Here is a 144,179-nt window from a genome sequence, read left to right on the forward strand (position 1 = left end):
ACCTGAGAATTAAATTACAACCAGAAACCACCCAATTCCTCCCACGATAACCCACCTTGCCAAAAATATTTGAGTTTTATTTTGTTTTTAAAATTAAAGAACACTTTAATTGGGATAAAATTACTTGTGTGCCCTCACATAGTCACATGCTTAGCTCATGTTAATAGTTAATTAAATTATTTTGACGAAGTTACTAAAAATGACTAAAACTAAGACAAAAGTTCATATACTGATTTGGGGAGTTATATTTTGGTCCATTTTTCAGACACCATAACTCCCTAATAGCAAACCCTAACGGGTTGGTTCTACTTCTGAAACTTAGTATTATGAGTTTAATAGATAACCCAATTGGTCTTACACAATTTGGTTTAATGAGTTGATAGACCATTAAATTAGTTTTTGTTGCGCAGTCTGCTGAATTGTTGGTACCTATCTGTAATGGTTGTGTGGTTTGAAAGACATATTTATTTTGAAGTCTAAAGCATTATAAATATAAACAAAATTTGTTGAATTTTACCAATATTGACAAACAAGTACTGTTTGGGATTGAGTTTGACAAATGCTTATGACTTTACAAAAAACCATTTTAAAAAGTCAGGATTTGAGGCTTTTAGAAAACTGCTATTTAACCCTTCAAAAAGTTAAAATAAAATATTTTTTATGATTGCCAAACACAAAACAATAAGAAGTTTTCAAACTCAATCCCAAACATACCCTAGATATTACTGAAAGTCATTTTGATAAATTACCTATTCCACAATACCGGATACTATAAGTGTAAATTAGATTTTTTTTTTTTTAAAAAAAAAATTTGTATAATTAACACATTATAGTGGGCCCTTGACGATTATTAAATGGATCCCATGGAGCCAAATGAGGGGTTAAATATGATTATTAATGAAACAATAAGGGTGATTCGTAAAACTATCACCAACCGAACACAATAAAAGGCCATTTCGTTCACAACTCCCACACCATACGAACTCCCAAAACTCTCTGTTTCTAGGGTAATCAATTCACTCATTCCAATCCACAAACCTGCTGCTCAATCCATGGCTCACGGCCGAGACGAGTACGACGACGACGTGGAGGACGAAGATATACAAGACGACGCGGTTGATGAGGACGACGACAATGACGAGGATTACGGCAGCAGCCGAGGTGGAAGAGGCGATCGTAAGCGAAGGAGATCCGAGTATATCGATGATGCTGCGGAGGAAGATGAGGATGAGGATGAAGAGGAGGATGATTATGATGAAGATGATGAGAATGATGAGGATTATCGCGGTGGTGGTGGACGTGGACGTGGTGTGAGGAATCGGCGAGGGGGTAAAGCGGCGAGGAAGGCGTCTGGTGCACAGTTTCTGGAGCTTGAAGCTGATGTTGATTCGGATGGTGAAGAAGAGGATGAAGACGAAGGCGATGACGGTTAGTTTTTTTTTTGTTTTGTTTTGTTTTGTTTTTACGCCGCTTATTGTGTTTATTTGGTATTGTTATATGAGTTAGGGTTTGTGATTTGCCTACATTCAGCTTGCTGCTTGTTTAATTGAAAATATATGATAATTGATGCTTATCAATTTATCATGTGTTGAGATGGTTCTTTTCAATTAGGGTTTGCATATATGATATGAATTTGTCTTAATGTATGAGGCTTTGAAGTTGCTAGGATTGATTTTCTGATTCATTGTGTTATTTGATTAGAGAAATCCAGATTGCTTGAAACTTAAAGTTTTGTGCGCTAAGCGTAAACGTTTAGCTTCATTATAATTGCAGTATCATTACTAAAAGTTCCTTCATTATAATTGCAGTATCATTACTAATCTGCTGTATGCAATAGATGGTGGAGTTGAGAATTCCATCCTTTATCAATGATCCAAAACATGTTATACTTCTCATTGTCATCAAAATCCAATGCAATTGCTTCTTTTGTCATAGAACCCATTGCGTGTTTTTTATTCTCATTGTCAATAAGAAGTAGTACTCAAACTATAGGACTTGTATTTAGGAGTCCAGTGCTTGTGGTGAACCCTAGCTTGCAGATATTGTTTAATATCAAGAAAAAATGTTAGGAAAAATATCGCATATAGTTGAGAAATTGAAGAGATGAAACTTTTTTAGGCCCTTATGTATATTAACTGGTTGTCTAAACTAGAAATAAACTCCATTGTTGATCCTCCATGCATAAAATAGATTTCTTTTTCTTGACAGTGACATGTAGTTTTGAATCTTTAGCAATGTTTAGTATTCAACACTTACAGATCCATTTAATGTCTCATGGGTTTGCTCTCATATGGTGGTAACCTCCCAAAGGACTATGAATACCTTTATATGCTTGCTACATGTCTACAAATCATATGTACTAATTCATTTCTGTTCATGTTTCTGTTGGATGCGGCTTTTGGCATACAGACTTTATAGTGAATGAAAGATTAAATCCACTTGAGGAAGAGGATGTAAGAAGGATGCATCGTCATCCTTTGCTTCCACATGTAGACCAGGAAGAAGATGTTGAAGACCTTGAGAGACTAGTTCAGGAGCGGTTTTCAAGAAATCGTGCAGAATATGATGAGGATGATGATGCCAGTGAGGTGGATCAACAAGCTCTTTTGCCATCTGTTCGTGATCCAAAGTTGTGGATGGTCAAATGTGCGGTATGCCGTATATATTTTTCTTTTATAATGGTCTCTTTTAAACAGTCCCAGTTTTGGTCTATTTACTTGTGGATGAGTAGTGTAGGATAAACTTTCATTTCAGATGGGTCAAATCAGTTTTGACCCATGTACTATGCGGGTCAAAATAGCTCTTTGATTCTCTTCTTTTCACTATATGCTAGATTGGCCATGAGAGAGAGGTGGCTGTTTGCTTAATGCAGAAGTGCATTGATAGAAGCAGTGGGTTGCAGATTAGATCGGCCATTGCTCTTGATCATTTGAAGAACTATATCTACATTGAAGCAGATAAAGAAGCTCATGTGAAAGAGGTATGTTTTTTAGGTCTGTTCAACGAATCGAAATATTCGATTTAGTCTAATCGAATTATTCAAATTTAGAAAATTTGAAGCTGCTCAAATTTGATTGAATTTGAATTAAGCCAAAAAACAATTTATTGTAGTTTTAATTTCGAAACTACCACAAACTCAAAAACTTTTTTGACACAAAAAATATTAGTTTATTAAACCAACAAACCATCAAAAACATCCTAAATATTCAAAACATCCGACATATCCAAAACAATTTACTGATTTAAGACATTAGGTTCAGATATTTAGTTTTGGTTATAGGATAATTGGATGATTATTGGGCTGGATATTGAATTAGTAGGCCCGGATGTGATTAATATCCTTAGAAGTTCTTTAGTATGTATATACGTATATAATTATGTGTATAAAAATACAAAATAAAAATAAAGTGCAAAATCTGAATTCGAAATTATAAACCATACATTCATACTTGATTCGATATTTGATTGTTGAAATTGTATTTGAATTTGCAAAAACCTTGAATATCGAATTCGATTTGAATCTAACTTAAAGCTTTTCGAGTCAGATTAGAATACTAAAGATCTCTAGCTGAAAGTTGAAAGAAATTTCCGTTTTTTCGTTTGGTTACCGGTTCAGGATTGCCACACAGGGTTGCTAATCTACAAAATGAGAATCTTGAAAATACAAACTTGTAGTGAACCGTGTTAGCTAAATTTTTTTTATCATTCATTAGTTCCAGAAAAGCCAGTTTACTGTTATTTTCTGTCGTATGTTCATCAAGATATGAGAACCCTAATATGATTTGTTTTGTATTTTTGAGAGTTATTAGGCATGCAAAGGTTTGCGTAATATATATACTGGCAGCAAGATTTTGCTGGTTCCAATAAAGGAAATGACTGATGTTCTATCAGTTGAGAGCAAAGCAATTGAAGTTTCCCGGGAGATGTGGGTCAGAATGAAAATTGGAACATATAAAGGAGATCTTGCAAAGGTATAACAAACCCTTTTATTCACAATACTAAAAGTCACCATGTTATTCAAGCTTTTCTATCTTGTAGGTTGTCGATGTGGATAATGTGAAGCAGAGGGTTACAGTTAAGTTGATTCCAAGAATAGACCTACAAGCATTGGCAAACAAATTGGTATGTTTTCAATAAGTACTTGCATGCAGCTGTGTTACTATATTTATCACATGAAGATTATATTATTTAAACTCTACCATGTTACTTTACAAATCCTTTTTTAGGATCAGTTCTTATCATTAAATTTTATTTTTATATCACATAAGTTCCTTCGCATGGACCTGATTCACCTGAAGCATTATATGTTTATAAACTACGTAAGTGTGTTAATTGTGATATTGCGTCTTATTTCAGGAAGGTAGAGAGGTCCAGAAGAAGAAGGCCTTCACTCCTCCACAACGGTTTATGATTGTTGACGAGGCTAGGTATGTTTATGGTTATTTTATGTGCTTTCTCAATATCTTTTCTGTTTTATTAATCTTGTTTTTTTCTTAATTTATGACAGAGAAATGCATATCCGGGTTGAGCGGAGATGGGATGCAATGATGAATGAATACTTTGATACCATAAATGGCATGAAGTTTAAGGATGGTTTTTTGTATAAACCCGTGTCGATGAAGTCAATACGTACTCAGAACATACAGCCGAGCTTTGATGAACTTGAAAAGTTTCGCCAACCTGATAAGAATGGGGATGTTGATATTGCTAGTTTATCAGCACTTTTTGCTAACCGAAAGAAAGGACATTTCATGAAGGGTGATAGAGTTATTGTTATTAAGGGAGACCTTAAAAATCTAAAGGGATGGGTTGAGAAAGTTGAAGAAGGGACCGTTCATATAAAACCGAATGCAGCAGGACTTCTAGTAAGCGAATTCTTTTCAAGATGTTATAACTTATATTATGCATTATTATCTAGAGGTGGCAAAATGGTTGGGTTTAGGCTTGTAAACAAACCGAACTGAACATGACAAATACGAATGGAGCATTTTCGTCTTTAACCCAACAAACGATCAAACACGAACAATTCTTTAAGTAAATGAACATGATAGCGTTTGTTTATGTTAGTTCATTAGTAGTATAAATAAATGGTTCTCGAACGTAAACGAACAAACATATATAAACATAGATGAACGAACATAACTGAGCTACAACTAGTTAAAAATACTTTTAAGAAAAATGCGTTCAACCTAAGAAGTTATTAAACTATATAGATGAATGAACATAACTGAGCTACAACTGGTTAAAAATAGTTTTACCAAAATGCGTTCAACCTAAGAAGTTATTAAACTATACTAAAGTTGTAATGGGCCAAAAAAATCAAGTGAATATATTACGATCATAGCGAAACAAACGTACATAAATGAACGTAAATGAACGAATACAAGCAAATTAAAATGAATAAACGTAATCGAACGTTCACGGCCATAGATGAACAAATAGGACATGTGTTCTTGTTTGTTAAGTAAACGAACATAAACAAATTTAACTGAATGAATGTTTACGATCATAAATGTACAAACAAGACGTGTGATCTTGTTTGTTTGTGGTTCGTTCGTTTGTTAAGTAAACAAACATAAACAAATTTAACTGAATGAATGTTCACGATCATAAACGTACAAACAAGACATGCGATCTTGTTTGTTTAACTAAATGAACAAAATGTTATGTTCAGGTTCGTTTGGTTTGTTTACAGGCCTACGCTTTGTCCACTTTTGAAATAATGAATGTTTTCGATTTAGTATTATTAAAACAAAAGCTATTATTTTCTTAAATAAGACTATTTAGTCATTCGGCAACCCTATAGGTGCCTGTTGCCTTATTATTAAAATATTTATAACTAGTTAGTTTATTTTCACCGTTTTATTGCTACTTCATTGCTACAATTTATTCATAGGTTCTTGTGATTTGCAGACAACTCTTGCAGTAAGTGAAAAGGAGTTGTGCAAATATTTTGAGCCTGGAAATCATGTGAAAGTTGTTACGGGTGCACAAGAAGGCGTGACTGGAATGGTTGTAACGGTTGCTGGGCATCTAGTTAATATGGTGTCAGATACCACCAAAGACGTTGTAAGTGTTGGTGTGTTATCAGGATATCATTCTTAGGTCTGATCTATCTTATATTGATTACTCTTTAATGTTCATTTATATCCAGATACGTGTTTTCTCTGACAATGTTGTTGAGAGTTCTGAAGTGACATCTGGCATTACTAAAATTGGAGATTTTGAGCTCCATGATCTTGTTCAACTTGAGTATGCAACAATGACATTAACTATATGCATATTTTCTTTGCTTTTAACAGATTTTTTAGTATCTTATGTCTTCATTTTTTGACAGTCATTCCAACTTTGGTGTAATCATACGTTTAGACAGTGAAGCTTTTCAGGTTGGTTTTGTTAGCCTAACAACTAGCCGTCATATATTTGAAAAGTTAGATTTTTTGATGCATAGAAATTTCTAAATCATGTTATCTGGAAAATAAGATTTTTATTGAAACAATAAAGATTATTAGTTTTTTATTATGCTTGTCACTAACTAGCCGTAAAAAATGAAACTTTTAAATTAATAAGCATTTTTGGGTAGGCCGACAAATCGTACAGATAACTACTAGTTTGATCAGACCCCATTTGACCCACTACACAAGCTATAATAAAACTGTGTGATTATTTGATGTTGTATTTTTCTATAGGTTTTGAAAGGTGCTGCAGATAAAGCAGATGTTCAACTTGTTAGGTTAAGAGACATTAAATACAAAATTGATAGGAAAGTCTCTGCTCAGGATCGTCATAAGAACACGATTTCAGTCAAAGATGTTGTTAAAGTTCTCGAGGGTCCATGCAAGGCAAGCCTATCTCTTGATTTCTTTCTCTTTGTAAATAAAGTGTTTTGTCTTCTCTAATTATGATATTCTGTTTATTATCATATAGGGTCGACAAGGTCCAGTTGAACATATTAATAGAGGAATTTTGTTCATATATGATCGTCACCATATGGAGCATGCGGGGTTTATCTGTGCTAAATCTCAGTCATGTGTGTTGGTTGGTGGGTCCCGTGCAAATGGTGATAGAAATGTATGTATCATCACTTGTTTACTCGGATATTAGTTTGTGTTAGTCAATTTATTGCATTGTTAGTATTTCTTTATCTTCATGAACTTGTGTAGGGCAATTCATTTGCATCAAGAGCTCAAATTAGACCTCCCACTCGTGTTCCTCATTCTCCGGGTAGAGGGTTCCCACCACTACGTATGTTTTAGACTTTTATATTCATATTTCATTTTATTTTCTTAAAAATTTCACTTAAAACCCCAATTAACCATTTTTTTTAATGTAGCTGGTGGGAGATATAGAGGTGGAAGAGGAGGGAAAAATTCTTTAGTTGGAACCGTTATAAAAGTCCGGGTAGGTCCCTTTAAAGGATACAGGGGGCGGGTTGTTGATGTAAATGGTACATCGGTTCGGGTTGAATTGGAGTCACAAATGAAGGTTGTTACAGTTGACCGCTCACACATCTTTGATAGCGTGAATGTCACAACCCCAAATCGGTAAGATTAAAGTTTAAACAAATCTTTTCTATTTTCATGGTAATTCATTTTAAAACGGAATAAATAGTTTAAACTTTTTATTATGTTGTTTACCAGTGACACACATAGGTACGGGTCTGGAAGTGAGACACCTATGCATCCTTCACGGACCCCACTCCATCCTTACCAGACGCCTATGAGAGATGTTGGAGGTTTGTTATGTCAAGGCTTACTTCTTAATGATCACACACACACACACACACACATACATACATACATACATACGCACAATGTACGACCGTACGCACATACATACGTAAGTATAAATGGATCAAGATCATTTTAGAACTTCCAAATAATTTAAAAACTTTGGAACTCATAACAACCAATCATTTTATTTATTTATTTATTTATTTTATATATTTAATATTAGTTGAGGGTAGTTTTGTTATATTTATATGTAAGTTTATGATTACATATATGTAAATTGGTTATTACACATATGCAAACTTGTGATTATGTATATGTAATTATAAATTACATATGAAAATGACAAAGCTACCCTCAAATAATATTAGATAATAGAGAATAAAATAAAATGATTGGTTGTTTGGAGTTGTTGAAGTCCTTAAAGGTGTTCTGAATAGATCCAACCCCTATATATATGTGTGTGTATGTGTTTGATTATTGTGTATAATGTATGCAAATTTGTTCTCAGCAACACCTATTCATGATGGCATGAGGACACCTATGCGTGACCGAGCATGGAATCCATATGCACCAATGAGTCCTCCGAGGTAAGATTTTATTATAACTAAACAATTTGGTTAGTAATAATAATAAATGGTATTAATTTTTAGGGATTCTTGGGAAGATGGAAACCCTGGTTCTTGGGGATCAAGTTCTCAGTATCAGGTAACAGTTGCTACATGCTGGCTAAATCGAGATCTTTACACTATTAATAAATGTTATATAATTAATATGTTGCGTTATGCAGCCGGGAAGCCCTCGTTCTAAAGCATATGAAGCACCGACTCCCGGTTCAGGATGGGCCAACACTCCTGGTTGCAGTTACAGTGATGCTGACACATCACGCGATACTACTACTTATGGTAGCCAATAATATCTATACATACACACACATAAATATATTATAATTATATATGACTGCTTATGTTAATAGTTAATACAGGTAATGCTCCAAGTCCTTACTTGCCATCAACACCTGGTGGACCGCCACCCATGACACCAAGTTCAGCTTATTTACCAGGTACACCTGGTGGTCAACCAATGACTCCTGGAAGTGGCGGTCTGGATATGATGTCACCTGCAGTTGGTGGTGACAATGACGGACCATGGTTCTTGCCCGATATACTGGTAAACGTACGCCGGGCAGGTGAAGATGCTTATCTCGGTGTCATCCGAGAAGTGCTTCTGGTATTTACTTTAGTTTTACACTTATTGTTTTATTATTTTTCTTTCTGTTTTTTTTTTTGTTTTCAATAATGTGTTGGCTTTTAGGATGGTGGCTGTCGGGTGGCTCTTGGTACGAACGGGAATGGTGAGGTCATCACTGCCAGCCCTAGTGAGATAGAGGTGGTGGTGCCGAGGAAGTCGGATAAAATTAAGATATTGGGTGGGGCCCAACGTGGGGTGACGGGGAAGCTGATTGGTGTGGATGGTACAGACGGGATTGTGAAGGTGGATGATAATCTTGATGTGAAGATATTAGATATGGTTATTCTTGCTAAGTTAGCCCATTTTTCTTGATTTTCTAGCGACAAGTATTTACATTGGTAAGGATTTGGTGAATTGGAAAGTTGGTAGCTTTGTAGGTATAAGACAGATACAGTATTTCTGGTGCGGTGTATTTAGAAACATTAACAAGACGTGTTTTTGTCCAATTCTATAACTTAAGTGTTTATCGACTTTTACTTTGACGAAAGCTTTGAATCAAACCGCTAAAGGTGTTTTTTTAAAGAAAATAACCAAACCAGCGGGGTTGATGGTTTGAACTGATTACTTTAATTTTTAAAATGATAAAGATAAGTAATTTTAACCAAAGTATAACTAGAGGTGTAGATAGCGGTTGACTGGTTGTAGTGAAGGTATAGGCGTTGGCAACATGATAGCGGTGGCTTGGTGGCCGAGGGAGCAACAGTTGCGGTGCAACTAACATGAGATGTACAATCCTATTTCTTTCTATTGGGTCTGTCAGTATTTTCTTGAGCCCATAAACATATTGTTTAGTATCAATTATTAAATATGTTTTTTAGCTTGAGTAAAAAATTTGACTGAAAGTATTATACGAGCATATGTCTGAAATAAAATATGTCTCCTAAATCTAAAATATACTTAGCAAGATATGTTGTATCAAAATCGGGTCAAAAGTTTTTTCTGAGATTGATTAAAAGTAGGGCGATATGGTGTTGGTGACCGTCAAGGGTGAGAGTGTCAAGGGTGAGAGTGGTGATGGCCGTGGTGGCTTGGGAAGGAAGAAAAAGAAAGTCTAAAGCTCTATTCCCGGGTCTTATTTAACGAAAGAAATGAAAAAAAGACTTTGAAGAATGCTACAAAAAAATCATGTTCCACAATTCTTTTTTAACTAAAGAAATTATTTTTAATGAAAGAAACGAGGAGAAAAGAAAGAAAAATGCATTCTTTTTTTCTTTCTTATTTTTAATGCAAAATGTTTATTTTTCTGTACATTTATTTTAAACTTGAAAACACGATAATTATTTTCTCTCATTTCCCTTGGTTTAGTAAACTCGGGAATATGACGCAATAACCTACGAATTTAGTACAAACAACTTGGTATCCTAGCTGAGCCCAAGCTTGACTAGGCTCGAGCTTGGTTCGTTTTAACTTACGAGGAGCCAAAGCTCGACTCGAGCTTGGCTGTGAAGTCTTAACTTAATACATAGAAGTCTAAATGAGGTAAAAATAAAAAATACCCAAGGCTCAGACTCAATTATTAAATGAGTTTTATTTGAGTCTCGAGCTCGAAAAAGCTCGGCTCATTCCAAACTTTTTATCAATTTGAGCTTGATTAGCTCACGAATAGCTTGCCCTTACACGAGTTCATTTTAATTTAGAATTTGGTTGTGGTAATTTTAAGTTGAAAAGAAATAAAAAAAAATAGTCAAGTGTAATAATAATTTTGGTGAAGTGTTGAATTATAATAAGAAGATTAGTTTTTGTCGGAAGGATAAGAAATTATCTTGGCCATTCATTTTAAACTTGAATGGTTGAGATTAGATTACTGAAAAAATCAAGTGTAAAACAAGGGTAAGAGCATAATAGGGAAAACACATTTGTTGACTTTCTCTCTCCACATGCAAGGCACATGTCAAATTCCCCCATCATTTTAAAACGCCCATAACTTTTTTATACGACATTTTTTGTTTAAAACAATTTCACCTTAATAACGAGTGTTTTGCTATTTTTTATATGAGTACCATATTGCTATATAAATATAAAAAAAATTCGTGGGTTTTTTACAAATTATGTTTTACCAAAATTGTGTTTTAAAAAATTGTGTTATACAATTGTGTTTTATTTTTTCATAGTGATTTTTGCATTTTGTTTTTCACATTATGTTATTTAATTGTGTTTTTGTCATTGTGTTTTTTCATAGTGTTTTACCGGTGACTTTCCGGCGAAATTTTCAAAGACTTTTCCGGCAAGGTGGTGGCGGTGGGCGATGGTGGTTGTAGGTGATGAGTGAAAATTTAAGTAGGTTTTTAAGATTAATTCAATGGGTTTGAAATTAAATTAAGTGGGTTTTCATATTAAGGTAGTAACTAAAATACTCACCTTCCCCTGGCCTTCTTATTATAACCAACCAATTATTATCCTGTTATGCTTGTAGTTGTATCCATGTAGACTGCTGACTAGTTTTGGTCTGGGTACGTGTTGGCAATGGTATCTGTGTCGGATGAGTTGAGAGAAGAAGCGAATGTGGATTCGGCAATAAACTCGGTGTTGTTCGTGGGGATATCATTGGTGGTTGGAGTTGCTTCCAGGCATATACTCAAAGGAACCAGAGTACCTTACACTGCCGCACTGCTCGTTATTGGCATCGCAATGGGATCACTAGGTTCACTTGCTACTTGCTTCCTCCTCTAATTACTATACAAATAATATAACACCTAATTGGATGTATATATGCTAGTTATTATTGTTGGGTCGGTTTACTTAGTACGTTTCAACATTGGTTATGTTACCTACTTTATTAGAGAATTCACGTGCCCCGACCGAGCCACAAAAAATATGCCCCTGAGGCCCTAAAAATGTAAACTAATTTTTTAAACGACAATTACAGTGTTAGCAATAAACATAACAATTAGCAAAGTCATGGTGTTATAATGAGTTTGTGGGCTTATAAGTGATCGGGTATTCTAAATAATATAAATATAACATCAAGAGTTTTTTGAAAATTTTGTGCCCAAAAAAAAGTGCTGCCATCTCTGAATTGACTATCAAGTATCAAAGCCGGTATTACCTTCGGACCCATCTGCATGTCACAAGGTGTTTTTTCCTTTTCCTCTGCAGAATATGGAAGTGGCCATGGATTAGGAAAAGTTGGCGATGGAATTCGGACGTGTAAGTTAAATCAACTTGGTTTATTGCATGTGATAAGTTTTACATTATGTTAATTGCCTACATGTGCAGGGGCAAATATTAATCCTGATCTTCTATTAGCTGTTTTTCTTCCCGCTCTTCTTTTCGAAAGTGCATTTACAATGGATGTGCATCAAATCAAGGTTGTTTTTTTTATTTTTATTTTAATTTTTAACTTTTATGTAATATGTAATATGTATTCCCTAGTCCAACAATGTTGCGTTCGCAGAAATGCATGGCACAAATGCTTCTTCTTGTTGGGCCTGGTGTTCTCGTTTCCACGTTCCTTCTTGGCTCGGCTTTCAAGGTTTGCTGCATACACGTTTACTTTGTTAGAATATCACTTTCCGTTATATTAAGTGTTTCCAAAATGCAGCTAATGTTTCCATATAACTGGAGCTGGAAGACCTCATTGCTGCTTGGAGGACTTCTAGGCGCGACTGATCCTGTTGCGGTGGTCGCTTTTTTAAAAGAGCTCGGTGCAACCAAAAAACTAACTACTATTATTGAAGGAGAATCATTGATGAATGATGGGTATATTTTATTAACTTTTTGCTGCCATTTAATTAAACTTTTTAATAATCACATGTATAACAATTTAGGCTTGCAATTGTGATCTACACGCTTTTTTTCCGAATGGTAACGGGATCAAACTTTAACTGGGGGACAGTAGTCAAGTTCTTTGCAACCATGTCTCTCGGAGCGTAAGTGTTTACCTTCATTTTTATAATATGGAGGTTGAATTTAGGGGTGGCAAATGTGACTCATTGGGTTGAATGGGTTGTAATAAATTGTATATAATGGGTCAAACTAATCAAACTAAAAATGAATATAATTGAAACGGGTCAAAACTGGTTGACATTTCTTGAAGGATTTTTTTTATGGAACGAGAAAAACGGAAAAAAACTTTTTAGTATTTTTACTTTTTTAGTTTTTGATTTATATTCCAAGTTATAATTTTAAATTTTTTTTTTAATTTTTTAATGAGGGGTTTTTGAAATGGGTTGAGATTTCAAAAACCCCTCATTAAAATATTCAAAAAAAATAACTAAAAAATTATAACTTGAAATATAAATCAAAAACTAAAAACATTAAAAAAAAATTCCGTTTTTCTCGTTCCTTAAACAAACAAAAAAAATTAATTAAAAAAAAAACTCTGAGAAATGTCAACCCGTTTCAGTCATTTTCTTTTTTTATTAGTTTGACCCATTTTGACCCATTATATACATTTTAATACAACCCATGGGTCACACTTGCCACCCCTAGTTGAATTGATAATACTTTTTTCTTGGTCCAGTGTAGGAATAGGGATGGCGTTTGGTGTGGCATCTTACTTGTGGCTTGGATTTGTTTTTGACGATACAGTGGTAGAAATTACATTAACTCTTGCTGTCAGCTACCTTGCTTACTTTATCGTATGTAACTAACTTCTTAAACTCATAAGTGACCGACTATTAATAATAGTATGCACTTTATGAAGTGGTGCTTAATTAATATGTGATAGGCTCAAGAAGGTGCTGATGTTTCAGGAGTGTTAACAGTAGTGGCGTTGGGAATGTAAGTTGAATTGTTTCAACAGTCTGTTATACTTTTAGAATTTAAACTTTATATAACCGAATACAAACTATACTGCAACAGGTTCTATGCTTCGGTTGCTAGAATAGCTTTCAAAGGTGAACGGAAACAATCATTTCTGGTATTTTCATACCTTTTTCGCGTTTTTACTTTTTACCAAGTTGCTACATATAGGTTTAGTTCTGTATTCTTGAAAGCCTTAACGATACGTATACTTTATAATTTAATTATGTCTTTTTCATGTTGTACTGCAGGGAAATGGTGGCGTATATTGCTAATACACTTATCTTCATCTTGAGGTGTGCTTGTAATATTTCAATCTAGTTTTTGTTTTAACCGAGCTTAGCTTCATACTCACGCAGTCACGCATTGCCTAAATGTGACCTCAATCACACATGCATCTGAAACGTGACCTAGTAAGATAAAAAGATTATTCATAAAGATAAACTACAAGGACATAACATTTTTTTTGTAGTGGAGTAATTATAGCTGAAGGCATCCTTGCGAATAACAACATCCTTACGCACCAAGGTTCGTTCTTTGTGAATCTAGTTTTATATATTTGCATTTGGATGATGATATTTTTTTTAGTTTTTTGACACAGAAAATGCATGGAGGTACCTCATCCTCCTCTATGTTTTGGTACAACTGTCACGGGCTGTAGTAGTTGGATTGCTGTATCCGTTTCTGCGTTATTTTGGTTACGGGTTAGAATGGAAAGAAGCTATCGTTCTCGTGTGGTCTGGTTTACGAGGTGCCGTGTCATTATCTTCTCTCTCAGTCAAGGCAAGTCATTTATTATAGATGTTTAAAACATAATTCTTGAAAACACCTTAATTGATGTTTTCTTGTATGTTTTTCAGCAATCGAGTGACACCTCAGCATACATCAATCGACAAACAGGAACTTTGGTACTCTTTTCTACATTCTATCTTTACGCTGTAAATGATGACTTATGGTTATCTGATTGTTTCCCAATGCCTGCAGTTTTTGTTCTTCACAGGCGGAATCGTGTTTCTAACGCTTATTGTAAACGGATCAACTACTCAGTTTGTTTTTCAGATGATAGGAATGAACAAGCTGTCAACAGATAAGGTACACTTGTAATTATGCATGTGTCAGTGTACTTGTAATTTGTTTCTTTATTTTAAGCTGCTTTAATCTTTGTTGCAGAGGCGTATACTACATTACACCAAGTGTAAAATGATGACAAAAGCACAAAAAGTATTTGGTGATCTCGGAGATGATGAGGAATTGAGACCTGCTGCGGATTGGCCGACTATCAGGAAATACTTGACATGCTTGAACGATGCAGATGAAGAACATATTACTGCATCGGATAGTGATTACTTTGTGGATCACATGCAGTTATCTGATCTGCGTATTCGCCTTTTAAATGGCAAGTACTTTTTGAACATGAAAATCTTAAGTTTAAGGAATAGTTTTATTTAAGCATCTAATAAGTTTAGACTTTTAAGTAATTCGTTTTATCGTAACTCATATAATGTTATGGTAAAGTGTGTCACATGTTTTAGGCGTGCAAGCTGCTTATCGGGAAATGCTTATTGAAGGAAGGATTAGCCAATCTGCAGCATACATTTTAACGCAATCAGTTGATGAAGAACTTGACATGGTTTCGTTTGGACCACTGAGTGATTGGAACGGGTTGAAAGCTAATATTCGTTTCCCTAACTATTATAAGTTTCTACAAACAAGTTGGTTCCCTCGGAAACTTGCAAACTACTTCATAGTTGAAAGGTTGGAATTTGGATGTCACATATCTGCCGCCTTTCTCCGTGGCCATAGGATTGCGCGCCAACAACTACATCATTTCATCGGTAACAATATTATAAATTTATAATCATCACTTTATTTTTCTTACTTTCACATAAAACCTATATGTTCCTTGTGCAACATATATAATAACTGCGGTTCTCGTTGTAGGTGATACGGAAATTGCGTTGGCAATCATCGACGAGAGCGTGGATGAAGGAGAAGAAGCCAAAAAGTTCCTGGAAGACGTCCGTCTTACTTTGCCAGAGGTTAGTTGAATGTACACTCTTAGTGTGTGTATATATATAGGATAGGATCGTGTAAGAACTATTTTGAAATTGAGAACTTTGAGAACTATTTTAGACCACAAAAAACCCAAAAATTTATAAAAATCATAAAACAAATAAAAACACAAAAATAAAAAAAGTAAAAAAACCAAACTTCTTATTTATCATCCCGGTTTCATAAAAAAAACGTCTTGGTTTAGCTAAATTATACACATGTATAATATGTACATATATGTACATACATGTTTTTTTTCATACACATATGTACAATTTAAGGTAAATAATAATGTACATATGTGTGCATTGCGTAACAAGAGATTAAATGAAATTATACTCATGTGTATAATACGATTTTATTTTTATTTTATTTTTTTATGAAATCGGAATGAAATATAAGAATTTTGGTTTTTTTTAGTTTTTTTAAAATTTTGTTTTATAATTTATTTAATATTTTTTAGAGGTTTTTTTGTGGCTCAAAATGGTTCTCAAAGTTTTCAATTCCAATGGTTCTTTTAGGATCCTTATCCTATTATCCTATATATATATATATATTGGTTACAAAATACATGCCAGATTGATGTGAAGAACCACTATATTCGAAAAGTAATCAAATGGTTTTCTAGGTTTTGCATGTTGTGAAAACAAAGCAAGTGGGGTGTTCGGTGCTTAACGATCTGTATAAATATGTTGAAGATCTTGAGAAGGTTGGATTATTGGGGCAGACGGAACTTGTTCATTTTCAAGATGCTGTCCAGGTTTTACTCATACCTTAGAGTAAACCGTCACCTTCGTCAACTTAGGGATGAAAATGACAGTTTCTAATTTATTATCGATGTGTGTTCCGTAATAAAAATATGTACTGAATTCTGATGTTTTAACTCAGAATGACATTAAGAAACTTGTGCGAAATCTTCCTTCAGTTAAACTCCCAAAAGCACACGATTTAATTCGTTCGAATCCTTTGTTGGGAGCCCTTCCATCAGCTGTGCGGGAGCAAATCACGGGGTCCGTCAACGAGGCAATGAAGCTACAAGGTGTGGCTCTTTATAAGGAGGGAGCCAAACCAAATGGCGTTTGGCTCATTTCTAATGGCGTGGTCAAGGTAATTATTGTTAGGTTTTGCGCTATAAAGTTGAAAAGCGTTTTAACAAAATATTTATTCTTTCAATAGTGTGGTATCAAGAGAAATCTTTCTTTTAATCCAACATGTGAACATGGAACTACGTTTGGCTTATACGAGGTGCTGACAAGAAAGCCTTACATATGTGACATTATTACTGATTCTGTGGTACTATGTTTCTTCATCGAAGCCGAAAAGATACTATCGCTGCTTGGAACCGATCATGCAGTTGCAGATATTTTGTGGCGGGTAAGTTAAAAAATGAAAATTTGAGTGTATTTATCGGTCCTTCAGTTTATGAAAGAATGTTTTTATCACAGGAAAGCTCAATCATAGTTTCAAAAATGTTGATTCCGCAAATATTTGAGAAAATGAGCATGCAAGAAGCAAGGGCTTTTGTGGTCGAGAGATCAACGATGAGCAGATATATAACAGGAGAAACATTTGAGCTAGCTGAAAATATTATTGGTTTATTATTAGAAGGTTTTCTCAAAACCATGGGTTCGTTAGAACCTGTTACCGCGCCAGCTGCATTATTCTCTTCATATGGTAACGGCAAAATCCAAATAATTCGTTATCCTTTAGATAGCATTTACATATACATTTGAAACATTAATATGAGTTATATTTCTTTGCTAATCATAGTTTTCTGTTGCCTGTTTTTTTATTAGGCGAGCCGCTGTCCTACGTTGTTGAGACAAGTGCAAGGGTGATGATGTTCAATATTTGAAGCCAATAGAGCAACAGTCGATGGGAGGATGTTAGTGTAATCTTGCGTAAGTGCGAGGACCTAGTTGTCGCACTTACAAACCTAGGGGGTTTTTGAGTAGTTTTTCTCCTATTCTTGTCTAACAAGTAATTGTATGGTTATAAATAGGGGTTATTTGTAATCAAGTAATAACAACTTATTAATCTATACAATAAAGGTTTAGACTTGATTCTTATTGTCTTCAATTGGTATCAAGAGCTTACGGTTAAGTTCTAAGATTGTCGGCGAGGATTACCGATCAAGAAGATCCGGCAAGTAAGGACGGTGTTTCACCGCGAGATCTTGTGACGAGGTGATCGGAGATCAAGAGTCGACGGCAAAGAACGAGTCCAGCAAGAAAAAGGCAGGCTGTCCACGTTTGCAAGGTTTCTTTGCGACAGGGTTTTATAGCAGCGGCGATCAATTGGTAGACTTGTGAGTTTACGTTACGGCGTGTTCTTGATACGTGTGTTTCTTCTGTTTGTGCATGTGCTAAAGAGAAAAGAGAGTAAGGTTTTAAAAGTCAAAAAATTTATATATGTATTTGGTGTCTTGTACACAGAGGCTCCGAAAAAGAAAATAATATTTATTGTGGAAATTAAACTTTATTTGTTTTTTGAGGGCACATAATAAGAGTTTTTGGCAGAAGGAAAGATCAAGAAGATTAAGAAATTGATCCCAGATTTCTATTTAAATTAACAACGAACAAGAAGGGAGATGAGTGATCAACCAAATAATCAAGTTGAAGGGTCAAGTAATCAAGTCGGTTTTCCCAAAGAACCGAGTTCCCTCTCGATTCAGTTTCCGATTCTTACGTCCACCAATTATACGATTTGGACGGTAAAAATCAAGGCCATATTCAAGGTTCAAGGGTTGTTGGAGGCTATCGAACCTAGAACGGGAACGATGGTTGACTCAAAGATAGATGGGTTGGCGATTGTGTATCTTTATCAAGGCATGCCGGAGGCTTTGGTGATGCAAGTGGCTCACCTTTCCACCGCTAAAGAGATATGGGATGCACTTAAGACTCGTTTTGTTGGGGTTGATAGGGTTCGAGAAGCACATATTGAGTCTCTTCAACATGAGTTCGATGTACTCAAGATGAAAGAAACTGACACGATTGATGACTTCTCGACCAAGATAAGCCAAATAGCTTCCAAAGCAAGCAATCTTGGAGAACTGTTTGAAGAAAAGACCCTTGTGAGAAAGCTTTTAAAGTCCGTTTCGAGAAAGAGGTATATAGCGATTGTTGCTACTATTGAACAGTTTGCCGATATAAAGACCATGACGTTCCATGAAGCCGTTGGACGCCTAAAAGCGTTCGAGGAACGATCTGGAGATGAAGACAAACCCGTGTCCGGTAAGCAAGAACAACTCCTATATACATATGAAGAATGGAAAGCTAAAAGCAATCAAGAAAGGCGTCATGGGAAAGGCAAGATGGGAACTGAATCAAGTCAAAAGAACAAGGGAAAGGGTAAGGTTGTGGATCGGGAAAAGAAAGAACCCCGAGTTAAGAATGATCGGTCAAAGATTAAATGTTATCGGTGTGATGAACTATGACACTTTGCCACGTCGTGTCCTAACCGAAACATGGAGAAGAACGATCAAAGTAACCTCGCTAAAGATGGCGGACCGGTTTTAAACATGATGACGGTAGCTCGGAGTAAGGAAGATGTCGTTTTTCTAAAAGAATATCGGGTTGATCCAAAGCAATATGCTTCAACCCCATGTGATAAAAACACGTGGATTCTTGATAACGGGACGAGTAACCACATGACGGGAAATCCCGAATGGTTTTCCAACATCGATCGTAACAAGACTGGTAAAGTAAGTTTCGGTGATTGTTCGTGTGTTGAAATCGAAGGTCGGGGCACGATAGTAGTAGAAGGTCAAAGGGGAGAACAACGAGCCTTGAGTGACATTTATTTTAGTCCATCTCTCAAAAATAATATTATAAGTCTCGAGCAATTAGACGAAGGAGGATGCAAGATTGGGATCCAAGACGGTATCTTATGGATATTCGAACAAGATGGAAGACTTCTAATCAAGGTACCGCGCTCCTTCAATCGGGTTTATAAAATTAATTTAAAGGTTGTTTCTCCGGTTTGCTTACAAGTCAGTTTGCATAATGTTGCATGGATATGGCATGCTCGATTGGGGCATTTGAATTTCGATGCCCTTCGGGGTCTCTCAAAACTCGCGGATGGAGTGCCAAGAATCGAACACCCGATGCAAATTTGTGATGCATGTATGCTAGGCAAACAAACAAGATCGGTTATCCCGAAAGAATCTAATTATCGTGCAAAGGTACCGCTCGAGCTCGTTGTAACACCCCGACCAAAGGCGGATTATACATCGGGGCGCCACATATTGTTTCATTACTCGTGACACTATTGGGTGTCAATATTTAATAAATATATTCATTCGCGCACGCGCAACGTAAACACAAGGTAACATAAATCAACATAAATCAATATATTATAAGACAAAATATTCGAAACAACAATAACTTGTCTTGATACATTTTAATCTAGGTCCAAAAGTAAAAACGTCCTACGTGTCCACAAGCTCCAAATGTAGCTACAGCAAACCTGAACATGTGTTAAAATAAAACGTCAAACACTTGCGTGTTGGTGAGAAATCAAGTTTAATACAATACATAGATAACAATAAATCTGCGCGCAACATGTGTATGTCTGGTTTTCAACAAGGGTGTAATCTGATCGGGACCAACTCTAAGATTCATAGACTGCCAGTGCTCACAATTGAGCTCACAAACAAGAAAGACTGTGCAAGTGTAAACAAAAGAGAAAATCATAAACGATTGTTCTCCCGTGTTCATCTAATGGTACCATGAGAACTGCGGAATAGACCGACAAGACGGTTAATGATCCACACATACAAATAAACAGCCAAGTCTACGTCCTCAACACATGGGATACTGCGCGACTAAAGTTCATAAACAAGTTTAAGACTCTAGATTTGTATGAACACATGAACATCCCAAAACATTAAAAATAAAAAGGGATTAGGTACGAGATTACTCACTTGATAAACGATGCGGTGTAAGATAAAGCAAGAACCAACTTTAACAAGCACAAGTTAACCTATGAATAAGATTATTGTTTTAATGATTTGATTTAAGTCTTGATTATAAGTTAGCATAATTAATAAGTAAATTAAACAAATTATTATATATAATATATTACCGGAAAACAGGCAGAACAGGAGGGAAGACGAAGGCAAAGAGAGAGGAGACGGCAGAGGAAGAACAACGGCAGAGAGCAAAGGAAGAGAAAGATAATAAGTGTTTGTGTGTGTAGTGTTAAGAAAATAGCATTATTATTTATAGAGAAACCCTAGGGAACACAATCCCTAGAAAAGGGGAAAAGATCTCAAAAAGCAAAAGATTCCAAAAGCAAAAGATATCAAAAGATATGGCAGCTGCAGGGGGCAAAGGAAAAGCTGACAGGTAACAGAAAACAGGCATGGGAGGGTCAGATAAAGGTACTGGACAAGCATGGAAAAAGCAGATCTCAAAAGATAATGTCAGTCACTTTTTCTGTCAACCAATGGGGTTGGTGCGCATGCTGCGCCGAAAGTAACTTTTCAGACATAAGATAGGTCAGGTCAACAGCACAGAAGATAAGACAACACAAAAGCAAACGGCTGGATTAAACAGAAGAAAAGACTCAAGACATAGCGCGAGAAGGCTCGAGCGGACGCGCGAGGGCGAAGGCAGACAGAGAGCAGTCCACAGCGCGCCGCGGGAAGAACTAAAATCCTTAGCGCGTCGCGGGAAGAATTACCGTTCTTAGCGCGCTGCGAGAAGAACTACAATTCTTAGCGCGTCGCGGGAAGAACTACTGTTCTTAGCGCGCTGCGAGAAGAACTACAATTCTTAGCGCGTCGCGGGAAGAACTACCGTTTTTAGCGCGCTGCGAGAAGAACTACAATTCTTAGCGCGCTGCGAGAACAGTTCGCCTCGCGTATCGCAGGAACAACCGGTCTTTACGCAGGCTTCCTTGTAAGGAGTCTGGCACGTGGAGCTGCGCAGACAACCTTAGGCGGGAAGAAACAAAGGACACAAAAACTAAGAGAAGGGGTTCAAGGCTTAAGGGCGGGACGGCGACAAGAGAGAAAAGAAGGCGGGGAGAAGAAGATGGACGGGACGGCGGGAAGGAAAAGAGAGGAAGAGGCGGGAAGGAAAGTATATTATTATTATTAAAAATAAAGTATAAGTATAAATAAATATTAAATCATAAAAGAAAGAGATCGGATCGGAGAAACGGGTACCTGGGTCGGGTCGGATCGGGTCAGAAGTCACACTCGTTTATGCCGATGTTTGTGGCGCGATTACTCCCGAGATACACGATGGAAACCGATACTTTTTGCTTGTTGTTGATTACTACACCCGCTATATGTGGGTTTTCACGATAAAGACAAAAGACCAAGTTGCGGGCTTACTCATAGATTTCGTGAAAAGGGTGGAAAACGAAACGGGCAAGAAACTCAAAACCATACGAACCGACAACGGGGGTGAGTTTACATCCCATGTGTTGGAAGATTACTTATCAAGTATAGGTGTGGCACATCAGTTTACGGCCCCGTACACCCCACATCAAAACGGAGTGGTTGAAAGAAGAAACCGAACCATACTTAGTACGACTCGAAGTTTGTTAAAGGCGATGTCACTACCACAAGATCCATAGGGAGAAGCGGTTCATCACTCGGTTTATTTACTAAACCGGTCACCAACAAAATCTTTGAAGGATTCAACTCCGTACGACCGTTTTAAAGGAAGAAAACCGAACCTTTCACACGTTAAAGTTTTCGGATGCACGGGGTATGTAAAAGTCCTTGGTACCGGTCACAAGAAGTTGGACGACCGAAACATTGTGATGATTCACTTAGGTACTCAACCTGGAACAAAAGCCTACCGTAAGTTTGATCCGATCAAAAGGCGAGTACACGTTACGCGGGATGTCAAGTTTGACGAGTGTAAAAGGTACGCGTGGGCCGATCTTGACAAACAAGAGGGCGAAAAGGGTCCTGAATGGACCGAGTTTATTGTTAGGTGCGATATTGAACCCGAATCGGAGCAGGTGACATCCGGGTTCGACACCGGGTCTGTAGACCGACATGATACCGGTGAGTTGGTTCGTATCAGAAACGGAAGTGAGTCGTCAAGTTCAGAAGGTGGCAGCCCACCTGTAAGCCCGACTAGGCCGAACACTGGCCTAAATGAAGAACCCTTACAAGTTATCCAACCGCGTCGAACTACTCGAAAGACGGTTTTACCCAGGAAATTTAGCGACTTTCTGGTTGAAGGTATACCGACACCCGCCGAGCAAGACCCGACAATCGACGAGGTAAATCTCCTATTATTATTCGATGATGAACCGGTAAATTTTCGAGAAGCGAATAATGAAAAACATTGGAGAAAAGCAATGGAAGCGGAGATCGAGTCGATTGAAAGAAACAAGACATGGCGGTTAGTCGAAGCACCACCCAAAGTAAAACCGATAGGTTTAAAGTGGGTCTATAAAATCAAAAGAAATGAAGCCGGGAAAATAACTAAGTACAAGGCCCGACTCGTAGCTAAGGGGTATGTTCAGAAATATGGGATCGATTTCGAAGAGGTGTTCGCGCCAGTGGCGAGAATCGAAACCGTTCGACTCTTACTCGCGTTAGCAGCAAACCGAGGTTGGGAAGTGCATCACTTGGATGTAAAATCCGCGTTTCTTCATGGTGATTTGAAAGAAGAGGTGTACGTATTTCAACCGGATGGGTTCGTTAAGAAAGGTGAAGAAAGAAAAGTGTACAAGTTGGCTAAAGCGTTATACGATCTACGCCAAGCTCCAAGGGCGTGGAATACTAAACTAGACGGGTCATTAAAGTAACTCGGTTTCACTCGATGTAAACAAGAACAAGCGGTTTACAAAAGGTGTTCCGGTCAAAGGCTATTACTCGTTGGAGTTTACGATGATGATTTGATAGTCATGGGTACAAGTGTGCAAGAACTTGCAAATTTCAAAAGACAAATGGAGTCAAGGTTAGAGATGAGTGACCTCGGGTTGTTGCATACTATCTCGGGATCGAAGTGAAGCAAAGCGATTGTGGGATAACGTTAAAGCAAAGTGGTTATGCAACGAAGATCCTAAAAGAAGCAAGTCTTTGGGAGTGCAACTCGACTCAATTTCCTATGGAACCGGACTTAAAGTTGTCTAAAGAAGATGAGAATCCGAAGGTAGACCCGACCGGTTATAGAAAGATAATCGGAAGCTTACGGTATTTAACTCACACGAGACCCGATTTAAGCTACCTTGTTGGTTATGCAAGTCGGTTCATGCAATCACCAACTCAAGCTCATGCTCAAGCGGTTAAATATATTCTCCGATATCTAAGAGGTTCACTAGACTTTGGTATTACTTACTCGAGAGGCGGAAACAGTATGTTGCACGGGTATAGTGATAGTAGTCATGCGGTGGATATGGATGATGGTCGGAGCACATCAGGTTTAATTTTCTACTTTTCTACTATGGTACATCACCGATATCATGGGTTTCTCATAAACAAGGAACGGTGGCCTTATCATCATGTGAGGCTGAATTTATAGCAGCTACATCGGCTGCATGTCAAGCTTTATGGCTTCGGGATTTGTTGTCAGAGATGACTGGAGAAAAGTAGAAGATCGTGACGTTGAAGGTGGATAATTCATCGGCTATTGCCTTGATGAAGAACACGGTTTTTCACGGGAGAAGCAAGCACATCAACACACGGTACCATTTTATTCGGGAGTGCATCGAGTGAGAACAAATCAAAGTGGAGCATGTCAGTGGAGATTTACAAAGAGCAGACATCCTTACAAAAGCGTTGCCACGGTTGAAGTTTAACGAGATGCGAAGCTTCATCGGTGTCACAAGATTAGGGGGTGATTGTTAGTGTAATCTTGCGTAAGTGCGGAGACCTAGTTGTCGCACTTACAAACCTAGGGGTTTTTGAGTAGTTTTTCTCCTATTCTTGTCTAACAAGTAATTGTATGGTTATAAATAGGGGTTATTTGTAATCAAGTAATAACAACTTATTAATCAATACAATAAAGATTTAGACTTGAATCTTATTGTCTTCGTTTTTATTATTATTTAAATGTGAGATGGTCATATAGTATTGTGAAAATACTTGTGTTTTATTTTTACAAATTAGTTATTGAAAGTGAATGGTAGAGATACATCTTACACATATCAAAACTGACCAAGGTAGTAATGGCCCCAAGAAACGACACAAGCTCCCACTTGTCTTGAGAAGGTTGGATTAGTAGTGCACAAATCGGTTAACAAGTTTGGTTCAAAACGGTTATTAACCGGACCGGTTATTGGTTACCATGGTCAAAACCGGTTTGACCAATAACTGATTCGGTTAGTAATTAGTTTCCAGCCTTTAGAAACCTATAACCAATAAAAAAAAAGTTTAAAAAAACACCGATTATAAAAAATTAAATAAATACCAAAAAAAAGTAATAACTTAAAATACTTGTTTTCAACAATATTATGATTATTAGAGGTGTACAAAACCGGTTTTAGACCCAAACCGAACCGGTTTGGTCAATGGCTCGTCAAAACCGGTTTGAGTTTATAAACCGGTTTAAAAGCAAGATAGGCCGGCCTGGTCACGTCGGTTCGGTCCGGTTTATAAACCGGTTTTAAATCGGTGTTCCTCAAACCGGTTTGGTGGATCTGAAGGGGAAACAGTCTTGAAACTGACGGTTTAGGAGAAACCGGTTTTTTTACACCTCTAATGATAATTGCTTCAAAAATAAACAAAGATAACTTACATTAGGCCTTAATGGGGCCATGGGCCAGTTCTTTTCACATTCGGTACTTACAATTAGAGGTGCACAAATCAGGTTTTTCAAATACCCGGTACCGGGTATGAAACCGGGTTCGGGTATGACCGGGTACTGAAAAATCGGGTATTGGTAATACCCGGTTTGGGTCCGGGTCCGGGTGTTGTTTCTAAAAACCATACCCTATGCTTCGGGTTCGGGTCGGATATAGAACCGGGTATTCTAAAATATTAACAAGACATGTTTTTGTCCAATTATATAACTTGGTTGCTTATCGTCCTTACTTTGACGAAAACTTTGAATCAAACCGCTAATGTGGTTTTTTTACAAGGAAGAAACCAAACCATCGGGGTTGATGGTTTGAACTGATTTTTTTTTTAAATTTTTAGAATGATAAAGATAGAGCGATTTTAACTAGAATAAAGTATAACTAGAGTGTAGATAGGGATTGACTGGTTAGTGAAGGTATAGGTGTTGACAACATGATAATGGCGGCCTGGCGGCCGAGGGGGCAACAGTTGCGGTGCAACTAACATCAAATGTTGTTTCGATATCATATATTATCAATGTAAATTAATCTTGGTTTCAAATACTGATCCAGATATCAATGAATGTAAATAATATTTGCTTAAACATGTTTCACAATCCTTTTTCTTTCTTTGAAGACGTGTCGTATATTCTTTGTTATTTTCTTGAGCCTGTAGACATATTGTTTAGTATCAATTTATTAAATTAAACATGAAATATTTTGACTAAAAGTATTATACAAGCATATGTGTGTTAATATGTCTCCTAAATCTAAAATATACTTAGCAAGATATGTTGTATCAAAATTGGGTCAAAAGTGTTTTATGAAATTGATTAAAAGTAGGGCGATATGATGTTGATGGTCGTCAAGGGCAAGGGTGGTGATGGTCGTGGTGGCTTGGGAAGGAAGAAACAGAAAGTCTAATGCTCTGTTTTCGGGTCTCATTAAACGAAGGAAATGAAAAGACTTTGGAGAAAAAAATCATGTTCTACAATTCTTTTTAACGAAATAATTATTTTTAACGAAATAAATGGATAGAAATGAAAGAAAAATCCATTCTTTTTTTCTTTCTTATTTTTAACACAAATTGTTTATTTTTCTGTGCATTTATTTTGAACTCGAAAATACGATACATTGGTTTATTAAACTTGGGTATATGGCGTAATAACCTATGAAATTAGGACAAATAACTTGGTATCATAGCCGAGCCCGAGCTTGACTAGGCTCAAGCTTTGTTTTAACTTACGAGGGCTTGAGCTCATTTAGTACCTTAAATGAGCCTAAGCTCGACTCGAGCTTGGCTGTGAAGTCTTAACTTAATACATAGAAGTCTAAATGAGGTAAAAATTAAAAATACATGACGCTCGGACTCGATTATTAAACGAGCTTTATTTGAGGCTCGAGCTCGAAAAAGCTCGGCTCATTTCAAGCTTTTCAATCTAAACTCGATTAGCTCACGAATAACTTGGCTCATTTGCGCCCTTATGGCCTCACACGAGTCCATTTTAAATTAGAATTTCGTTGTGGTGATTTAAGTAAAAAAAAGAAAAAAAGTAGTTAGTGTAATAATAATTTTGGTGAATTCAAATAATTCAAAAAAAATAAGAATTCAAAAAAGTAGTTAGAGATATCTTATGGAATGTGCTTAGGCGTGTCGAGATCTTAGCCAAGAAGGAGGCACCTATTAACTTTCTAACTAACCCGCGAGAGGCAAAATCTATCATGCGTCTTGCGGACGTTCTTGTGTTTGGCTGGGCAGGGGGTAAGCATGCGTGTGTCGACCTCACTAGGGTGTCCCCATTGGTGAGGCTGAGAGACAACGGCTTCGTTCCAAGACATGCGGTTTTGAGGGCGGAATCTGGGAATGTTGCTAAGCATGAGGCAGCGTTTTTGGAACATCAACACATGTTCAATCCATTTCCCTGCTACACATTTGGATCCCTGGCTCCCGAGGCAGTTCGCTTTTTGGAGCGGGTGTAGAAGGTGGTCCACAATGACTAGCAGAGCACGAGGAACCAAGGATTTCCTTGATATTTAGTAGAATAGGCTTTGCGATTCAAAAGGGAATACCGGCGCAGCTTGTTGCTCGCTTACCCATTATCCAGATGTAGTTTGGTTTGTATTAGTATTATTAAAACTTGTACATCTTATCTTATTAATGTATATATATATTAAGTAAATAGCAAATGTTAGTTTACTCGATGAACCTATTAGGTTCATACACATATGTAAGGCACCACATTTATTATTTAGCCTTGTACATCTTATCTTATTATTAGAGGGGAATGTGTACTCATGGGTATTACACATTCTTTGGTCAATAATGCACTGTCACCTCATTTCTACCCTTGATTACCCACAAGGCAACACCTACCCACAAATACTATAGAAATTTATTAATTCATTTTAATTCTTCAAATCAACAATGAATCAATTTTGTGTGGCAAACCTTTGCCATGGAATGAAGCCATGCACTTTACCCACATGGGATGGGATGGAGTTGCCATGTGGTTTGGAAGGCATACACCCTACCCGTATGAGTGCCCCCCATCCTCTTATATATATATATATATAGGGGATGGATCTTGCGAGAAGTCAAGTTACAGCGATACGTGCGAGAAATCAATCTGGACAATTGATTATGTTTAATCAATGGATTAGAAAAGTTATGGCAAACTTGTAATTATGAAGATCTTAATATACTAATATTTTAATTAAAAAGGGTATTTTAGTATTTGTTTTTTTGACTTTTTAAAGTGAAACTTAAGTCATTAATAACATTAATTTGTTATTATTAGTTTATTACTATCTAATTGAAAGTTACTTTTAAATTTTTTTAATTGTTAATTTTTAATTGATGTTATTAATCAAAGTAATGTTAAAAAAATATAATTTTAATAAAATACTATAATATCTTCAATCGTATTTATTCAAATGTGTTAAATATTATATATTGCCTACACAAATTTATGTATTATAAACACATGCATATTGTGAAGATGGAATCATAAATGCGTATGTGAAAATTTTACAATTGTAGGCTATTAACATGATTTGCTATTTATTATATGTAGTATAATATGAAAAATAAAAAAAAATAATTTATTTTGTAGGTTCATATATGTATTGTGTATCTAGAATTTGAATTGTGTATGTGTATTTTTTTATCATGTGTAGGTTCATATATTACTGTATATGTGGTATTTTCAATGGTGTATGTATAAATTTTATCATGTGTATGTTCATTTATGAACTGTGTAGGTTCATATATTATTGTGTATGTGGTATTTTCAATTGTGTATGTATAAATTTTATCGTGTGTAAGTTTATTTATGAACTGTGTAGGTTCATATATTACTGTGCAGGTGGTATTCCAATGGTGTGTGTATAATTTTTACTGTGTATAGATTCATTTATGTACGTATAGGCTCGTATATGTAGTATGTAGGTGATATTTCGAATTGTGTATGTGTAATTTAATTCATGTGAATGTTCATTTATGTACAGTGTAATTTATATTTATCAACGCTATTGAATTTAAGAACTGTTATCTGGATAAATGTATGAAATTCAAATTACGAGGGAAAAAAATAATATTGATAAATCAACAAAATTGAATTTGATAAAATAACAAAAAAAAGAACTTAATATAAGTTGATTTGGTTATATTTAAAAAATAAAAAGAAAAATTAATTGTAACTTCTTCATACATTATGACATACCAAATATGAAAAGATGCACATTTTACTATAGCACCCTTGTTATTAAATAAATGACAAAATAAAAGAAAAAATCTGATTTGTCAGATTCATTTCTCGCACTTCTCGCAATAAGAAACACTTCTGAAATGAACCTCATCATATATATATATATATATATGTTAATTATTTTTTTTTTTGAAAAGCCGACTTTATAAAAATAAAAAATGGACGACTTGCAAGAAGGGAGAAGCCCAAACGTACAAACAAAAGAAAATAAAGAAGAAAAAAAGGAGAACAAGACCAATTACAAAGGGAAATTCATGAAGTTAAACTTGCACAACTTCTCCCACTCTATGCTCGAACGCTTGCATCGATGTTTAAACCATAAGTAAGATGTGGATTTGATGTCAATCACCAACTTGGGCATTCTAAAAGGCACATTATTAAAGATGAGATCGTTCCTAGCTTTCCAAAGCAACCAACAAGAAATCGTCAAGACACCTTGAATCGCATGACGTGCCTCCAAGTTATTGACATAAATGTTAGGGTAGGCCAGGAGCTCTTCCATTGAACTGAAATTAACTTTAAGAGGCAAATTGACCCAATCTTGCACAAAAGTCCACACTCCTTTGGATACACTATAGTGTACAAATAAATGTTGTGAAGTTTCAACATGATTTCTACATAGCACACGTTGTAAGTCTCCATAACAATTCCTCTAACTTTAAACGCCCATTTTGTCGCAATCCGGTCGAGTAGCAATCTCCAAATAACAATTCCTCTTCACCTTTATGGGTACCCCTTCCAACCAAATTCTAAAATCAGTAACGGGGTGATTAAAGTTATCAATTTCCCACCTTAGGTATTTTGGAAAAAAAAAAGCAGCCTCATCATCCGTACCCATCCACAACCAAGTATCAGAATTAATGTTAAACTTGACGTTTGAGATCACAGAGTTCAGCAAGTTGTCGGGGTGATGATGGAGGCATGCGCCATCTCCAGTTCCATAGCAGCCCCTCATTGTGTCGTTCATAACAATATACTAGATGGGTGCCCGAGCGATGCAGCGGGTGTTTTAATATAGATCATGTTAATCACGTAACCAATATGAGTGTTTATGGTTTGGTTAAAACCTTGAAATCGTTTAAACCGGTCATTGGTTTTACTTCTTTTTTTATGTAAGGCCCCGTTACCGGTGCCCTACATTGGACGTTTGATGTGTTGTAAAACACACTTATTTTCCGCACAATTTATCATGGTTTTAGTCGCTTTTATATATAATATTTAATGTCTCTTAACTTGTTTTAGTATTGTCTTACATAATTATATATTTTGTAGGTTGCGTTTTTAAAGAAGAAAATAACCGAGTTTTTACAAGACTTAACGGGCCATTGTGATCAATGTTTGAAGAACCAAGTTAAAGTCCGGCCCAAAAGCTCATTTATATGAAGCCTTGCATGAGTCTCCTATATAGTAACATCAAAATAAAAAAAACAAAAAAAAAACCTAACCCTTTTGAATTTGATTCGATCCGTGCGGCGTTGGGGTGCAAGAAAATAATAATAAGCCTAAGTTCTACTAGGGGTCCAGTATATTATTATTGTGGAGTTGGTGGCTGGTTATTAAAGTTGGTGGAGCTTTGGAATAAATATAAACACAGATTGGAGGGGCCACGAGGAGGTTAAAAGAAGAAGAATATACATAAAATAACTCTTGGTGGAGAGAGATAAAGTACACAGTAGCACATACATCAAGTCCCTTTTGTTCAAACAGTGACTCACAACAAATAATTTGGTATTTTAATCCTTTGTTTCACTTTTTGTTTGGACCATGTTGGCTGTTATATTTGATTTGGTTTTCAAGATTTTTATTAACATGAGTAGCTAAAGTTTTAGAACTACCTAGGTTTGGTTAATTAACGATTGTTTTGGGTTGAATAACGAACATATAATTGATTTTCTAGTGTCAAATTCAAATTATTATTGTTTTATTCTATGATTGCTGGTGAGTTTGTTTAATATTATATTAATTAAACCCCGTGTGATTTTATCTTTACATGAATTAGTTTCGTGTTTGGTTTAGGATTGCATGTTAGACTAATTACTTGGTGTTTTTGGTTATTTGTGATAGACGTCACCATAGGGTTTGATTGTTTAAAGTTGTTTATCTCAATATTTCATCTCCTTTTAGTTGGACCAAGACATTAGGAGTTGGTTTATTTTTTTTGATCTAGTTGATTTAGTTAGCCGCTGCGATACCACTTGCGGTTTTCTAGCCGTTTATTAGGTTAATTTGTAAGCCGAATTATTTAATCTTTAATATTGAATTACCCCTTATTCCTGAGGTTTGTTAGGATTACGGGTCTTAGAGGAATTTGTGATTTTGATACGGACAAAGTAATAAATCAATTGGGTACTTAGAAATCAACCGTGCTTTATTATTTTTGCTAGACGTTTTTAGGGGGTCTTTAGTAAAACTGACTGTTGGGACCTATTTTTCCTTATAATTGTCTAGTTAGATAACCTTTAGAACCCGGTTTTATGTGTTCGTTGTCACCCAAGCGTTGTTGACAGTCGTTAAGATACCTTACCTAGGTGGTTCACCTTCGTAATATTTGAGAGCTCCTTTAGTGCCGATAAGCTCCGTTAAGTTTTCTTGTTAGTTTCGTTAAGTTAAGTAAGTTAGTTAAATTAATTAAAAAAAGATAAAAAAATAATAATAAATTCAATTAAATATTTTAAGGTAGGACTTGGATTAGGGTTTATTATCTGAGCCGTTCTCACGTGTCTTCGAGTTCGATATCCGGACTTTCCTTTTCTTTGCTATATGCGATCGGTACACTTGCCGTTTGTGTGAACTAGGATAGGTCGTTTGGTTTTTTTAAGCTTAGTTGCGATTCGTGTTTTATTTATATATATATTTTTTCGCACATCAACGTTGGATTTACTCATAAACACAGTTCTAAATATCAGAGTTAATTAAAACTTTCGCGGAATATAAAACTTCAACCATAATATATTACATAACTTTCAAATCTTGTATTAACAAACATCCATCGTTATTTAAATTTAAAATATAGTCTTTTAAAAACAATCATAACATTTCATTGAGATGTCAGTGTCTTCAATTTCATGCCATGTGTCCTCATCAAGCGAGTTGCCTCATTCTACTCACATGCGTGCATACTAAAAGTCAGCTACGCTGAGTGAGTTATAGTTAATCAGGTAACATACAATACATCCATACACATTCATATATACGCACCCGAAGGCACATATACATACATAGTTCTTTACCTTCCTTCGTACGTTCATACTATCATACCTTCCTTCTTTCCTTTTATACACACACATATATATACCTCGTCCTAAAACATTCGCAGATATTGTTAGGATCTGTTCCCTGCATTCGCGGATATTATTAGGGTCAGTTCCCTACGTTCGCAGATATTATTAGGGTCTGTCCCCTATGTTCGCGGATATTATTAGGGTCTGTCCCCTACATTCGCGGATATTATTAAGGTCCGTTCCCTTCATTCGCGGATATTATTAGGGTCCGTTCCCTTCATTCGCGGATATTGTTAGGGTCTGTTCCCTTTCTAACTATACCTTCCATACCTTTCTATACATTCATAATTATAACTTTCATACGCACATACATCATTTATTTTTCATATATTTATCAATCATATCTTTAAACTATCAATTGACGGTACATGCAATATCCGAATATCGTTCATGCATCATCAAGCATTCATTCACACATAAATCATACATGACATACACTTACCATTTAAGGTAAGTGTATTGACTATCACATCGAGTATGCACACAGCCCCGAAAACATAACAAGGAAGTGGGGCTAGAAACTCACCTGAATCCTGTTTCGTTCACCGTTAATGGTTATCCCATTCTTGAGATGTGCACGACTAACTGTATAACAATTACACGTATCAAGTAACTATTACTACCCCGATTGTCTTTCTAGTTTAATTATTACCCACAAAAAAGGGGGTCCGGGGCAGCGGGGTTCTAGGGGCGGCAGCCCCTAGCGGGGTCCAAGGGGCAGAGCCCCTGGCTGGGGTTAATGAAAATTTTATTTTCATTGACTATCTTAGCACATTTTCCATTAGGATTTTAATTTATTATTTAATTCTCTAACTTATTTGCTATAACGAATTAAGCCTAATTCGTTATCAGATCATAGTCTAATTCGTTATCTGCTTCGCTATCCTGATTCATTAGCTCAATTCGTTATTCTGGTTCGTCATCTGGTTCGTCATTTCAATTCGTTAACTGAACAAGCCCTGTTTCGTTACCTTATCCTTAACGAATTGGCGAGTAACGAATCACTTGATTCGTTATCTAGTTCGCTAGCTGATTCGTGATTTGGTTCGCTATCTAGTTCGTTATTTGGGCATAACGACTGGGTGAACTGATTCGTTATCTTGCCTTAACGAATTGGTTAGTTGATTCGTTACCTTGCACCAATCTTATCCAGACTTTGACTCAGAGGTCAAGGTCAAAATCGTCAAGAACACAGATTAGTCAACATATGTTAGATCTGCAATTAAACTTTCGTTTCTTAACTAAATAACACGATTTAAGTATCACTGGCTTCGGAATTTCAGCGCCTGCAAACCCTAACCCTTTGTTCGTCCAAATATTCATGTTTAAGGGGTGCGATTTAGACATATATGTTACGGGTTCTTTAGGTTAGCAATTAACCTATCAATCATTAATGGCTTTCAACAAGAATCATCATGTTTAGTTTGTTTTTACCATATGCACACAAACCTAAGGTCCATCCCATCTTTTATTCTATCCTCTATAGTCCAAGCCCATAATTTTATAGTTTATTTATCTAAACCGATAACGACACACTATAAAATAAACGAAATTTATTTATTATTGTAACCAAAAGTAGGATGTTACATTTTACTTTCGGTCAATTGGTCAGTTTAAAATTTTCAAAACGTAATGAACGGTTGGTTCGCGGTATATACTGGAAACCGGCCATATGAAACCAGCCAGTTGTAAATGTTGAATGCATTTTAATCTTTTTTATTATTAATTATTAGATACGTTTTGTTATATATATTAGATATAGTTAAAATGTAATTGAACATAATCTTTTTAATACAAATAACTTGACTATTACAACTTTAAATTAACCTAATTGCAGTATGATTCTTTTTGTAATTTTTGTTATTATTTCGCGTCCTAGGTCTTCCATTAATGTTTACCATTTACGTGGTTAAAATTATCATTCTTTATCTATAATCATTTCAAATATCATATTATGTTGGTGTTTAGTTAAAATTGATGGTACAATTAAATTAATTATTATTTTAAACTAAATGTATTATTAAAGTTTAAACTGTGAAACTAAACTGGAACAAGACCGTTGGTAAGGATTCAGTTTCAACTTTCAATGGTTTAGTTTGGTTTTGTACAACAAAAAATCAGTATTAACGGTTGGGCTCACAAGTTTAACTTAAAAACCGACATTGAACACCCCTACATAACATATGCAAATTAAAGAGGATAAAATGCTCGTTTTTATGGTGTAATATTTTTATAAAACATTAACGTATGAAAATGTTATAGTCGTTTAAAAATCATGGGTGGGAAGTTAGTTTAAATTTAAATTAAAAACATAATATGGTTAAAGATGAGGGGCCAAACTTGTAAGTTGAATGGATTGTGTTTAAAAGACAAGTTTACCCTTACTAACACATGTAGTTTATGCATTAGCATTTATAAAACTCTTAAAATCAAGTGTCTTAATTTACCATTGTCTTATGTATTATATATATATATATATATATATATTATATATATATACTAGTTTTTACCCCCCCCCCCCCGTATTACGGGGGTTGTTTTATCTTATTTGTTTACAATATTTATTTATTTTTTGAATTTTTATTTTGTTAATTGTATGAAAGTTAATAATATACTTATGGTTTGATGATAAATTGTTTCATAAATAATTGAGATGTTATTATCCGGTTTAAAAGTTATATGGGTTTCAAGAGACCCAATACCCGTTTATTTATTTTTTACTAGGTTTTTTAATTATAAATAATATATAATTTTTTTTTTAAATAAATCAGATTTTAATTTTGGGTATATCTCTACTTTATAGGACTTTTAAATCAAATATTTGGTGAGACTAGTAGTTAATTTAATGAGATGTTATAACCCGTTTAAGAAATATTTAGGTTTGATAAGACCCATACCCATGAATTTGGATCAAATACACTTACACTGTATTCTTGAGTTTTTTTTCCATGGGATAAGAAAAGAAAGGAAATGATAAGATTTTAGTTTGAATATTCATTCTTGAGTTTTTTTTTATAAAGGACATGATAGGAAATGATAGGAAAACTTTGGTGTTTTAAGTCCCAAAGTTTTCTTGCTAATTTGGCATGATTTGGAAAGAAAGGAAAGGATAAATATTTAACATGACCATTTAACCTTTCAATCTACATCTAATAATTGTTTTAAAAAGGTTATATTTGTAAAACTACACATTTTTTTCTTTCCCTTTCATTTCATTTAAACTAAAGAATGTAATTAACCATTTTTTTTCTTTCCATTTTGGTTTATATATATTATAGATAGATAGTTATATAGATTAATTAAATAGCAAATGTTAGGTTATTCCCAATACATCACTATGCATTAGCTTCTTACATACGTGTAAGGCACAACGTATATTTGAAAGTGGTAGTTACAATTATTATTATTATTATTATTATCTCTGCTGCTTTACTCTTTGCTGCTGCTTCTTCTTCTTCAGAAACCTAGGGCGACGTAGACTCACGTCGTTACTGTCCAGCAGTGTGGTGGCTAAGCTTTTTTGCAGGCTAAGTGGACAAGGCAGATGTGTTCTGATAGTCACCCGTCGTGTCGTCATATCGAAGTCATCTTGGCAAATATCTAAATAGTAAGTGCTCTCAGATCTTCTATTTCCCGTATTAAGCCCTAAATAATTTTTATGTAAATCAGTAGAAGCTACTCTGTGGATTTATCATCATCATCATCTATCTTCTTCACATAATTTTCATTTTTGTAATGCTGTGACAATACTTTGATAATTTAATTTCGGTAAATAAACGCAAACAAGGCCATGTTCGTGTTCGTTTGTTTAACTTTAACCAAACACGAACCAGAAACGAAGTTGAATTTTCCCACTTAATGTAGATATATCATATTTGCACCGATCAATAAAGGATTGATTTTCTATTAATATATGAAATCAGAAACAAATAGCATCAAAATATAAACCTGAAAATTAATTAAATTCAATGTTTTTAAACCGCCAACTAAATGTGATAACTTGAATACAATATAGCAATAACAATAACAAAATGCAGAAGAAAGGTGGTGAAATGTACAACAAATCTTTGCATTTGAAGTAACAAGTTTGACCTTGAAACTCAAAATTTATATATTTAGTTGTCAACTTTAATGTATGCAGGTGCTAAGGGAAACAATATTGGCTCAAGCTTATCAAAAAGAAAAGTTCTACGAAGAATTATAAATTCCATTTTTACATGTGAATTAATTGGCCGGTTTCGGCATTTTCTGTGGTGTAAACATGGTAAAATACAGCTTTGTTGCGAAATTCTAGTTTATTATTAAGACAAAAGGCTTAACACACAAAAAAAAAAGAATTTTATAACCAACCAACCAATTATTTATTCTGTATCCATGTAGTTGGCTGGTTTTGGTTTGGGTGTTGGCAATGGTAACTGTGTCGGATTCAGATATGGCAATAAATTCGGTGTTATTCGTGGGGATTTCTTTGGTATTGGGAGTTGCTTCCAGGCATTTGCTCAAAGGAACCAGAGTACCTTATACAGCCGCACTGCTCGTTATTGGCATCGCCATGGGATCACTAGGTTCACTTGCTTCCTCTAATTACTATATATATATATATTCAAGAATAAAACAAATTGAACACCATGACGTACAACACAACAGTAAATATTTGTATATAGTCAATATTATGGATATGTTATTTTTTAGAACAAAGTTTTTGTTTGGTTTGTATAATGCAACTTCAGGACAAAATTTTCTTGCATTTTAAAAGATAATGCAGTTGAATATATATATATATATAGTCAACTGAGTTTGCTATAATGCACAAGGTGTTGTCATTGATCTTCAAAAGTGCATTGTGCAGTTGATGTCACAAGTGAGATTATATTCTTCAAAGTTAAAAGGTGTTTTTTTTTTCTTTCTCTCTGCAGAATATGCAAGTGGCAAAAGATTAGGAAAAGTTGGCGATGGAATTCGGACGTGTAAGTTAAATCAACTTGGTTTACTGCATGTGATAAGTTTTACATTATGTTAATTGCCTACATGTGCAGGGGCAAATATTAATCCTGATCTTCTATTAGCTGTTTTTCTTCCCGCTCTTCTTTTCGAAAGTGCATTTACAATGGATGTGCATCAAATCAAGGTTGTTTTTTTTATTTTCATTTTAATTTTTAATTTTTATGTAATATGTATTCCCCATTCCTACAATGTTGTTTTTCTTCATGCTCATCTTTCTATATGCGTACGCAGAAATGCATGGCACAAATGCTTCTTCTTGCCGGGCCTGGTGTTCTCGTTTCCACTTTCTTTCTTGGCTCGGCTTTCAAGGTTTGCTGCATACACGTTTTCTTTGTTAGAATATCATTTTACATTATTTTAAGTTTTCTAAAATGCAGCTAATGTTTCCATATAACTGGAGCTGGAAGACCTCATTGCTGCTTGGAGGACTTCTAGGCGCGACTGATCCTGTTGCGGTGGTCGCCTTTTTAAAAGAGCTCGGTGCAACCAAAAAACTAACTACTATTATTGAAGGAGAATCATTGATGAATGATGGGTATATTTTATTAACTTTTTGCTGCCATTTAATTAAACTTTTTAATATTCACATGTATGTAGCAAATTTTGTTTAACAATATAGGGTTGCAATTGTGGTCTACACGCTTTTTTTCCGAATGGTAACGGGATCAAGCTTTAACGGGGGGACAGTAGTCAAGTTCTTTGCAACCATGTCTCTCGGAGCGTAAGTGTTTTACCTTCAATTTTGTAATATGGAGGTTGAATTGATAATACTTTTTTCTTGGTCCAGTGTAGGAGTAGGGATGGCATTTGGTGTGGCATCTTACTTGTGGCTTGGATTTGTTTTTGATGATACAGTGGTAGAAATTACATTAACTCTTGCTGTCAGCTACCTTGCTTACTTTATCGTATGTAACTAACTTCTTAAACTCATAAGTGACCGACTATTAATAATAGTATACACTTTATGAAATGGTGCTTAATTAATATGTGATCGGCTCTAGAAGGTGCTGATGTTTCAGGAGTGTTAACAGTAATGACGCTGGGAATGTATGTTGAATTGTTTCAACAGTCTGTTATACTTTTGGAATTTAAACTTTATATAACCGAATAGAAACTATACTGCAACAGGTTCTATGCTTCAGTTGCTAGAATTGCTTTCAAAGGTGAACGGCAACAAAACTTGTATCATTTCTGGTATTTTCATACCTATTTTGTGTTTTTACCATGTTGCTACATATAGATTTAGATCTGTATTCTTGAAATCCTTAACAATGCATATATTTTATAATCTAATAAGGTCTTCCTCATCATGTTGTACGCAGGGAGATGGTGGCGTTTATTGCCAATACACTTATTTTCATCTTGAGGTGTGCTTGTAATATGTTAATCTAGTTTCTGTTTTAAACAAGCCTAGCTTCTAGGCTAGCAAGAGAACCACTAGGAACGGTTTCATACTCATGATTGCCTGAATGTGACCTCGTTCACACATGCATCTGAAATGTGACCTAATAAGATAAAATATTATTCATAAAGATAAACTACAAGGACAAAGGATGAGGACTCTTTTTTAACATTTTTTTGTAGTGGAGTAATTATAGCTGAAGGCATCCTTGCGAATAACAACATCCTTACGCACCAAGGTTCGTTCTTTGTGAATCTAGTTTTATATATTTGCATTTGGATGATGATATTTTTTTAGTTTTTTGACACAGAAAATGCATGGAGGTACCTCATCCTCCTCTATGTTTTGGTACAACTGTCACGGGCTGTAGTAGTTGGATTGCTGTATCCGTTTCTGCGTTATTTTGGTTACGGGTTAGATTGGAAAGAAGCTATCGTTCTCGTGTGGTCTGGTTACGAGGTGCCGTGTCATTATCTCTTTCTCTCTCAGTCAAGGCAAGTCATTTATTATAGATGTTTAAAACATAATTCTTGAAAACACCTTAATTGATGTTTTCTTGTATGTTTTTCAGCAATCGAGTGACACCTCAGCATACATCAATCGTGAAACAGGAACTTTGGTACTCTTTTCTACATTCTATCTTTACGCTGTAAATGATGACTTATGGTTATCTGATTGTTTCCCAATGCCTGCAGTTTTTGTTCTTCACAGGCGGAATCGTGTTTCTAACGTTTATTGTAAACGGATCAACTACTCAGTTTGTTTTGCAGATGCTAGGAATGAATAAGCTGTCAACAGATAAGGTACACTTGTAATTATGCATGTGTCTGTGTACTTGTAATTTGTTTCTTTATTTTAAGCTGCTTTAATCTTTGTTGCAGAGGCGTATACTACATTTCACCAAGTGTCAGATGATGACAAAAGCACAAAATGTTTTTGGTGATCTTGGAGATGAGGAAATGGGACCTGCTGTTGATTGGCCAACTATCGGGAAATACTTGACATGCTTGAACGATGCAGATGAAGAACATATTACTGCATCGGAGATTGATAACTTTGTGGATCACATGCAGTTATCTGATCTGCGTATTCGACTTTTAAATGGCAAGTACTTTTTGAACATGAAAATCCTAAGTTCAAGGAATAGTTTTATTTAAGCATCTAATTAGTTTAAACTATTAAGTTATTCGTCTTATCATAACTCGTATGTATTAGGAATATAGGTGGCAATCATGACCCATTGTCCAAAAATGTGGGTTAATTTGGCAAAACTAAGTTGTAGACCTAAACCTCTCCGAGGACATGGTTGAGGATAGGAATTCTTGGAGACATAGAATTAAAGTTAAGGATTTTTAGAGAGAAATGATTACCTTAGGGGCTTCTATTTACCTATTTTGGTCACACACCATTATGGTATTTTCTTTTCATATATATATATATATATATATATATATATATATTGCGTGCTATTATTGTTGTATTTTGATTTCCTCTTATATTTCCTCATACATATGGTTTTAGAGCTGAGGGTCTTTTTGGAAGCCACCTCTCTATCCCTTGGGAAAGAGGTGCAGTGTGCCTACATCTCACCCTCCCCAGACCCTACTTATAGCTGTCTAGTGGTGGGACTTCACTGGGTATGATTGAAGTTGTATATCGGTTCATTTGGGTCAACTTAAATTAGTCAACGGATGGGTCACCTTAAATTAGTCACCGGGTCAAAACGGGTAACTACTAACTATTATAAAACTACTAAACTGAAAAAGCAGTTAAGCTTCTTTTTTTCTCTTTTTTTTGTTAATTTCTATAACGACTCATTTTAAGTCGGGTGGGCAATTTTTCCTAGAACGACTCATTTTAACACAAATCAATTTTGGCTAAACCCGTTTTGATCCCAACCAAATTGATACTTTTTTTCAACCATATTGACCCTGATTTATTTTGCTGGTCATATGCATAAATTAATTATTGATTGTGATGTCATTTGAGAGTTGGCTTGTCTCTTACTAATGGTAAAGTGTGTTACATGTGTTAGGCGTGCAAGCTGCTTATCGGGGAATGCTTGTTGAAGGAAGGATTAGCCAATCTGCAGCATACATTTTAATGCAATCAGTTGATGAAGAACTTGACATGGTTTCGTTTGGATCACTGAGTGATTGGAATGGGTTGAAAGCTAATATTCGTTTCCCTAACTATTATAAGTTTCTACAAACAAGTTGGTTCCCTCGGAAACTTGCAAACTACTTCATAGTTGAAAGGTTGGAATTTGGATGTCACATATCTGCTGCCTTTCTCCGTGCCCATAGGATTGCACGCCAACAACTACATCATTTCATCGGTAACAATATTATAATCATCACTTTGTATTTCTTTCACAAAATACTTATATGTTCCTTGTGCAACATATATAATAACGGCACTTCTCATTGTAGGTGATACTGAAATTGCTACGGCAATCATCAACGAGAGCGTGAATGAAGGAGAAGGAGCCAAAAAGTTCTTGGAAGACGTCCATCTTATTTTTCCAGAGGTTAGTTGAATGTACACTCTTAGTATATGTCGGTTACAAAATACATGCCAGATTGATGTGAAGAACCAATTTTATTAATGAAATTAACCAAATGGTTTTCTAGGTTTTGCATGTTGTGAAAACAAGGCAAGTGGGGTGTTCGGTGCTTCACGATCTGGATAAACATGTTGAAGATCTTGAGAAGGTTGGAGTATTGGGGCAGACGGAACTTGTTTATTTTCAAGATGCCGTCCAGGTATTACTCATACTTTAGAGTAAACCGTCATCTTAGTTCCACAGGGACGAAAATGGCAGTTTACTATATAATTTATTATTGATATGTGTTTCGATAATAAAATATGTACTGAATTCTGGTGTTTTAACGCAGAATGACTTTAAGAAACTTGTGCGAAATCTGCCTTCAGTTAAACTCCCAAAAGCAGATGAGTTGATTAGTTCCAATCCTTTGTTGGGAGCCTTTCCATCAGCTGTGCCCGAGCAAATCACGGGGTCCGCCAACGAGGCAATGAAGCTACAAGGTGTGGCTCTTTACAGGGAGGGAGCCAAAACAGATGGCGTTTGGCTCATTTCTAATGGCGTAGTCAAGGTAATTATTGTTAGGGTTTGCGCTATAAAGTTAAAAAGCGTTTTAACAAAATATTTATTCTTTCAACAGTATGGTAGCAACAGAAATCTTTCTTTTAATCCAACATGTGAGCATGGAAGTACTTTTGGCTTATATGAGGTGCTGACCGGAAAGTCTTACATATGTGACATTATTACTGATTCTGTGGTACTATGTTTCTTCATCGAAGCCGAAAAGATACTATCGCTGCTTGGAACCGATCATGCAGTTGCAGATATTTTGTGGCGGGTAAGTTGAAAAATGAAAATTTGAGTGTGTTAATTGGTCCTTTAGTTTATGAAAGAATGTTTTTATCACAGGAAAGCTCAATCATAGTCTCGAAAGTGTTGATTCCTCAAATATTTGAGAAAATGAGCATGCAAGAAGCAAGGGCTTTTGTGGTCGAGAGATCAAAGATGAGCACATATATAACAGGAGAAACATTTGAACTAGTGGAGAATATTATTGGTTTATTATTAGAAGGATTTCTCCAAACCGTGGGTTCGTTAGAACCTGTTACCGCGCCAGCTGCATTATTCTCTTCTTATGGTGACAGCAAAATCCAAAAAATTCGTTATCCTTTAGTTATACATTTGAAACATTAATATGAATTATATTTCTTTGCTAATCATAGTTTTATGTTGCTTGTTTTTTATTAGGCCAGCCTAGGGGTGCAAACGAGCCGAGCCGAGCCCGAGCTCGACCAGGCTCGAGCTCAGCTCGTTTAACTTACACAGAGCTCGAGCTCGAGCTCGGCTCGTTTCGAGCTCTATTTCCAAAGCTCGAGCTCGGCCCGTGAGTAGATTTTCAAGATCGAGCTCGGCTCGGGCTTAGCTCGTTTACCATTTATTAGTTATTTTTTAAATAATATAATTATTTTTATATATTATTTTCTGTTATAACTTTCTGTATAAATAATATATATATATACATATATATTAGTTATTTTTATTTATTTTTTATAACACTATATATAAATATATTAATTAGTAATTATTAAATATATATTTTAAAAAAATATATAAATGGCAGGCTCGTTTAGGCTCGCGAGCCGGCTCGAGCTCGATAGGTGAAGCTCGGGCTCGGGCTCGTTTATTAAACAAGCTTACTTTTAGGCTTGTGCTCGGGCTCGGGCTCGATTAAGCTCGGCTCGTTCGAGCTTTTTAACGAGCCGATCCCGTGTAGCTCGCGAGCAGCTCAGCTCGTTTGCACCCCTAGGCCAGCCGTTGACCTATGTTGCTGAGACAAGTGCAAGGGTGATGATGTTCAATATTTGAAGCCAGTAGAACAACAGCGGATGGGAGGACGTGTTCTTTATCTTTATCGATGCGACCGGTCGTAACAAGAATGTGTATACTACCTTTTTTTTTTCTTTTTTTAATAATGTGAGATAGTCATATAATATTGTGAAAATACTTGTGTTTTATTTTTACAAATTAGTTAATCGAAATTGAATGGTGAAGATACATCTTGCACATATAAAATATGGATTGAATCAAAACTGACTAAGGTAGTAATGTCCCCAAGAAACAACACAAGCTCCCACTTGTCTTGAGAAGGTTGGATTAGTAGTGCACAAATCGGTTAACAAGTTTGGTTGAAAACGGTTATTAACCGGACCGGTTATTGGTTACCATGGTCAAAAACCGGTTTGGCCAATAGCTTGTTCGGTTAGTAACAAGTTTCCAACCTTTAAAAACCCATAACCAATAAAAACGGTTTGAAAAAACACCGGTTATAAAAAATTAAATAAATACCAAAAAAAAAAATAATAACTAAAAATACTTGTTTTCAACAATTTTATGATAATTGCTTAAAAAAAACAAAGATAACTCACATTAGGCCTTAATGGGCAATTTCTTTTCAGATTCGGTACTTACAATAAGTCCTTGATGTGTTGACTTAACATTAGTACATTACATATACATACAAATGTTAAAAATATAATAAAAAAATTCTTTTATAAAATGCTTGCATACATTACCATACCAAACCAAATTTTAATTCTGAGACCGTCAATTCTAGCATAACAGTGATCACCAAATTAACAAAGATATGTGAAAATTATGGAGAATTGGGAGGCAAAGAAAATCAAAAGTAGATATAGTGTCGAATAAAAAAATTGATCCATTTACAGTTTTTTTGTTACCAACTTACCATTTATATTTAAGAAAGAATTTGATGATCGGTTATCATTTATAGTAAGTTTCTTATTAGATACAGCGACAAACGACTATAACATGTGGGATTTGCTTATGATGTTACAGCTAATGACACAGTATGTTGTTTGAACTTTGAAGAATAATCGAATTGTATAGCCAATTTCGTTGTCAATTAGCAAAGAAAGTGAAGACAAACTTATATGCATGAATCAAGAATAAAACAAATTGAACACCATGACGTACAACACAAAAGTAAATATTTGTTACATTTATTTCACCAATTTATTCTCAAGTTGAATCTTTTAGCCATGCAAATAGTGATGACTGGAACTGGACGACGGTTTTACGGTCTCAGCCGGACCAACAATATTGTAGGTTTCCCCATGATTCAAATGCAACCCTTGCCGAAAATTTTCGAGCTCGCTCTTCCTGATATCTTCTTCAATGTGAATATCATCCTCTACCAAAAGAACCACAGATTCTGTCCCATTTGGCCCTTGTACTATTCTTTCTGATACCTTTCGGTGTTCATCAAAGTGCACGTTTTCGGCTTTTGTAACCATCTTCTTCCTTTTCTTGAGGAAGCACCACAATGCCGCCATAACGAATGCTAGGAAGAAAACTCCACCGCATGAGACGAATACTGCTACAATTACTGTGGAATGGTTCCCTGGAGGTGGTGGTGGGAGGATATGTGGTGGTGGTGGTGGTGGTGGTGGCATGTGGTGGTGGAGGGACGATATGTGGAGGGGGTGGTGGTGGGACCCTGTGTGGGGGTGGGGGGCTAAAATGCGGAGGAGGTGGTGGTTGGACCTTATGGGGTGGAGGGGGACTGACATGCGGAGGTGGGACCGTATGTGGTGGAGGGGGACTGACATGTGGAGGTGATGGTGGTGGGATCGTATGTGGTGGAGGGGGACTGACATGTGGAGGTGATGGTGGGATGACATGTGGTGGCGGGGGGACAAAATGAGAAGGCGCTGGTGGTGGGATGAAATGTGGAGGTGGTTGTGACGGTGTAGCGGGAGCGGGTGGTGGTGTAGGGGTGGGAAATGGTGGTGGAAAATGAGGGAACAAGGATTGAGTAGGAAGCGAAGCCATTGTATTGTGTTGTAATATTGTATGTAAGAAAGGGTTGAGTTGTACGTATTTGTAGTACATGAGAGTGTGGAAATTATGCCTTGCAAGTATCAATAGACTTGGTGCACATTTTAAGCTATGGCAGTTTCTTAACATTGATTGTATTGCAAAACACTTCTCTAAAATCTAGTATTTTATAAACACCAGACCAACTCGTTAAAACTTAAATAGACTCAATCACTCGAGCTTGGCCTCAAACTGTAGTACAGTAGCGAGATTGATTCTGTTATTATATCAATATATCGTTCAATCATGCTATCACCTTGATCTTTGTAGATATATATGCATTTTAGTCGGCTTATACAATAAATAGTGTAGTAGCTAGTTAAAGTTATTATAACAGTTTTTAACGTATTATTGGTTTTAAATTAGCTGCTTCTTTAAACTTAGTGTAATGAATAGCTAATGATGAATGGGATGAATACGCGTAGTCAAAAGGACTAATTTTAAGAATTTCGAGTTCGTTTGAATACTAACCAGCAAATACTCGTAATTAAAGAAACACTAATTTTAAAATGAGAAATAAGAATAAGAAAGATATTTAAACGAATAAAAATACTTTGATTTTCACAAAATGCATACTTATCACTAGTCTATGTTTGAATATTATATATAATTATGTTATTTGTTATGGGACTTTAACAGGGATGATAAAAGTGATGTGGTATGGCAACGGGGCTTGAACATTGTGTCGGGGCGTTAAGGCCCTTGTAGTAAACAAGGAAATGGTAACGTGACAACGGGACATTAATAAGGAAATGGTGGGTCTCAAATGTTTTAACAAGGAAATTGTGGGACTTTAACATGGTAACCGGGACTTAAAACTACAACACAGTGTTTAAGAGGTGTGTTATAAGTTAAAGTTTCACCGCCCACATAGCAGTGACATGATGTTTAAAGCCACACCTCAACAAGAAGTCTTAGTATCAGAATTCATTGTCTATGTTGCAAGATTCTGATTTGTGTCGGTTCACCTATGCAACGTATGGGTTTTGAATTTTTGTTTGTTTGTAATAATACAACGCAACGTGTGAGCGTTGTTTTTCCTTTTTTGTTACCATTGATACCAACCAAATTCGCATGGGTTCGCCACCACAACGCGCGGAATTTGTTTTAGAATATGCTAATTTTTGTATGTGTGTGTTTGACGATTTTTTTTTTTTACTTTCGATATCGTAACCCGATACCAACCATTACGTAAAGTATAAGGATGTAGTTGTATTGTTTGAGGTAACAATCTTGTAACGATTCTATTTTTGTATAAATTGTTGCATTTGTAAGTGTTTAATAGTAAAAGTTAGTTCAAATACACCGATTTTGTTTGAAATGACAAAGTACAAACCGTCACGAAGCAAAGGGAAACCCCTAATTTTGATAACTTAAACGTAAAATTTACAATAAATGTATCCAGCAGTCTCACCACTACAATGTGATCGCCTTACCCCCATCATCAGCGTTCAATTTATTAAACGAGCTTCAACTTAATATAAAGCTCAACATTATTCAATCTTTTGACTACTCTTAAAGACTTTACAAAATCCAAAACATGGAAGTAGAAGTGTTTTGCAATACAACATGCTTAAGTTGAGGTCCTAGTTTATTTGATACTTGCAAGTAACATATAATCTTTATTTCCTCATTCTCATGCACTACAAATAATGACACTTCTACCCTTTCTTTCATGCATACAATACAATACAATGGCTTCTCTTCCTATTCAATACGACTTCCCTCATTTCCCACCATCATTTCCCACCACTACACCACCACCCGCTCCCGCTACGCCTCCACATACGGTCCCACCACCGCCGTCTCCACATTTCTTCCCTCCACCGCCACATACGATCCCACCACCACCTCCACATATTGTCCCCCACCACCACCTCCAGGGAACCATTCCACAATAATTGTGGTGGTGTTCGTCTCATGCGGTGGTGTTTTCTTCTTGGCATTCGTTATTGCGGCATTGTGGTGCTTCCTCAAGAAAAGGAAGAAGATGGTTACAAAAGCCGAAAACGTGCACTTTGATGAACACCGAAAGGTGACAGAAAGAATAGTAAAAGGGCCAAATGGGACAGAATCTGTGGTTCTTTCGGTAGAAGATGATATTCACATTGAAGAAGATATCAAGAAGAGTGAGCTTGAAAATGTCCGGCAAGGGTTGCATTTGAATCATGGGGACACCTGGCTTCTAAGTTAATTGGTTAAATAAATGTCAAATGTGTTATTGTTTGGTGTGCTATTTCATTATTCTTAATTGATGGATGTTTATGAATTTGTGTTGACCTTCTTTGCTAATTGACAACCAAATTGGCCGGCTTGTTCAGTCTTGGGTTGATTAGGGGACTGTTTGGTAGAGGCTGGTTTATATATAATATTTTAATGGTTAAGATGTAGCCTTAAGTCTAAATGTTTAAGAGGTGACCATTAAGAGATAGCCTCTTAACCATTCAGACTTAAAATTATCTCTTAAACACTAAGAGGTTATGAGCCGTTAAGAGATAGCCTCTTAATGACTATATATTAAGATGCTACCATTCAGTTCCTTACAGATCGACTTGATATTGAATTGATGAATACGAACATAACTTATACTATATACATTTAAAGACATTAACCTTGACATGATTGCACTTGAAATAATCGTGTAAATGAACATGTTGATGTAACCCATTTATGTGAATGTGTTGAACAGGTTCATGAGGCGTGATCAAGTTGGTCAAGTTAAAATACTTTTTTAACCTTTTTAATTAATATTAATTTATTTTCTAAATGAGTTGGCAAGTAACAATAAACCTCGTACTTGGGTTGTGCCTTCCTTATGAGATTCCCTTGTTGGTCTAGGTCATTTTGGGGCAAGTTTTGGACCGAAATAATCCAATGACACAAATAATTCATGGGCCTGGGACTTGGGGGAGTTCTATGAGCAAGGAGCGAAGCCTTTTGGTAGCTGTTCAAAAGAATCAATCAATTTAGTCAGCTTCAGAGCTAGGAGTTCTATGTCTAACCGGGTGAAACGTGGTGGTTCTATGATCTTATTAAAAGAAATGTTTAAGGTTGCATTAAGGATTGATTTCCACCCATTTTTGCACTTGAATCTTTCAAAGATTGATTGATTATCGACGTGTTGAAAAATAATGTGAGTAATGTAATCTAATTGGCAATGAAAAGGGTTGCCAAATGAGTATATCATAGTTAAATGAGCTTAGTCGATGTCATTCACTCTTGAGTCTTGAATCAAGTTGCTCTGGCTTGTATCAATGACAAATTGGTATGGAGGGGTGATATGCCAGGTGATATTATGTTAATTAACTCTTTTTCGAAATAAATAGAAAAAAATGTATGTTCAATCAAGATAGTTACATCTTTCATTTGGTTGAATTCGGTATGTTTATAGAAAAAAAATTTGTTGAAGGATGGTACTAAGAGGACATCCATAGAGGATGCTTTGGCAAGGAGAGGAATCCAAGTTGAATTCTCTGATGCTCGATTTGTGGAGACACGCACGAATTGGTGGAACGTACATATTCTAGGATTATGCTCTTTAGCATCGTTGATTTGATCGCAAATTGCTCGTGGGGTGAGGGTTTATATTAACATTGAAAGCTTTGAAAATATTTTGAACACTTCAAAATCATTCCAAAACAAAAAACTTTAATGTTATTTGTATGTGAAAATCTTAATCACGCCCCTTACAATTAATGTTAAGTTCTGATTGCGTCCCTAAAAAAATAGTTTATAAATCCGTCACCGGTTAAGACTACAAAGGTTTTTCCTTTTGAGTGGAGTGAGTGGTGTAAATGTAACTATGTTAAGTTACCCAATATTCCTGAAGACCATATAAGTTTGACCGGTCTTTGTTTTATTTTAAAACAAAGTTATTTTGTTTGCCTTTCAACAAAAATAATAATATATAAATAAATAAATTCTTTTTTTTTATATATATTATTTACAACCATGTAAAGAATCCATCGGGAAATGGTGTGGTGGTCTTGACTCTAGCTATCTTTTGATTCACAAAAAAACAAGAAAAGAGGTCACACGTTACGTCAAAGTTGTGGTTTTCCCACACGCCACCTTCTTAATCAATTGAGCTACAAAACTCTCTTTCATTATAATATTTTTTTAAAAACCTTTTTAGTTATATCTTTTACAATATAAAATAGATTAAGTTTCTCTTCCTCTGTATATAATTAACATGTGGATTATTTTTAATAATTAAAATATGCAAAACATCCTATTTTACAAAAATGCTTAGGTACTTACGTTTTTTGAATAAAAAAGTTTTAATAAGTTACTTGTAAATACTTTTTTTAATGGAGAGTAATACACACAAGTACGCGCAATCCTGAAAGAGATAATCGTAATGTGTCTAACAGGGGAACTAGAACATATACAAACATCAACTCAAACACAAAACCACACTAGTTGTGGCATTCAACACCGAGACAGATATTCATGAACTCATCCATTCGCAAGCCAACCTATTAATCTTCCCCCTTTAGCCCAAGCGACCACGCTCGCCTTGGGTCGCGACGCCTGCTCGCGAAGAGTGGTGAAGCGAGGGTGTCGTGGCCAACGTGACTCGTGCCATAGTATAAGATACTACATGGGCTGGAACCAATCTATGATTTCCCCCCTCCTAAAATATAATTTTACCATCCGTAACCTTTTACTGAATACTGACACACCCCACCCCACCCCACCCCACCCCACCCCCTGCATCAGTCATATTATTAAATTGTCTTGTATCGATACACGAATCCATTGAAACCTTCTCACTACACTACAATGCCTCCTTCAGACTCCTCATTTCTCCGGCAACTCAGCCAGAAAGATGGCTGGAAACTATCCTCCAAGCGATGGAACAACACCACCACCACACACGGAATCTACGCCACCAGTTCTCTCATGCCGGAGAACAGAAAACGAGTCATGGTGGTTGTCGATCAGTCGTTGCATTCCAAGCACGCAATGCTGTGGGCCCTCACACACGTGGCAAATCAAGGAGACATGCTCACTCTCATTGAGATTCAACCTTCACCTAATTTCAATGCTTCTGCTAATTCTTCGTCTGCTCCGGCGAATCAGTTGGTGACGTCACTTGGTAGTCTCTGTAAAGCTTGTAAACCTGAGGTATTATTATTATTTGGATCTTATTGAAATGTTGAAACCTAATTTAATTGTTAATTAGTTAGATCCCTAATTTATATTATTGTTGTTATGATTATTATTATTTTGACTTAAAAAGTAGTGTTTATGTCGAAACAGAAGGTAAATGGGCAACAAGCAGTTCGTAAGTAGCTTTTTTTTATAAATAGCAAAATAAAGTTTTTTAAAACATACATTGGACTCGACTAAGTAGCTCTTCAGCTCTAGATACACGTGTGCACGGTTTGGTTAGGTTAATAGCCTCAAATAAATTAATTAATCGGTTTTTGGTTATTCGGTTAACTTTTTGGCTAATTTTGGTTAGTATTCATAAAATCAAATTTATGCTAAACTTATACTTCAGAAATACATGAAATAGAGATATAAAAGCTAGAAATATATGAAATGGTTCGGTTCGGTTAATTTTGGTTAACGAAGTGTATAAAAAATAAAGGATAACCGCTTTTCAGTTAATTCAGTTATTTGTTAATTTCGTTTCGGTTATTGCTCACCCATGCTCGGACGCAATAAAACTAAAAGTATTAAATGTAAATGGTATTTAACATTAAACTCTTGGGTTGTCAAGACACGTTTTCTTGTATTTGGTCGCGCTTTGCATAAAGCGGTTGATTGATTATTGCTGTTAACTGTGATTGATTGTGATAGTTAGGGGTTTGATGGTGAAATTGTGTGCAGGTTGAAGTGGAAGCGTTGGTGATTCAAGGAGGACCGAAATTAGCGACAGTGGTGAGTCAAGTGAAGAAGCTGGAGGTTTCGGTCCTGGTTTTAGGTCAGAAGAACACGTCTCCGATTCTTCGATGGTTCGTCTCTTTCGGTTATTACTTAAACCATTATTATAGGGTATAGAGTTGTGTTTATTTGGTAGATCTTTAAGGTTCAGTTTCATCCCATTTATGAAATGATAAGTTAGTTATAAAACAATTAACTGTAAATGAAGTTATTCAAAATAATAAACATTATGAAATATAAAAGAAGTTAGAAAAGTATACACAATATTACTTAATGTGACCATTGTGCTATTGATGTTACAAACATGTTTTTTATAATCATTTTTAACAATTATAATGACAAATATTTTTTGTTAATACGGGTTCAAACTGTCTAAACCGAACCGTTTTAACATGTTTGGTCTGTTAGTGACCGAACAAACAGGGCCGGTTTGCTTTGTTGTTATTCATAATGGTAGTTGGATAGTGCCACTTGTTAGGTGTTATCATTGTTTGATAGGCCAAAAAACATTATGGGAATAAATTCTTGTGAAATAGTTTTGTTGGTTTTGATAAGTTAAGTTGGTTGAAACAAATGAAAAGGCTGACAAAGTCTTGTCTTTCACAGTAATGCTTACAAATCACTTGGCAAATTTTATTTTCAAAATCTTGATGAAAATGATGGAAAAGATTTTAACTTTTTAGCTTCACATTTTTATAACCACAGAAGATGGTTTTGTACCTTTTTAAAGATTGCTTGTGAAAGTTAAGTTAAAGTTGACTATTTGATCCGTATCCGCTTATGTTGACAATTCGACCCGTACCTGTTTATGTTGACAATTCGACCTGTACCCATTATGTTGACCATTTGACTCAGACCCCCTGTACCCATTATGTTGACCATTTGACTCAGACCCGTAAATGTTGAGCTTTGGACTGGACTTGTTATGATTGACCGTTTAACCAGACCTGTTTATGTTGACCCTTTGACCCAGATCCGTTTCTGTGGTAATTTGACCCATACTCGTTTCTGTTGACCATTTGACTCGTACCCAATATGATGTATCGAATGATGAAACCAAGGGTGTTTGATAATTTTGTAGCTTGGGAGGGATGAGCAGCACGGAGAAATTTGTCGAGCAGTGTATCAACACAGTGGAATGCTTAACGATTGGGGTGCGAAAGCAGAGCAAAGGGATTGGCGGGTACCTGATTAGCACAGGATGGCACAAGGACTTCTGGCTCTTAGCCTAAAGGTTATGGTTAAGGTTAAGGTTAAGGTTAAGGTTAATAATCTAAGTCAATGTTCATGAGTTTCTTAATAAAACTACTAACTATTCTAATGTACAATTACTCTATAATGTAAACTCTCTCTTTAGATTCCTTCTTTATTTGATGTACTTATGTATTAGCTTGGATAATAATATAAATTATGTTAGATAGCTAAATAAACGCCCAAGTTAATAAAGTTAATTGATTTACCGAATCTTATTAAACGAGATTAGTTCTAGGGTCTAGCTTAAACGACTTGATTCGTGTTATTGAAGAGCCGGATGGTTCGTTGAGACTTATAGATCTTTTTATACATTTACTTGGTAACTTGAAAATATTAAAAGTTATTGTTAAAAATTTATGATTTGTAAGAGTAATGAATATTGAGTCAATAAGTCAAGTTGCAATAATTAAAAAAAGTAATAAATAAACAGTACTATGACAACAGTTGGGCTCGTGAATGAAAGAAATAAAGATGTATTGTACAGCCAGGCAATTAAATCCAAATCAGATGTTGCACAGTCCGGGTGAGTCACTGGTGGCAGAAGCATCATTATTGATTCCAAAACTAGCTTCCCGGTGACTAGTGAACTCACCATCACGAGTACATCAGTAATCATGCCACCCACTCGTATTGAGTTCTCAATGCCAAAAAGGAAAATACGAGACTAGTCCTTTTATATATATTATATAAATAAATATCTAGAAAAATAAAATCTATCAAAATGGCATACTTCAACAAAATAGTCTTCCAAACTTTTAAATTTTTTTAAATTAACCCATGTTTGAAAGTGTCATTTGACGCAACAGATTTCAATAACAGCGCAACATATTTCAGTAATGACGTAGTAGATTTCTTATTTCTATATGGCGTGCAATGTGAGAGCTTTTGATAGACCGAAACAATTTCTTAACTAAAACTTTTCAATGATATCTTTATAAAAGAAAAAATGTTTTTAACCATTTTGGAAAAGTGTTTAGTCAAAATAGTTATTTTAGTGATTTTCTTCAATAGAAATATCAATCAATCATACCCAGTGAACACCAGAAGCAAAGCTATAAGTAGGGTCTGGGGAGGGTAGGATGTAGACACACCGTACCTCTATCCAAAAGGATAAAGAGGTGGCTTCCGGAGAGACCTCAGCTCTAATATGTATGGGTAATATAAGGAAATCAAAGTTCAACAGTAAATAATAATAGTAATGATAATAATAATAATAATAATAATAATAATAATACTACTACTACTATATATATGGGGAGAAAATACCATTAATGTATGTGACCAGAAAGCTAAATAAACGCCCTAAAGTGTTCAATTCTCCCTAAAAATCGTTAACTTTAATTCTACTTCTCTAAGACTTCCTATCCTCAACCATGTTCTCTGAGAGGTTTAGGTCTATCAGATCATGTCTAATCTTCTCATCCCAGGTCAATTTAGGCCGTCCTCTACCACTCATCCCCTCTATAGTAATGTTTTCTATGGATCTAACAGGATTCGTCGTCTGTCTTCTCTTCACATGTCCAAAACATCTCAATCTCCACTCTCTTATCTTTTCTGATATGTTCGCTACCCCTAATCTCTCCCGAAACACAATGCTTCTTATTTTGTCTAACCTTGTGTGCCCACACATCCAGTGTAGCATTCTCATTTCTTTATGGCCCAGCAATCCGTTCCATATAGCATTGCAGGTCTAACTGCGACCCTATAAAATTTTCCTTTTAGTTTAGTTGGGAAACTCTTATCGCACAATATACATGTGGCTGCTTTCCATCTACACCATCCTACTTGAACTTAGAGCGACTAATTGTTAAACCTTTTGTCTCTAAGGTTGTTCGCCACTACTCTAGCCTCATGTTTAGATCTTGTTTTCCCTCAGCAATTAAGACAATATCATCTGCGAACATCATGCACCACGGAAGCGCCCCCTGAACAACTCATCCAAGACTACTGCAAAAAGAAATGGACTCAACGCTGACCCCTGATGAAGACCTACCTCTACGGGGAAGAAATTAGTATCTCCCACGAGCGCACGGACACTTGTTGCACTCTTTGTATACATATCCATAATAATCTCTATATATTTCCTCGGTATTCCTCTACCCTCCAAGCACTCCCAAAGCAAATGTCGTGGCACACTGTCGTATGCTTTTTCTAGGTCAATAAAAACCATATGCAGGTCACGCTTTTTCTCCCTATACTTTTCCATTAATCTTCTTATAAGGTGTATTGCCTCTGTGGTTGAACGCCCCGGCATGAAGCCAAATTGGTTCACCGTAACCTGTGTTTCCCGTCTAAGTCTAACCTCAATCACTCTTTCCCATAGCTTCATAGTATGACTTAGTAGTTTGATTCCTCGATAGTTACCACAACTTTGGGCGTCTCCTTTGTTCTTATAGATAGGAACTACAACGCTGCTCCTCCACTGGTCTGGCATCTTACCAGATTTGAGGATAATATTGAACATAGTAGTTAACCACCAGACTCCTTCCTCTCCCAGACACTTCCACACCTCTAGAAATAAATTTTGTAATTTATTATAAGTTTTTTTTAACTCTTTAAAACTATTTATTATTGAGTTGGTTTTACCTTGCAGACAAATCACTATTTTCGCGCTCAAAATATTATAAGTTATAAGAAATAAATTTATTATAAGTTTTTTTTAATTTATTATTGACATAAACCTTTCTAAATTATAATTTATTATAATATATAAGAAATTAATTTATTATAAGTTTTTTATAAGTTATACCTTTCTAAATTATAATTTATTATCAAGTCTTCTCTTCAATAGAAATAAATTTTGTAATTTATTATAAGTTTTTTTAGCTCGGTAAAACTATTTATTATTGAGTTGGTTTTACCTTGCAGACAAATCACTATTTTCACGCTCAAAATATGGATTTGAGCGGAATGATATTTTAATTATAAATTTTTTAGCACGGCAAAACTAATACTTTTCTATACTCATAAATTATAATTTCTGTAGATTATTAAAAATAATTTAAAGCTCAACAAAATCGAATACATCTTGAAGTGTGTTGTACGAAATGAGTTTATGTCAATAAATAAGTTCAGAAATAGACCCAAAATACATATTAATTTCTTGATTTAGCCTTGTAGACAAACTACTTTGTACAACAGGAAAGTGAAAAAACCACTCTTAAAGAAACAATGTATATTTTATTACTACTTCTTTCACGAAATAAGCGGAGGAGGTTCTGAGAGAGACACGTAAGAGGGTGGGGCTGTGTTTTGATATTTCAGTTGAGCATAATACAGCAATAACGATTTCACTATTGTAGTAAAAAAGATACCAACCAATACTTATCCCCACCCGTCCAAAATGATTTGTGTAACTAGACAAATGTATTATATATAATATCATAAAGTTTAAAACAGCTACCTATACCATTAAAACAAAATTATTCTCATTCAACTATAGTAACTAACTAATACTATTTTCATTTATATAATTACTAGCAAAGTTACAAATGTAACTTTAAATGTTGTATTAAAAGAGGTTTTAGATATTAATGAATTATAAAATTTTATTTATCATTATTTATTCTTATGAATCCATAAGATATGTTATTACATATATTATTAAATTTGACTTTTTGTTGTATTTTTTTAACATCTCGTGTATTACACGGGATATATCATAGTAAAATATTAAATCTTGGATTAATTGTAAATATTAGATACCATAACTACATCAATTACCCTAAATAATAATGCATATGTATAATGTATCAATGTATATATCAACCCATACTCAGAACTACTTCACTGTGCAAGGCACAACCAAGTAACCTCTAAAGTCATTTTGTAAAGCATCCTTAGTAACATTCTCAGAATTAATTGTTCATTGGTTACACATCTTGCATTCGGTTGCGAAGTCATCTAAACTGCTACATAGTCGGGTCAAAAGACTGAACTTAAGAAAGAACAAAAAAAATACTCCATGGAATCAGCATCTAAGCAGGGTCATTTCAAGTCATAAATTTCACAAGGTTGTGGTGACAAGTATTATGGGATGTGAAGAGAATCATGGTCAAGACAAGTCTAGATAGACGAATAGGCATGAAACGTCAAGTTGAGTTCAAAGACATGTTGGTCAACTTAGACAAACGAGTAATGGGCATGGAGTTAATTGTAACCGAGTTCAAAGCACAAGTCGAGGACTCCCCCAAACTAGATGAGTCGGTATCCTATATTGTGGATTATGAACAGCCGCCGGAGTGCTATCAACATGGAAAGTGGCAACTTAAATCTCAAGCTCAATGACTTGATGAAAGTAACGCAAAGTTACGCAATAAAGGGGAAAAAATGAGGTGTTCACTTGCTGCAAACGCTTCGAATACCTAGAAGCTAACTACCTAATCACCTAACATATTATTGAATACTGAAATAAGAGGGTAGCCTAACTAACCTATTGACTTATCAATATATGGTTGCAAGTCTTGTAATATTAGTAAAAGGAAATATATTCTAAAACTAACTATTGATATCTACTATGTTATATATAAAAAACATTAACCGTAAATATATAAAAAGTAATTATAAATGTATATAAATAAAAATTAATAATAAATAATAGACGAGCCATCAAGCTACACCTTGAACAGCTATTCATAAGCCGAGGTCAAGCTCTAAATATAAAGCATGAAACCAGCTGAGCACAACTTTAGAGAAGCTCAAACTCGACTCAACTCTTTACGCCTAGCGATATGAGTGGACACAAAAGACATTCACACAAGGTTGAAGACTCGAAGGTCGATATGAGTGCAACCATTCAAAGCCTTGAATGAGTGGGTTGGGCCTCTGGGCAGCGAGCTTACAGTGACTAGCGTGGGTTGCTAACAAAATTAAACGAACCGAATCAAATTGGGACCTAAAAAATTGACCATATTCAAAATTTACATGAATGAGGGTGTGTATATATAATGCAACACTTAAATACAGAATAATTAAAAAAACGACACGAACTAAAGGCGTACACATGCACTAACCAAAACATGAAACTATCGAAAATAAATCGCAACGGATGCATGTACGTACGAATGGAAAACCACCGAGCTACAAATAGGGCCCGGATGAAGGTATCAGTATTACACACCAAGCGGTTACAGAGACGATGAAGGTTGTAAAGCTCGGATTCTAACATCATATTTTCTGTAAGACGTGATGTCACCTTCCGAGACCAAATCTGCGACAACCGGGTATGCATTTCCAATGTAATTATTACATTTGCGACAAAGAAGTTTGGTTTTGTTGCGCCATAAGTGTTTTGAGATGAAAGATGGCAATGGAATACACTGAAACTGTTCTTCTTGAGTGAACCTGGTCTCGTCTATGAAAAAAAATGATATTATTCCTGTTTTTATGGATTTTCCGTACTTGGAACCGATGGATGACGTATTGCGTGCTGAAGAACTCAGGTTCAAGTCATATCCGCAACATCCACATCTGCAAATGTCAATTTTAATCATGTGATATCGTGTCAGTTTGACTTATGTTTCATCTTTAACAGGACAAATGGTTTTTATCAATTTAGGTTATGATTCAATACAATGACTAATTATATAAATAAGCATACAACATTTATTTGCACTATTATGAAAACATGAGCTTGTTTTTTCAAACACATAGTTTATGCTTTACTTTAAAATTGTATAAAAAATGTAATTTATTTTCTTCATTGCCTATAAAAATAGAGAAAGTAGAACAAGGAACTTCAAAATACCATTTTCATTAGAACAGTGATGATACCTTTCTAAATACATGTAATAGGAACTATTCTAATTGCGGTTATTGTTATCTTTAAATAGATAAAACTATGATAATAACAAAAAGTATAGGAAATCAAGTTGGCTGCATACTGGCAATGCAAATATCCACCGAATATCCCAGCTAAACAACGCGTGTATTGAAATCAAGATATGTACTAAAGGTTTTAGTTTACCATTTTTAAGAAGCAATCGAAAAGATAAGGTGATGCATTTATAAAATTAAGTTAAATAAGAACTTTTCTAACAGTTTAAAATTTTTTAACTGATACACAATGCTAGTAGGCCCGGATTTTCTTTTTGAATTTTTTTTTAAAATATATATATTTTTTATGCAAAAAAATGTATTTTTAATGTTTAAACTTAATTAATCAACTCATTTAAGCCTATTTTCATAAAGAAAAAAATTTTGCACATCCCAAATCATAACCAAGTAAAAAAAAAAAAACCTTTTACTTAAGGCCCGAAATTCTTTTCGCCTTTGGCTCAAAATTTTTTAACAATTATCAAGGAGACCCTGCTAAGTGCTAACACATAAATTAAAATAGTATAAGTAACAATAGTAATCTTATTGATAATTTTATAAAGGCACACATCACCTTATCTTTTGGATTGTTTCTTAAAAAGGTGTAAACTCAAAAGCTATACTAGATATCTTACTTTCAATGCATGTGTTAATGGGTTTATATATTTAGTAGAAATCTGGAATGATCATATGCAGCCAACTTCATTTCCTATTCTCTTAGCTATTATCATAACTTCTTCTATTTAAAAATACAATAACTTTTTATTATTATTCTTGTTACCTGTATCTGGAAAGGTATTCTTATGAAAATGGTACTTTTGAAGTTCCTTGTTCTACTAGTTCTCTAATTTTATAGGCAATGAGAGAATTATAATAATAATAATAATAATATATAAAGATGTTTTTATATAAAATTTAAACTAAAGCATAAAGCTATGAGTTTAAAAAAACAAACTCCTCAGTTATTATAAAACTGTAAATAAGCGAAAAATAATGTAATATGTTTATTTATATAGAAAGTTATTTGTATTGAGTCATCACCTAAATTTTCAAAGTCAAATTGCCAAAAGGTTAGGCAATACTTATCAATCAGTTCATAAGCAAGTGGGAGAAAATGTAAACTCTAATCTTAAGCCTTAAGGATTGATTATTTGATTGTAATAAACAAAAGGATCAGACCAACAAACTTATATTTAACTATTAATATACATATAAGTACACCTAAGTATACCTGTACATCTATGTATACACAAGTTAGGAGACTCATTTTGTAAGTCAAAGTATTAGAGTAGACGTACGTATTACACGGTTATAAGTACAATACTTGACGAACAAAGTTTTACAACTTAGTTTCCACCCTGCTAAAAAGGAATTATATTTGGCAACAAGTTTTATTTTTTAAACAGCTAAAACGCCTTATTCTTTCGCTGACAAAAAACAACCTTTTTGAGCAAAGTGAGTTAGCAACTTAGCATTACACAATGTTAATAACTCTACTTATAACTGATAATGGTATAAAGAATTTATAATCATAAAATCTATATTAAATTTGTTAACAAAGTAATCAGAGACTATTTAGTTATCAATCTTAATTGCTCCACACAACACACTTAACATGAATATTAACCAAACATAATTTCCTCTGACCACGAAAGCATAATTCAACAACTCATGATTTAGCATAATATTGCCAGCTTCTAACAGAGTGGATTGAATATGTTTATGCTTTAGTAGATAACTAAAATAAGTAGTCAATCAGTTTTAGATACATTTGTTATAGCCTGTATGAGAAAATGAAACACTCGAGCATAAGGGATGTCTTTTAGAGCACTACAGCAAATTGGAAACTATGAGACTATATAGTTATCAAAAACTTTACTTAGTGGCTTCCTAGGCCAAAAGAAAATGATTTTATGATTACTTGACATTCAATAATCATAGTCATATATCCAGTTATAAGAAAATGCACTGTTCAAATTCTACCTATTTAACTAACTTATAAAAGTATAAAACAATTTATTCACACTAACGATCTTCCCACTGATATAACTGCCGACTGTTATACTTATAACCGCCAAACAGTTATATTCTTTCACGAAAAGTTGCAATGTTTCATTGTGTTTGTTTTCCACCTGCTTTCACAGAAAAGGACATCTAGTTCTGTCTCATCCGATTATTGATTTCCAGTGGTATCCGACTATAAGTTCATTAATCAGCGTTCTGTCTTATCCGATTATTGATTTCTTACTACTAAGTACTAACTGAAACCGATAGCACGATTCAGAAAGCTATCCAATACTTATGACCAATTAGACTACAGAAAACCCTATTATTTGATCTTAAATAATAAAATACTTAATTACAATTAACCAGTAAACCCTAATTATGAGCTGTTAAAATCAGAATTAGCAAAATAATCCACATCATCTAAACCTAATTCAACAAATCATCAACACTTACAACTGTCACACTCAAACTAACTAACTAACTGAATCAATCAAATTCGATACGATCAAAGCTGACGACGGCAAATTACAGTAATCAATCTAAAGCAGAAGGTGAATAATTAATTAATGAATTACCTGTAAGTGACGTCACGCTGAGAAGTAGCAGCAAAAGATGCGGATTTGTTGATGTAGCCCTTAGAGGTGGAATCCATATAACTAATTAAATAATTAATTAATAGGAATAATCGTGGTTATGAATTAAATTATGGCCGGAGGATCGGTAATACAACGGTGGCTGATTGATTATATTGTCTATGTATGTATGTGACCGTTTTGGAGAGAGAGAGAGAGAGAGAGCGTATGTTATGTGGGGTCGTCTGACCTGACCAGGGTGCTCACCAATTTTTATATTTAGCTCGTTTAGTGTTTATGAATAACTCAAGCCTCATCTAATGTTTTGAGCAAAACTCATAATTCGAAGGCCTACTATGTCGGGCTGTAAAGGAGCTGAGCCGAGTTGAGCCAGAGTGTGCTCGAACTCGAGCTCAAACTTAATCGAGCTGGCTCATTTTATTTTATATTTTACAAATTTTGATATATAAAAGACAAAAATTATAATTTTAACATACATATTATATAAAATTTATAAACTAGAGAATTTATAACTTTATATGTTTTATTTTAGTTATTATTTTATAAGGTTTAGATATCGAGTGACATGATATATGTATAATTTTTATTTATTTATTTATAGGTATGCTAGTATCTTATATTATATATAAATATTAAAATTTTTAACGTTTAGTTTAAACGAGCTAACGAGCCGAGTCAAGACCGAGCCCCAAGTCGAGCCGAGCTCATTTAGAATCGAGTTTTTTCGAGCCGAGCTTTTCTCTAACTAGCCGCGATCCACGGGCTTTTTGAACAGCCCTACTATCGTGGTAAGTTTCAGCTAAGTGATTTGCGTTTTTTCCAATATTTAATTAATTTTTACTTATATTTTGTTTTCATTTTATCTTTATTAGACACGTTCATTTTAAGCATAGAGTATTTATACTCTTCACTCCTAGTAAATTTGCTCAGTGCATGTTAGTTTGCAGTTATTTCTTTTCTAAATCACATGTACACTCATGTTTTTTTAAAATAAAAAAACCTTTCTACAAAATACAAATTAACAAACACCCCCACGTAGTTTGTTTTCTTGGTGTCCCCCAACCACCAAAGGCTGTAAGTCCAATGTCATGGTAACCCATCCCTGTTAATGGAGTGCCATGGTGGGCACCACCGGGTCATCCTGGGGGCCATCAGAACAAATCTCAGTAACGTAACGCTTCGACGCTTCGTGGTGGATGCATGCATGCCAATCATGTTCCAAGGTTATGCTTTCTCTTGGAGCCTCTTGTAGTGGTCCTTCGAACCCGAAAATTGGAGAATGAACCCCATAAAAATTGTAACATGGATATGTAAAAATAAGTTTTGCATTGGAACAGATTGTGTGGAAATGCTCGGATTGTCGTGGGTTTCACATTTGATGGACCAAGAGTGCACATGCCACTCTTGAAAATCATGTTTGAAGCTAGGTCCCTAATTAAGAGATGGGATTGGTGATGGTGTCGACTTAGGATAAGGTAGCTTTACCGACTTTAAGTTGTACCGTTTTTTCTGTCAATAGTGTTAGTTTGGTGGTCGGTGCGGTTTTGATGGCGGCTGGTTGTAAAATCCCAAAACTTTCGGGTTAAAACTGTCAACTTCAAAAGATAAAAGACCAAAAATAAAAAATTTGAGTTTTCAGACTCATTGCTCTACGAGATGAGCCATAAAGAGACCCATCGCGATACGCAATGGTTACTCACAAAAACCAATAATGGGCGGCCACACTTTTTTGAGTCATCACGATACGCGACGACCAGTTTAACTAATCGGATACACGTCTCGAACCACATGCCAACACATGGAATAACGTAACAGACCAAGTTTCGCCACGTAGCGGCTCCCGGAAGAGCCGAGTCATCGCACTACGCGATGACTCATAAACAACCCATCACGATACATCATGGAACCCAAAAATTTGCCTATAAAAAGGGAGATCGAGCTATGCATAGTAACACCTTATAAACAAACACATAACATTGGAATTTGGAAGTAGTGCCACGAGTTGGATATCGAAGTCGAAGTTCAGACGATTTAAGCCCTAGTACGCGAAACAAAGTAGAGGTGTTGCCCGATCAACCTTAATTGTAAACTCCGAGTACACGTGTAAGGTAAATGTTCCACTTAAGTATTTATTATATTGGCTTAGACCCTAATCTAGGGTATAGCCCAAATCTTGATCAAATTAAGTGTAAACATAGCTTTTCATATGTAAAGGATATAGCCAAAATAATGTTTCTTTATAATTAAGAAACTTAAAGTTTTATATACAAATGATATAATTAAATTGACATTTCTTCTTTTAGAAAAATCTAACATCGACGTTTCTTTATGAAGTAGAAATGTGACATATATTTGGTAAATAAACACAAAGATTAAAGGTCTCAATGTTTTATACAAGCAGATGATTTGACAAAGTTGAATCTACGCAAAACAGACTAAAGGTCTGACACTAGATCATTGATCTAGTTATTTACAAAAGTTATTCTCGTACTATAGGTCCAAGAAAGCGCTCAAGCATAAATCAGTGAACTGCACTGATCATAAAAAGGGTGAATACGCCTAAATTCTTTACGAATAAACGAGTCATTATACAAAATTTTGCATGGGATTACAGATCTCTAAAACTTTAGTATTTGTTGTAAATCAGGCTAGTTATACGTGTGTCTGGATCTTTACATATGTGGGCAGAGGGTAGGTATACCCCCATCGCACCTAGTACCATGTACTCGTCTCATTGAGCCTGTCTATAGGGTTGTGAGGGTTGGACTATGTGATATAATAGGTACGCCGGTCTAAGGGCGCTAATAAGGTTTATACAAAATTATAATAAGCGTCAGCGTGTTCGCCAGCATGTGTTGTTGACGTAGTTTATAAACTGTTTTACAGGTTATGAGGATAGAGAATAGAAGATGGTGGTTTAGCTATTAGACAATCTAATGGCTTAGATGTATTTAATGTAAAAGATGTAAATTATGGTTTTTCAACTTAAACTCTTTTGTACCAGTTATTGGGTATTTGCTTCCGCTTTGCAACCAATACTTTGAAATATTTATAAAACATGTATTAATTTTGGTCACATGCCTAGGCCCTTGGAGCCGGCTGTGATAGTGGTGTTGCAATTTTTAGGGCATAAACTGATGGTGGCGGTGTAGGGGTGTAGCAAGCTTCGAACGTGGGTCGGAGCTTGATGAAGACAGATTCAAATTGGGACTCGAGTCTCACGTAGTAAGCTTTTTGTATCTTTCGAAAGAAGTCGGTTTCAGATAAAGTTTGAGGCTTTGAGCAGCCAAGGGTCCGGGGGATCAAGACGGCTCTGATACCACTAATCTGGTTCCAACCGGTAATCGATTAGCTGAAAGAAAACTAGAAGAACCCAGATAGCAATTAGAGAGAAACTTAGATCAATCTAACATTTCTCTTTCATTATTTTGTAATGAAATCCTGAAGGTTATTTATAACCAAACATGAACAATGGATACGAAAGAACTAACTCATACCACTAAGCCACTAACAATTAACCGACTGAAAACATGGAAGAATATTCAAAGTTTATAAACCAAGTCAACTCAGCTTGCTTTGTCTCGGGTTCAAGTTCTAATAAAACTTGTTTACCCTTTTTTACTTCGAGTTCGAGTATTCCTTGAGTGAGATGCCCAAATTCTACATTTATAAACAGGAGCTTTCTCATTTGGGCAAGACTTTTGGATGGACAATTTACAAGCCGAGAAGTGAGCATAAAAATGCGGAGTTGCCAAGTCTTGCATGTGGCATGAACGAAATAGTGACGAATTAGACCCCGTTTCGTGAAAGGAGGGCGGAGACCCCTCGGTTTCCTATAAAGCCTCGCCCATGGACAGAATCTTACAACTCTTATGTTAACACTTTAATTATGTTCAAATTCGAAAAATAATATTTAAATAGTATTTTTTTAAAAAATAATAAAACTAGGAAAACATAAGATTGGACCCCAAAACTTTTGGGCACTATTTGGGCTCCCACAGTCCCACCCCGCACACTCTGATGGGCCTGATAAAATGGAAATATCGAATTCTCAATGAATATCGGGTAAGGTTTCTCTTCAATTATTTTTTTCTCATTTTGTGTAAAACAATTTCAGATTCCTTCTCAATCTAACTATCTATATAATTGTCTACCATAAAATCCTAGGTGTCGTTCTCAGGTTATTCCCCACGTTCTCTAGAGCCACCAGATTGCTTAATTTATAAATAGAAGTTTCTCATTCATTTGACCCGAATTCACGGGTATAGGTCTTACCAAACCCGGATGGTCTTTAAATGAGTTATAATATCTCAGTTAGTTGTAAAATATTTCATAAACAAACAATACTACTCACGGGTCATGGGTCTCACCAAACCCGGATAACCCTTAAACGGGTTATAACATCTCATTTATTTGTAAAATAACCCCTTAATTATCTAAGAATAATTTTCACGGGTTATGTGTCTTACCAAACTCTAATAGCCCTCAAATGGGTTATAAGATCTCATTTATTGATAAACACTTTCATTATCAAACTGTAATTTAATTTTTTTGCTTTACATGTTCTTCGTTGCTGGTCTATCATTTTCATCATCGGTTAACTTCCAATACTACCCACCATCGTCAACTAAATCAACGCCTCTTTTTTCATTAGACAAATATTTGTGTTCATGTTTGTACATGTAAAAAAATCAACATGCCCGTGTTCGTTTATGTTTGTTCGTTAAAAATCTAAAAAACTTAAACATCTCGACTGATAAAACCCAAACGTTAAAAAATATAATAACAAGCTAATATATATGTATTAAATTAAAAGAAAACTACGTTAAAAAATAAAATAATCATCATAAAATAGCAAAACGATTAAAAACAAAACTTTAAATAAACTCCCGTAACACGGGAGGATCAAACTAGTAATATTATAATTCTAGCTTGAAATAATATTTTTATGCTATGATATGTTATTTTAGCCGAGTCATTCTAATTTCTTCCATTTTGGCCATCTCATATAAAAAATCATGGATCAATTACTAGCGGTAACCCGAAGAGGTACATTACAATGATGAATACTAGGATTTTGTTAGGGTGGAATTTGGGTTAGAATAAAGTGAGGCGAGTCAATAAAACAAAAGAAATAACTATTCTATATAACTTCAGGGCCAGCTTAGACCCTATCCTGGGCTCGGCGACCGTTTAGGGTACGGTTTCGATGAAGGGCACAAAACTTTTAATGTTTTTTTAATATATATGTATAGATTTCTGTTTTTTTAAGCATTAACATGTGGAATTAGGATAAAAGAAAATGTAAAAAGGAGAAACAATGAGAAAAAAATGTTGTCGAGATGGTTTTTTTAACGGATATCAAGTTGCAGTGACCAAAAGGAAATAAATTTGAAAAACACAAGAAATATAATATTATATAGGATGCACTTTTTACTTTCTGCACACACTCTCTTTTCATATTTTGACTTTTATTTTTTCTTTTTCTTTTATTTATTTATAAATAAATCAAATTAAAATAGGGCTTGATAATTTAAATTGGGCTTATGTCTAAAGTCATTTTAAACCAACCCAATTATAATCGTTTTCCATATATAATAATGTACACTATGATCACATATTAATATCATTATGGTGTCTCGATTCATTTAACTTTTTTTTTCTTTCTCACTTAGCTTTATTTATGTTTGTGTATGTTATTGCTATAATAACTTTGTTTTATTTATTGTTTTTACAATTATTGATCTTTCAAAGAAAAATAATTATTTAAGGTCCATCTTTTATACTCGTCTTGGGTACTCAAAATCTCGAAGACGGCCCTGTATAACTTAATATGATTTCCAATTTATATTACTTGGAGCGGTCACAGTGGAGGCTGCGTCCCTTCATCGTACCCAAATTATAAAGAAATTATAAGATTTTGTTAATTTCCACTCGTACATTGAAGTCCCCGACTCTATACATCACACACCAAATTATATGGATAAGTAAAGTAAACCAAATATTTGGGGGTTCATTACTCGTTCACGATCTTAAATTTTAATGTGGTTTTGAGTGGAAAATGGTATTATTTAATTGCGTATGAATATATATAAAGAATCAAATGTTTTAAATTTTTAAAACTGAACCAGTTTTATGAATAAATGTGTATTTTAGTTAAATTATATGAATGAAGATAGATATTTCAATGTAACGCTATTAGAGCACTCATAATGAAGTCCACTCGTTCCCTATACTGAAATTATATGGAAAATGTAAGATGTTGTTTATCTAAGAAAAACTAAAGTACACGTCAATTATTTGGGGGTTTACTATAATACATCTTGTATTTAAGAGTGGAAAAGTGTACTATTTAACTTATTATGATATATGAGAAATAAGATGTTATGTGTTTTAAAAAGATAATTTTTTGAATAAATGCATATTTTAGTATAACGACGACGAAGACAATCACGATCAGATGGTTTTTTCTTTGTGCTCTAGTTTTCTAACTGATTATATTATAGTAAGGGGTGGTTCTTAGCTTGGGCCAGGACGGGCGACGGCCCCCAGTTTTTTCATTCATTAGTGCATTTTTTTTGAAAAAAAAATAAAAAGTTATATGCATTGAGTCTAGTCCATCTAAATTATTTGTTTAAGATCCTCCCTCATACCCAGATTATTTGTTCAAAGAACCGTCATTGATAATAGTTATCATTTCTATTTTAAGTTCTTAAACCATTGATATATCATGATCAAGGGTTTATGTTACTTCAAACTCTTCGCATAAAATATATCCATTTCGTATTTGATTCACTATCTATATATATATATATATATATATATATATATATATATATATATATATATATATATATATATATTAAATTGATTTTGCTTATAAGAACCAACTTTCCAAAAAGCGGTCCCCAAAGGAAGCAACACACTGCAATGGGGGGTTCTATTATGAAAATGACCATCTCGTGGGTTAGTGTTCGATCTAACATGCTTTTTTTAGGGTAAATGACAAATGGTTGTGGAAAGTTATAACCATTTAGTCGGTTGGAATATGATATCCACTAACGTCTGTTTAAATCTTTTCTTTCTTTTAACGTCATTTCTTATCTTTATTTATTTGTTATGACAAGTTATATTATTTAAAGTATAACTAAACATGCAAAAGATTATACCATTTTATCATCAAAATTATTGTTTTTGAAGTTACTTTTTTTAACGGATTTAGTGCAACGATCCCTTTGGTTGCGAATACTTGCTTTTCACATATAGTCACTGATGATATTTGTGGGTTACTTTGATGATAATATGTGTCGGATGATTTGTCGAAAGATTTAGCTTAAATGATTTGCAATGTGTTAAGAGCTTTTGATCATACATTTCTAATAATCGAATAATGACTTGGATATATTCTTTGGTTCGTGTACGTTCTTTAGCCAGTCACAACACAACTTCCTCATCGATTAAGAGCCTTCTTTAGTGGTTGGCTCTCTTTTTTTGTAAGTTGCTCATTAAGGATAACTTATTCTTTAATCTTCATCTGCACCAAGGTCCAAGTTACTACTATGTGCCATGCAACATTATTTTTTTGTTATTTTTACCATTTTAATTTAATAATCCAATCTAGCATGTGGTCAAAATAATGGGGATGCCCATGATCAATCATAGGTTTAGGAGTTAAGCGGTAGCGGGTTAGTAATTATTTTTGTATTCTTGTACGAACTCCTTAAAAGGAGATCTTGTACGTTTTTTTAATGAGGAATGGGATTAAAAATCGATCTAAACTCTCTATAGTTCTAGTCTGACTTCTCTCTAGATTTCTTGGCCAACGATTAAGCACCAGAACCACATCAGTTACCATCGATATTAAATAGTGCATCAGTCATATAAGCAAGTTGCCATACTTAGCAACTAGAATTGACAACTAGTTGATCTTTGACCTCACTAGCAGTAACTTAACTTTCCATCAATAACAAGTTATTCATAATGATCAACAATGACTTACTGTAAATAAAAAGTTAGGCTTTCAACATTTAATGACCTCTAATAGAAAGCTAAAGGATTTGATAAACAATTTCCACAAAGATAATAATTTACATTCACCAATAATAATGTTTACAAGGAGAGAAATTATGAAACAAAAATATAGTATGCGACGAATAAACCAATCCCATCTAAATCTTGTTTATAACATAAACACCATGTTGATTCACAAAGTGTCCATTCAAATATTTTCACAATAGCTACCATGGCAAATAAACACCAGAACGATAAAATCATTAAGCAAATAACCGAAACACAAATATGTCAATGATGATTTGACAAAATACATATTTATAACATGCATTTAAGATAAGATGCATCTTTAATCGTTGGTCGTCTTTCTTCTTGCGAGGTTTCGTATCCATCTACTACCTTTAACCATCTTTCCACTTCCTATGTGTCTGTTTGATTTTTTTGATGTAATGAGTTGAAAAACGTGATCAATCCGCTTTCGCCACCTCATGGAGGACCATTGTGGTTTGGCATGTTCGACTATACTCTTGGAATCTTTGCCTTTCTCCCAAGCACCTAGAGTGTTGTCATCATCAAACCTTATCGAAATGAACGAATCTGCGAATAAACCACAAGGTTTAGATAATCCTCAAGCAATATTTTAACTTAATTGTTAACGATAAATGTTTGGCACAAAATAAATCATAGTTATTAAAAACCCTCGTTTTTTGCGCCTATGCACATTTTTCAGACGAGGCTCAATAAATGCGCTTCTAGTTCCTAGGCGAGCGCTTCAGCATTGTTCATGCCAAAAACATGAGAAGTAAAAACTGAGCAAAAGAAGCACAAGGAATGCTAATGTGTTATTGAAACTTAGATCTAGGAGAGGTCAAAGACATTATATTGAGACATTATGTTATTCAAGTTCTGGAATTACATTTGAATCTTGATTATTTTAGAAGTTTTGGTACTAATTAGATGATATTAAATATTATATAATGGCTTTTGTTTATTTTATTTGAAGAATAGTATTATTTTTCATACACATAATATATTAAATTTTTATTTAAGCGAGCATTTTTTTTATCAGACCCTCGCTTTTTATGCATCTTGCTCCTAGGCCTTAAGCGAAGCCTATGTGCCTTAAGTGCGCCTAACGCAAATAAATATGACACACAAAGGTCATAAGTTTAACCCACTTACAACATAAGAAAATGAATAAGCTTATTGTTTGAGAAAATCTCATATATAGTTAAAAGAAAATGTATAAATCTAGATATTGAAGAAAAAAACCATGAAAGTAGTTTTTTTTTTCTTGTTCTACACTTTATAGTCATGTCACTACAAATTTATATCTTTAATGAAATGTCTGGTGGGCGTGGGTTAGGACGATTTTTGGGCGTGAAGGGGCGCGAACACCCCCCCCCCCTCCCGGGGCGATTTTTGGGCGAAAACGAGCGGGGCGGGGTTCTTTTATCGCCTGGAAGAAGAATAAATAATATTATATTAAATAGATCAAAAGTTAAAAAAAAATTAATTAATTAAAACAATATATATATATAAACATACACTCTTCTTCTCCATTTTATATACATTTTATAAACAATTCATACCTAAATTCTTAAAAGAAATTAGCAAAATGAATCCTAGAAATAACCCGAAGCAACCGAACCACCCATTCCCTGCTTTTGGTCAACTCCATGGTAACCAATCGAACGTGAACTTGCAATGGACCCGATGAACCCGATAAACCAACCCAAATTCTTTTTTTTAGTTATGTTTTTTTTTAATTTTTAGTTATGTATTTTTTTTAATTTTTAGTTATGTATTTTTTTTGTATTTCTTTTTAATTTTAATGCATTTTTATTTAATTATTTAAATAAATTGGTTTTTATTTGTTTAGTTTAATTATAAAAACAAAATAATAAAAGAGATACTGTGGGCCTAGTTTGTAGCCCCTACACCATTACACCCCAAAAACAAATTTTCACTCATTGCTGACTGGGCGCCACGTGTCACAATTCGCCCCCATTTGTAGCCTCTCCACTACGAATAGCCTAATGATACATGAATTCGTAGTCACATGCATGTATTCGCCTTGTTTTTTATACAACTAAAACTACAAGAACTATGAGTCATGTGAGGGAAAAAGAAAAGAAAAAAACTCGAATATGATTGTTGTAGATGTAAATGAAATTTAGAGGATATAAACGTATAAAGTAGCCATATACTCGATGTCAAATATGATGAGCTTTGAGCAAGGGTAAACGAAAAATTTCGAAGGTAAATCAGAATAAAGAATAAATATTCAAATCTTATCCAGATATCATTTATGTTTTACTTGTTTTTAAATACTAGTTTTAGAGGAAAACTCTATTACGCGAGTTAATGTAACTACTAGTGTGTCTCATGACCATATATGTGAATTTGTTTTAACAATAAGCTATATGCTACAAAAATACAAAGAAAATAAATAAATAATAACCACTTACATCATTTTATTTTCTTATTGATATCTACCAAAGATAACTAACCTTTTCTATTTTGTATTAGGCTAGTTGATAATAAAATATAATTGAAATCGATCTTATAATTTGAAATATACATGTTTACATGTACATTTATGTATTTATCTTCTAGTACAAACTCTCCATCCAAAACAAGAACCGATCAACTTATGAAATGTATAAAAAACGTGTATAATAAATGTGATTTGCTTAATAAAATGCAGAGTATAATAACTAATAAGACATGAAACCCCATACCCATACCACCTTGAAGACAAAAGCTCAAAACATTGATCTCTAAGTCTAGATGTAGCCCCACCCTGCTTCCACCACCAACACCTACCGGACAACCAGTCCCCACCTCGGTCCACTTTCGCCCCACAACCCATACTGCATGTGGATCCTTTTCACTTGATCGAAACAACATTATCTTTCTCATATGGCAATGTTTGGTAACTTTGTAACTTCGTTGATTGAGATGTAATAAAGTCCATCTCTTGTTAAGATACTCAAGATTGGTATGCTAAACTAACTTAGTTTGGACTCTACTCATAAATGAGCTCAAGCACAAGCTAAATAGGCACGTTAGTCTAAACGAGCATCCTCAGTATTGTAAACAAAACTAAACAAAATAATAAATATATTTCGCGAAAGTATATATATGTAGGTATTTAGCTTGTGAAATGAACAAGTAATTGAGTTTAGAAATAAAAATAAAAAATAGAAATTAAGATGATGGTTGATGAGTTGTATAGATATCAAAAGTTTGAAAATTGGAAGTGGTTGTTTGAATTATAGAAAAAAGAAAACAGAACAACCATGTGATGTCAAATTAAATAATAGTAACCCCACATCACCCACCTTCTTGTATGGTTACCTTTTAACTTCTTTTCCATTTCAGCAAAAGAAATTATAAAACAACAAAAAAGATGGTAGGAATTATTATTTTTCTAAAGCACCTAGAAGTTTAAAATATTTAGTAGTTTATTTTGAAACCATATAAGTTTTTCTATCATTGTATATATATGCATCTACATGCATAAATGTTTTTATGATCCAAAACCATATAAATTGAATTTTATTAATTTTGTATTTCAAATTGCATCAACAAGAATTATATATGCCCCATAAGTGTATATAACTTGATAGAGTGAGCCTACTAATCAGCTACCATCGACGTTATTTAGGTATATATATGATCGAAGAATGAAGGCATTGGCCGTATAGCTAGGTTCCTCGAAAAGCCATCAATATGCGAGTAACAAAATAATTACTTAACTCATGCATACGTCAAATATTCTTGTAGGATCATGTTATATACACATTCTCAACATGTACTTGATAATATATTTTATTTTCTGTATATATCAAAAAGATTTATGAATACAAAGCTTTATTATTCTTATGTGATTATTTTAATAGCATTAGCTCTATTATAATTTCTTAGGATGGGGTAAAATATATAATAAGTATACAGTTTTGAAAAGAACAATTTTATGATTAAAAAACAGTTTAATATCAAAAATCAATTTTTGTAACAATAAATAGGTAAGGGCATGGAGATATTCCTAGATGAGCATCTTTCAAGTCCATGACTTTAATTGTTGGTCGAAAACAGTTAATGTTTGAAAATAACTATCTTCGCTACGCGTCCCCACATGAAGGAATGTGTATATCAAATGAAAGATGTGTTTGTTTAATAAGTTTAGTAACGATAAAATCATTTACGAATGGCTATAATACTGAAGACGTAGGGTTCAAATCCTACAAGTACATGTATAGATGATTTATATAAGAGTTGAGGAGTAGATTAGTTTGTCACTCAAAGAAAAACTACATATATCTTCAAACCCTTAAAGTTTGGGATGGCTGAGACGCTGAGTCAGGACATATAAAAGACTATAGTCGTAATTTTCGGCTATCTGCAACTGTATATGTATGAATGTTAAGAAAGTTTGTATTATCATTGTGATTAACGGGACCTCCTTGGTCCCCTCTCTACCTCTCTATTCTTTTTATTATAAAATGAAAATATCAAATAAAACACAATTCATAATTTTAAATACTTGTTTTTTTAAATAAGATCATAAAATTTTAATGATTTAAAACGTAGTAATATATTATTATGAAATTCCAAATTAGTCATGATCGAGGCAATCATTTCCTTTGTATGAAATTGATAAATTTTGTCTCGTAATCATCGAATGGGACTACGAGATTTACAAGATAGGAAACTTGGATCTTACTATAAATCCGTCATAATCCCTTCCCAATACAAAAAAGTAGAATAAAATAAGAATAATTTATTTATTTTTTATTTTAAAAATAAGTTATTAATTCATATTTGTGATGTGTTGTTTGACGTGTGTCGATTCACTAAATAATACTCCATAGAGATACAGATTTATATGTGCAATATTAGTTATGAAAAACGTTTTACTAGGAATCGAATCCAAAACCTTTGGATGTTTAAAACACTTTGTCTCAACTACTAGGTAAATAATATTAAAATACACAAACATCACTTGAATACATGATAATTAAACTTAGTATGGGTAAGCTTTAAGTTGTAAACGATTTATGTAATTGTCATGTCAACAACTAATATTCACAAACATAATATTTATTGGTTGTGAATATTAGTTGTTGCATGACAATTACAAAAATCGTTACATCACTAAATTATCATTGCATCATACATTTAAACTATTTTTAGTAGTTAACTATTATTTTAAATAATTTATTAACTTATCGTCAATATAAAACGAATAGTACGTCTCATCGCCGTGAATCACCACCACCACCAACCACCCATTGCCAATCCACCTATCTCTCTATCAAACACCAACTAGATAGCCTCATCTCCAAACACATCATCCACAGGTAGACATCATCTTTTCAATAAATACTATACGGTCACACAAAAACAACTACCAATCCATCAACGAAGCAAACACCCGCAACTTCAAAATCATATCGAAGAAATTCCCAACGTTATTCTTGTAGCTAATCCTAACTCATATAAACCTAAACAAAATGGCAAATCCTAAATCTATGAACATACCAAAATGTCAAACCCTAACCTCTATATGTCTAAAAAAAACTTAACTTGTGTGTGTTTAGATCATCAAGAGAAGGTTGGTGGTGATTGACCTTTCCTTATGTCAATTTAAAATAAAAACATAGAATGAAAAGTTCTAAATTTAATGTTATCTTTCATTAAACTATTTATAAAAGTAATCAATGATTAGTTTTGTATTTTAATAGAATGCAAATAATAGTGTAACACACATACCGTCTTGACTAGCTGATGTATCATCATCATCATCTTTAGGTTTAAGTTTATGTTTCTTGGTCTTGCGATGAATCAAATAATCGATGGCGAACATCTTCGGTACCACCATGCACGGTTTTGAGGATTTGCAAGTGCTACTCGTGTAGAGACGAAGACCTCCACGACATCGTTTTGCCGCAACTACAACAAGCCTCTCATATAAACATAAGGGACACACCCCTACAAAGATTTCATCTGGATGGAAGTAGCAGTAACTCCGTTGATCATCTTTCTCCATGTTCCTTATAATATTTCAATAACAACGTACACACACTCACAGCATACACACTAGCTAATTTATGTATAGGTTTGTGATCAATCTCCTAAATAATCTATCTTTATATAAAAAGAAAAGTGGCTGGAAAGGTGTAATCAATATGGGGAAAAGCGACATATGCTTAGTCCCAAATTTTGTAAAGATATCATGTGTTACTTTTTAACTTACAAGCCAAGTTTAAATAATGTACATCATACTTTGTTATTTTATTTTTTTTACTCCTGGTCATAAATGTAGAAACTATGCTTGCTATGAAATTGCTTTTTGTTTTTTTTTTCTAAATATTTTATGTCATTTAGAAAGTAAGAAAATTATCATAATTAGGCTACTTGTTGTGGCGGAGTTTTAAACGCCAGGTTAAAGCCCATTATCATGTTAAAGCCACACAATTTTCTTGTTAAAGTATTTGGCCCCTACAATTTCCTTGTTAAAACCACATTACCATTTCCTTGTTTATCGTTGGGCCTTAACGCTCTTTGCGCCCGCCCCCCTTGTTGAAACCCCGCAACTAGTAGTCTTACGCCCCTTATGATCGATCAAGAGATCTCAAGAGTTAGAAACTAGTAATTATTGAAAAACAAGATTCTTGAGAGCTAGTTATAAGTTATAATCACCCTTCTGTTAATCAATTTGAAAGATAGAACTTAGAAGTTAGAAGGCTATACAAAGAGAGGATTTTTAATTTCATGAGGAGATTAAGGATAAATAGATGCTTGCTATAATCAAGAAGAGAGACCAAGTTTTGTTCACGTGAGACATGATTAATAAGTAATAACTATAACACAATTTAAAATCCCAATTAAACATAGAGTCTAAAGAAACTGACTTTCATTATTATAAAAAACATATATATAACTTAAAAAAGCACAGATATAATAGCTATCATATCAAACCTTACATTCGATTGTGGTATATATATTGTCAACCCGATTTTGTCTAATGACAAGTTACTACTTACCCCATAGTGAGCCAACCGCCACAGTCCTTAGGCTACACGAGTTGAGCCCCTTCCCAGGCGCATTTGTAAATTACGACCGGTCCTTCATTCACCTCCTTATTTATGAGTAGGATTTCGGATGGTCTTAATGCCGATCAAGCACCTCATCTCCTTAAACTTGATTCGTGTCAATGGTTTAGTTAAGATGTCGGCTATTTGTTCCTCATCTTAAGCATCTTCCACCTCAACTTGGTCTCATTTAATACACTCCAGAATAAGTGGTATCAGGTATGAATATGTTTGCTCCTACCATGAAACACGAGATTCTTTGTGGGATCAATTGTGGATTGGTTATCTATTCGAATGGTTACCCTTTTACGATTCCAACCCGTTATTTGGCTTTAAGTGCTAACCCAATTTTGCTAACATGTTACTAAACAACCCTAATTACCCCATAACGTGTTGTCCGCCCCATTTCTTAGATAACCTGAGTCGGGACCCTTCCCGGGCTCACTTGGAAAATACGATCGGCCCTCACGAATATTGCGTAAAACATAACTAATAACTAATTGGAAAACGATTACAATGTAAAAAACCGAACAATCGTGTTTGACTTCTCTATTTTAGTTTAGGGGCGACAATTCTTAACACAACCCAAAACATGACTCAAATAAAAAAAGTTTTAGATCGACTAACATAACCCATTAAAAAGTTGGTTTACCTGTTAACCTGTTTAAGAGTTTTTTAAACAGGTTAATATTTTGATTTTAGATATGAAAAAGTGTTAAAATTTATGTATATTATTTTGAATTTTTCATATAACAATTAACTGTTAAATATGAAATAGATATTCCCCTTTGAACCTTTTTATTTACTCTTCATTTCTTACAGAATTTTGTTTTATTTCTAAATTCATCCTCCAATTATTCCATTCACGTATCTAATCTCGAGCTAAATATACAAAATCCAAGTTACTTAGGAGTGTCGTGAGTCGGTATAAAGTAAAACTATTGTGGTTTTAATATTGATCTTATGGGAACTTGAACAAAGTTTTTTTTAGTGTCACACTAACCCTTCAGGTCAACCAAATGGAACTCATATGCATATTACGTTGACAACCAATATTTAGTCAATCCAAACTAATATTTTTAATTAGATCATAGTAATCTCTATCTAGTGGGATTGACATTATTAATAATAGGGTATAGACCCGCGTGTTCATGTCACTAAACATAATCAACTTAAAATCAATTTAAACAAACATAATACTTCTTCAACTATTAAAACTTGATAGATTTACAGTGTCACTAAACACATCATCATACCAACCAAAAAGTAATAGATTTACATTGTCTTAAATATTAAAACTTCCAAATTACAAGAAGTTAATTTGAACATAACAACCAAAACACATTAGTCTCTTCATCTCTTCATTAGTCTTTGACTTAAACTTAGTGGCCGTCATGCTAGCTTCATCGTCAACTTCAAAAACCTTCACCAGTTTTCTCTTAAGTTTATCGTCAGAAGACGTTGACGTTCATTTTGTATCATTTGCCACATCCTGAGCATCAACATTTGAGCTTGGAGTTTGATTATCTCCAATATCATAAATCTGTTATTAAAAAAGTAACCGACAACACAAAATCATGTTAGACATCTTTCTGTTACCTATATTTATAAGTTTGAATTATTATATTAAAAAAATATATATACCTTAACGGAAACCGAACCGGATGACTGGAATTTTGAAATAGATGCTCCCAGGTAACAAAATTAGAATCTGATTGCTGAAAATACAAATTGGAACATAAACATCTATTAATTGAAATAATTATAAAATAATATTAGCTATAAGATAATGTTAATATTAGATATTTACCAAACGACCATTCTGTAATACAGTGAGAATATTAGTGTCATCCGTAAGCTTGTTTATACCATAGTCTTCGACATTGTTTCTGAAGTTGAAGTCTGCCACATCGACCTTAAAAACGAATTTCTTTTCTAAAAGACAATCAAACTCAGCAGGAATCCACCTTTTTCAACCACATTCTGTAATAAAATAAGATGAAAAACAAATATAATATTAATCATTGTTAAACTAACAATATAATGACAATGATGTATAAATAAACTATAGTAATTGAAAACAAACATCATTTTGAGAATCTATCAATTCAGTTGTTTTGTTATTCAGCATTTTAGCATCTCTATCAAAGAGAGTCAACGACACAACTCCAGTGGAATCTTGCACCCTTATCTTGATCTTGAACCTAAATAAATTTTAAAAAAAGGTAAATAGCTAGAAAAACATATATTTATACAATAAGCAAAGTACACCTTTGAATTAGTTTTCAATAAATACCTAGGTGTAGGGAGAACACCTAACACATTGCATCTTTCTGTTTTGCATTCATATTCTTTTTCCCCCTTCACCATTATTTTCCATGAGTTTACGGCTACAAGTATTACACCCAATGTAATACCACTCTGTATAAAATAACAGAGTGGTATAATAATTCAAACTGGGAGCATCTAATTCAAAATTCCAGTCATCTGGTTCGATTTCCGTTAAGGTATATATATTTGTTTAATATAATAATTCAAACTTATAAATATATGTAACAGAAAGATGTCTAACATGATTTTGTGTTGTCGGTTACTTTTTTAATAACATATTTATGATATTGGAGATAATCAAACTCCAAGTTCAAATGTTGATGCTCAGGATGTGGCAAATGATACAAAAGGAACGTCAACGTCTTCTGACGATAAACTTAAGAGAAAACTGGTGAAAGTTTTTGAAGTTGACGATGAAGCTAGCATGTCGGCCACTAAGTTTAAGTCAAAGACTAATGAAGAGATGGCGACCACCAGTGAATCATGAGATGGCGCAACACTTTTAGCTCTTAAAGTGGAGAAGGATTCTAAGTGAACAATTATTAGATAGAATTGATCATTAACTACCTTGGAAAAATAAAACCGTCACTTCATTAATCTATTTTTTAATTTTCAATTTAAATCTTCTTCTTCTTCTTTTGCAATCCAAAGTTTGTGAAAATAACAAAATTCCGATAATGTCTGCCATTGTTAATTGGAGGTTTTGTAACCTGTTACATAAGTATTAATTCGTGTTTAGCGATTTAGTCACGATACAAAAAGATAAAATTGAATCCGTCATGATGTTCAATAACCTCTATAAACATCAAATTCATGAGATTGGTCTTAGGAAAAATTCTCCATGCCAACAAGAAATAAATCTCATAAATGTTTTACATGATTTCCTTGATGATCTTCAGCAAGAGGTTTTACCTTATAAACATGTAAGGGAGTGGTTTTTTTACCCTTATCAAAACAACGTTGTTATTAGGTTTGGGAATGGACAGTATAAGAATTTTAAGCCTAAACAACTATTGTCATGTGATGATTGATCCTGTTGAGAGAGCTTGACATGTTGAAGTTATCTAATGCAAGAAAAGAAGTTGCACATCTTGAGTTGGAAGCGGAAGTGAGTTTGAAGGTCAAATGGTTAGAAGAATGTTGTAACTATGAAAGTGATTGTGAAGATTTTCCAAACAATTTGGAGTCTGATGATGAACTTTAAGGTAAAATAAAAATTCTTTAGATATTGTTGTTAGATTTAATACAAGTAGTATATGGTCAACACCTCTTTACACTTGCTAATAACTATAATTTGGAAGTTAAGATTTATTGGTTCCATGTAACAACTTTAGTAATGTTTATATGTTAGTAATTATTATACATGTTTTGTTTGGTTTATATTTTATATAATCTGCTATTGTGTTATAACAATTTTCAGGTGTGTTAGGAAAAGGGATTTTCTTTTGGTTTAAGTTTTCAAGATGTTGATGATCGTTTAATAGCAAAGAACATTATTAGTTATTTTGTTAATGTGTTTCGGTTGTTTTGTTCAAATTTAAATTCTTGTAATTTGGAAGTTTTAATATTAAGACAATGTAAATCTATTAATTTTTGGTTGGTATGGTGATGTGTTTAGTGACGGTGTAAATCTATCAAGTTTTAATAGTTGAAGAAGTATTATGTTTGTTTAAACTGATGTTTAAGTTGATTATGCTTAGTGACATGTCATTCCACCTGCGGGTTACGCCGCTCTATACCCTAGTATACGATTATAACATTAACAATGTTGTTATCTAACATTACCTGATAATATATCAGTAACTTATGATGAGAGAACATGAGTGCACGCGCAGTGGACCGATTCTAACTTCCAGCAGTAACTCAAGATGAGAGAACGCTTATCTGGGCACGTATGTAGTTCAGGAAACGAATCACAGACTGCTTGAACCGCAGGTGCCGTTAGAGCCAGTATCCAATCGATGTTGAGGTTCGTAAGACCTTCTTCAAGTTTGCTTCTTACTCGGCTGTCGGCCAACGCATACATTGCCCGATCGGTGATCTTTCGACAGCCATATAGACTAAGTGACCGAAGACGTAAGCAATTGTTAGCCAAAGCTATCACACTCTTACTGCACGATTAAAAGTATATATAAGCTTAATCGCAACTACGTTTTGAAATCATGTATAATGTCCATTGTATATTATTTATTAATGCATTAAAAACCTTTTATAGAGACACAATAACTCAAGTCAATGGCACGGAGATTAGGGCACCCGTAAGCTAAGCTCATGACACCAGCATTACCGACTTCCTTACACCAACCGAGATTTATCGACTCGAGTTGTTGACAGTTGGATCCAATAGCCTGTAACCAACACCACAACCGAAAAAGGGTCAAATAATAATAATATTCCAAATGCACCTTTGTAATATTGTTATTACACTACCTTGAGGGACTTACTGGTTGCGGCCGTAAAGGACCAACGAAGGTTCAAGATCTTCAAGTTTCGACAGTAAGTAGCAAGAAACTCGAGAGCAGAGTCAGTAAAAGCTCGGCAATGACTGATGTTGAGGTTAGTAAGTTTTGGACATCCCCGAGCTAAAGCGTAAAGGGAGCGGTCGGTAAGTTGAACGTTTTTGGTGAGGTCAAGATGTTGTAAATCATGACAGTAGTTAGCAATGGCCTCGACTGCATTGTCATCGATGAGCGGTGGACTCGGATAGTTATTTAGGCAAAGGGTTAAATGCGTTAGTTTAGTGAATTTGGGAGCAAGATAAAACACCAGGTTGTTGATGTTGTTTGTGCACCTATTTATGTTTATTATTATTCGAATTGAAAATCATAATAATAATAATATAAGAATAAAAGTTAATTATATATCAATCAATTAAAGAAAGAAAGAAAGAAACCAAGAGAGTGAAATATGAGTAAGTTCTTGGCAAATGGTATCTCTCCATCCTGTACAAACAGCAGAGGCAACGATGACCGTCCGATCATCCAACAAACACACGATTTTCATCAAAATCCCCATTGGAATGTCGTTCCACTCCGTAATAACACTACTACTACTACTTCCGCACACCATCATTGACATTTTTTTTTATAAAAGAAACCGCAATTGAACAACTAACTGGGTTTTCTAATTGCTAACGAAATAGAAATCAACAGCTCTTTTGGGCATCAGAAAGACGGGGGCTAGGGTTTTGACTCTGCAATCAGGTTTATTAACCTTGTGGGTTTTGACAAACATTGTTGTTTTCGTTTGTGTGGATTGTCTAATTCTACGGTTTTATTCCAATAGTTTCAAGTTTGTAACTGCGTGCCCCTCACGTGACAACCAGTTTTGTCGTTTTTCTCCCCAAATAAACCTCAGTCATAATTCGCAAGTCCACGTGATGGGCTGGGGTGTATTTGGGAAAAAGAAACAAAAATGTCCCTTGCGTGAAGGGCACACTGATAGGTTTAACGACCAGACTTAACGAGATTAGTGAATTCTGGTTTAATTGCAAGTGAAATGAAACCATAGGGAAGAAAATTGCAAATTTGAAACTATTATACTAAAATCGAAGATTTGAACAAACCACATGGACGAAATCGTAGTTCATTAAAAATTTAAAATAAGTGTTATAATAATGAAAGAGTGGAAAGACACGTCTATCCTTGGCTTAACGATTAAATTTAACGGAGTTAGTGATTTGAATTTAACTGGCAAGAATGTGAGGATCCATACGCAAACAATAATCTTTTTGAACTAAATTCGCATTATTTGCCAAACCATAAGGACGAAGATAGCACTTTACTCATATATATTTAGTAAGCCGGAACAACATCCAGAATGGAACCCATAAGTTAAGTTACAACTTTACGGTGCTTGAGAGTAAACCGTTGAACCTTAGCAATTTAATTGGTGAAATAAAGGCGTTGAGCTTCTTATGGTACATAACATATTCAAGTGGTTGAGCTTATTGTGGGAAATGCAGTGTGAGTTAACTTCAACACATTATCAAAAACACATCCAATTACCAAACCGATTAAGAGACTTTGGGTTCGGGGTTATACAGGTCTACTAGTTTATCGAGGTTGGGTTCGTAATCGGGTATAGGTTAAAAAGGATGGCTCTAGCCACCATTATTTTCATTCTTAAAAGTAATATACAAGTTGAACATTGGATCATGGCTACTTCAACTTCTCCAACATGCTTCATTTCTCATTTTTTTTGCATTGGATCATTTTTTTTTTGCATTCTCATTGGTTCGCGAATGTTTGTTTCTGTAAACATAAAATATACTTGATAAATCAGGGTTAAACTTGGCCTTTAAACTTTGAGCTAGAAATGGGTCATCATGTAAATCTGAATTGTAAGTTATTTTTTCAAGTAAAGTTTCAATCTCTAATACATTTAGGAAGAAATGACATAACTCGACGGTCCCAACTCAATGGAAGAAATCATATAACCGAACGGTCCAAAGCATGAAACGCAAGAATATTATGATACGCCATTAAACTATCTTTTTCTATAGCTTTTTCAACCATATAGCATGTTTAAATTACACCTTATGTGTACGTCTCAATTCGGACCTAAGCAAATGGAATTCGCGTCTCAACGAAGTCTATAATATCTACTTTTATCCAAGCTAAAAATGTCATGCATTTGTTTGAAGCCCCCTTTGTTAGTTCAATCATTATTAAACCATCTTGAACGATCAAGTTGATGATATTTGCAATAACGACTAGTTCGTTCCCAACAGCTAGAATCGGTTTAATAACCGTTTTAAAATCGGGTAGCAAACCGATTCAGGTCATAAGCCTGTTTGACAAGCGATAAGGTGTACCGGTATCAGGGGCGGACCCACATAGTGTGAATCGGGGTCCCGGGACACCAATGTTTTTTAAAAATTTATTAGAAGCGGTATATTAAATTTTTTGAGGACCCCATAAGATTTAATACTTGGAACCCATACTATTAATGTTGATGTGGTCTGGTGAAAAGTCCCTTGTTTTATCTTTGAAAGGTCATGGGTTCAAGTCTTACAAGGCTCAGTTTTTGGTTTTTTGTGTTAATTTTTAGTGTTAATCAATCATTTGATTGCTAATGTTGCAATGATAACTTTGGAAACATTCAAACACCTCTAAAATACATATCATTGTTTTCAACTTTATGCATGGTTTTCTTTAGAAACATTCAAACACTTTAAAATATCAGTTTTATTTTTCACTAGTTTAAGTTAATGGTTTTCAACACATGCTTATGAAAGGGTGGATCTAGGTTCTATCTCAAAAATGTTTAAGAAAGGGAAAACAAAGTGTTTATGTGTCAACCCGACCCATTTTGACCCGTTCAGGTAGTGATGATTGAAAAGAAAGTTTTATTATGATATTGTTTTTTATTATGTTCTTCGCCTCGACCCGACCTGAACAACGACCGACCCGAAAAATTTGAACACCGAAAATATGGGACCCCATTGGCAAAAAATCCTGGGTCCGCTACTGACCGGTATACAAACTCATGGTTTAGGCCAGGTTAAAACCGGTTTGGCTCAAATGGATTTAAAGGTAGCATCGAGTCAGGTTAGAAACCGGTTTTGAATGAAGGGGCAAAAGTTATATTATTCATAAAACTGTGTATAAAAGTTTGTCACATTTAAAAGTCCCAACATCCACAATTCTTCCAAGTAAACCAACTATATACACAAATGATTGACCCCCACCACTTAACCATCCATCAGACCTGCGTGAGGGCTCGATGCGACTGGAAAGCGCACGCGCAGCGGACCGAGGTCAAGTTCAAGCAGCCACTTATAATCAGAGAATGCCTACCGGGGCACGTATGAAGTGCAGGAAACGAGTCACAGAGAGCTTGAACCGCAGGTGGTGTTAGAGCCGTGCATTGGCTGATGTTAAGGTTCATGAGGCCTTCTTCCTCGTACCTGGTTTTAACCGACTCCCATAATACTTCATGTTTGTTGTTCACTCGGCTGTGAGCCAACGCATACATTGCCCGATCTGTGATGTTTTGACAGTAGTATAGACCGAGTGATCGAAGATGTAAGCAATTGTTCGCCAAAGCTATCACACTCTCATCTGCATGATTCAAAGTACAACTTTAATCACTTCTCAAAAACCAAGATTAAAATCGACTTTTATAACATCATCGTGCATGGATTGGTATTGGGTTCAATTTACAAAAACCAAAGTTACAGTTTTTGAGTTTTGAAACTGTTACAGTTTCGGTTTGGGTTCAAACCGAATTTCTGATATTTGAGTTTTTGAAAATCGGTTACATTTTTTCCGGTTTGGATTCAGTTTTACTATTTGGGCTTAATATTTTTTAGACCGAAAAGAAAAATTGGGCCAAAAAAATAAGTAATATTATATATTAAAATTTTATTATAAATTACTTAACATTCAAAATTAAAAATAAAAATCCATAAACTCGGTTTGGTTCGCTTAGAACTACATGTGAACCCAAAACCAAACCGAAACATCAGTTTTTTCATAACATAAAACCAAACCGTTAGTTTTTGTCAAGGTTTGGTCACTTTGGTTCAGTTAATTCAGTTTTTCGTAAATATAGTTTCCAAAGCCAATATTTGACTTTTTTTGTTAGATTGCAAATCACAGAAAGCACAAAAGACAAAAAAAAATGGTTTTAGAGATGTAGAACAAATGAACAATGCATCATATGAAATTTGAATAAAAAAAAAAGTCAACTCTTGAATTTCAAAAGTCAACTATATGACACAAAAGTTACCTGTTATAAAGACACATCCACACAAGTCAATAGCATGAAGATTAGGACACCCATAAGCTAAACTCATGACTCCAACATCACCAACTCCTTCACACCAACCGAGATTTATCGACTCAAGTTGTCGGCAGTTGTATCCAATAGCCTGCAACCACAACCAAACACGGGTTACAAGCCCGACCCAATATGTCACATTTTATTTGTAATATAATATTATTATACCATACCTTGAGGGCCTTATCGGTGGCGGCTTTTACACATCCACACAGGTTCAAAACCTTAAAGTTTCTACAGTAACTACTAAGAAACTCGAGAGCGTCGTCGGTAAAAGCCGAGCAGCCACTGATGTTGAGTTTGGAAAGATTTGGGCAGCCCCAGGCCAAAGCACGAAGGGACCGGTCACTAAGTTTAAAGCTTTTGCTGAGGTCAAGATCTTCTAAATCATGACAGTTGTTAGCAATGGTTTCGACTGCATTGTCATCGAGCAGCGGTTTCTCTTTTTGCCGAAGGTTTATAACCCTTAGTTTTGTGAATTTGGGAGCGAGAGAGAGTACGAGGTTGTTCATGTTGTTTGTGCACCTATGGATATAAAATAAACGTTACTTGTACTATTAAGACTAAAAATTGCTTGTTCGGACCCGGACCCGTTTGACTTGTTACCTGACCCGTTTATTAATTCGTTTTAAAAAAAAAAAGACAGATCATTGGATATATGGGGTACCTAGCACAGAGCGACACGCCCCATTTTGTACTATCAGGTCCAAGAATTACTTGTTTTGACCCGAACCCATTTCGACTTATCATCTTACCCGTCTAAGTTAACCCGTTTCATAAGAGAATTATAAATGAATATAAAAGGTCCTGGCACAGACCAACCCATATTGGACCGAACCCACTTTGACTTGTTTATCTGGCCTAACCCATTTCAAAAAAAAAAAGATAAAGCAATGTATATACAGGGTTCTAGGCCTTCTAGCACAGCCCAACCCATATTGATCAAACCCATTTTGACTTTATTATCTGACCTATTTCAAAAAAGATAAATTAAAGGATATACAGGGTCCTAGTTCAGCCCAAGTTGTTATATATACATTAATTTAATTTATCCTTTTCTGAAACCCTAAGCGTAACCGGTGCTGAAAACCAGAGGCAAAGCATAAATGTACATTTTTATTTAAAAAAAACAATATTTAAACCAACCCGTTTGGACCCGACCCGTCCCAATCCAAACCAAATTAACCCTTTTATCGACACGTTCCGATCCTAACCCGTTTTGACCTGTGACCCAAACTTGAACCTGAAAGTGTGCAACCGGTGCTGAAAACCATGAGCGAAGTTGAAATGCACAATAATGAATAATTTAAAAAATAAAAAACATTTTTTTTAAAACCAACCCGTTTTGACCCTAACCCCTCTGAGCCGACCCATTTCGATCCGAACCTGTCCCAACCCGAACCAAAATAACCCTTTTTGAATCGAACGCGAACCCTTTTTGCCCTGTGACCCAAAATCACCCGACCCGTTTGTCAATCCTAAGCCCAACCAATGAAAATCATAGACTAGATTATGCATCATAAAGGCATACCCAAGAACAATCAAGCGATCATTACAATATCGGATCGATATTCAAGAAAATCTAAAATAAAGTTAACATCATATTCAAAAGTAATCAAAGAAACAAACTTTATACCATATGCATATATATATATATATATATATAAATAAAAATAATAAAAAGATAAAAGAGCAGAAGAATACCAAGAGAGTGAAAGATTAGTAAGTCCGTGGCCAATAGCATCTCTCCATCCACTGCAAACACCAGAAGCAACGATGACCGTCCGATCATCCAGCAAGCAGACGATCCTCATCAAAAGCTCCATGGGAATGTCTTTCCAGTCCGTAATAACCCTACTCCCACCTCCACACACCATCAGTTTCTTGAAACAAACGTTCAGTTCATCCCCTGGCATCCTTCCTATAATAATAATAAAAAAACAAAACCCAAGTATTATTATTATTATATAACAGGTGAAAGTCAGAGTTTGATGGTACATAAAGTTGAGTACGAATTGAGTAACCTGGTAACACAGAACGTGACGATACTTGTAATTACACGAAATTAACAGATGGGGTTTTCTAATTCTTGACGGAATTGAAGTCTTAGCTAAAAAGGGTTGTTTTTTACAGGTATTTTGAGCATCGGATGATCAAGAAAGTATTATTATTATTATTGAATTGATAATAGAATAGAATAGAAAATAGAAGAAAGTGTTTGAAGATCGATCACATGATGTTTATCGAGCAGAGGGGATGCGTGACGGAATGAAAGAAACGGGCGACACGTACGAGGCCACGTGTAACGGATGTATGGCAGTGTGCTTCCACTCGATGCTAACGATGATTTTTGTTTTCATCATAAAACATTAAAACCCGTTTATCACGTTAGGATAAAAATTCGATTGCTATAGGATAAGTTTAAGTTTGTGATGTTCTAAATTTAATTAACTATTTGTTATTGTTATTCATGAATGCTATATTAATATTTTTAAACTAGTTGAGTAATGTTGTTTTGTCGTTTCAATTTTATAGTTATTTTTTTTATGTTTTATGTTCTTTTACCGTTACGACTTATTTATTCTATTTTGTGTTTTATGTTTCGATCTAATTTTAACTCTTTTTGTGTTTTATGTTTCGATCTAATTTTCGCAAGCTAACGAGCATGATTCTACCTTTCACGTCCATTTTTTGTATAGTTGTCTAGTTGTAACGAATTCAAACCTTATATAAAAATAACGAAAAAAAATACAAAACAAGTTAGTGTGAAAAAACGAAACAATAGAAATGTCGCTAAAAAAGTTAAACCGACGTTGAGAAAGCGTATTGAAAAACACATGGCGTACAAATTAGCGTCTGAAAACATTACATAATTAATATATCACGATTTTTATAACACACGCGGATTGTGCTGGGTTTGTGACACTATTAAAATAAACCCATGAACATCTTAAAGTCTTTACGCAATTCAAAACACAAATGAAAAGAAACGGCCATGTTCGCTTAAGCAGTTATCGTAGAAAAACATAACAAAAGTTGAATTACTAGACAAACGTTATTAAGGCCGATTGGAATTAATAATAATAATAATAATAATAATAATAATAATAATGGAATTTTAGCCCCGTACATTGCAGTCGGGTCATCAAATTTGGTAGACATCGAGTCTAATTCTCCATGTCTATCGCGTTTTCATATTCAATTCGATTTAACCAATGTTGGAATTGTAAGTATGAATAACATTATGTTTCGTTTATTTTTTTGTGTTCGATTGATTTTAGGGATGTATTTATAAATCGATTATCTTCGTACATATTGCTTCTATTATGTATATCCATTATCTAATGATAGAATATGTTAATCGATTGTAATTCAATTTTAGGGATATATCTTAAGTCCATGCCCGTTAAGTATTAGATGAAATGTTTTTTACCTGTAAGGTCATAATGTCCTTACTGCATATATTCAATGGTTTATGTTTCGTTCAAATTAAGATTTTAACTTGAATTTCCATTTATATTTGTTTTCTCCTATTTTTTTCACATCATCATAACATTGTTTGGTCTCTTGATATGCATCATTTATTTTGATTATAAAATTAAAATGTTTGAATTATACCAACTTCATATAAATGATTATATGTTATGAATTTTGTGTACGTCATGCTATGCTATATGTCATATTAATATGTCTTATGATTTGATAATTTATATATTTTTTTTACATTACATAATTTATTAATGTTTTTGTGTATGAACGATTCAACTTGATATGTTTATTAATTTTTATAGTTACAATCGTTTAGAAAACATTTTATATAATCTCAATTTACATTTGTTAATATTATTTTTCAGTGACTCCGAAGCAATGGTCGATACCCAAGATAATGTTAGTTTCACAAAATCGGTTGGTTCAAGCCTATCGATGGTACGAGATTGTTTTGAAAAAAAATCCACAAATGGATTAAAAGTTGCTCATTATTGGAACAAAGCAACATGATGCTATGACATACAACAAATTAACGTTGTCTAGAATTTCGAAAGCTTATGATGAAAAGATTAATAGTATGTAAATATAATGTTTTCACATTAAATCATATGCAATTTCATATGAAGTGTGTTTTAAAAATTTTCATATTGCAGAATCAATGGATGTTCAAACTTTATATATTAAAGGTAAGTTATCCTTTTTATAACTATTTAGTTTAAATGTTACAACTAATTTTCACATACTATTTTGCTAATTTATTAGCTTTAGAATTTATCATCTTATATAGGTGTTTTTATTTCAGTGTTTGTAAAGAAAGCAAGACTCTTTGGACATCGCATAGTTTTTAGGTCATATAGCGTATGACTTCATTACCTAAAGATTACATAATATATAATGAAGGTTTTTATTAGTATGTTTTTTTTTAGTGGTTTAAATACTAAAGATGTTCGAAGGTGTAACTTTAATTAATTTTTCTTTATATGTTGTTTTGTTTAAATAAAAACAACTATGTTAAAGATGTAATTTTATTCAAACCATGCAACTAGCCATTCATTAATATTCATTATGTAATACCTTATAATTTATAAAATTATAATGTTCATTATGAAATTCATATATGTATATATGATGTTTTCTATATTTTTCACTCGTGTGTTACAGAAGACACTAACCTAGTGTTATATATAAAAGGGTTTTAAATGTCAACAATTCAACTTTAAGTTCGTATCATATTCATGGCTACAATTTTGTTTGCTTGTTTCCATGCAGCATAGTTGCCACGGCAAGAGCTCATCATCATCATCACCTTATGTAAACCCCAAAGGTGTAGCACAATCATCAAAGCATTCCATCAAACACCTATTGTGCGTTGTACCTAAGGTCATAGATGTTCACAATAGAGGCTTAGAAAATCATCACAGTCTTTCTAAAGCCCAAATGGACAAAGACGTATTTCATGGAACACCTCATGTGCATGGAATCTAAGGTTACAATAAAGGCAAGGCACTGCATGTTGTAGGTCTGTCATCTCCATAGGTGCGAGCCTCCATCAACGGCTAGGCAACACCCCGCTTTCCTCTAAAACGAAAGAAATACATGCAAATAACCCAAGTGTATAACCATTACAGTTCGAAAACAATAGCAAACGTATTCACCCAAAATCAAAACAGATGAAGGTCCAAGGTTGCATCCAACACCCTAATAGGCGACATGGTCAAGATCAAAACGCTAAGTCGCCAAAGGGGTATTATTAACAACCAGCCATCGCATAGCCACCAGATTGTGTGTTGTCGGTGATGGAAATTGGTGTCGGCGGTGAGTCAAAGATAGCCACTAAAGGCCGACATCAACAAGAAACACAAGGAGAAGCCAGATCGGTGGACCGAGGAAGAGGGAGAGAGATAGAGAGTTTGTAATATCCGAATTTTTCAGATAATAATTATAATAGCTAAATTTTATGATAATAAAATAAGATGATTATTTAAATGATTATGGTTTAACGGAAATTGTATTGAATTTAGAATTTCGTTGGGAACTCAAATTTGATATGTAATCAAATGGTATTAGAGGTAAGATAATATATATACGTGGGTTAACTTGTTAACGATATATATATATATATACATATATATTATCACTTATGATTTGAGTAAAGATACCATTAAGTAGAATTTGAATATTATTATTGTAGTATATCGTTGCAAACTCATATAAATAAACAATTTAAATAAATAGATAGATAATAAGCACACTTAATCCTAAAATTTCAAGATATAATTTTTGAACTAGTCTTATCACCTCCAAGTACATCATTAATTAAAAGTGTTAGTATCTCTTAAATGGGTAGAACGTTAATGAAATATAAGCTAAACTTTTTAACATAAATACTATTTTAACATACACATGAGTAATAATAACCAAAAGTAAAAGGTTACTTAAAACAAACACTAAAGTAAAATGTTTGCTAAGTAAATGTGGAAATAAATTATGAAACAAAGTAGAGGGACCATTATTGCCTTTTCGTGAAAACCAGTTTGAAGAACACATGATCTGCATCTCTTCACAGCCGACTTACGTAAGGCTATCTCAACAAACCATACGGCTATATCGGGATTTGATTTTGTTTCAAATTCGTTAATATAGATACATACGATAACAATTCCAAGGAATGTTCATTGATTAAAAATCCAATAAATCTTAATCTTTCTCTGCCGTCAACACCACCACCGTAATCCCTACAACTCGCCGGAGAAACGTGGGCACCGCAGCCACCTCGAGTTCTCGCTGACTCCGCGGGTAGTCACACACCACCGTTCGAGCCGCCTTCGATTTGTTCTGAACCGACATCACGCTTTCGTGAATCACCGACTATGTTCGACTGCTTAGGTAATCGTCTGATCCCTTTCTTCTGGTCCGTATATGTTTAAGTATTCAAATATGGCGCGACACCTATGATCGTTGATTTCTTTCGACGACTAACGCACAGACCACTCTAGATTTGATTTTCAAAGAAATATTCATGCAGATAGTTTCAATATAAAAGAGTTTGATTGGTTTTGTTTTTATATATCATATTGTTTGTCATCAACAGTGTGCACATGTAAATTAATATGAAGTGCTATATTATAATAATGAGTAATGGGTCACAAATTCAGAATTCTATATGGATGCTTTTAATTTATACTAACATTTTGAATGCTAAAACAAACAGTAGGAATTAAGATTTTCAAAATTAAGCATGAGCTTTGAAAAGGGTGTTTGTCGGGGAAATCAACGAATCACCCATGTAAATTAAGTTCGAGAATCTAAAGTAAAATGCCAATAAACCGTAGGTTCTCATAATTGTTGAAGACGAGCCAACTTGTTTACTTTTGCTTAACAATTAAGGTACGGATTCTGTTTCTTGTTACTTCATGGTACGGTTTATGTTTTTGTTACTCTTAGTATTAATTATAGTCTGTTACTTTGTGTACGGATTCTGGTTTCTGTCACTCATAGTATAAATTATATTTTGTTACTTGGTAGTACGGATTCTGGTTTCTGTCACTCATAGTATAAATTATATTCGGTTACTTCGTAGTACGGTTTCCTGTTTTTGCTATTTTTAGTATTAATTATAGTCCGTTAGTTTGTAGTACGGATTCTGTTTTTGTTTCCTCTTAGTATTAATTATATTTCGTTACTTCAGAGTACGGATTCTGTTTTTGTTCACTTTTAGTATTGACTCTATTCCGTTACTTTGTAGTACGGATTTTCCTTACGCGTCGGTTATATTTTGAGTTCAGTTATTTTATATAATATATTTTAGTTATACGACTTTAGTTCAGTACTCTGTTACCCGAGCATTTCTGACTTGTCGTTGGGGCGTCAACGACATGGCACTTATCGTGACAGTGCGTAATCAAAGTTCACGGCGTCTCTGAAAGTACTCATGTAGTACCTTGGCCACTTAGAGGCGTATAGATCGATCTTAGCTCCGACTCCTGACTCCTGACTCCTGACTCCTGACATGGCACTTATCGTGACAGTGCGTAATCAAAGTTCACGGCGTCTCTGAAAGTACTCATGTAGTACCTTGGCCACTTAGAGGCGTATAGATCGATCTTAGCTCCGACTCCTGACTCCTGACTCCTGTTTGAGATGGAACAATGTGTGCACGCCACCCACACCGTCTCTTTGGTGCATGGACTAGCTAGCTGTGTACCCCTCTGTTTAGGCTCTGGGTGCTTCCGTATTACACGACCTATTCATTTTAACATCATCGTCGTGTATTTTAGTAATTATATTTTGTTTCGCTATATTTCTGGTCCGTTTTGATATGTGTATATGCATTTGATTAAATTTGAGTATATTCAGATTACGTCCCGATCGTATATCGGATTATGTTTCGCATTTAATTATAGTTCAGTTAAATGTTACACGATATATGTTACACGTCACACATTATATGTTACAAGTTATATGTTTCTGGCTCTGGGTGTTTTTGTTATAGTTCTGATATATTTCCGCATGCGTTTGACCATGTTCTGGCCAAGTGTCGGATCATACATCCGAATTTTATTAAGTATATGTTTCGGTAAAAAGGGTTGGTTTCGAGTTTGAATTGAAGTTCGTATATTTATTCTCTTACGTCTGTCCTTACCTATACTATTGTTCTTTCCGTTACTGGGCAATTTTTGGCTCAGCCGTGTTTTCTTGTTTTGTTTTTCTTATTTTGTTTTCAGGTAATCCGGGATTCGGGGAATTTAGTGATGAGATAAAAATGAAGTTCAAGCTTCTAAAAGTTAATTCATTTTGTTTAATAATATGACGTAGGTTGCATTAATTTTTGTTGTATTTTGGATTGTGGCGTTGATTTGATATCTGTAATAGTGACACGTCAGCCTGCTCCGGGTTGGGGTGTTACAGTTATGGTATCAGAGCTAAGGCTCTTTCCTGTAGAAAACTTAAACCTTAAAATCAGACTTGTGAGATAATGGGTAGACGCTGGGTTAGGATTACTTTCTTTGCAATTTTCTTGCTCATGATTTTGTGATTTTAAATTTAAGGGTACAAGATCGCTCTAATATTGACCGTACGTTGACATTTATTTCACTTAATGACTTTCTCGTTTATAATAAGTTAAGTGCTTCTACCGCTGTTTTCGCTTACTCTCTACCAAAGAAAACAATAACTTCCGAAGACAATGTTCAACACAGTTGATGAGATCATGATTTGAGTTACTCCTCTATGCCCCATTCAGACTTTGCTATTACATATGACATCAGACGTTTCCGAAACACTTATACTTTTGAATAGATGCGACACTTAGTATTAGTAAGCACGCATAAGAATTTGGACATCGTTTCTTAATTAGTTTTTCATCACGTCTATTTTTTTTTTAAGATGCATAATGGAAGGACAGTTAGGACGCGGTCGTAAGGTAAATTGACGATTATGGTCGCGAACGTAATCGTGAATTTACAGGTACGTATGTGTGCTACTAAAATCCCATTGTGCCGATAAATGTTTCTCTAATACTCTAATATGACATCCTAAGTTTTCACTATTCTGTGCTAGTGTTACGTGCCTTTTGTTATTTATTTAATTAACTATATACGAGTTAAGAAATTTATATTAACATTCAAGACGTGTGTTTGAATTTTTATATTTAAGTCTTAGGTTTTTCGAAGTGTCTGATTGGCTACTACTTGTTCAACTTATAAGTCACATGCGTCAGTTAATTGTTTTTAGATTTAGCTATTGAGTGCATGCTAATGTCTTTATTTACCATTTTTTATTAGTCATCTTAAATGTATTCATATAAATTTTCCGTTTTCAAAAAAAAAAAAAAAAAAAAAAAAAAAAAAAAAAAACATTATGTTTCTCCTAATCCGTGAAGTCTAAAGTTTCATTTTGAATTTGTTTTTTTTTTATGTTATTTCATTTATGCTTAATTATTTTAGCTTAATTATTAATTTCGAGGTCGAAATTTTTTTTAGAAGGGTAGAACTGTAATACTCAGACATTCATAGGATATATACTTAATAATTCAGTATTATTCTCACGACTAGGTATCCTTCTCTAGCCATTAGTTATTCAATTTTATTTGTTACATTGTCAGTTATTTGTCTCCAATAAGCCATCGCTTCCCAATACCTCTAAATCCCAGTTTCATCTATTCTACCAAAACTCTTGTGGTTTGGTGTGTTTAATTTTTCGATGTTCGAAACAGTGAAAAATTAAATTCTGTTATGTATTTGTTACATCTAAAATTTATTTTCATTAATTATATATATCAAATTTCGAGGACGAAATTTATTTTAAGGAAGGAAGAATTGTAATATCCGAATTTTTCAGATAATAATTATAATAGCTAAATTTTATGATAATAAAATAAGATGATTATTTAAATGATTATGGTTTAATGGAAATTGTATTGAATTTAGAATTTCGTTGGGAACTCAAATTTGATATGTAATCAAATGGTATTAGAGGTAAGATAATATATATACGTGGGTTAACTTGTTAACGATATATATATATATATATACATATATATTATCACTTATGATTTGAGTAAAGATACCATTAAGTAGAATTTGAATATTATTATTGTAGTATATCGTTGCAAACTCATATAAATAAACAATTTAAATAAATAGATAGATAATAAGCACACCTAATCCTAAAATTTCAAGATATAATTTTTGAACTAGTCTTATCACCTCCAAGTACATCATTAATTAAAAGTGTTAGTATCTCGTAAATGGGTAGAACGTTAATGAAATATAAGCTAAACTTTTTAACATAAATACTATTTTAACATACACATGAGTAATAATAACCAAAAGTAAAAGGTTACTTAAAACAAACACTAAAGTAAAATGTTTGCTAAGTAAATGTGGAAATAAATTATGAAACAAAGTAGAGGGACCATTATTGCCTTTTCGTGAAAACCAGTTTGAAGAACACATGATCTGCATCTCTTCACAGCCGACTTACGTAAGGCTATCTCAACAAACCATACGGCTATATCGGGATTTGATTTTGTTTCAAATTCGTTAATATAGATACATACGATAACAATTCCAAGGAATGTTCATTGATTAAAAATCCAATAAATCTTAATCTTTCTCTGCCGTCAACACCACCACCGTAATCCCTACAACTCGCCGGAGAAACGTGGGCACCGCAGCCACCTCGAGTTCTCGCTGACTCCGCGGGTAGTCACACACCACCGTTCGAGCCGCCTTCGATTTGTTCTGAACCGACATCACGCTTTCGTGAATCACCGACTATGTTCGACTGCTTAGGTAATCATCTGATCCCTTTCTTCTGGTCCGTATATGTTTAAGTATTCAAATATGGCGCGACACCTATGATCGTTGATTTCTTTCGACGACTAACGCACAGACCACTCTAGATTTGATTTTCAAAGAAATATTCATGCAAATAGTTTCAATATAAAAGAGTTTGATTGGTTTTGTTTTTATATATCATATTGTTTGTCATCAACAGTGTGCACATGCAAATTAATATGAAGTGCTATATTATAATAATGAGTAATGGGTCACAAATTCAGAATTCTATATGGATGCTTTTAATTTATACTAACATTTTGAATGCTAAAACAAACAGTAGGAATTAAGATTTTCAAAATTAAGCATGAGCTTTGAAAAGGGTGTTTGTCGGGGAAATCAACGAATCACCCATGTAAATTAAGTTCGAGAATCTAAAGTAAAATGCCAATAAACCGTAGGTTCTCATAATTGTTGAAGACGAGCCAACTTGTTTACTTTTGCTTGACAATTAAGGTACGGATTCTGTTTCTTGTTACTTCATAGTACGGTTTATGTTTTTGTTACTCTTAGTATTAATTATAGTCTGTTACTTTGTGTACGGATTCTGGTTTCTGTCACTCATAGTATAAATTATATTTTGTTACTTGGTAGTACGGATTCTGGTTTCTGTCACTCATAGTATAAATTATATTCGGTTACTTCGTAGTACGGTTTCCTGTTTTTGCTATTTTTAGTATTAATTATAGTCCGTTAGTTTGTAGTACGGATTCTGTTGTTGTTTCCTCTTAGTATTAATTATATTTCGTTACTTCAGAGTACGGATTCTGTTTTTGTTCACTTTTAGTATTGACTCTATTCCGTTACTTTGTAGTACGGATTTTCCTTACGCGTCGGTTATATTTTGAGTTCAGTTATTTTATATAATATATTTTAGTTATACGACTTTAGTTCAGTACTCTGTTACCCGAGCATTTCTGACTTGTCGTTGGGGCGTCAACGACATGGCACTTATCGTGACAGTGCGTAATCAAAGTTCACGGCGTCTCTGAAAGTACTCATGTAGTACCTTGGCCACTTAGAGGCGTATAGATCGATCTTAGCTCCGACTCCTGACTCCTGACTCCTGACATGGCACTTATCGTGACAGTGCGTAATCAAAGTTCACGGCGTCTCTGAAAGTACTCATGTAGTACCTTGGCCACTTAGAGGCGTATAGATCGATCTTAGCTCCGACTCCTGACTCCTGACTCCTGTTTGAGATGGAACAATGTGTGCACGCCACCCACACCGTCTCTTTGGTGCATGGACTAGCTAGCTGTGTACCCCTCTGTTTAGGCTCTGGGTGCTTCCGTATTACACGACCTATTCATTTTAACATCATCGTCGTGTATTTTAGTAATTATATTTTGTTTCGCTATATTTCTGGTCCGTTTTGATATGTGTATATGCATTTGATTAAATTTGAGTATATTCAGATTACGTCCCGATCGTATATCGGATTATGTTTCGCATTTAATTATAGTTCAGTTAAATGTTACACGATATATGTTACACGTCACACATTATATGTTACAAGTTATATGTTTCTGGCTCTGGGTGTTTTTGTTATAGTTCTGATATATTTCCGCATGCGTTTGACCATGTTCTGGCCAAGTGTCGGATCATACATCCGAATTTTATTAAGTATATGTTTCGGTAAAAAGGGTTGGTTTCGAGTTTGAATTGAAGTTCGTATATTTATTCTCTTACGTCTGTCCTTACCTATACTATTGTTCTTTCCGTTACTGGGCAATTTTTGGCTCAGCCGTGTTTTCTTGTTTTGTTTTTCTTATTTTGTTTTCAGGTAATCCGGGATTCGGGGAATTTAGTGATGAGATAAAAATGAAGTTCAAGCTTCTAAAAGTTAATTCATTTTGTTTAATAATATGACGTAGGTTGCATTAATTTTTGTTGTATTTTGGATTGTGGCGTTGATTTGATATCTGTAATAGTGACACGTCAGCCTGCTCCGGGTTGGGGTGTTACAGAGTTAGAGGGGAAGAGAGAGAGAGAGAGAGAGAGAGAGAGAGAGAGAGAGAGAGAGAGAGGCATTCAATAGAACCAAGAGAAACAAAGTAAACTGAATACAATATTCTCATGTTACAAACACCTAAACGAAGAGTACAATCCAACAAAGGTTCAGGAAAAAGGAATAGTGAAAGTATGAGGTAAAGGAGACTGTGATAATGTACATGGTACGTAATATATTAGTTACAATTTCTTGTTATATTATTACCTTTTTAATAATAATAATATTGGCTCCTTTTATATTTCATAGAAACATCCAAACGATTTACAATGAAGTGGCAGGTAAGCAGGCAACAAGCTACGCCGCAACCCCCTTTTGGATAGCAAACTCAATCCGACTAAAAACAAAGTTTTGATTCTTATGGGCTGATACGTTACTATACACAACTTTCTGAACCCTATTCAAAAGGTCCACGGCATCCGGAGCTAAGAAACCAAAAGTGTCAAAGGCGAAGGGGATAAACACGTGTTGATTCTCCAAACAAGCTCTCTCGTGTTTAGCAACCTTGCCCGATGTCGCCTTCAATGCTGCCTGGCCTGCTACAAATCCAGTGTCCCTAATCCCAACAAGAGGGGACACTCCTGTGAGGTCGACACAAACGTGTTTCCCCCCTACCCACCTAAAAACAAGTATATCGGACGGTCGTAATGTAGATCTTCCTTCTTGAGGATCCGTAAGAAATATGACTTGATGATGCTTTCTTATAATTACTATCCTTGTTTGTTTATGTACAGTTATTTAATATTAGAAAGTTTATAGTTTCGAAATACATGTTTTAATTTTTATTTATTATTTGAATAACTAGCGCGCACACACGTATATATAAATATATAATACTTTTTAAAAGATTAGATGTTATGGAAGAGATACTTGAAGAAGTTTGTCTAAACTCTAAATGACAATTTCAATTCACCAATGTTGCGTTTGGTTCGTAAAATTATTTGAAATTGGAATTTACGAGGATCTAGAGTTTAATGAATTTCTTTGTAACTTGAATTCAAATCAAAATGAAAATACCTGAAAAGACAAAATTGCTCTTAAAATCAACAAATATATTCAAGCAACCCTAGCCCTTAAAAATCATCCGCCTTTTATCTCTATGAAATAGTCGGCAACCGTCACAGCCACCACCAATACGTTTGTTGTTAACCTAGATATGAAAAATATGGTATGTCCACCCTTAGGATATGTGAGCTTCAACCGGCCCATACATCGCCATCGTCGATTGACTGTCGGTCGCCTCCTATGGTCTGAAACTTGTCACATCCAGATCCGAAATTAAAATTTGTCACCACCCACCACCGATAATCAATATCGATGAAGGAAAAACAGGGGTTGTGACTTGTGGTGGTTCAGATCTGGCTAGAAAAATGTTGGTGGTGGTGGCCGGAGAAAAATGTTGATGATGGTGGAGAGGTCAGGGTTATTTACGTAATGTTACAAAGATTCCTAAGATCTCTTTAACTTTTACTTGGATATATAAGGAAAGATCATGAATTCCATTGATTGAAAGATATGGTTGGAAATAAATTCAACTTTCAATTTTTTTTTTCAGCCAACCAAATATCATAAGAAAAATAATTTGATTTAAAATTCTATTGAAATCTCATGAATTTCTACCAACCAAACAACCTTAAGTGTTATATATTGACCACAAAACTTTTTAAGAGATCTCACATCAACACATTACACATCATTATCATCATATAGAATTCATGTTTAAGACTATCTGCAATGCTAAGGAAGCTTTTAGATGCTCTTAGCAGTGCAACCAACTGCCATATAGGGCCGGCTCTTCCTTAATAGCATGTGAAGCCACAACTTTAGGCCACAAAAATTTCAAGGCCCCCATTATTTTAAAAATTAATTATGTTAAATATACGGTCTAAGCTTACATTCAAATTTTCCGTGTGTTTTAGTGGCAAGATTTTCAAATTGTTCTTACGAAACCCCCCTGTTCCATCCAACGTCACTGCCTTTTTTAAAATTTCTTAGGAGTTTCTTTTTTCTTTATATTTTCAATAGTATGTAGATAAGAATTTTTATTATAAAATCATTTAATACTTGATTAGATTATAGATAGTAAAGGTTTTGAATGACCGTAAAGAATACTCAAATATGTGATCAACATGATGTTTTTACGGTTGTTGGTCTAAAAGAAAATTATAAAAAAGTATATAAAATGTATTGATTATTTGAGAATACCCGCATGTAGTACGTTAAATTATATAAATCTCGTGAACTATAGCATATATGATGGTTGGTTATTTTGTATATACTTTAGTTCGTTTATTTATTAGTTTTAACTGTTTATTGTGGGAAATTCGATACTTCATACGTGTCTATTGTATTTCAGGTCACAGACGTTAAAGCAGCTAATTTGGACCTGCTGAGCCACGTGATGAAGACACGGGACATCCAGCACGCAATTCAAGAAGTTAATATTTTGGAAGCTGATGAGAAGACCCATCGCGATACGCGATGGGCATGCTTGAAGACCTATCGCGTATCGCGATGGGATTTAAATGAAAGTTTGACCATGGTCCATTGCGATACGCGATTGACCACAGAAGACCCCATCGCGTATCGCGATGGGTGACGCAGACGGGAAATTAGGGTTTTATGTTATTTTCATGAAGCTCGAACCTATCTTCCATTATCTTATTCCAGGCGATTTTCAGAGCAAGAGAGAGACGATTCCACTATTCCGGATCATACCGAGGCCACGTTTATGTTCCATATCATCATTATTAAAGATTACATGATCTCGAGGCTCGGCTAATCTCTCCGTTTCATTCCCGGGATGTAAAGTTTGTATTTCATTTAGTTTTTAATGTAACCAAGAATAGACTATTTGTAATTATCGTTGATTGATCTATGAGTATTGATATTTAGTATTGTTGTGCATTCAATCGATTTAGGTTTACGTTGATCATAACGATTAGTTTGCTAGTTGCTATAGTAATTGCTCATGGGGTTGTTTGACTAGATTGAATACAACAAAGCACACAATTGCCCTTAGTTGAGTCACACTGGCAGAGACCGTTTGATAACCAGTGTCGTGTGTTAGCGATTGTTGGTGCCTAAGGTTTAACTTGTTAATAAGTCTTTAGTCAGTTTGTGATAATTAATCGGTTAGGTTGTATGAGAAACTGTTAAATTACATTCTTGAACCCGGGGGATGATTCATCTTTGTTAATTACTTGAATTCGTGAATTTGCTTAATCATTATTAAAACCAACTTACTTGCTTATGTGATCAGCACTAAAACATATTACTTCATAATATTGAAACTTGTTTGCACGATTTACATTGATCACATACTCCTTGTGTTCGACACCCTACTTACCCTAGCTTTCTTAGGTGATTAAGAACTGATATTACTTGTTTTTTACTAGACAGCGGCAATCTAGCATTAATATATAAGTCAGGTGATTTTAATAAGTAAAAGACCCCACCAAGTTTGCTTGCACATGATATTATTGAGCGAATAAAATATTTCATAACTTTATCGTATTCTTGATATGTTGTAAATCCAATATTATTTTATTTTTCTATTGCGTATGTCTATTTTTGTACTTTTCTCTATATATGTGATATTCGTTACCTTCTTTTATGCATGTTTTTTTTATTCTTTTGATACACAACATGGCCGTGAAGACGTTAACGAATGCAATTGACGTGAGTTATTTTATGACCTAGCAGGTCAAGCTCACTTAACCAACTTTGTTTTAATTTGAGATAACCAACTTTATTTGATTAGAATTAACCATTTGGTTAAAAATTTATTAGGCCTTTTACGGGTTAAATCATGTAAAATACTAAAGGCGAAAGCCCAGAACAAATTTTGTGGGAAGGTCGACGTGAAGCTTACTTTGCTTTAGGCCTCCAAATTGGTTGAGCCGACACTGCTGTCATATCAAATAACTCAATTTCATCTTTAATGGTAAAGGTGCCCTTTAGGTTCTCTTAGTTACCTACTAAGTTGTCACATTATTACCCATTTCTTCTTTAAATTTAATTACTTAAATTATAATAATAATAATAATAATAATAATAATAAAATATTTGAATAATTAGATGAGTGAATAGATAATATCTAAAATAAAAGTGAACTAGATTTTAAAAAATATAAAAACATAGAATTGCATTACCTATTCAATGGATTTTATTTTTTAGTTGGATTCTATAGAATTGTTTTTTTTTATCAAGTCTATTGATATAAATAGATATTGGATTTCTTAAAACTAAAATAAAACCTAAAAGGCTGCTATGAAAAAGTTGGACTTTAAATTAGATATTTTAAAAATTCAAATAAAACCTAAAGGTTACTACCATTTACTTCATAACTAAAAAGGATGATTATATGAGTTTCATAAATAATAAAAATTAAAAGATTGACTCATACATTAATGGTTATTAAAACAATAGTTAATGTCACAACAACCGGAAGAAAGTAAACCCGGGAAGTCGGATATTTCTTGAACTTGAATTTTAATGCGCCCTTATTTATGGGTATTTTCCATGTCATTAAGGGCTGGAGTTAGCCGAACGCATTGGAGTTAACCTAATATCGTAAGTTTATGCAAGATGGTTCTAAATTTCTATATTGGTAACGAAAGCAACATACGATAAGGTCCAAAATGCTTGTAGCTTTAGCTCGACTTATGAATTGATGTGAATACCCCTCGTCTGAATGGGGTTTAATGGATAAGTATGACTCCGTTAGTCAATTGAACTGAAACTGTAAAAGTTTGTCGATTAGACCAAAACAGTTAAAAATAACAAACCACGAGGACCAAAACAAGAGTTCCCTCAAAATGATAGATATAAAAAACCCGGTTCAATAACCTGCAAACATCAATAAAACCCGGTTCAATTCTACCCCATTTGTGTTTATAACAACTTCATACCCTAATTTCCTCAAAAACCCATCTTCTTATTCTTCCGATCAAAACACACACAACCTAAAAAAATGGCCGACGATGACTATGAGATGGATCTTGGAGGGTAATAATAATAATAATAAATCACCAATCTCGTCTTCTATATCATTTAATTTCAATAAATTCTTAATTTTTATCAATTTACAGGTACGAGGATTAGCCAGTGGAACCAGAACTCGATGTAAGCAACACCCATATGGAATCCGATAATGGGTTTGCATAAAGCTGGTTAATTTTGAATAATAATAATAATAATTGTTGTTCTATATAGGAAAGTGCTGAGGAAGAGATTGACGGTGATAATAAGGACGAAGATGTTCCGGATCCATTGTTGGGTGATGATGATAATAAGGAAGAAGGTGAAGGTGTTGAGAAACCCAGGAAGACGATTAAGTATATGACTAAGTATGAAAGAGCTAGGATATTGGGTACTCGTGCTCTGCAAATTAGGTATTATTATTATTATTATTTGTTTGTTGAAATTGGTATTTGATATTTGTTGGTTTTGGGTTTTAGTATGAATGCTCCGGTGATGGTTGAATTGGAAGGTGAAACTGATCCTCTTGAGGTAATGATGATTCTTGTGGCTGATTTTGACTTTTTGTTGGTCAAAGTATGTTTTATGTAGGGGTGTGCAGTTTTCGGCTAAAACCAAAACTTTGGGTTTCAGAGTTTTCTAAACTGTTTGGTTTTGGTTTTCGGTTTTACGGTTTTTGCCATTTGAGCTTGAAAATTTTAGACTGAAAGAAAATTAAGAATTTAGATAAAAATAATTTTGTTAATTGTAAAATAATAGATTGTTATACATTTGACCAAAAATATTTGAGTTACATATATATTAAAGTCTTATAAATTACTTAATATAAAACATAAAAAAAACAAAAATTTTAGGAATTTGGTTCAGTTTTTTTTGAGTTTTATTACATGCAAAACGAAAACCCAACCGTTAGTTTGGTTTTTACAAAAACGAAAAACCAAACCGTCGGTTTTTGTTTCGGTTTCGGTTTTTTTGGTTTTTTTTTTCTGATCAGTTTTTTCGGTTTCTTGCACACCCCTAGTATTATGTCAGTGTGTATATTTCTGATGATTCAGTGGAAGTTAATCGGTTTTCGTATGTGTTCTGTGTAAGGATTTAAGGAATACGTGTTTCGTATGCTTTTTATACGAACGTTACAACATTGTTAGTTGATTGCTGTTTTTAAATGGGCGGGTTAGGTAATGGATTAGAACGGAGTGATATTGATGTGTGCAATTACACAAGCACATTGTATCAGTTTATTTTGAGTTATTATGAGTGATTGCTAAATATGATTACAAACAGCGTTGTAGAACTCAGTAGGCGCTACTCGGTCAGTGGGGTGCCGGCTATCGATTAATAAGTATAGACTTACAAATACTAAGATTTTGACCAAAATCTGACCGATTTGTTGGTTCGATTAGGTGAATCGAATTGGTGGCATACCAATTAATCGGTGACTAATCACGATTTTTACAACACTGACTACAAATACTATTTTATTACAAAATAAATCAAACTTTTTATTAAAGCGATTTTGGATTCTATTAAAAAGTAATATTAGAAATAGAATAAAAATTCATTAACGCCCAAATTTCACTTATTAGTTATTAGCATATTAGAAATAAATTAAAAAATAGTATCATGAAGTCGTGACGTTGGTAAAGCCCCCTCTTTTCCTCTATATAAGGTGTGAAATTAACAAATATATTTACCTCAACTTCATTTAACAATCAATAACGATGCCTTTTCAAGACGTTCCCCTTATGGCAACGATAGCGTTCATGTTCTATATGTTCCTCCTGTTGCTGGTCACCTTTTTGTTACTAGGTAACTGCATGTTGAATGACATCAACCTTCTGCAACGATGGTCGGTCATCATTCAACTTGCGGTTCCCTAGTATCAAATAGGTGACTGGAAATAGTAGGAACGACATGAACGACAACAACGCTATGCGTACTATAAGGGTAACATCTTGAGATCCCATCATTGATGATTGTAAATTGAAATTGAGGTGAGTATATTTGTTAATTTTATGTGCTTTATATAGATTAAAAGAAAGGGGTTTTACCAATGTCACATTTATCAAGATATTATTTTTTAATTTAATTCTAATATGTCATCATCATATGGTTAGTTATTAATAACCTATAACCCCTTTGAAATCTTTTCAATAACCCATTATTATTAAAATAAATTATTCTTGAATGAGCGACTGATCAAATGAAAATTTTGTTTTTTTTTAAAGATTGCTATGAAGGAGCTTAGACAACGGAAGATACCTTTCACCATTCGTCGATACCTACCCGATGGAAGGTAAAATATTAATTTAGTTTATTACTATGATTTATGGTGTTCATTATATTATTGTTACAATTTACAATGTGAGGATGTTTATTTCAGCTATGAAGACTGGGGAGTTGATGAGCTAATTGTTGAGGATTCTTGGAAGAGACAGGTCGGAGGAGAATAGTTTGTCCACTTGTTTTGTCTACTGCTTGAAATACTCTATGCATGTTGTGTTTACCGTATCGGTCTAGTGGATGCTACCAGTCTTGTGGTCTGATGAACTTCAACTTGTTTATGATGTTATTATGATTTGCATTTTATGAAACTTGGTTAGTTTTGTTAAGTTGTTGACTTGTCATGTTACATTAGTAAACAGTGTCACCTATAACTTTGCAGTAGGCTCTAGTCTAAATGTCTTCTTACAGTTAAAAAGGTTTTCTTAATAAAAGAGTTTTTGTAAGTATTATAAGTTTGTTGTTTTAAATAAGGAAAATTGGTTTTTATTGGTTCCAACTATTTTATTTTTGCCGGCGATGGTCTTAACTATCATTTTGGTTGGCAACGGTCCCAACTTTCACATACGTTGAATCCACCAGTCCGCGACTAATGGAGTACTAACTCCGTTAGGTAAAATCTGATGTGTCGTCCTAGTTGTCAAAATCAGATGACATGGGCATCCTACGTGGACCGGTTGTGTATTATAACCAACGTTTTATACTTAAACATTATACAAACAGAAATTCCCAAATAATATAACCCTAAATCCCCAAATTCTATCACAATTGGCTCTTCTATCGACACAAATTCTAGTGTTCCACCTGCTGCCCCAACAAGATATGGTCTTATTTCTTCAAGAACCTAAAATATTTAAACAAATGGTAAAGAAAACGCTGCATGCTTGCATACATGTGCATTAAAAATTGATTATCATGACTTCAATTATCGAAATCAGATGTTCAGTGTGTATTATACCTTCTCTATGTTTTCTTCATTCAGTTCAAGGCCAGTTTCTTCATCCGGTATTGGTTCAACAGCAACAATTTCAGGAATCTTTTCCATTAAACGTCGTTCAATTCCCAGTTTCATGGTGGTTACAGCACTTGGACATGAACCACAAGCTCCTTGCAGCCTTAACCGAACCACAAGCTCCTTGCAGCTTTAACCGAACCACATTTTCATCAATCGACTGAAGAGGGAATTAGGGTTCTTGAGTTGGAGAGAATTTGGGGATTTAGGGTGTATAATTTGGGAATTTATGTTTGTATAATGTTTAAGTATAAAACGTTAGTTATAATACACAACCGGTCCACGTATGATGCCCGTGTCATCTGATTTTGACAATTAGGACGACACATAAGATTTTACTTAACGGAGTTAGTACTCTGTTAGTCGCGGACCGGTGGATTCAACGTATGTGAAAGTTGGGATCGTTGCCAGCCAAAATGATAGTTGGGACCAGCGCCGGCAAAAATAAAATAATTGGGACCAATAAAAAACAATTTTCCTTCAAATAATGATTCCCGGCTTGAAAATCAAGTCGGCAGTTTAACCAATACAACTTATTTGTTTCTTTTTGTTATTTGAATATTTAGTTATGTATATATTATATTCAGGAATCATATTTTACAGTTAGAAAACTTTCACTTATATTTAGCGATTCAAAAGATAAATTAACAAAAAGTTTAAACCTGGCAAGGAGGTGTTATAGATGACAAGTAACAATAATCGACTATTTAAAATGTTTTTGACACGTAAGCTATCCACGTCATAGAAAACTAGCGGAAATTTTTTCAATTGGCACAGGATCACTGGAGAAACATACATTCAAAGTTAGGATTATCATGTAAACATCTTTTTGAATTGGAATTAATCCCGACAAATAGGTCAAAGTACGATTTTAAATTCCAAAATTTCTTAAAACTTAAATAATTCAAAGTATATGAAATATGAAATTTATCATGATAAAACAAAATAATAATAAAAAAAAAAAGAATTCTAGAACTTTGTAGCATAATATGCAGAAAAGATTTAATTCTTACAAATCAGTAACATAAAAGTACTATGAATTTTAATCCAATACAAAAGGCTTATAGAACAAGTCAGCACAGTAAAAACATATATTGCTCCTCACTTGTGCAAAACACTTTTCTTGGGCAGTTTAGTTTTTCTCTGGATATATTTCTGCAGTAAATAGTACATAAAAACTTGGTCATCAAAAGGAAGCAAAAACAACATTAAACACAAATTAAGTTTACCTTTTGTCTCTCCAAGGCCTCGACATCTGTCCTCTCTTTCCAGTTGCTCTTGCGTAGTTTTATCGGTCGATTCCCGACATATTTGCCTATAAAATTTTACTAAGTTAATCTAAAACAATCATGTCAAATTTTGGGTTATCTATGTCAAAGACATTAGCTCTATCTAACCTGGACACATCTAATGACCCATTTATCTAAATGGGTTGAGGAGTTGAAGGACTGTAATAAAGTTGTAAACATGTTAAACAGGTTGGTAGGCTGTAATAAATAGATTAAATGGGTTCACGAGCCAACCTTCCAAATTGATCAGGTTAAACATGTCAACCCGAGCATGACTTGTTTATTAAACGGGTTGAATGTGAGTATGCAACCAAAATATGACCATTTTTGTGTCGCGTCTCAGCCCTACTTTACATTATACTATTATAGGTTGTCCCTAATTACTTCTTTAATTACATTTTCAATCTTACTTTACAATAGTAAAATGCTTCTTATTAAATTATGAAAAACTACGCAAAATGTTTGGATGGAAGGAAGAAGAACCTTACCATTCATTTCTTTGAGAGCAGCAGCAAGATCAGATGGGTTGGAAAAGCTCACAAATCCATATCCTTTAGTCTTGCCAGTTCGCTTATCACGGACAACCTAGCACAATCACCATCAATATAATCATCATGTTCAATGATTAGCTTGTCAAAAATTATTGCAAATATTACATGTATTTTTAATATAATCTAACATCGAAGAATTTGATTTAGGGTTTTATACATTCAATATATACTTTAGTTAGCTTTCGACCAATTTGATATGTTTTCTTACAAGTTATTTCATTTTACCTTTTTGACCGGTTGAAGATAAAACATAACCCGAATCGAACCGTTCATAGGTAAATAAAAGCTGAAATCGCCAAGCTCTGGCCCCACCATATAATTTTCTTAGTTTCTTAGATATCAACTCAATTGATTCGTAAGGAACTATTGACATGTCAACAAATTCAGGATTCAGGAGCTTCCTTTGCCTTACCATGTATATCAGTCACTTTTGAGTTTTGAGTATTTCTTTGTTTTTATCTTTCCTTTTCTAGTTTTACATGAATCTATCCGCTAATGCATCAATTATTGCTATTATTTATTTTGTATATTTTGGTTGGTGTTTACTATTTAGTGGTCAAACATACATGAAAACTTATATATATATCACTAAAGGAACATAGATACTACATAATGATGCTCGGTAAAACAAAACTGACCTTAGCCATGTTGAATGAAGGAAATCGTGTGAAAGCTTTTGAAAGAACATCATCATTCACTTCATTTCCAAGATCGCCACAAAATAAACGATAATCATCTGCAAAAGATCACCACAATAATGAAGAAGAAGCCTTTGCTATCAGTAAAGTACATAAAAAATAAACCATAAAAAATGCAAAAAACTAGCAAGGGGGTACTTTCTTCAAAGCTATGAATGTCTTTCGTGGGATAACTTGCAAAAAACTAGCAAGGGGATAACTTGGTCGTTCATCTATATTTATGACAATCAGATGACTCTGATCACCCAATACACTATGTATACGGTATTGATTGTCTTTCGTGTGTGTGACTGCATTTTATATTAGCTATCTGAGTAAATTCCTTTCATCCTATCGTACTTTTCATGTTCTGCAAGTTTATTAACACTTTCCTTAATGCATCCACTTTAAACTACCTAGTTCTATACTATTTTCTACACCATTGCCTACACAGCAATCAACATTACGGACTATCATAATTGCAAATACAAAAAAGATGCATGCACTATTCTTATGGTTTAGATAATTTTAAGAGAAGTAAAATGGCCAGATGAAAAAAATATAGTTTTCTTATCAAGAAAATGAATATTTTCAAAATTTCAACTGTTTGGTTTCAATCTATTGGGTATTATTTTCTTTGAATGATTGAACTAGACATGGTTGATTTTTACACTGTGATCAGGATTGTGACACTCATGCATCCACTAATAATTAAGGGGTGTTTTCTGCTTATTTGAGTGATTTACCATGGCTTTTGGTCCATCTCAAGATAGCAAGGATTGATTTTGCAGGATCAGAAAAACCCGGGTATAAAGTTTTTCTGAATCAAGATTCCATCCTCCTCTCAATAGCTATGAAGAGTTTTGGTGTGCTCAAGTTCCTATAAAGTATGAACATGCTCCATTTGGCAAAAATAATGCAAGTTCCCAATTTCAATGGTTCAACAACAGCTAGTATACGATAACTTTATCTCAAGGGCTAAAAAATCATGCTTTCATGATTTAAACAGCTTCAAAAGTCATATTTTATAATACTTTGGGCACTGTATGGTTTAAAGACAATAAGTGAGGTAATTGTTACTAGTTCAATGTTGACAATTTGTCGCTATGGTAACACAGTAGAGCCTGAAAATTGATCAATCACACAATTTTATGTTTCAACAGCAAAGCAACTCGCTTCCCTCCCAAGTACTAGTAATACTCAAACGAGGTCTATTTTTGTTTCCTAAATCTATACGAGTTCATTATTCCTATTTCTTTCAAACAATAAAATGTATATAAAAGCATTAGACACTTGGTTTTTAATGTGTATTTATATTACAAAATTTTTGCTTGGGTCATGACTCATAGAGCAGATTCTCTTAATGATCTAGGTTTAGACTGTAACATCCCGAAATTTCCAAGTAATATTAATTATGTTACTTAATAATAGAGAGAAAGTTTACCCAGGTTATCAGGAAATAAATAATAGAATAGGAGTTGGTATGGGTCGGGCTAGTGTTGGGTAATGGATGTTGGTTGTGGACTTGGATTAATTAGGATGGGTTAAATGAGAATGGGCCTTAGGTCCATGGGATCTCAGGGATATAAATACCCTAACACCCCAAAATATCTTCATTCTATCTTTATCCAAGCACACTCCACACACACATACACTAACTTCGCCGGAACCGGGCCGAGCCAAGGGAAGAATCGGACTGATCCGAGAGTGAGAGAGGGCGACTAGTTGCGTTAACAAGTTAAAGGAGATCCAAACAAGCCCAAAAAGGTATGATTCTTGATCTTTGAAGTTTAAAGATCCAAGCTTTTTAGTGTATAAACGACCAAAAAAAATAGTCGGGTAGCGTAGTGGGTGATATTGAACCATAGCAAGGGTGTTAAAATCGCTCGAAATGCCGATCAGAAACTAAAACAGCGGCTGCCTGGGCAACTTCGCCTTCATCTGGGCAACTTCGCCTTCAAAGTGACGAACTTCGCCTGCAAGCTAAGTTCGCCTGATGAACTTCGCCTGCAAGCTAAGTTCGCCTGATGGCAACTTCGCTGTAAAGTTAAGTTCGCCTAACTGGTAACTTCGCCTGAGGCCAAGTTCGCCTGATGACAACTTCGCCTGAAGCCAAGTTCGCCTGATGGCAACTTCGCTGTAAAGCTAAGTTCGCCTAGCTGGTAACTTCGCCTAAAGCTAAGTTCGCCTAAGGTTAACTTCGCCTAAAGTCAAGTTCGATTAGAAAATAAATTAAAAACCTAATGAAAAATGTGTTAAGACAGTTAATGTAAATAAAATTTTTCCAAGCTGACCTGGCAGCTCGACCCCAGCCAGGGGCTCTGCCCCTTGGACCCTGCTAGGGGCTGCCGCCCCTAGACCCCGCTGCCAGGGGCGCTGCCCCCGGACCCCCGTTCGTTGTGGGTAGTAGTTAAGACTGGAAAGATGATATGAGTAGTGATAGTTGTTTGATACGTGTACTTGTTATACAGTCAGCCGTGCACAGCTGAAGAAAGGGATTACGATTAACGGTGAACGTAACCGTGTTCAGGTGAGTTTCTAGCCCCATTCCTTGTTATGTTTTCGGGGCTGTGTGCATACTCGATGTGTTGTTAATACATTTATCCTAAGTGATAAGTGTATGTCATATGTGATATGTGTGATAGATATGAATGATTGTTTGTCGGTACGCGAACGATCTTCGGATATTGCGCGTACTGTCAGGTTAAAAATAAAGGTACGAATATTATATATCGTAGATGTATGAATATTTCAAATGAATACTTGTCGGGGCGTGAACGATCTTCGGATATTGCACGTAACGACAAGGGGTATGGTTGTTAAATGAATGAGGTAAAGAATGCCTAGAGTGTTCTTATGTTATAATGTAAGTATGTGTATTTAGGTACACGAATGGCATGTGAGTTCTACGTTCGACATAGTAAGTTAGGATGGCAAATCCCTCTAGCTTATGTCGGACATAGACTCGGCTGGTGATGGCGTAGTTAAGGACTGCGAGCCTTATACGTGAAGTAGATGATATATGTAAACGTAGATAAGGACTGCGAACCTTATACGTAATGTAGATAGGTGTCAGCATAGGAAAGGACTGTGAACCTTATACGTGCTGTATTTGTAGCATAGGGGAGGACTGCGAACCTCGTACGTGCTATGAATTAGGTTGCAACATAGGGAAGGACTGCGAACCTTGTACGTGTTGTGGATGTATGTCAGCATAGGAAAGGACTGTGAACCTTATACGTGCTGTATTTGTAGCATAGGGGAGGACTGCGAACCTCGTACGTGCTATGAATTAGGTTGCAACATAGGGAAGGACTGCGAACCTTGTACGTGTTGTGGATGTATGTCAGCATAGGAAAGGACTGTGAACCTTATACGTGCTGTATTTGTAGCATAGGGGAGGACTGCGAACCTCGTACGTGCTATGAATTAGGTTGCAACATAGGGAAGGACTGCGAACCTTGTACGTGTTGTGGATGTATGTCAGCATAGGAAATGACTGTGAACCTTATACGTGCTGTATTTGTAGCATAGGGGAGGACTGCGAACCTCGTACGTGCTATGAATTAGGTTGCAACATAGGGAAGGACTGCGAACCTTGTACGTGTTGTGGATGTATGTCAGCATAGGGAAGGACTGTGAACCTTATACGTGCTGTATTTGTAGCATAGGGGAGGACTGCGAACCTCGTACGTGCTATGAATTAGGTTGCAACATAGGGAAGGACTGCGAACCTTGTACGTGTTGTGGATGTATGTCAGCATAGGGAAGGACTGTGAACCTTATACGTGCTGTATTTGTAGCATAGGGGAGGACTGCGAACCTCGTACGTGCTATGAATTAGGTTGCAACATAGGGAAGGACTGCGAACCTTGTACGTGTTGTGGATGTATGTCAGCATAGGAAAGGACTGTGAACCTTATACGTGCTGTATTTGTAGCATAGGGGAGGACTGCGAACCTCGTACGTGCTATGAATTAGGTTGCAACATAGGGAAGGACTGCGAACCTTGTACGTGTTGTGGATGTATGTCAGCATAGGAAAGGACTGTGAACCTTATACGTGCTGATTTTGTAGCATAGGGGAGGACTGCGAACCTCGTACGTGCTATGAATTAGGTTGCAACATAGGGAAGGACTGTGAACCTTGTACGTGTTGTGGATGTATTATGGTATAGGGAAGGACCGCGAACCTTGTACGTACCATAAATGGTGAACATAGGTAAGGACTGCGAACCTTGTACGTGTTCACGACCTTGAGTACAGGTATAGACGGTGAACTGTGAACGTACTCTCGGTAGACTGAGGTTAGTGATTGTAGATATGTATGTATGTATGGTAGCAAGTATGTATGTAGAACAGAAGGGTAACTAGTGAAGTATGGATATGTATCTACGGATATGTATGTATGTGTATGTATTGTATGGCGTTCGATTAACTAGAACTCACTCAGCGTAGCTGACTTTTAGTATGCACGCAGGTGAGCTGATTATAGAGTTAGCATGAGGATGACACACGGCATGGATTGAACGGCTGGCATCTGAAGAAAGAAGTAAAGATGTTTTAAATATAAAGTTTTGTGTTATGGTATCAAAGAAAAGATTTAATGTTTTGTAACAAATGATTGATGTTTTATATTCCGCGAAAAGTTTTAATAAACTCTGATTTGAAGAACTGTGTTTATGAGTAAATCCGACGCTAAATTAGGGCCACCGGGTTCGGGGCCTTACATAGACGTGCTTGGATGCACACACAAACTCATACACAAAGGCACTATTGTATCATTAACTACCAATGATCTATGCATAATGGTGTCACACACATGTATCCATGTATCCACTATCCATATCCTTGCAACATAGAGCACAAGTAACCAAGCAACCTTCATTGTTAACCCTCAATGCCACAAAACAACCAAACTGCCGTCAAGTAAATTCACTAAGGTAATGTTAAGCTTCCTTACTTAGATGGATGCTATATTTTCTCATACAACCAGCTATACATAAGTATGTCTATGACTCTAGAAAAAAGAAAACTATTCATGTAACTTATTAAAATTTTAAGATACAATATGCAATACAGAAGCACCTCCCTACAGCTACTCTTAAGAGTATAATTTGGATACTACTCCAAATTCTTGTAATAATACATCATCTATATGCCTAATATCTCAATACAAGTTATTGTGTTCAGTGGAAGATAGCAATCTCTTTGTGAGAACAACCTTTGGTCGTGCTCATGCCCAAATTGTAGGAACACACAGTAAGGCATATGTGTTCCAACAAAGACAATACACTACACATGATCACATAGTACATAACAAAGATAAACTAATGGGCAACTTTAGTCTGCTATCTTGGGTAACCAACTAACTTTAAAGCTGGAAAAACCATCAAAATTTCAAATATGATAGAAGGTAAATCACCTAAGATGCCCCTTTTTACATGTAACGTCAAACACAAAAGTGAACATTCTTAAAGTTATTGGTGCGCCATCAATTTGTCTAGTAAACGAAGTAAATTACCTTAAATGAAAACTTTTATTTAATTGAGTACCTTAAACCAAATAAAAAAATTGAAACTTTGATGGTTTTTTCCAGCTCTACAAAAGTTGGCTATGTATAAAAATAGCCCTAAACTAATAAGTAGTAATGTAAAAAAAACCATACTTTCAGGCCACTCAGCAAGTGTCGGATCCTCCCATGCTAAACCAGCTGCTTTACGCGGTATCGCTTTCTTTCGTACCTCTGCTTTATGCTCCACTTCACTGCTAGCCAATGCAGCCTTCACACTTTCTAGTGCTTCAGGTGTAATCGTCTGTGCATCCCTTTGAAATAACTGTTGTGCCTATTAACAAACCCAAAAAAACAAACATTTTTTCTTAATTTCAACTTGTCAAATCACCCAAAGTAATAACAATAACAATAATGATAATAATAATAATAACAAATTAACAAGCTTTATCCTAAAGTACTACTATTTTACAACATATAAGGCCAATAATCACAATTCTCTCTGATTATCCCCTTAACATTTTGCATTTACCACTACCAGCTTTGAGAAGAGAGGGGTAACCCCTCCCTGCTCAATCAACTCGGTAGGCCCGAAACTTTTAAAACTTATGTATTCTTAATGTTTAAACCCAATTACCCAACTCATTTAAGCCCATTTTTATTAAAAATATAAATAAAATTTGCACAACTCAAATCATATCCCGATAAACCCATCATGAATATAATTGTTTAAACCCAAAATAAATTTAAAAAAAAAAAAAAACTTTTTACTTAAAACCCAAAATTCTTTTCTCTTTAACGATTCTCAGTGACGGCCCTGGCATTTACATAATTACATCTACTCTAAATAAATGTTTCGGAGCAAATAAACTATTCCTCATGTTACAAAACAATGCATAAACATTTAATAAATAATTAATTGGGATGTTGAGAAACCAAGTACCTGTTGGAACTGAGGAAAGTAGACTCCGGGTACGGAACTAGAGGGAGCAGGAGGGTAGACTGGTGGCGGAGCAGGGTACTGAACCACCGGAGGTGGCGGCGGAGGAGCTGCGGAAGGATAGGTTTGAGATTGTTGAAGGTGGAATGGCATGGGGAAATAGGAGCCGTTGGTGTTGGAGTATGTGAATTGGGATGATGATGAAGAAGTTGAAGCAGTCGGTGGATTCGACATGTTATGTTAATTTTAGTAAAGAAAGGATTCAAATTGGGAATGAATTGGAGTGAAAAGAAAAATTAGGGTTCTTCGATTTGATTCAGAGGAAACTGGAAGATAATAGTATATTTTCAATTTATGAATTATATTATTCTTTTTCTATTAATCTGATTTTTAATAATTTATTATTATTATTATTATTACTAGACGGGTGCCCGCGCGATGCGGCGGGTAACGAAAATCATAGTAATCATGTAACAATTAACGAACAACGTTTGAACCAATCATCACCTTTGGTCAGCCGGTTTCCGAATGTTTAAACAATAGCAAACGTTTGTTTTACGGTTTATACAAAAAATTGGTCATATAAAACCAGACCAGAAGGTCGACTTATTATTGAAGCTCAATGTGTGTAATCAAACCATTAGTAACGATTTAGTTTAAAGTTTCAAAGGTTTAGTTTCGGTTCTCAATAACAAAAAATCGAACCAACGGTTTGGCTCACGATATTACTTGGAAAACCTTTAAAAACCGAATTGTGAACATCCATACGTAATATGTTAAAAAAAATTTATTTGAAAAGTTATAGCAATATCATACCCAAATTAAAGACAATAAAATACTCATTTTTATGATGCAATTTTTTATAAAAAATATTAACGTGTGAAAAACTTATGGCCGTTGGCAAATCGTTGGTGGGAAGTTATTTACATTTAAAATTAAAAGGAAATATGGGTAAAGATAAAGGTTCAAAGTAGTAATTATTTTTTTAAATTTACAAATGTTGAGTAAAGTTGAGGGGGCAATATTGTAACTATTTTAAGACATATTTTTTAATTGACAAGTATGTCCTTGTCTTGGATGCTATGTAAGATGCACCTTAAGCAATAAAAATTGTAAATTACTTAAAAATGGGTGTCTTAATTTACCCTTGTTTGGTATATTATATATAGTATAGATTATTATTATTATTATTATTATTATTAGAATTAAAATAATATAATACTTTTATTTTCGGCTTTGAGTTTGGGTTTTGGCGTGGTGTTTGTGGATCGGACAGTGCCACATGCGTTGGGCCAGTTAAGTTTGGGTTTAGTGTTTTTGTGTTTTCTAATAAAGGGCCTCTGCCCAAGTATGAGTAGAGGTGTACAAAGAAACCAGTTTAGGAACGGTTTTTGGCAAACCGAACATAACCGGTTTGGGTTTAAAATCGGTTTCCAAACTGACCCAAACCGTCAGTTTTAGGACCGGTTCCCCTTAAGATCTGTCAAACCGATTTTAAAACCAATCAGATTGAGGAAAACATGTTTAAAACCAACCCATTAGGGTTTCTTTGAATTTAGTCTAGTTCGGCGGTTTGTTTAACTCGTAAGTTGCTAGCGAATACTAGGTAGTGTTGTCATAACATGTCAGACACGACACGATTGTAACATCACGGAAAATTTCGACCCAAAAATGTCAAGTTTCAAAAGTCAAGGGAACAAATTTGCCAAATTCCAAACTCCAGGGTCTAAATTGTAAATTCTGTTTTCCTGACCCATCGCGATACACGATGGATCAGAAGGGACCCCATCGCGTATCGCGATGGGGTGTCTGACACGTGTGCCACGTGGCACACGGTGGCACCGTCTGCCGCCACGTGGCGCAACGCCTGCCACGTGTCACCACGTGGCAGGTCTAGTGGGTGACTGTCCAAGCCTATGTCGCGGTACGCGACAGGCTAATTTTGGCTATAAATAGGAGGCACGGGTTCTCACAACCCACACCTCAAATCACACACATTACTCTCTCTCTCTAACTTCTCTCTATACCTCGAAAAGCGTGCCCTCGATCTACCTCGTTTTGCGTGCCCGCTTCCTCATTTTCCGTACCTATTACCTTGATATCCGTGCCACTCCCCGACAACATTCCAACCAAGAAAGTAGTGTCGTCTCAACGTTCCGACTAACGTTTCGAAGTACGTGCCATGTTGGTGTTCGATTCGTGTGTCCAATCAAAGGGTTGATCAAGCATGTGTTGATAAAAAAAAGGTGTCGAAGTGTTGCCCGAGTGTGTAGGGTTTATTGAGCCAAGAAAGGTAGGCATAATGCCCGAATAAATAATAATAAAATATTATCAAGGCTTAATACCCCAAGTCGAGGTTATACTCGATACCTCGATAAACAAAGAAAAATATAAACAAAGAAAAGAAAAGTGAAATATATATTTGAGTATATATATATATATATGTGTGTGTGTATAATTATTTTTTGTTATAAAATATATTATTTAAGTATAATGAGTATACTTAAATAATAAAGAAAAGAAATACGTTTCTTATAGAAGAAGAAACGTAGGGTTTTATGAATAAACTAAGGGCGTGTTCGTTTCACGGAATTCGTGGGAATTCAAAGGAATTAGAATTAAAATCCCATGACATGACGTGTTCGTTTCGTTGGAATTGAAATCTTAATTCCATTGTGGTGTGTTCGGTTCAAAGAATTGGAATTGGAATTGGAATTCAAATCCTTCAAATTCCTTTAAATATAGGGATTTCAAATCCTTTCAAAATGTGAAGAAATTCAAGGAAATTCATTGAATCTTATCTCGAGTTTTTTTTAACGAGGACAACGAACAAAACATTTTAGTTTTTTTAGATTTTTTGTTTTTAATTTATATTTTGAGTTATGATTTTTTTATTAATATTTTTGAATATTTTTTGAGGGGTTTTTATTCTTAATAGAAAACCCATAAAAAAAACTCAAAAAAATATATATAAAAAAATCATAACGCAAAATATAAATAAAAAACAAAAAATCTAAAAAAGCTAAAATGTTTTCGCCGGTGTCATTGTAAAAAAAAAAAAAAAAAAAAAAAAAAAAACTTGATGTCTATTCAATTGTCAAACGAACACATTAAGAATGTATTTGGATTTCAATTCCCCCCCCCCCCCAATTCCAATTCCTATTGGAATGTTCAGATTCCAAATCCAATTCCTTCAAATTTCAAATCCTATGCAAATTCCAATTCCAATCCATTCCGTGAAACGAACGCGCCCTAAAGGTTTATAAACATTACTTTTTAACTAAAGGTTTTAAAGTAAAAGAAATTATGAACTAAAGGTTCATCGAGGTAAATAAGACTAAAGGTCTTAAGCCGGATCGTGTATCCGACTAACAAAAGTGTAACACCCCGACCAAAGGCGGATTATACATCGGGGCGCCACATATTGTTTCATTACTCGTGACACTATTGGGTGTCAATATTTAATAAATACATTTATTCGCGCACGCGCAAGGTAAACACAAGATAACATAAATCATCATAAATCAATATATTATAAATCATAATATTCGAACAGCAAAAACTTGTCTTGATACATTTTAATCTAGGTCCAAAATAAAGAAAACTTCCTATGTGTCCACAAGCTCCAGAACAGCTACTGCAAACCTGAACATGTGTTAAAATAAACGTCAAACACTTGCGTGTTGGTGAGAAATCAAGTTTAATAGATAATAATAGATAACAATAAATCTGCGCGCAACACGTGTATGTCTGGTGTTTAACAAGGGTGCAATCAGATTGTGATCAAGCCTAGATAGATTATAGCTCATAGTTCATAGTTCAATCCGTGCTCCCAATTGAACACAAAAACGAGAAAACATCTGTGCAAGTGTAAACAAAGAAACCGTAAACGATAGGTCTCCCGTGTTCATCTAATGGATCCATGAAAACTGCGGAATAGGCCGAACAAAGCGGTTAATGATACACACATACAAATAAACAGCCAAGTAAACGTCCTCAACACATGGGATACTGCGCGACTAAAGTTCATAAACAAGTTTAAGACTCTAAGTTTGTATGAACACATGAACATCCCAAAACATTAAAAGCAAAAGGGGATTAGGTACGAGATTACTCACTTGATAAACGATGCGGTGTAAGATAAAGCAAGAACCAACTTTAAACAAGCACAAGTTAACCTATAAATAAGATTATTGTTTTAATGATTTGTTTTAAGTCTTGATTATAAGTTAGCATAATTAATAAGTAAATTATTATATATATATATATTACCGGAAAAGCAAGGCAGAACAGGGAGGAAGACGGAGGCAGAGAGGAGGACGGCAGAGAGAGCAAGGAGCAAGAGAGAAAAAGAGAGATTAAGTGTTTTGTGTGTGTAGTGTTAGGAAAAATAATACTATTATTTATAGAGAAACCCTATGGAACACAATCCCTAGAAAAGGGGAAAAGATCTTAAAAAGTAAAAGATTCCAAAAGCAAAAGATATCAAAAGATATGGCAGCAGGGAAAAAGAGAAAAAGCTGACAGGGAACAGTAAAAAGGCATGGGCAGTTCAGAAAAAGGTACTGGTCAAGCATGGAAAAAGCAGATCTCAAAAGATAATGTCAGTCACTTCTTCTGCCAACCAATGGGCGGGTTGGTAAGCGCATAGGCCTTGCGCCTGCGCTTGAGGTTGTTACGGTTTGAGGGTTCAGGTTTGGTTTCTGTTGGTTCAGGGGCAGTCTTGGGGAGTTTGGTCTTTTCTATTCCCCGCAGGAACAGGGTTCCTGCTCTGACATGGTTGTCGCTGAGCACAGCGGCCAACTCGATGGCGTCAGAGAGGGTTATTGGATTTCTGGCCCATACAGAATCTTGAATTTCCATGGGGAGACCCCCAAGGAATTTCTCTATGGCTCGGCGGGAAGGGGTAACAAGGTGAGGGACCAGCAAACTTAGTTCATGGAAACGCGTCGCGTACTCGCGCGCTTCGCCACTGTATTGCTTAAGATTCCAAAATTCTTCCTCCAGGTGCTTAACTTCGTTGGGAGGGCAGAATTCTCGCGTCAGAATTTCCTTGAATTCCTCCCAGAGCATGCTAGAAGCAGCTTCTGCGCCACGCGCATGAGCTACTCCATTCCACCATGTAAGCGCTCTAGATTCCAGGACACTAGAAGCATATAGGGTTCGTCTGTCTGAGGGGCATTGGGTGTGGAGGAAAGTGTTTTCTATTTTCTCAAGCCACTGGAGCATCACGGTGGCTCCTTCAAGACCTGTGAACTTTGGAGGGTTACCCGCGTTAAAGGATTTAATGTTGTAACCAGAGGTGTTGGTATTGTTTTGGCTCAAAGCTTGGGCTATTGCGGCGGCCATTTCCTGGGAACGTTGCTGCGAGCGTCTGCGCGCGGCTTCTTTCTTCTTGAGATGGCGACGAGATAGCGGAGGCATTCTATAAAAATTTTAATTTTAGTTAATATCTTGGTTATAGCGCAAAGTATAACCTCGAAAAGCTTGGTTTCGCGGAGTCAGTTACTGTCAAAAGTTAAAGTAAAATAAATGACCCTAGATGCAGACTTAATAAAGGTAACAAATTCGAATCAAGAATCGACAATTCATGTATCACCATGACTTTCCGAATTCCCAATTTAAAATATACGAGCAAACGAGTATTGGAGATTGACGATTCATGTATCACCATGACTTTTCAATCTTCAATATAAAATACACAAGAAAATGAGTATTGGAAGTTGACAATTCATGTATCACCATGACTTTTCAAGTCTCCAACCTTAGAACGTAATCGTAAATGGAAATTGAAAATCAACTATTCATGCATCACCATGACTTTTCGGATTTTCAAATCCCAACAAACGAATATGCAAGAAAAATCAATAAAAATCGAAATTCAGCAAAAGTCGAAATATCGCGAAATAAATCATAAAATCATATACTGCGCAAGCGCGAGCATATTCATAAATAACGAGTAATTAACAATAAGCGCGCAAACATGAGATTTCTCTCATGCGCGAGAAGGGACTCTTAGGTATTCTAGGCCGTTACGTCTAACCACCTATCCTAAAGTCAACGAGCTCTGATACCAATCTGTAACACCCCGACCAAAGGCGGATTATACATCGGGGCGCCACATATTGTTTCATTACTCGTGACACTATTGGGTGTCAATATTTAATAAATACATTTATTCGCGCACGCGCAAGGTAAACACAAGATAACATAAATCATCATAAATCAATATATTATAAATCATAATATTCGAACAGCAAAAACTTGTCTTGATACATTTTAATCTAGGTCCAAAATAAAGAAAACTTCCTATGTGTCCACAAGCTCCAGAACAGCTACTGCAAACCTGAACATGTGTTAAAATAAACGTCAAACACTTGCGTGTTGGTGAGAAATCAAGTTTAATAGATAATAATAGATAACAATAAATCTGCGCGCAACACGTGTATGTCTGGTGTTTAACAAGGGTGCAATCAGATTGTGATCAAGCCTAGATAGATCATAGCTCATAGTTCATAGTTCAATCCGTGCTCCCAATTGAGCACAAAAACGAGAAAACATCTGTGCAAGTGTAAACAAAGAAAACCGTAAACGATAGGTCTCCCGTGTTCATCTAATGGATCCATGAAAACTGCGGAATAGGCCGAACAAAGCGGTTAATGATACACACATACAAATAAACAGCCAAGTAAACGTCCTCAACACATGGGATACTGCGCGACTAAAGTTCATAAACAAGTTTAAGACTCTAAGTTTGTATGAACACATGAACATCCCAAAACATTAAAAGCAAAATGGGATTAGGTACGAGATTACTCACTTGATAAACGATGCGGTGTAAGATAAAGCAAGAACCAACTTTAAACAAGCACAAGTTAACCTATAAATAAGATTATTGTTTTAATGATTTGTTTTAAGTCTTGATTATAAGTTAGCATAATTAATAAGTAAATTATTATATATATATATTACCGGAAAAGCAGGGCAGAACAGGGAGGAAGACGGAGGCAGAGAGGAGGACGGCAGAGAGAGCAAGGAGCAAGAGAGAAAAAGAGAGATTAAGTGTTTTGTGTGTGTAGTGTTAGGAAAAATAATACTATTATTTATAGAGAAACCCTAGGGAACACAATCCCTAGAAAAGGGGAAAAGATCTCAAAAAGTAAAAGATTCCAAAAGCAAAAGATATCAAAAGATATGGCAGCAGGGAAAAAGAGAAAAAGCTGACAGGGAACAGTAAAAAGGCATGGGCAGTTCAGAAAAAGGTACTGGTCAAGCATGGAAAAAGCAGATCTCAAAAGATAATGTCAGTCACTTCTTCTGCCAACCAATGGGGTTGGTGCGCATGCTGCGCCGAAAGTAACTTTTCAGACATAAAGCAGATTAGGTCAACAGCACAAAAGATAAGACAACACAAAAGCAAACGGCTAGATTAAACAGAAGAAAACTCAAAGGGTTTAGCGCGAGAAGGCTCGAGCGCGAAGGCAGACACAGAAGGTCAAGAGAGCGCGAGCGCGAAGGCAGACGGAACCAACCTTAACACGTCGCGGAAAGAACTACATTTCTAAGCGCGCCGCGGGAAGAATCACATTTCTTAGCGCGCCGCGGGAGGAACTAAAATTCCTAGCGCGCCGCGGGAAGAACTATAATTCTTCGCGCGTCGAGGGATGAACTACGATTCTTAGCGCGCTGCGAGAAGAACTACAAATCCTTAGCGCGTCGCGGGAAGAACTACCGTTCTTAGCGCGCTGCGAGAAGAATTACAATTCTTAGCGCGCTGCGAGAAGAGTTCGTCTCGCGTATCGCTGTAACAGATGGTCTTCACGCAGGATTCCTTGTAAGGGGTCTGGCGCGTGGAGCTGCGCAGACAACCTTAGGCGGGAAGGAACAAAGGACAAGCAAAGAGTTAGAAGAAAAAGAGGGAAACAAGGCGTAAGGGCGGGACGGCGACAAGAGGGAAAAGAAGGCGGAAAGAGAGAAGGAGAGGGACGGGACGGCGGAAAGAAAGAGAGAGAAAGAGGCGGGAAGGAAAATATATATTATTATTATTAAAAGTAAAATATAAGTATAAATATTAAATCATAAAAGAAAGAGATCGGATCGGAGAAACGGGTACCTGGGTCGGGTCGGATCGGGGCAGATGTCACAGTCTCCCCTACTTTAAGAAATTTCGTCCCGAAATTTATCTCGAAGTAGGTTGCGCAGAGAACAGGTGCGGGTACTTGATCTTCATTTGATCTTCCCTTTCCCATGTAAACTCGGCTCCGCGCTTGGACTCCCAACGAACTTTCACGATAGGGATGCGACTGCGCTTGGTTTGCTTTACCTCGCGATCCATAATCTCAACAGGCCTCTCAACGAAATGCATAGTTTCATCAACTTGAACTTCATCAAGTGGAATGTGAAGGTTCTCGTCAGCTAAACACTTCTTGAGATTGGATACATGGAACGTTGGATGCACATTACTGAGCGCGGGCGGCAGGTCTAGTCTGTAGGCAACTTTTCCTATACGCGCGAGAATCTTGAATGGACCAACATAACGAGGAGCAAGCTTACCTTTCTTCCCAAAGCGGACAACACCTTTCCAGGGCGACACTTTGAGGAGAACAAGATCACCAACTTGAAATTCGAGAGGCTTCCGCCTACGATCTGCGTAACTCTTCTGTCGGCTTCTGGCAGTCAGCAGATGATCACGGATCTTGGCGATTTTATCGGTTGTCTCTTGAACAAGTTCGGGTCCTGTGATTTGAGCTTCTCCCACTCCGTTCCAACAAATCGGGGAGCGGCACTTACGACCGTAAAGTGCTTCAAATGGGGCCATACCGATACTGGAATGATAGCTGTTATTATAAGAGAACTCAATCAAAGGCAGGTGTGAATCCCAATTACCTCCAAAATCAAGAACATAAGATCGGAGCATATCCTCAAGAGTTTGAATAGTTCGCTCAGACTGACCGTCAGTCTGAGGATGATATGCCGTACTCATGTCCAAGCGAGTTCCTAGCGCAGATTGGAGAGATTTCCAAAAGCGAGATATAAAACGGCCATCGCGATCGGATATGATGCTCAAAGGAGTACCATGGCGGCAGACAATCTCTTTGACATAAAGCTACGCGAGCTGCTCAACACGGTAGTTTTCACGAATGGGCAGAAAGTGAGCAGACTTAGTCAAACGATCCACTATTACCCAAATGCTATCATGTTTGCTTGCTGTCAAAGGTAACTTGGTAATGAAGTCCATCGCTACACATTCCCATTTCCACGTAGGAATTTCTGGTTGTTCGAGCAAACCAGATGGGCGTTGGTGTTCAGCTTTCACTTTAGAACAAGTCAGACATTTAGCTACGAACACAGCAATATCCTTTTTCATACCGGGCCACCAATAAGTAATGCGCAAATCCTTGTACATCTTATCAGCGCCAGGATGAATAGAATACCGAGATTTGTGCGCTTCACTCAGGATATCAGCGCGAAGATTCTCATCAAAGGGAATCCAGATGCGATTGAGATAGCAGAGAATTCCACCCAGATTAGGGACAAAATGCGCTTCCGCGCCACACGCTAACTCGGCGCGAAGGTTACCATTACTGATGGATGCGCGCTGCGCGTCACGAATACGCGATTCAAGGTTGCTTTGGATCGGCGCAAAGTGAAGATGCGTGCGCGGCAAGATACAGTTAAGCTGGCAGGGTTTTCGGCTGAGCGCATCGGCTACCACATTAGCCTTACCAGGATGATACCGGATCTCACAATCGTAATCGCTGATGAGTTCGTTCCATCGGCGTTGCCTCATGTTGAGTTCCTTTTGATCAAAGATATGCTGAAGGCTTTTATGGTCAGTGTAGAGGATGCACTTAGTACCATAAAGGTAGTGTCTCCAGATCTTCAAGGCAAAAACAACTGCACCAAGTTCGAGGTCGTGAGTTGTATAATTCTTTTCATGAACCTTAAGTTGCCTTGATGCGTAAGCGATAACCTTGCCTCGTTGCATAAGAACACAACCGAGACCTTGGTTGGAGGCATCGCAGTATACGACAAAATCATCATTACCCTCAGGTAGCGCAAGAACAGGAGCTTCACACAACAATCGCTTGAGCGATAGAAAGGCTTCTTCTTGCTTCGAGCCCCAAATATACGGTTTACCTTTGTGCGTTAGAGCTGTTAAAGGCAAAGCGATCTTCGAGAAGTTCGAAATGAAGCGCCGGTAATAACCAGCTAAGCCCAGAAAGGAACGGATCTCAGAAGGAGATGATGGCGTCATCCAGTTCTTGATTGCTTCAATTTTGGATGGGTCGACATGAATACCCATCTTGTTAACAACATGACCAAGAAACTGTACTTCATCAGACCAGAATTCACACTTGGAAAGCTTAGCATAGAGTTGCTCAGCTCTAAGCTTTTGCAATACCAATCGGAGATGTTGCTCATGCTCGGCCTTGGTCTTAGAATACACCAGAACATCATCGATAAACACAATCACGAATTTATCCAAGAAAGGCCTACACACCCGATTCATTAGATCCATGAAAACGGCGGGTGCGTTGGTTAAACCGAAGGACATGACCAAGAATTCAAAATGGCCATAACGAGTTCGAAAAGCAGTCTTCGGAACATCTTCATCGCGGATGCGCAACTGGTGATAGCCAGAGCGGAGATCAATCTTCGAGAAACAAGAGGCACCTTGGAGTTGATCAAAGAGGTCGTCAATACGCGGTAAGGGATACCGGTTTTTAATGGTGAGTTTGTTCAACTCGCGGTAATCAATACACATGCGAAACGATCCATCTTTCTTTTTAACGAACAACACCGGAGCACCCCAGGGCGAAGAGCTAGGGCGGATGAATCCTTTAGCAGTCAACTCTTGAAGTTGGCTTGCCAATTCTTGCATCTCAGCGGGCGCAAGACGGTAAGGAGATTTAGCTACGGGGGAAGCACCTGGGACAAGATCAATACGGAACTCGACTTCACGAGCGGGAGGGATACCAGGAAGATCATCAGGAAAAACTTCAGGAAAATCACGCACAACGGGGATATCGCGAAGCTTCTTCTTTTCTTCAGCAGGTTTAACCACATGGGCTAAGAATGCAATACACCTTTTCCGCATGAGCCTTCGGGCTTCGGCGCAAGACATAAGCTTAAGACCACTGGAGGGTTTTTCGCCGTAGATATGAAGATCACCATTTTCTCGAGGTATGCGAATCATCTTCTTGGCACAAATAACTTCGGCGCGATTATGCGTAAGCCAGTCCATACCAATAATAACATCAAAGCTCCCAAGAGGCATGGGGATGAGGTCGATCAGAAAATCGTTTTTGTTAAGGTTAAGCGTGCAATTTTTAATCACAGAGTTAATTAAAACAGTTTCGCCATTAGCCAATTCAACTGAAAAATTCTCTTTTAAATCGTTGCGCGGTCGCGCAAGCTTCTGCTCGAAGGTGCGAGAGATAAAACTTCGATCGGCGCCAGTATCAAAAAGTATAGAAGCATAAAATCCGTTAAGCAAAAATGTACCATTAACTACGTCATTATTCGCTTGCGCTTGGTGCGCGGTTATGTTAAAAGCTCGTCCGCGCGTTACTTGGTTCGAAATCTGGTTCACCGGATTCGCTTGCGTAATCTGAACTTGTAGTCTTGGGCACGCGTTCCGGAAATGACTGGGATCACCGCAGTTAAAGCACGATCTGGGTCGTGGGTTTTGGTAGGTTGGTTGTGGATTCTGCGGGTAGACTGGTGGTGTTGGCGCAATTGGGTTGGCGAGAGGGACTCTACAGTATTCGGCAGAGTGACCAACGCGGCCACATCGGTTACATTGTCGACACGGGGTTTGGGTTGGGTGGTGAAGTCTACAGGTTGGGCAAAAGGGTTGATTTCCTGTGTAAGGTTTCTTAGGTGGCGGGGCAGGGAGTGCGGGATTGGTTAAGGCATAGTTGTGGACTACAGGAGGTGTTGGGTAGGCTGTCAGAGGGTTAGGCGCATAAACTGGAGGTTGGTAGATGGGTTGCTGGACAATGGGCGGGTTGGTAAGCGCATAGGCCTTGCGCCTGCGCTTGAGGTTGTTACGGTTTGAGGGTTCAGGTTTGGTTTCTGTTGGTTCAGGGGCAGTCTTGGGGAGTTTGGTCTTTTCTATTCCCCGCAGGAACAGGGTTCCTGCTCTGACATGGTTGTCGCTGAGCACAGCGGCCAACTCGATGCGTCAGAGAGGGTTATTGGATTTCTGGCCCATACAGAATCTTGAATTTCCATGGGGAGACCCCCAAGGAATTTCTCTATGGCTCGGCGGGAAGGGGTAACAAGGTGAGGGACCAGCAAACTTAGTTCATGGAAACGCGTCGCGTACTCGCGCGCTTCGCCACTGTATTGCTTAAGATTCCAAAATTCTTCCTCCAGGTGCTTAACTTCGTTGGGAGGGCAGAATTCTCGCGTCAGAATTTCCTTGAATTCCTCCCAGAGCATGCTAGAAGCAGCTTCTGCGCCACGCGCATGAGCTACTCCATTCCACCATGTAAGCGCTCTAGATTCCAGGACACTAGAAGCATATAGGGTTCGTCTGTCTGAGGGGCATTGGGTGTGGAGGAAAGTGTTTTCTATTTTCTCAAGCCACTGGAGCATCACGGTGGCTCCTTCAAGACCTGTGAACTTTGGAGGGTTACCCGCGTTAAAGGATTTAATGTTGTAACCAGAGGTGTTGGTATTGTTTTGGCTCAAAGCTTGGGCTATTGCGGCGGCCATTTCCTGGGAACGTTGCTGCGAGCGTCTGCGCGCGGCTTCTTTCTTCTTGAGATGGCGACGAGATAGCGGAGGCATTCTATAAAAATTTTAATTTTAGTTAATATCTTGGTTATAGCGCAAAGTATAACCTCGAAAAGCTTGGTTTCGCGGAGTCAGTTACTGTCAAAAGTTAAAGTAAAATAAATGACCCTAGATGCAGACTTAATAAAGGTAACAAATTCGAATCAAGAATCGACAATTCATGTATCACCATGACTTTCCGAATTCCCAATTTAAAATATACGAGCAAACGAGTATTGGAGATTGACGATTCATGTATCACCATGACTTTTCAATCTTCAATATAAAATACACAAGAAAATGAGTATTGGAAGTTGACAATTCATGTATCACCATGACTTTTCAAGTCTCCAACCTTAGAACGTAATCGTAAATGGAAATTGAAAATCAACTATTCATGCATCACCATGACTTTTCGGATTTTCAAATCCCAACAAACGAATATGCAAGAAAAATCAATAAAAATCGAAATTCAGCAAAAGTCGAAATATCGCGAAATAAATCATAAAATCATATACTGCGCAAGCGCGAGCATATTCATAAATAACGAGTAATTAACAATAAGCGCGCAAACATGAGATTTCTCTCATGCGCGAGAAGGGACTCTTAGGTATTCTAGGCCGTTACGTCTAACCACCTATCCTAAAGTCAACGAGCTCTGATACCAATCTGTAACACCCCGACCAAAGGCGGATTATACATCGGGGCGCCACATATTGTTTCATTACTCGTGACACTATTGGGTGTCAATATTTAATAAATACATTTATTCGCGCACGCGCAAGGTAAACACAAGATAACATAAATCATCATAAATCAATATATTATAAATCATAATATTCGAACAGCAAAAACTTGTCTTGATACATTTTAATCTAGGTCCAAAATAAAGAAAACTTCCTATGTGTCCACAAGCTCCAGAACAGCTACTGCAAACCTGAACATGTGTTAAAATAAACGTCAAACACTTGCGTGTTGGTGAGAAATCAAGTTTAATAGATAATAATAGATAACAATAAATCTGCGCGCAACACGTGTATGTCTGGTGTTTAACAAGGGTGCAATCAGATTGTGATCAAGCCTAGATAGATCATAGCTCATAGTTCATAGTTCAATCCGTGCTCCCAATTGAGCACAAAAACGAGAAAACATCTGTGCAAGTGTAAACAAAGAAAACCGTAAACGATAGGTCTCCCGTGTTCATCTAATGGATCCATGAAAACTGCGGAATAGGCCGAACAAAGCGGTTAATGATACACACATACAAATAAACAGCCAAGTAAACGTCCTCAACACATGGGATACTGCGCGACTAAAGTTCATAAACAAGTTTAAGACTCTAAGTTTGTATGAACACATGAACATCCCAAAACATTAAAAGCAAAAAGGGATTAGGTACGAGATTACTCACTTGATAAACGATGCGGTGTAAGATAAAGCAAGAACCAACTTTAAACAAGCACAAGTTAACCTATAAATAAGATTATTGTTTTAATGATTTGTTTTAAGTCTTGATTATAAGTTAGCATAATTAATAAGTAAATTATTATATATATATATTACCGGAAAAGCAGGGCAGAACAGGGAGGAAGACGGAGGCAGAGAGGAGGACGGCAGAGAGAGCAAGGAGCAAGAGAGAAAAAGAGAGATTAAGTGTTTTGTGTGTGTAGTGTTAGGAAAAATAATACTATTATTTATAGAGAAACCCTAGGGAACACAATCCCTAGAAAAGGGGAAAAGATCTCAAAAAGTAAAAGATTCCAAAAGCAAAAGATATCAAAAGATATGGCAGCAGGGAAAAAGAGAAAAAGCTGACAGGGAACAGTAAAAAGGCATGGGCAGTTCAGAAAAAGGTACTGGTCAAGCATGGAAAAAGCAGATCTCAAAAGATAATGTCAGTCACTTCTTCTGCCAACCAATGGGGTTGGTGCGCATGCTGCGCCGAAAGTAACTTTTCAGACATAAAGCAGATTAGGTCAACAGCACAAAAGATAAGACAACACAAAAGCAAACGGCTAGATTAAACAGAAGAAAACTCAAAGGGTTTAGCGCGAGAAGGCTCGAGCGCGAAGGCAGACACAGAAGGTCAAGAGAGCGCGAGCGCGAAGGCAGACGGAACCAACCTTAACGCGTCGCGGAAAGAACTACATTTCTAAGCGCGCCGCGGGAAGAATCACATTTCTTAGCGCGCCGCGGGAGGAACTAAAATTCCTAGCGCGCCGCGGGAAGAACTATAATTCTTCGCGCGTCGAGGGATGAACTACGATTCTTAGCGCGCTGCGAGAAGAACTACAAATCCTTAGCGCGTCGTGGGAAGAACTACCGTTCTTAGCGCGCTGCGAGAAGAATTACAATTCTTAGCGCGCTGCGAGAAGAGTTCGTCTCGCGTATCGCTGTAACAGGTGGTCTTCACGCAGGATTCCTTGTAAGGGGTCTGGCGCGTGGAGCTGCGCAGACAACCTTAGGCGGGAAGGAACAAAGGACAAGCAAAGAGTTAGAAGAAAAAGAGGGAAACAAGGCGTAAGGGCGGGACGGCGACAAGAGGGAAAAGAAGGCGGAAAGAGAGAAGGAGAGGGACGGGACGGCGGAAAGAAAGAGAGAGAAAGAGGCGGGAAGGAAAATATATATTATTATTAAAAGTAAAATATAAGTATAAATATTAAATCATAAAAGAAAGAGATCGGATCGGAGAAACGGGTACCTGGGTCGGGTCGGATCGGGGCAGATGTCACAAAAAGTTATACTCGTATTATAGGTGCGAGATAACAAGAGAAAGACACACGGACGGTGTTGGAAACCGATCCCATTGAAAAGGTGAATACGGCCCACTTTTATAAACTTGTTTTCAAACAATCAAACGTGTTATGTGTAAAAACTTACATGAGGCTACGTGTCTCTAAAAACATTGTAAATAAGAGTATAAGCATAGCCCTCAGGCTGTGGTATACGTTTGTCTGGATCCTTACATATGTGGAATGCGGTGGGCACATCGCACCACGCTTGGTTACGACCTCCAGCCACGATGGGCCGGACCTAAGTTACGACCGAGTGAGACTGACCATGTGTATATTTATGGTACTTAAGTTATGTCAGAACGCTGCGGTGTTTTGTTGAGGTGACCTAGTGTAGAGACTCGAGTTTATGATGATTGTTTAACTTGATTATTCCTAAGCCAAGATGGGCCGAGGCTTACGTGATCTCGAGGGGTGATTAAGTAAAGAAAATATTTTTAGCGTCAGCATATTCACCAGCATTCGTTGCTGACGTATTTTTATAACATTTTGCAGGTAACCAATAATAGAGCTTGATGGACGAAGGGCTCAAGAATCCGATGGCTCGGATAATTTTGTTTAAATATTAAAATATGATGTTTTTGTTAAACATATAAACAAGTAAATACTAAACGAGACTTTCGTCTCGTCTTTTTGTAATGTAAATGTTTACAAGTTTGATCCTTATGTTTTATAAAAGTCTTCCGCTATAACCCGTAACTCTGATTTATAAACAAATGTGGTACCAACTATTGATCATACTCCTAGGCCTAAGATGGGGGTGTGACAACGATGACCTGTTGTACTAAACACGAACACGACACAATAACTACTCGTGTCATTTTTTCGAAACACGAACCTGTTGTTAACCTATTAAGGGACCTGTTTAAAAATACAATGAATAATACATATGTAATGAACCAAAATCTTCAAAACAAGCATAAAAGTCTTAGTTAATACATTATCGGTAACATATATGATATATGAAACAAAAACACCACCAATCCATAAGATGGTTGAAACAAAAAACCATAAAAGCAAATCATATTATTCATTCGAAATATAATAGCGGGTTCTGACGGACATGGGTGAAATGTCGTATATAAGTTTGTCTTTAAATTATGACTTTAGGAGTGTATATTTATTTATTTAAATTAAAAATCTACACATGTTACTAACAAGTTAACAAATCTTTAACTTGTTATGACACGAATTTTAACATGTCTTAAACAGCTAACTTGTTTAAGACACGAAACATGCTAAGCTCAAACTCCAACATGTTAAAACCCGTGTCGTGTCGTATTAACAGGTACGTGTCATAAACTAACAGCCCTAATACTAGGGGTGACCGAGTATAATGGCGAATGTTGGAGAGACAGACTCTATTTATAGAGCTTTTGTTTATGAATAATATTTTCAGTTTTTCAGTGGATATGCTTGAACTCTTTCAACATGGACCCCGTTGTTGTATTGTTACTTGAGTGTTGATGAGATTGATGAGTAGTGAAATCTAATTTATACATTGTTGGAGATAGAACAACAATTAGAACACCAAGTGTTGATCGTGTGTTAGGTATATTACATTGCCCATATCGACCTAATAACTTGTATGAAACCTAGTTGCGTCCTTTGAAACGATGGGTTGACCATAGAACATGTAAAATAGTATTTGGAAAGGTTCATGCGTCAATTGTCAAAGATAACAAATGATTTTAAAAGTATACTTGTATTTTCATATCCAAATTACTCATTTGCATAGTTAACGACCACATATGGTCTCACAGAGACAATATATGGTCTCAGATCATCTCTTATATATGGTTCTTTTAAAAAAACTTATATAATTATGTTTTTTATTTAATATAATATATTAGTAACGAATCACCTTCCCTTTATTTGAGAAGAACAACCCGAAAGGGGAATTACGAAAAACTTATTATGATAGGGTCCATTAAATTCCTTATTTTCATCATCTAATACTTTATCTTAAGATAATCGACTCAGTGTTCTCGTGTTGCCAATTAATCCTAAAACAAAGGTGAAACTCAACTATCCATCAATTACGAATTATCACTCGGTTACGTTAAACAAATAAAGACTTTTAGACTTTAGCGAGCTTTAGCGATAGTGTCCCTTACATAAACCACTCATTCAGACTTCATAGACAAAAGGAAAGTAAAACATGAAAGAAGTTTTGATGAACTAAGAATAAAAATAGGTAATTTGCAATCTTGTCTCATTGTTACACGTAGTATGAAACCTTGAATCTTGGTTTCAAAGTCAAATGTATGGAGAATATTGGGAACACAAGGAATCTAGAAACTATATATATGGCCGCATATTGAGCTTGTTACTTTTTCTTATTTGCCATAAGCCCTAAATTACAGGGACACTTTATGCAATCACATATGTTGACAAAGAAAGGAGCACTTTAAAACTCTTTACGTACGTAAATGTGTGAACGTGAAATTCTTCAAAAAGTCACACGGGATCACACCACTATGTTACGGCGATACATATTCATGTTTGTTTCTCCATAAACTAGCTTTACACACATAAGGGCCTTAATCGTATGATATCAAGGTGTTAGATAAGGGTCTTGCTAAATAAGGTTATGTCTTTCTATGTAATAATGATTCAAATTCTGTAGTTAACAAATTACAAAATATATATATATATATATATATATATATATATATATATAAAACTAGCTTTACACAACTTGCTACTATTGATTAATCATGAAAATATATTTGTGTTGAGTATATGCGGTTAACTATTAACATGTAACGTCATATCAGGGTTTAGATTAGTGGCAACTGTTGACACAACCCGAACCGGACACGGAAAAAACAGGTTTTTGGTCAACTAACACGGGCCGTTTAAAAATAGGTCGGGTTAGGGTCAACTAGCACAACCTGTTTAAAACATGGTTCGGATTCGGGTTGACCCGTTAACCCCTTTAAGTATTTAAAAAGACTTTTGTAATTATATTTTTATATATGTTTTTTTTGTTTTTGAATTTTTAATGATACACTTGTAGTTTCCATTTTCCAATTCATTTTTAATACCTTTAACAATTTAAATAAAATATATTTATACTATTCATTTACTCTATCAACTTTAAATTATATAAATTTTGTTTATAATTTCTTTTAATAAATTATTTAAACAGATCAATTTTGGGTTGTACATTTCAACTCATCAACAAACCAACCTGCAACCCTTTAGCTTGCCAACCTAACATGATTCACGTCCCTAATTTAAATGTTACTATTATTGTTTTTTTGGTTGTTTCTTTTGGTTATTATACTTATAAACTAATGTAATGTGATACATGTCGGTAAATTTATATATGTAATTCATTTGTATTTTTTTTAATTTTATATATGAAGTCGTTTTCTATCTATTCCTCCTTTTTGGTGATTGAAGGCAATAGCTCATATACAGCGGCAGACGATATTAAAAATACATCTTGTTATAACTTTTTTGTAACAATTTGTTTTTATTACCTTTTGAGCTTCTCGAACAACTATAGTCTTTTAGCTCTTTGGATTATTTAAGATATATTTTTAATATCTGCCACTCAAAAATATTAAATTATGATACCACAAAAAGATGGTTGTCATTATAGGTGCCAATTTCTGAAGCTCTTTACGACTTGAACATATGTTTATATCAATAGGAAAATTTGTTGAAAAAAAATTGATTTTCTATTAATCTCTTGGATATACATAACTGGCATTAAATATAATTAATATATTATGAGTTTGCATTCCCATTGATAAGAATTACACAATGAGATAAGATATGATATAAGTAGATTAAGGTAAATAAGACATTGATTTTCAAATCATCGTGTTTGAAATGAAACTTATATGGTAGAAAATGAGTTAAAGTCGTCTCACATGCGTCATATGTGTCACCAAAAGACTAATACTACTAACTTCTTGAAGTGTTTAAATTCATAACAACAATGACAAGAACTAAATCGCTAATACAGTAATACTAGTTACCTATAAGTATGAGTTTAGTTTATGAGATTTAATGGAATTGGAATTCGAATCATTTGAGAATGTTTTTTGTTCGTAAAATTTATTGGAATTTTAACTCCATTAATATGCTTGATTAGAAAATGAAGTGAAATTGGAATTGATGCCCTCAATTCCATTCTTAAAAAATAAAGTTATATAGTATAAAATAGATATAAATAAAAAGGAAAATTGTTTAATACGAACAAACAAAACCATGATTAGACCATTCGTTGTACCATGTGATCATGGTTCGGGTGAGGACAGCGTATGCACCACATCCGGGACATACCGTGCCGGTTATCCACAGTTTTGGTCATGGATGGGTATTTCTTAGTGAAAGAGGTATGAAAAGGAACTGAGCCGTCGGGGGTATGGCAATCGGGTAGACAAACAATCATTGGTACCGCTTTTATTCAATAAAAACCCAATAAATAGTTGGGGTTTTTTTTAATCAAATTTGTACAATCTAACTAGCATTTGAGCAATCTAAATGATTACCAATTTTTACTGTTATTTCTTCTTATTATTTTAAATAGCGTTACTACCACTATTTTTAATTATTACAGTTTGTAGTGGGTTGACATATTCACTATTGCCGTAACACATGATATTAATCATTTCTAGTAGTTTTTAAATATGTAGTGAAGATGCATTCACATTCCACACACACACCTGTCGTTCTTTGTCCCATATAACCTTTTTAAATGATTTGATGTGCCGGCCGTGTACATGCACCGTCAGCCAAGTGCTGGGGTTCTAACTCAACTCCACACCGTCAATTATTTCCGTGTTATTTCCAGCAATCTGGCCCAGTCCATAAAGTATTGTTTTTTAATAAGCCCATAAATATCATATTTAATCACAAATTCATTTTAATAGGTTGAAATCTACACACTTTAATTACTAAAATATTTATATAAATATTAGTTATGTTGAATTTTATTTGAGTTAATTAAATTAACCACGCGTGTGACAAGAATTTTGTGGGAGACTCCCGAGGGGTCTTGGTTCGAGTCCAACAAGTGTTTGGCACTAATATGGAAGAACACCACTATTCTATGATTCGAACTAATGTAAGATTAGTTGTATGCAGGTGGTAAGTCTTTCAAAATCCAGTGACAATCAGTTAAACTAAAGCCATTCAAAAATAAATATAGTAAATTTTAATGAACCTTCAAACCTTGTAAAATAAAACTAATATATATTAAATTTTAATGAACCGTTAAACCTTGTAAAATTTTGAAGTATCACCTTTTGAATTAAATAAGTTTTAGATGCATAAATTTAATCGGTGATCTGAATTAGCCGTTAAAAAATAGGTTACATTGTGAATTTGTAAATGCGTAATTTTGGTTGAAACTTATTTCTTGAACCAATATCTATTAGCTTTTTAACGAAACCTTTTTTAATAGTGCTTGGAACTGTCCTAAATATCTGAATTAGTTTTTCTGAGACGAGATGTCAATCATCCATAATAATTTTGATGCTCCAGACATGAGTTACCAAAGAACACCATCAATGAGGAAACTCACCACTGTTGAGAAAAAAAACCCATTAGTCAAGCGTCGAACTTGAGACCTGAAAGACTTCATGCCTTACCCCCTATGCTATTAGACTATAAGGTCAAATGCATTTTTTATTTTTAACAAAAGTAAAATGGGGATCGAGTATATCACCCAAATGAACTATACCACGTTAGAAGAAACTTAAAGACGACTTTGCTTAAGCTACAAATTTATATTTCCTATATTATAATTGTTGTCTTAAGTTTAATTGTTAGCATGGCTTCTTTGTTCATTGATTTGCTTAAGTTAGGTGATGCATGTAATATCATAGAAATTTTAGATTATTCAACTTGCCTTATGTTTCATTTCTACTCATACTTGCTTATGATGGTATCGCAAACACGTTATAATGAAACTAATGTCATGACTACTGGAACGTTATCCTGAAACCGAGTTTAAAAGAAAGTCAGAGGGCTAAAGATGAAAGTTTAATTAAGTTTAGATTTTAATATTTTGTTCGAATAATCTAGTAAGTTTAAATGTTTAAGAGTTATCTAATAGGTTTATTTGTTTTGCAAGTTAAGCTGTTCAAGTTGGGTTAGTTATAAATAGGGTTGTTTCGTCTTTGTTTTAAGTACACAAATTCATCACGTTCGCTTGGTTTGTTCATTGGATTGGGGCCAACAATGACACCATTTATACGTAGTGTTGCGGTCCATCCACGTTTCCTTTATTTGTACATATATTTGTGCAATCACTTGGCCGTTTGACATGTGATTCGATAGAAAAAAGATATTAAGTAGTCTTTTATGGTATTTTGATACGATATGATTTGATTGATAATTACATCTTCACACACTCATCATTATATATGTTGTAAGTTTGCGTCACTAGAGCATATATGCAAATTTGGGATTTCTTTTCATATTATTATTTGTGACCTTGATTTGCCATGTTTATTATTCATTGCGTGGTAAACACTCAAAACCAAGGTCAAAGGTCCAAATGGTGATAAAACCAAACCACAATATTCTTTGTTGGCAATTGTAATCTCTAGAAAATGTGAGGTTCCAAAACATAATACGTAATAGTCAAACTATCAAATTAAAAGTTTGTTTTATTTAAGTAAGCTAAGAATGATTATGAATCTGACATGCCACACTAATCAAATTAGGATTAAAGACATTTTGTCCTGATAACCAACTTTCGGTTCGCTACCGATACGGTACCGGTATTTCGTGCAAAATTCCGGGTATACCAATACCAAAAACTCAAAACTTGGTACGTATTCGAACCCACGATACCAAATCGATACCGAATTCGATATCGTTACCCATCAATAATCGATACATGTACCACTCATCCTATTTAGTAAAGGTAAGAAAACTTGAAAAAGTCAATACATTACGGGTATACAATAAACTTTCATATATATATATATATATATATATATATATATATATATTTTTTTTTTGATTTGAAACATCGATTACATAATACTATAATAGAAAGCCAAGAGTTTCTCAGGGGTTGTTTGCTTCATTCAGATCTGAATAAGTCAGATATGAATACGCATCTGTCCTATTCAGCAACAACAATAAGTTTGAATGATTTAAACCTAATTTTAACAATTAATATGTTTTTCTGTTTGAAACCAAACAGTCTGAAATCTGAATGAATCGGATGTTTACATATGAATGGTTTCATTTAAATGTAAACAAACAGCCCATTAGTCTATTTATACAGAATCAACTTTATATGAGATCATCCCCTAATGTTGTACTGCATGCACGACTCTGTAAGTGATAATAAGAAGATTAATTGCTAACTTTAGCTTACGTTTTTTGAAATCTAAAGTTTCATTTGATGAGTTTGTAAAATCATTCTTTTCTAAGTAATTCATGTATTATCTAACTGTACATATAAATTAGTAAATTACACTTTTTTTTAACATGAAATTTAAATCCACGTCATTTGAAAAGAAAAAAAAAAATCTAATCCAACATGTTGTTACTATTGGACCAAGACCTCTTTCATTCATAAATTGAGTTATATTGTTTTTACTTTTGAGAGTTAATTTATATGTGATATAAAATATTTAATTTAATTAGTGTACAATAACAATAGCTAGTGAAGCTAGCTCACTTGATAGAGACACGTACCTCTTAGATGAAAGACTTTAGGTTTATAGCTAAGCTAAGAAAGCATTTTAGGATTATTGGTGTAAAATAGTAGAAATAACAATTGTCATGAAAATCACTTTTTCTTATACGTTTGGTGGAAGTCTATCAATCAATCATCAATACTCTATATATTTGTCTATCGAAAAATTCTAGGTGTTGCTCTCTGATCGCTCCCCACCCCTATCGTGGCACTAGATTGTTTCATTTCTAAATTGTGAAATTCTATGTCTTTGACCCGTTTAAGTTTAAAACAAAAAAGTCATGGGGCTCACCAAACTCAGATAACCCTTAACCGTATTAAAACGTCTCATCTATTTATGAAACTCTTTCATAATCAAACAATAATTTTCGGGTGGTTATGAGACTCAACAAACCCAGATAACCTTTAAATGAGTTATGAAAGCACATTTATTTGTGAACTCATTTTATCATCAAACCCGTTTAAATGAACATATATAAACATTAAGTAGATGATTCATTCAATATTTCATCTAAAAATAAACATAAATGAACATAACCAAACATAATGTATTAAAATAGATTGAAATATATTAAAAATGTCATTACAATAAATTAAATTATAATCCCAAAATTATATTCACATTATTAAAAATAACAAATGCAAAAGAAATCTTGTATTACAAGAGCTAAAAGCTAGTGAAATATATAAATCGACAAAATCGTAACAAAACATAATTAAACACGTAGCAATAGTAGAATGCTTTTTTAACGAAACACAAGAAAAACGTAATTTTAAAGATCAATACCTTAGACATTAAATAGCTATACTATCATCTAGAGAATAAATTTTCCAATTCATTTAATGCAATGCTCTTTTTTATATATTTTTTATTTTATTTTATTTTATTTTATTTTACATGTAATTACAGTAATCCTTAAGAATATTATAATCTATTTTATTACTTAAAAACATAATCATTAATTCTAGAGTTAAATAGTTAATTACACAAATATCCCTATGATTTGGTCATAACAAGTTTTGGTTTGTGGTTTCATTTTTTAGCATATTTGACATTCTTCTAATAATTTTTTTTTGTTAACTGCATGTGACATGCCAAATTTCCCCTCAATAAGCATAAATCATTATTGTAAATTAGTGCATTGTAGGTGCACGAGCTAATTATGTTAACTTTTAAGTGCTAAATATAACACAATTAACCAATCACACCTTATTGCTTGGTTTCCCCTCGCTGGTGTTAAACAAAATTTAACATTTTAGGGATATTGTCATCGCATTATTGAAGATATCATGCTTATTACATGCTCTTATTGATTTTGGTGGTGTGTTTAGAGGCCGCATCCATTTGGAAAGTGCAACCACGATATTTCCCGCATTTGTTGGTTAATGCAGAAGGTTTTCAACTTTCTTTATTTCTTAGTTACCGCAGATTTGTATTTTCTCAGACTGGTCAATCCATAGTCTGGTCGTATCAAAGTTGTAGCGTTGACATTATAATTGTTGGTAATGACATGGAAACATTTTTCTCTACCATAATTGAAAGGGGGGCAGGGGGGGGGGGGACTGCGGGATGTGGAGGTGTTTCATTCGAAGATAAGCAATCAGAGAAAATCATTTAATTGTGGATTTTAAAAACTTCTTGTTGATTTCACTAGATGAACATTATGTTAAAAGTACTAATGTCTGATGAACAATCAAATCGATTAACCATCGGTGGTGCGAACAGGAAGGAGATCGATGAACATACAGACCTCCAACATAAGTTTTGTGTGGGGTTTGGGGCAAACAACAGAGAATCCGAAGAGGTGTGAGAAACAAGTGATGTGTGTTTCTACATAAACACGTAATTTTTATATTGAAAATTAGTCTTAAATATGTTACAAAATAGAAAACGTATTCTCATATTTGTAACTCGTATAACTTAAGCTTTAATGTAACCCGGATTAAATTACAGGGACCATTTACGTACTTAACTTTTAATTCTTTTTCTTTATTAGTAGCATTGCTAAATTATTTAAGGCTACACTTATGCACATGTAAATATATGGTTTTACCAAATTCTTTTTCCATACTATTAAGTTGCACGTTAAACATGTAGCTATTATAAAAGTTGATGGTCTATGTGAATAATAACTAAGGCATAAGTCTCAAAGTTAAATTATATCAGGCTACACTTATGCACATTTAAATATATGGTTTTACCAATTTCTTTTTCCAAACCATTAAGTTGCAAGTTAAACATGTAGCTATTATAAAATTTAATGGTCTATTTGAATAGTAGCTAAGGCATAAGTCTCAAAGTCAAAGCTTCAATCTTATTTATAATGTTGATTACGTATTTACGCCCATCTTAAAACAACTTAAATTCTAACCAAATCTAACTCAAATTCGTTAAAACAATTCAAACAAAACTAAATCGAACAAGAATTTCACTTTCGCCGAATCAAACTTGAATTCCATAATTATCATCATCAAATTAGGTAACACTCGAATTCACTTTCGAAGTTTCTAAATCTAAATAACCCGAATAACCTGAACCAGACACGTCTAACGCGCCGATATCACGTGGCTCTATGTGTAACATTAACCACAAAATAGGTGGAAAATGGTGACCCCCACGCTTACGCCGACTCATCTAGAAGGCCAGGACTTTATTTTATTAATATAACACCACCAAATTAAACTTTACTGCCTGCTATTAAGCATCATCATTCACCATACACCATTATTCATTTAACATCTTCACACACAAGAAATAAAATCCCCAATAGCATCATGCTGGATCTAAACCCTAATTTCACCAACAAACACTCAAATCGTAATAATTATAATAATAATAATAATAATAATAACAATTACAGACACCGGTTCAATGGAGGATCAGCTAATAACGTTCAATTCCGATTAGAAACAATGGACGAAGATTCCGGTCTGAGTCCGCCGGACAGTCCGGTGAGATTTCCGAACCGGTCGTTATCTCCGGCGTCACGAGCTCAGGCGATCGCGAGAGGTCAACGCGAGATGATGGAGATGGTGGAGAATATGCCGGAAACGTCGTACGAGTTATCGTTGAAGGATATTGTTGATCAGCGGTTAGAGTTTACTGATGCTAGTATTGATGAGACGCAGAGTATGGAGGACGGTGAACAACGGCTGATCAATTCCGGTGGCAGTCAACAGCGGCGCGTGAACCGGACGGAGAGTAGTAGTAGTAAAACCGGTCGAATTATTGTTAAGAACGGAAGCATGAATAATAATAGTAATAATAATAAAGGACTTCTGATTAATATGTTTCTTCCGTTTTCGGTTGGATCGAAGAAGAATAAGAAGAGTTTTAACCGAACGAATTCGTATATCAACAGTTTCAATCATTCCGCCGGAGTAAAGTCATCGGAATTATTAAATAAGTCCGGCGCCGGCGCCGGCGACGGTGATCGGAGGGACTGGTGGACGAAGGTGACGGATACTAGCAGTAGCAGCGGCGGTGAGAGTACGAGTACGGGAAGAAGCGGGAGCAGTGGTAGTAGCGGTAGCAGTAGCGGAAATAGTCTTCGGAATAATAGTGACAGGTATGGTTGTTATGTTGAAAAGTTAATGTGCATTAGGAAGTTGTACTGTGCATGTGTTTGATGCGTGAGCGTATTTTGTTTGATTTTTTAATTGTTACGTCATAAGATAATATTGTTTTTGGAAATTAAACTCGAATGAAATGATTTTTGTGATTAAAAATTTAAAGAGAGTCTATTATTAAAGTGGACGTTTGTGCTTGTACGTTACTCTTTTCTACAAGTTCTAGAAGATACAACATACATATCTATTCATTTTCTAGAAGAATAAACATACTGATCACGAACGTATGGTGTCTGGTTTAAAAAATAATAATTTTTATTATTAATTTTAATTAAAAAATGTCCATGTGTATAACACGTTGGTGGTTAGTAATGTTGAACACGGCAGGCCGAAAATTAATGGAGTTGAAGGGTTGAATCATTTTTCAACAAACGTTTTCTATGGTTTAAATTGAATCATTGTCCGGGTTACACGTGTGCATGCGTGTACGGTATGGGCGGCAACTTTTCTAGTATTGAATATGCACATGGTATTATATATACTTTTATAAATATATCTACGATGAAAATATCAAGCATGTATATATAACAACTTAACTTAACAAGCTTTAAGTTTAATAATATAGCCATATAGGTCCAATTCAACCGGCTTAATTTAATAATAATTTAGGCACAAACAAGTATATAAGCCTAACCAAATCGCAGTTAGGTTGATTAGGTTAATGAAACTGTCCAAACTAATCAACAAGTTTTTGGTTTGCGTTTAATGGCTTGGTTTTTCTTTGTATCGCTTATTTATAAGTAATTAGATGATAATACGAGTCATGTACGCACATGCATAGAGTCGACTCTGTAGATGGTTGTATTATTTTAGTTGAAGTTACGATTTGAATTGATTTCTGACATTTAATGTGAATGTTTGAAATACAGGAGAGACGATGGTTGCGCTCAAGGATGTTGGTCATTTTTCCCCAATAGGAAGAGAAAATCATAGTGTTGAAAATGGAATATAAAGAGGTTTTTTAATTAATATTGGGATTGGCCACTTGGAAAAGTATGTTATATGTTCAAATTAATTTGTAATTTCTTGTGATGTATTTATATGATAGTCTTCCACATCACACTTTGAAACAAGATCATTCTAACCGGTAGATAATTAATGAGATTACAAAAGTCTTTTGGTAAGGGGTCACACTTAGAAAATACCCCTATTTGTTCATTTTCTCTCTTGGTTTATATAAATTATAAGATTACATAACTAATAATTACTTCTGAAGAAAGATTATGCTTTAAGTAAAAATGGAGAATATGGTTAAGTAAAATGGATACTTATAATGAAGAAAGTATATGATTAAAGTGGATGTCTAATAATGTGCAGTAAAAATATAGTATAGTAAAACATATATGCAGAATTGAATGAAGAAAGAATATGTTTTGAGTAAAATGGATAAGTGAAAGACACGATAGTCATAGGAAGAGGGAAGATTGGAATGTAGGCATACCATAACTCTATCGAAAAAGATAAAGATGTTTTTAGAAAAATCTGGACTCCAAAATACCATATGTTGACCTTTAAAATTTTATTAAAAACATGGCATGCTAATAACAAAAACCTTGCGCAAAAGTAATAGGATACAATAGAATTTCATAAAGAGGCGACAAGCTAATGAAACGAACAAGCCAACCTTATTTGGGTAAGTTCTTGGGTCAATTTGCTTTGAACTCAAACCCGAACAACCCGACTCTAACAACCCAAAACCCGAAAAACACCCCTACTTCATATCTTCATAAGTGGTGCCCTCACATATTCGTGTGTGAAACTATAACATGAATTGCATTATGTTGTAAACATTGGCTTGTGTGATCATCGCTTTCTTCTTGGTCATTCCTCCCATCGTCAAAAGATTGTGTAAGTAGTTTTGTTATTTTCAATCTTATGCTCCTTGACTTTTGCTCGTCAATCCTCACTTTTTATAAACTTCATAACTGCCTCTTGGGTTTTGCAATACGCTAACCCCTACCTTGTTTCCATGTGTCAATACATCTTTTT

At 35.1% G+C, this 144,179-nt stretch overlaps 10 protein-coding genes and 5 pseudogenes across 17 annotated transcripts; 10 read left to right on the forward strand and 5 right to left on the reverse strand.

Moving 5' to 3' along the window:
* The first annotated feature begins 838 nt into the window (after positions 1–838).
* On the forward strand, positions 839–9,666 carry LOC143554473 (putative transcription elongation factor SPT5 homolog 1). 2 transcript variants are annotated; one of them, XM_077044221.1, is made up of 20 exons: positions 839–1,428; positions 2,410–2,651; positions 2,834–2,980; positions 3,810–3,971; positions 4,039–4,122; positions 4,357–4,427; positions 4,508–4,865; positions 5,914–6,069; positions 6,155–6,252; positions 6,338–6,386; positions 6,690–6,842; positions 6,928–7,071; positions 7,164–7,245; positions 7,334–7,544; positions 7,641–7,735; positions 8,242–8,320; positions 8,384–8,438; positions 8,521–8,635; positions 8,716–8,960; positions 9,045–9,666. In XM_077044221.1, exons 1-20 carry the CDS (start codon positions 1,053–1,055, stop codon positions 9,291–9,293), a joined length of 3,171 nt encoding a protein of 1,056 aa, XP_076900336.1. In that variant the 5' UTR covers positions 839–1,052; the 3' UTR covers positions 9,294–9,666. The 2 variants fall into 2 exon arrangements, with proteins under 2 accessions (XP_076900336.1, XP_076900340.1); XM_077044225.1 differs by lacking the exon at positions 4,039–4,122.
* Positions 9,667–11,363: 1,697 nt separating this feature from the next.
* On the forward strand, positions 11,364–17,663 carry LOC143554498 (sodium/hydrogen exchanger 7-like). The gene is made up of 22 exons (XM_077044239.1): positions 11,364–11,622; positions 12,078–12,128; positions 12,198–12,289; positions 12,376–12,453; positions 12,523–12,680; positions 12,749–12,850; positions 13,444–13,561; positions 13,651–13,703; positions 13,785–13,849; positions 13,975–14,020; positions 14,197–14,252; positions 14,326–14,507; positions 14,585–14,632; positions 14,709–14,816; positions 14,895–15,120; positions 15,257–15,559; positions 15,666–15,763; positions 16,405–16,536; positions 16,665–16,883; positions 16,953–17,150; positions 17,222–17,450; positions 17,573–17,663. Exons 1-22 carry the CDS (start codon positions 11,445–11,447, stop codon positions 17,629–17,631), a joined length of 2,799 nt encoding a protein of 932 aa, XP_076900354.1. The 5' UTR covers positions 11,364–11,444; the 3' UTR covers positions 17,632–17,663.
* A 703-nt stretch (positions 17,664–18,366) lies between these two features.
* On the forward strand, positions 18,367–19,212 carry LOC143555937 (uncharacterized). The gene has a single exon (XM_077045400.1). The coding sequence runs from the start codon at positions 18,367–18,369 to the stop codon at positions 19,210–19,212; it is 846 nt and encodes a 281-aa protein (XP_076901515.1).
* A 30-nt stretch (positions 19,213–19,242) lies between these two features.
* Positions 19,243–23,555, forward strand: LOC143555946 (uncharacterized). Its single transcript, XM_077045407.1, has 2 exons — positions 19,243–19,900; positions 22,567–23,555. The coding sequence occupies exons 1-2, from the start codon at positions 19,243–19,245 to the stop codon at positions 23,553–23,555; spliced, it is 1,647 nt and encodes a 548-aa protein (XP_076901522.1).
* A 302-nt stretch (positions 23,556–23,857) lies between these two features.
* LOC143555956 (secreted RxLR effector protein 161-like) lies at positions 23,858–24,342 on the forward strand. The gene is made up of 2 exons (XM_077045413.1): positions 23,858–24,170; positions 24,233–24,342. Exons 1-2 carry the CDS (start codon positions 23,858–23,860, stop codon positions 24,340–24,342), a joined length of 423 nt encoding a protein of 140 aa, XP_076901528.1.
* An 11,734-nt stretch (positions 24,343–36,076) lies between these two features.
* On the forward strand, positions 36,077–43,444 carry LOC143554487 (sodium/hydrogen exchanger 7-like; annotated as a pseudogene). The gene is made up of 23 exons (XR_013139028.1): positions 36,077–36,181; positions 36,716–37,139; positions 37,491–37,541; positions 37,611–37,702; positions 37,810–37,887; positions 37,956–38,113; positions 38,198–38,299; positions 38,366–38,482; positions 38,572–38,625; positions 38,707–38,772; positions 38,901–38,945; positions 39,163–39,218; positions 39,291–39,474; positions 39,552–39,599; positions 39,676–39,783; positions 39,862–40,084; positions 41,016–41,318; positions 41,413–41,510; positions 41,614–41,745; positions 41,878–42,096; positions 42,166–42,363; positions 42,435–42,663; positions 43,333–43,444. The product of XR_013139028.1 is annotated as a sodium/hydrogen exchanger 7-like (transcript).
* Positions 43,445–44,447: 1,003 nt separating this feature from the next.
* On the reverse strand, positions 44,448–45,739 carry LOC143552993 (uncharacterized; annotated as a pseudogene).
* A 1,375-nt stretch (positions 45,740–47,114) lies between these two features.
* On the forward strand, positions 47,115–47,648 carry LOC143553004 (protein TRACHEARY ELEMENT DIFFERENTIATION-RELATED 7A-like; annotated as a pseudogene).
* Positions 47,649–50,172: 2,524 nt separating this feature from the next.
* On the forward strand, positions 50,173–52,740 carry LOC143553015 (uncharacterized). Its single transcript, XM_077043095.1, has 3 exons — positions 50,173–50,552; positions 51,264–51,388; positions 52,399–52,740. The coding sequence occupies exons 1-3, from the start codon at positions 50,208–50,210 to the stop codon at positions 52,547–52,549; spliced, it is 621 nt and encodes a 206-aa protein (XP_076899210.1). The 5' UTR covers positions 50,173–50,207; the 3' UTR covers positions 52,550–52,740.
* A 4,180-nt stretch (positions 52,741–56,920) lies between these two features.
* Positions 56,921–61,176, reverse strand: LOC143553025 (uncharacterized protein At4g08330, chloroplastic). The gene is made up of 2 exons (XM_077043103.1): positions 60,968–61,176; positions 56,921–58,040 (listed from the first exon to the last, which is right to left on the reverse strand). Exons 1-2 carry the CDS (start codon positions 61,042–61,044, stop codon positions 57,698–57,700), a joined length of 420 nt encoding a protein of 139 aa, XP_076899218.1. The 5' UTR covers positions 61,045–61,176; the 3' UTR covers positions 56,921–57,697.
* A 19,440-nt stretch (positions 61,177–80,616) lies between these two features.
* On the reverse strand, positions 80,617–81,463 carry LOC143553033 (uncharacterized; annotated as a pseudogene). Its single transcript, XR_013138756.1, has 2 exons — positions 80,860–81,463; positions 80,617–80,777 (listed from the first exon to the last, which is right to left on the reverse strand). The product of XR_013138756.1 is annotated as an uncharacterized LOC143553033 (transcript).
* Positions 81,464–84,008: 2,545 nt separating this feature from the next.
* Positions 84,009–99,219, reverse strand: LOC143554506 (F-box protein SKP2A-like). 3 transcript variants are annotated; one of them, XM_077044253.1, is made up of 5 exons: positions 99,073–99,219; positions 86,920–87,136; positions 85,389–85,740; positions 85,165–85,306; positions 84,009–84,494 (listed from the first exon to the last, which is right to left on the reverse strand). In XM_077044253.1, the coding sequence occupies exons 2-5, from the start codon at positions 87,129–87,131 to the stop codon at positions 84,136–84,138; spliced, it is 1,065 nt and encodes a 354-aa protein (XP_076900368.1). In that variant the 5' UTR covers positions 87,132–87,136; positions 99,073–99,219; the 3' UTR covers positions 84,009–84,135. The 3 variants fall into 3 exon arrangements, with proteins under 3 accessions (XP_076900368.1, XP_076900364.1, XP_076900358.1); XM_077044249.1 differs by lacking the exon at positions 99,073–99,219 and adding an exon at positions 87,214–87,531; XM_077044243.1 differs by lacking the exon at positions 99,073–99,219 and adding an exon at positions 87,240–87,528.
* Positions 99,220–103,015: 3,796 nt separating this feature from the next.
* Positions 103,016–105,652, forward strand: LOC143553041 (DNA-directed RNA polymerases II and V subunit 6B-like; annotated as a pseudogene). The gene is made up of 6 exons (XR_013138762.1): positions 103,016–103,065; positions 103,149–103,182; positions 103,273–103,451; positions 103,518–103,569; positions 105,267–105,334; positions 105,422–105,652. The product of XR_013138762.1 is annotated as a DNA-directed RNA polymerases II and V subunit 6B-like (transcript).
* A 1,644-nt stretch (positions 105,653–107,296) lies between these two features.
* Positions 107,297–115,630, reverse strand: LOC143554524 (uncharacterized). Of its 2 annotated transcripts, none has more exons than XM_077044257.1 (6): positions 115,305–115,630; positions 114,518–114,695; positions 108,812–108,909; positions 108,111–108,207; positions 107,563–107,648; positions 107,297–107,488 (listed from the first exon to the last, which is right to left on the reverse strand). In XM_077044257.1, the coding sequence occupies exons 1-6, from the start codon at positions 115,533–115,535 to the stop codon at positions 107,435–107,437; spliced, it is 744 nt and encodes a 247-aa protein (XP_076900372.1). In that variant the 5' UTR covers positions 115,536–115,630; the 3' UTR covers positions 107,297–107,434. The 2 variants fall into 2 exon arrangements, with proteins under 2 accessions (XP_076900372.1, XP_076900378.1); XM_077044263.1 differs by lacking the exon at positions 107,297–107,488 and adding an exon at positions 107,731–107,781.
* A 25,487-nt stretch (positions 115,631–141,117) lies between these two features.
* Positions 141,118–143,307, forward strand: LOC143554535 (uncharacterized). The gene is made up of 2 exons (XM_077044267.1): positions 141,118–142,129; positions 143,060–143,307. The coding sequence occupies exons 1-2, from the start codon at positions 141,336–141,338 to the stop codon at positions 143,121–143,123; spliced, it is 858 nt and encodes a 285-aa protein (XP_076900382.1). The 5' UTR covers positions 141,118–141,335; the 3' UTR covers positions 143,124–143,307.
* The last annotated feature ends 872 nt before the right edge of the window (positions 143,308–144,179 follow it).

This window comes from Bidens hawaiensis, unplaced genomic scaffold (genome assembly GCF_021521415.1).
Source record: "Bidens hawaiensis isolate Kalapana, Puna unplaced genomic scaffold, B.hawaiensis_p1.1 tig00001032_1, whole genome shotgun sequence".
In the NCBI taxonomy this organism is placed as follows: Eukaryota; Viridiplantae; Streptophyta; class Magnoliopsida; order Asterales; family Asteraceae; genus Bidens; species Bidens hawaiensis.

Coding starts and splice junctions, on each gene's coding strand:
- LOC143554524 (XM_077044257.1), bottom strand. CDS start 115,535: ATGTCGAATCCACCGACTGCTTCAACTTCTTCATCATCATCCCAATTC. Junction 108,208..108,811: donor CTTCATTCAACATGGCTAAG/GTCAGTTTTGTT, acceptor TGATTGTGCTAG/GTTGTCCGTGATAAGCGAAC. Junction 107,649..108,110: donor TGCTCTCAAAGAAATGAATG/GTAAGGTTCTTC, acceptor AAAATTTTATAG/GCAAATATGTCGGGAATCGA.
- LOC143554498 (XM_077044239.1), top strand. CDS start 11,445: ATGGTATCTGTGTCGGATGAGTTGAGAGAAGAAGCGAATGTGGATTCG. Junction 12,851..13,443: donor GCAACCATGTCTCTCGGAGC/GTAAGTGTTTAC, acceptor TTCTTGGTCCAG/TGTAGGAATAGGGATGGCGT. Junction 15,764..16,404: donor TCCGTCTTACTTTGCCAGAG/GTTAGTTGAATG, acceptor ATGGTTTTCTAG/GTTTTGCATGTTGTGAAAAC.
- LOC143554535 (XM_077044267.1), top strand. CDS start 141,336: ATGCTGGATCTAAACCCTAATTTCACCAACAAACACTCAAATCGTAAT. Junction 142,130..143,059: donor CTTCGGAATAATAGTGACAG/GTATGGTTGTTA, acceptor TTTGAAATACAG/GAGAGACGATGGTTGCGCTC.
- LOC143555937 (XM_077045400.1), top strand. CDS start 18,367: ATGAGTGATCAACCAAATAATCAAGTTGAAGGGTCAAGTAATCAAGTC.
- LOC143553025 (XM_077043103.1), bottom strand. CDS start 61,044: ATGGATTCCACCTCTAAGGGCTACATCAACAAATCCGCATCTTTTGCT. Junction 58,041..60,967: donor CAGCGTGACGTCACTTACAG/GTAATTCATTAA, acceptor TGACATTTGCAG/ATGTGGATGTTGCGGATATG.
- LOC143553015 (XM_077043095.1), top strand. CDS start 50,208: ATGCCTCCTTCAGACTCCTCATTTCTCCGGCAACTCAGCCAGAAAGAT. Junction 50,553..51,263: donor GTAAAGCTTGTAAACCTGAG/GTATTATTATTA, acceptor AATTGTGTGCAG/GTTGAAGTGGAAGCGTTGGT. Junction 51,389..52,398: donor ACGTCTCCGATTCTTCGATG/GTTCGTCTCTTT, acceptor ATAATTTTGTAG/CTTGGGAGGGATGAGCAGCA.
- LOC143554473 (XM_077044221.1), top strand. CDS start 1,053: ATGGCTCACGGCCGAGACGAGTACGACGACGACGTGGAGGACGAAGAT. Junction 6,387..6,689: donor TAGACAGTGAAGCTTTTCAG/GTTGGTTTTGTT, acceptor ATTTTTCTATAG/GTTTTGAAAGGTGCTGCAGA. Junction 8,961..9,044: donor TCATCCGAGAAGTGCTTCTG/GTATTTACTTTA, acceptor GTTGGCTTTTAG/GATGGTGGCTGTCGGGTGGC.
- LOC143555946 (XM_077045407.1), top strand. CDS start 19,243: ATGGAGAAGAACGATCAAAGTAACCTCGCTAAAGATGGCGGACCGGTT. Junction 19,901..22,566: donor GATGCAAATTTGTGATGCAT/GTATGCTAGGCA, acceptor TGATTCACTTAG/GTACTCAACCTGGAACAAAA.
- LOC143555956 (XM_077045413.1), top strand. CDS start 23,858: ATGGAACCGGACTTAAAGTTGTCTAAAGAAGATGAGAATCCGAAGGTA. Junction 24,171..24,232: donor TGATGGTCGGAGCACATCAG/GTTTAATTTTCT, acceptor CTCATAAACAAG/GAACGGTGGCCTTATCATCA.
- LOC143554506 (XM_077044253.1), bottom strand. CDS start 87,131: ATGCCAGGGGATGAACTGAACGTTTGTTTCAAGAAACTGATGGTGTGT. Junction 85,307..85,388: donor CCACCGATAAGGCCCTCAAG/GTATGGTATAAT, acceptor TTGTGGTTGCAG/GCTATTGGATACAACTGCCG. Junction 84,495..85,164: donor TGGATGTGTCTTTATAACAG/GTAACTTTTGTG, acceptor TGAATCATGCAG/ATGAGAGTGTGATAGCTTTG.